The 142,657-nt window shown below is 47.7% G+C and overlaps 2 protein-coding genes across 6 annotated transcripts; both read left to right on the top strand.

The window, feature by feature from the left end:
• Positions 1-18,476: 18,476 nt before the first annotated feature.
• On the top strand, positions 18,477-82,187 carry SMARCAL1 (SWI/SNF related, matrix associated, actin dependent regulator of chromatin, subfamily a like 1). Of its 5 annotated transcripts, none has more exons than XR_005985028.1 (18): positions 18,477-18,632; positions 20,454-21,343; positions 22,317-22,367; positions 26,053-26,286; positions 28,630-28,680; positions 33,498-33,684; positions 36,931-37,081; positions 38,689-38,847; positions 42,631-42,696; positions 49,084-49,224; positions 52,896-53,114; positions 58,967-59,037; positions 62,333-62,435; positions 67,414-67,596; positions 68,767-68,867; positions 69,787-69,883; positions 73,055-73,732; positions 82,116-82,187. XR_005985028.1 is itself a non-coding variant. In XM_041737297.1 (17 exons), exons 2-17 carry the CDS (start codon positions 20,512-20,514, stop codon positions 73,292-73,294), a joined length of 2,886 nt encoding a protein of 961 aa, XP_041593231.1. In that variant the 5' UTR covers positions 18,477-18,632; positions 20,454-20,511; the 3' UTR covers positions 73,295-74,250. The 5 variants fall into 5 exon arrangements, 2 of the variants coding, with proteins under 2 accessions (XP_041593231.1, XP_041593232.1); XR_005985026.1 differs by lacking the exon at positions 82,116-82,187 and adding an exon at positions 76,349-79,724; XR_005985027.1 differs by lacking the exon at positions 82,116-82,187 and adding an exon at positions 76,360-79,724.
• An 88-nt stretch (positions 82,188-82,275) lies between these two features.
• RPL37A (ribosomal protein L37a) lies at positions 82,276-84,391 on the top strand. Its single transcript, XM_041737299.1, has 4 exons — positions 82,276-82,416; positions 82,583-82,711; positions 82,915-82,997; positions 84,268-84,391. The coding sequence occupies exons 1-4, from the start codon at positions 82,414-82,416 to the stop codon at positions 84,329-84,331; spliced, it is 279 nt and encodes a 92-aa protein (XP_041593233.1). The 5' UTR covers positions 82,276-82,413; the 3' UTR covers positions 84,332-84,391.
• The last annotated feature ends 58,266 nt before the right edge of the window (positions 84,392-142,657 follow it).

The following is a 142,657-nucleotide window of genomic DNA, read 5'->3' on the forward strand; positions in this document are numbered from 1 at the left end:
ACAGAAAGGACCTGGCAGGCAGCAGGGAAACCCTGGGGCGGCCTGGACCTTCACCCTCTGCTGGGATAAAAGGCCAGTCTGGTGAAGCTGGTCCAACTGCTTGCCCTCCTTCAGGCTGAGCCAGAGCCAGCTGGATGCTGGAGGGTGGAATAACTGGAGACAGCAGAGTGGGAGAACGGGCCCTCCCAGTGGCAGGAGGCACAGAATCTTTTGTGCCACCAAAAATTCAATCCAAGTTTAAAGCTGACACAGGTGGAGTGGGCGGGCCTCTGTGATTTGATGGGTTCTCTGAGGTTCTGGCTGCCTAAAAATATCTCCTCTACCCACCTGCCTATGACACCCTCCCTTCTTATCGGGCCTGCAATTCCTGCCATTAGAGTCTCGAAGGTTTTAGATGACAAAGGATGGAGCATGTTTCCCAGCAGGTCACCGTTAAAGCAGGTTTCCTGGGAGTGGAAGGGAGGCCCTTGTGTCTGCTCCTTTTAGCACAAAGAGCTAATACTGCCAGGAGCTTGGAGAAGATGAGACTGGCCTACTTTATAATTTTGGCTCCTACTGAGACACCAGTCACTCAATTCATTCATGCCCATATGACCAGAGCTTTGAAGAAATTAGGCAGCAGGTTTTAACAAAAATAAGGTGAAGATGCTGACAAGCAAAGTATCCTATTCTGCCTCTCATTCCTATTTAGGTTTCTTCCCCTGTGGGAATCTGGGTCCAGGTTGGGGAACTTTTCCATGTGCTGGCTGCAGCCGGCTATCAGAATGTTTCCAGAGTTCTGCAGGGTGCTCCAATTACTGTTGTTCTTGTTTTCCCCTCGAATCCTTTCTCATTTCCTCTTGCTATCACTTCCCTTTGGCTAATCCCAGAAGGAAATTTAAAATCCTGGCATGCTCCTGAGAAGTAGAAGGAGAAAATGGTGGAGGGTAGTAAGGGGCAGTGGGAGAGATTCATAATCCTGTTGATTGATTTTGTTCACCCCATTCCGACAGGTGTGAGCCTCCACTCTGTCTGTCAGAGGCTTGGGCGAGGGAGAAAGATGGACAAGGAGGGTCAAAGGGAACGGTTGCTGACAGAAAGGGCCTGGCAGGCAGCAGAGTGATTAATGGTCTTGGGCTTGGGGAACAGGCAATGGCCAGAGGAGGGGAGGATAGCATTGACGGGGTTGGGGGTTGTGCTAAGAATTTATAAGCTCTGGTGTGAAGGGGAAGCTTTCTGAATATTTAAGAAGATGCTTGCTGTCGAGCTGATTGGTTGCAATCGGGGTAGGTGCTTTGGTTTTGGTCAGATAATTCATGCACTCATTTACAAGGTGCACATGGATAAGACTGGAGAACCCAGTTGAAGGCGCAGATTAATGTCAGACCATTCTGCAGATTGTCTTATCTGGGCCAGACACACCCTGGTGGCAGGGGGTGGGGGAGGTGGGGGCTGGGGAATGGCTTGCCCTTGAAGCAGATGGACACTCCAGTTGTCAGTTGTCCTGCCAAGACTTTAATCAGTTGTTAGCTATAAGACTATGAGGAGGAGGAACCTCCACTGGGAAGAAAAAAGCATTATTTGTGCTCCTCAGAGTGTACCTTCAGCTGGTACCTCAAGACCAAGAACAGTCCCAGGATATTTCTGGTGTGAGTCAATGGCCTTTTGTCAACAGAGGCCAGCCAGGAGCCACACAAGGAAATGCATTTAAAGGATAAGCCTGAAAGGGGCCCATAGTTTTTAATGATTCTCAGTGTTCACAATTTCCTTTCATTAATCCCAGACTTATAGAAAGTTCTCCTTAAGATATAAAACCTGATTCCAATGCTGCTGTCACGGCTGAGGGAAGCAGCTGACACCCATTTGGGACCCAGCCTCAGAGCAGTGAGCCGTGTCCCCTTCCTTGAGGCCTGAGAAGTAGAAACAGTGGCAGTCGCAGGACCCCAGTCCCCAGTAGGAATGCCATGGAAGTCTGTCGCTGAGGCAGCGGCTTGCGGGTAAAGCAGAATGAAATAACCTCTTGGACCTGTTCCTGAGCAGTGGGCGAGGCGATACTCTGGGAAGCCCTCAGAGTGGTCTGAGAGGGTGAGGGTCTCAGCTCAGGACACTGTAATTTGAGGCACTTTCTTTTATAGCATCAAACACATCCTGAGGGGCTGGGCATTGTGTCAGGTTCTAGGGATATAGGGATGGATTGGACATGAACCCTCCTTTCAGGGTGCTTCCTGATGAAGTGACTTTACCCCCATCAGTCCAGGTGTCTGGAAACAGAGGGCCCTGGGGTAAAAAAAAAAAGGCACTCTGAATCTCAGGCTCACTCGTTTTCCTTTGTATTGTCCACGTTGCCAGGCTCGTGGCTAAAGTTTAGGAACCACCGGTTTGCATGATCTGGAAAAAAAAAAAAAAAAAGGTTGGAAAGTATCTGGCTCACCCCCCAGATTTTAGAGACTTAGGAACATCTAAATGGTAGGATCTGGAGGGAAGGAGGATCTGATAGGATCCGGTGTCCAGACCTGTCCCTTAGAAAAAGGACACTTTCTGCAAGTTGATATCAGAGCCTCACCCTGGAAATGAGGTTAGCCTTGTGGCCAAGCGTGCAGTCTCAGACAGAAGGACTCAGATCCTAAATAGCCCTGTTATTGAAACTCTCAAAGCCTCATTTCCTTGTCTATAAAATGGGGCAATAACAGCAGCTACTCACAGGGAGTCCACTGGGGATTAAATGAAAAAAATCTGTGTCAGAAACTTAGCACTGTGTATGGTACATTAAAAATGTCCCATGGATTTTAATTATTGAAGAAATGCTTTTTTTTTTTTTAAATACGCTCAAGTTGGGATTGATTTGCCTTTTTTTCCTGCCTCAAAGTACGTGTCAACGATAAACCTTGCTACTTTTAATATCATCAGTCATTACCAACTGATGAAAATACCCTTGCTCCTGACTCTTATTTCCCTACCACTCTAGTGCTTTTACCTGCATCTCACAGCTTCTGTAAGGATACTGCAGGTAAGAGGTAATGTTCCGATTATCTACTCTTGCATAACAAACTACTCTACAATGAATGTAGTGGCTTAAAACTAACAATTGTGCACATTATATCTCATGGGCTTATGGGGCCAGAACTTGGTCAGGGCTTGGCTAGGTGGTTCTTTTTCCATTTAGTGTTGACAGAGTTACTTGGTGATACTGAGTTTGTCCTGGGGCCAATGGCTAGAATTCTGGGCTCAGCTAGGACGGTCAAGTGCTTATACATAACCTCTCCAGCAAGGTGGCTTTTAAGATAGTCAGACTTCTTACCTGGAGACTGGGGATTTTATGAGCCAGTGCAACAAGGGTATAACCTTGCTTCAGAACTCCCAGGACATCAATTCTACCATCAATTCTGTTGGTCAATCAAGTCACTAAAGCCAGATTCAAGAGAAGATGAATTAGACTCCACTTCTCAGAGGTAAGAGTGGTGAAGGATTTGTAGCCATATCAATCTACCAGAGGTAACGAGAGCATACACATCAGCACTTTTAATGTAAAAATAGAAACCACTTGGAGAAAAAAATAAAAGGAAATATACATGATTGTTTGTCTCCCCCATAGATAGTGAAATTCTGAGCATAAGAGGATTGAAGGATTCCAGTGACACAAATTTTGATAGAGTTCAAACGTTTGTATTTCAAAAGCATTATAAATAAGACAGAAAATAAAACTCAGGCCATAAAAAGAATAGCTACAACATAGAATAGGTTAATTTTTCTAAGGTAGAAAATTAATACAAATAAATAAGAACAAATAAATCCAATAGAAAAGTAGACAAATCGAATGAATTGACAATTTCCCCAAACAAGAAATGCACACGACCAATAAATACACAGAAATACTTCAATTTCATTCCAAAAATAGAAACTAAAACCATTATAGGATGTTTTATAATCTCGTTGACTTTGGCTGACCAAAAGTATGCTGCTGGATACTGGCAAAGATGTTGGGGAGACAGAAATTCGTAACAAACTTCCTGGAAATCAACTTGATAAAATATACCAAAAGCTTTTAAAATGTCATATTCTTTGAACCACTAATTCTGTTTCCAGCAATTTATCCTAAGGAAATAATTATCAGTGTGCACAAAGACTTCAAAACAAAGATATTCACTGCAAAACAAAATAACAAAAAATTGGAAGAAATCTAACAATAAGAGGTTGCTTAAATAAATTATGATATGTTTGTATAGTGTAATATAATGCCGCCATTGAAAACAAGGTAAAATGTGCTATTGACATGAGGACATTTTCAAAGTACATTGTTAAAGGAAAAACATGCAGTATCGTTCCATTTTTGCATGAAAAAAATATATATTTACATAGAAAACAACATTGGTACCAGAAAAAGGTCATTGTTTCCACTATAGCCATTTGAAGGTGCAAATCTACTATTTCCATATGACAAGCATGGGTTGAACTGTGTTTCCTCAAAAGATACTGAAATCCTAGCCTCCAGTATCTGTGAATGTGACCTTCTTTTGGAAATAGAATCTTTCTAGATGACCAAGTTAAGTTGAGGTCACTAAGGTGGACCCTAATCCAATAGGACTGTGTCCTTATGGAAAGGGGAAATTTAGATACAAACATGTACCCACAAGGGGAGCACCACGAGAGGATGAAGCAGAGACTGTGGTGATACAGCAGAAGTCACGGAATGCCAAAGGTCCCAGGAAACCATGTGAAGTTAGGATAGAGGCATGGTACAAACCCTCCTTTCAGGCCCTCGGAAGGGACTGGCCCAACTATTATCTTGATCTTGGACTTCTGGCCTGCAGAACTATGAGACAAGGAATTTCTATTGGTTACTCCCTTAGTTTATGGTGCTTTGCTATGACTGCCCTGGCAAACGAATACCGATTTGTGACCCTGTCTACCAGATAAAGCTCCCTGGAGTCAGCTGGCGGTCTTCTGGGAACTTGGAATTGGGACAATGAAAGATGGAGCCAGTGAGGCTGAAAAATCATAGAGGCTGCAGAGCAGATATGAGGACCACATGTGAACTAATGAGTGAGCAAAGGAAAGTGGTCTTCGGAGACAGAAGATGGAAGCAGGTGGACAGATGAAGCAGAGATGCCCTGGGAGGAGGATTGCCAGGCACCTTGGAGCCAGAGAGAACAGTTTTGGTGTCTGTTGAGATTTAGTTCCCTTCAGGCCCAGAGATATTGTGTGCCCTATTGGTTTCTCTGGAGTCCATGGCAGCCTTTGATAAATATTCCTGTGTTGGAGCCAGCTGAAGTGGATTTCCACTGCTTATAACACAGAGGGCATCGAAGAGAAGAGTCAGGATAGATCCATAATAAATGTTAGCACTGGGTATTTCCAGATGATGGTTCTTATTTCATTCTTAAGGCTTATTATAGTCTCTAATTTTTCTATGAGGAACCCCTAATAATGTGTTTCATTTATAAATTAACTAGATCAATTCATTTATTCATTCACGTAACACGCAGTTATTGAAAAGCTTCCAGACCCAAAGGATGCAAGGAACAAACCCACAAAAATCCTTATCCTTCTGGAGCTAAAGATAACGAAGATGGATAAATAAGATATAAATGACGATAAGGGTTATGGAAGAAACAAAGCAGAGGAGGGGAGAGGGAATTGCCAGGCGAGGGAAAGATTTTTAATTTTATTTTTTTTTTATTTTTATTTATCTACGATAGTCACACAGAGAGAGAGAGAGAGAGGCAGAGACACAAGCAGAGGGAGAAGCAGGCTCCATGCACCGGGAGCCCGACGTGGGATTCGATCCCGGGTCTCCAAGATCGTGCCCTGGGCCAAAGGCAGTCGCCAAACCGCTGCGCCACCCAGGGAATCCCGATTTTTAATTTTAAATACAGTGATCAGGGAAGGTTTCACAGAGAAGGTGAGTTTTGAAGCAAGCCTTGAAAGAGGTCAGGGATGGGGGATCCCCGGGTGGCTCAGCGGTTTAGCGCCTGCCTTTGGCCCAGAGCGTGATCCTGGAGTCTTGGGATGGAGTCCCACGTCGGGCTCCCGGCATGGAGCCTGCTTCTCCCTCTGCCTGGGTCTCTGCCTCTCTCTCTCTCTCTCTCTCTATGTCTATCATAAATAAATAAATAAATCTTTGAAAAAAAAAAAAAGAAAGAGGTCAGGGAGCAAGTCGTCACTGTGCGTCTGGGAGAAGAGGGATTCCAGGGGGAAAAATCCACAAATGCAAAGTATCTGAGGCAGCAGCGTGCCAGGAGGCTGCTCAGCACAGACATCTCTTCACATGGGGTAGCTGGAGTGTCCTTGGGACACACAGACTGGCCTCCCACCTCTGCAACCCCAGTGAGTGACCCAGGACAGGCAAGGGGAAAGCCTCAATGTCTTCTCTGACCTGGCCTGAGAAGTCACGTTCCACACCCAGTATTTTGCAATATTGTGCTGGTGACACAGATCAGCCCTGTTTGATAAAGGAGAATAAACAGGAAGGGGAGTACCCAGCAGCCCTTTTGGAGGCTGGCTACCACAGCTATTCTATTTAAATGATAATTTCTAACATATGCAAAGACAGATGATTTGCCAAGTTCAACCCAAAACTCTTTACAGGGTTTATCTAAATATAACTAAATTGAAGAAGCTAGTGATTCTCCAGCTGTAATTTCCAAGGGACCTAATCTGTGGTAGTCGATCCTCGATCTGCTAATCTCCTCCTGGTTGTCACTTGTCCCCAGAATGAAAGAATCTTTAACACAGTCTTTCTTTGTGCTTGGGCACAAAGAAATGGAATTTGGGGGAAGGATATGACTTTTCACTAGGAGTCGCTTTTCATCTCTCACACCCCAAACTCCCCACCTCTTAGTTCAAAATGCCAAGTTCCTGTGAAAGGGGATCTGATGGGCTTGAACCGGGTCAGGTGTGCCCCGGCCCCACCTACAACAGTCACTTGGGGTGGGCGGAGGTGGAGGTCAGTGATCCAAGCTCCGCAACCGAGGGCTTACCTTTGTGTCATATGAAGGAAGCTTCCAGAGAAGAGTGACACCCCAAGAAACAGTTTCTATAAAGCTCATAGACACACCGTACTCCGATCATCACTACTGAGATTTTAACCTGAGATTGATTTGCTTTTTTGTATTCTTGCATGCACGCTTGTTGGTATTCTGACATGAAATTACTTCATTTTTCAGTATTTCAATATTCACTTTTGTTATTTCATTATTCAATAATGAGTAATTATTTCGTTATTATACTGAGCCAAATCAACAGCAATTCTTTCATACCATCCTAGTATCTAGTTCAAATTTTCTTGATTGTTTCAAGGTGCTTTTTTTTTTTTTACATTTAAACGTCTCAGTTTTCATTTTTTTTTTTACATTTTATTTACTTTGAGTCACATTTTGCATTTAATTAATTTGACTCATGCTCTAATACTTAGTCTAGCGCAGGATGACCCCTCTAGAGGGCACTTGGGTAAAGTGTGGCCTGTCTGGGGCGTTGGCTCAGGGATCTGTAGGGCCCCTGCTCGTGGCACAGAGAGGGTGGGCATAGGTAGGGAAGTGCACAGGTGCAGCTTGACCTCCTGCAATCTGTGAGACAACCCTGCATGTGCCGCACCGCATGCTCCACACAACTTTCCCATGTCCCACCTCGTAGTTACAGAGCCGATCTTTAAAATGTTAATGCTGGGTTTTTTTGTTGTTGTTAATGCTGTTTTACACGTACTCCAAAGGCATTTTTAAAATGGTTTTTCGTAGGCGCCCAGTACACACTAAAGCTGGGACTGCTAGGCAAATTACAGGAAGAATGGACTTTATTTGCTCAGTGCTTTACCAGGAGTTGTCCACTGTTTTTGCAAAGTCACATCACTGACGGCAATGCTGCCTGGGATAACTGAGTCTCCAACATGCTGCCTGTATTAGCCTCCCTGTGTAGCTGTCCGGTTCCAGTGATTTTATTAGGAATTAGTGTCTGTTTCATCGTCTTCTGGTGCTGGCCTCTCTGTAAGTGTCTGCTGGGCCCCTTGTTAGGCCCAAACCAGACCCAGAAGTCTCCAGCTGCATTTCCCTTAGGGTCCCTGTCCTGACATCCAGGCAAGGAGGGGATCTGGACAAGAGGTGAGCATGCGTTTCCTGAGCTCGCTGACATTCAGGGAGCCAAGGACTGCCCCTGTGGGTCACAACAGAAGGAGAACCAATGAGGGCTTAACTGGGAAGAAACATTTTGTTGCCTCACTCCTGCCCCCCTGACACCACTGCAGCTGCCCCCCATCACTATTACCTACCTTCAGAATTAAACTCCTAACGCACTGGCTCCAGAGTTAACTTACATTTCCCAGGCGCCTCCACCAAGCCATCCTTGTGCCAGGCATCCCATGAGCATGGATGCAGGCCTTACTGTTCCCATTTTGCAGGTGAGGAAAACCAAGACCCGGCTTCCACAGTGTGGAAAAGACCCTGAGAAATCCTCCTAGAGCTGTCCCCTGCTTTCAGGAAGGGCTAGGCGGGCCTTTCCCAAGTTCAGGCAGAGATAGGCCCTCTCTCTGTTCATTCTCTTTGTCTCTTTTTATGTCTGTGCAGGCTTAGAGCAAAAGAGGGGCCAGGAGGAGTGCTGGCCAGATGGCAGGGTAATAAATGACTCTGATTTAATAATCTGTCGCTCTCCTCTTAATTAAAAGGCTTTTCCCTAAATGACTTGCTGATCACCCAAGAGCATACACTGCTTGGGTGAGGTCTGGGGGGGCCAGGGGAGATCTAGACAGAGAGAAGTAGCTGGATAAAGAGGCGCCAGATGGAAAGAAGAAACCCACCCTACACGTGCTGGGGGGGCCGGCTAGAGGGGCTCCTCCCTCTTCAGGTCTCAAACATGTTTGATCTAATCACAGAGCAGTGAGGAACCAATTCCTCTTTGGGGTCTGGACTGCTCTAGAAGCTGACTTAGCCATAGGGCTTTGAATTTCTAAGGTCAAGCATTTTATCTGACACAGACCTTGGCACTCAGCTTCCCCAAAGCCCTGTCTGGCCTTGGGGTGTGGTTGGAGGGCCTATGGGCCATTTGGCAAATGTAGTGTCACTTTTACCCCTTGATATAAAGGGGCAGTGGCAGGAGGAGTGTTGGGGGAGCCCATCGTTCCAGGCGCTGTCAAGATCCGCAGTTGCAATCAGATGACACTAATAAGCCCCCTATTTCATCTGTGCGATTATTATGTATAAGTCCCTGTGACTAAAATCTGCTTTACAGCAATTATCATTCAGCAGCAGACTTTCAAAGCCTCATATGTAATTAGAACATGGTATTGATAAAGTGTTAGCTTAAGATTTAGACTCTGAGTTTGTTCATGAGGGATGCGTTTAGGTAATATTGATACTACCCTCCCCCCAATTTAAATTGTAGTGGAGGGACTGAGATGTCAAATGAAATCAAAGCCCACGTATCACCCCCCACCAAGGCACTCCCAGACCTCCCTTACTGCTTCAGATTTTTTCTAAGGACCCCAAAGATCATGTCAGCCCAGAAACTAGCCTGCAACTCTCTCTTTTAAACATATTTCATTTAGGGATGCCCGGGTGGCTCAGTGGTTGAGCGCCTGCCTTCGGCCCAGGGCGCGACCCTGGAGGCCCAGGATCAAGTCCCACATCGGGCTCCCTGCATAGAGCCTGCTTTTGCCTCTGCCTGTGTCTCTGTCTATCTCTCACTCTGTGTCTCTCGTGAATGAATAAATAAAATCTTTTTTAAAAAATCAAACATATAAAAAAAAAATCAAACATATTTCATCTAATTACCAAATTTTCCTCAGCGCTTGTGATTCCATTAGATTGGATCATCCTTATGACTACCATTTTTTCCCTTTATTTCTGGAGGTCAAACCCCTGCTTATTCTTCAAAGGCCAGTTCAGATAGCACTGCATCGGTTTAGCCTTCTTGGTTCTACGCTGGCTCTGCTGCCCCCGGGACTCTAGTGGACAAACACCTCCTAGCCAGTCCCTGTAGCAATTTGTTCTTTTTCTATTGCACTTTATTTATTTATTTATTTATTTATTTATTTATTTATTTATGAGAAAGAGAGAGGCAGAGACATAGGCAGAGGGAGAAGCAGGCTCCATGCACCGGGAGCCCGACGTGGGATTCGATCCCGGGTCTCCAGGATTGCGCCCTGGGCCAAAGGCAGGCTCCAAACCACTGCGCCACCCAGGGATCCCCTCTATTGCACTTTGGACACAAGTCTTTTCTCTTCTCCTGGACTCTAAGCTCTTTGAGACAACATTTTTCTCTTTGGGGTTTGTATTCCACCCATGGACAACAGCATCTGGCACACAAATAACACAAAGTTGCGGAGACGTCTGTTTCAGTTCATCCACCTGCTATTGTGTTATCAGTTCCACACTGTTTCCACTATTGTAGCTTTGTTGGGTATTTTCAGGAGTAACAATGGAATCATAACTCACCCGCATTGATCATTTACTATGTTCCAGGCACTGGGCTAAGGGCTTTACATGATCTCAGTTAATGGTGACAGGAAGTCTCCGGGGTTGGTACAATGATTTCCATTTCACAGAGGGCGAAACCAAACTGCAAAGAAATTAACTTGCTTCGAAACGACTGCAACAAGCAAAGTGCAGAACCGCATATAGCCACCACTTTCATAAAAGGAAGGAGGGATAAACATGTTTTTACTTAAATGTGTGTAAAATATACCGAGACAAATATGCAAGAAACTGCTGACGTGGATTGCTGGTTGGGAAGGGAATGGGGTGGTCACGAGACAGGAATGGGGGCAGAGGCAGAGTCCAGTTTTGGAGGCACTGAAGTCCAAACAATCTGGGGGGGCCAGGGAAGCTTTTAAAGCGAAAATAGGGATCCCTGGGTGGCTCAGCAGTTAAGCGCCTGCCTTCAGCCTAGCACATGATCCTGGAGACCAAGGATCAAGTCCCACGTCGGGCTCCTTCCATGGAGCCTGCTTCTCCCTCTGCCTGTGTCTCCGCCTCTCTCTCTCTCTGTGTCTCTCATGAATAAATAAATAAAATCTTAAAAAAAAGAGAGAGAGAGAGAGAGAGAAAATAATGCAAGATCATGAACACAGAATTAGGTGCAAGCCCTAAGAAGGGGCCTATGCAAACCAGAGTCCCCAAAGTTTATGTTAAATCTGCCTCCAGCCAGAAAAACATTTCCCTGTATGTACTCATGCAGGTGTATGGAGTTTGAATCATGTGACTGCTGACTATTCAAAAAGTATATAGTTATTTTAATTAATATTTTAAAATGCCATCTCTCCAACTGACAGCCCGAAACGGGCCTTCTAAATTTTTCCAAAAGCAGATAACTGTTTCGTTTATTTACAAGCAGAGAAGGATGTGCTTGCAGCACGCTGGAGGGGGCGTGGAGCAGGAGCTCCGGAGCTGTCTGTGGAATGGAAGCAGGGGTAGCAGAAGATACGGATTCACTTTCATCAATTAGAAGCAGAGGCTTGTACCCCTGAAGGCTAAAAGCCTTGAGTGTGTAACACATACTGGACGACACATCGCTTGCCGTACCAGTAGGTTAAGAAGAGAGGCCCTGATCTTTCAGAAGCTTACGAGGGAAACCGAAAATAAAAACTAGAATAATATTGAACTGATTGCTGAGAGAGAGCTGATTTCCCGAAAACAAGTGCTGGAGAACCAAGGAAGTGAGTGGATTGGATGCTAATGCTCTTTCCCAAATGGATCTGATGGGGCCGTGGTTTTCTATTACTGCGTCCAGGAGTAGGAGGTCCTTACTGTAAACTACCTAGAAAGCATTCATGCTCTTAACCACTCAATTAGGGTAATTCACCTTCATGATGAATGGCACTGCTCCTTCTCTCTGATTTAGTCTGCGCGGGTCCCCGTCTAATGCAGACACAGATGGTTCTGTTTGCAGCAGATAGCCAACCCTGCGTCCTCACCACCCGGCTGCCCCAACCTGCAGCGCGTTGCGTGCTCCATGGAAGGAATGGTTGCAAGGCCCTCGGGTCAACAGAATATAAAATAGCTAGCGGTTCCTTCCATCTATCTTCCTCCTGCGGAAAGAACAAATGTGAACTTGCAGAGAATTGGATTGAATACTTAGGAGAATCTTCTGACAGTAAGAGCTAAAATACTGGGATAAGGGAAGGAAGGCTTTTCCCCAAATCCACAAGAACTCCACACTTTGGGTGGTCCTTTCTTTCTTTTTTAAAAAACATTTTATTTATTTATTCATGAGAGACACAGAGAGAGAGGCAGAGACATAGGTTCCCCGAAGGGAGCCTGATGTGGGACTTAATCCCAGGACCCCAGGATCAAGGCAGCTGCTCAACCACTGAGCCATCAGATGCCCCTGGCTGGTCCTTTAGATGCCATCTCGGCTACTGTGGAGGCAGGATGCAGCCTCCAAGGCCTCTTAAATTTCGCCCTATTCTTGAACTTCTTCAACAATTGGAGGACCGTCAGGCTCCCTGCATGGAGCCTGCTTCTCCCTCTGCCTATGTCTCTGCCTCTCTCTCTCTCTGTATGTCTCTCATGAATAAATAAATAAAATAAAATAAAAAAGTTGGAGCACCTTGTATTTGTGCGATGTTTTAGTTGGGTCAGGAGTGGATCCCCTTTCTTTTTTTCTATTGAAGCCGAGGAGGCAACAGACAACCATGTAAGCAAGACTCAAACAAATGAGAGTAGGGGGGAGGTGAGGGGAAGGGCGTGTACAGTGTTCCACTTACTCTCTCCGAGAACTGAAACCCGGGAAGCAATTCAACCCATAGCACAAACTACTGAAAATAAGCTTTTGTTCTGTGGTGTGGGCAGACTGCATATGGGATTAGAGGCGCAGAAATAAAAAGAGGAGGATAAGAAGCAAATACATGTAACATAAAATGAAAAAGAAAGACTTAGGAAAAGACGAGCACAAACATGGAAAAGCAAAGTGTAAAAAGGGACCCAGACAGAGGGGACAGGTACCCAGAGGGGACAGGTAACAGGGCCACCGCGGGCCAGCTCTCACGGACTATTATTCGCCACCTTGTGGGCCCTCAGGGACATTGCACCAGGCCCATGGCAATCCAACGTTACATTTGCACATCGGTAGAAGCACAGGGGGTGTCATCACATGAGCCATTTCCCACGGGAGGGATGAAACTACAGCAAGAGTAGAACCCTGAACAAAGTGTGGTGGCTGTCCTCTCATTGCAGGACCCATGGAGGAGCATAGTGATGAAGGAGTAGGAAGTAGGACAGCTCAGATTCCGCTTACCCTGGTGTTGCTTATATCCTCGAAGAAGCTACTTAGCTCCTCTTTGCCCCCATTTTCCATGAATAATCATGAAAGCACATAATTGTTCCAATTCATACGCCTGCAAGGAAGCTACAGAAAAAACAACAGTCCCTAAGAGAGTTCCGTATACTACCCTGATTTTCCAAGCCAACCTCACAGCTACTGCTGTCAGTGGGAGGTGAGCAATGGAGCTCTGAGTGTGGGTGTGCTTCGGCCTCAGACATTCGGGCTCCTTGAGAAGGAGAGATGGTGCTGGAGTCTCCCTCCAGGCAGCTTTCCAACGTGAGCATCCAGCCAGGCCAGCGTCATCTCTTCTCTGGACCCCTGCCATGGCTTTTGAAAAGGCCTTCCTGTTGGCACGCTTGCCTTCCTCCAGGGCATGCTCCACTCAGAGGCGGGGAGCAATCTTCTCAAGACACTCATCGGATCACACCCTTGCCGCATGAATCCTCCAGTGGCTTCCTCCTGTTATTGGAACCAAATCCAAAGCTTCTCACCATGGCCTGCGGGACCCTGAAGGGATCTGCCCTACCCGTCTCTCCAGCCCTCTGCCTCACACTGTCCTGCAGCCACAATGGCCTCCCTTCACCTCTGCAAACGGGCCCAGCTCTCTCTCATCTGGGTGCAGTGGTGCTGGCCTTTGCCTCTGGTTCAGAACCCTCCTTGCTCTGACATCTGCAGAGCTGCTCCACTCCTCCTTTGGGCCTCAAGGTTAATGCCTGCCCCTCCCTCCAAACCCAGGCCCTCTCTAACCACTCTGAATAGTAATAGTTCCCTGTTCACTCTCTACTTGAACCCTTCTGGCCCTTATCATTTTCTTTATTTGTTTTCTGTCCTTTGTTTTTTCTTTCTTTCTTTCTTTTTCTTTATCTGCCTCCCCAAATAGACTGTAAGCTTTTTGGAGAAAGGGTGACACATTCAGGTTCTTATTCACCACAGCAACCCCAGTGCCTTTGCACTGTATGTGGTCCATCATAGGTCCCTGAATTGTTGCTAAATGTATATATATATATGAATGGATGGATAAATACAGTGGAATTTGGGATTTTAGAGGAACGGAGAAAGTGAAATTTTACAGGTCTAAAAAAACTGGACGAGGGTGTTGAGGGGGATGCTTTTGGCAAAGGATATACAAAGCCATCCTGGGCAGAGAATGTGCCAGATTTGAGAGAGAGGCTTGTGAAATAATCACAGCCACCAAGACCAAACAGTTAGGAGAAATTAAGATGCTTGGAGAATACTCACACCAAAATATGGAATGCACAGCCTAGAAATAATCCTGGAGTTTCTGTCTTTGCAATACATTTAAAGTTCTGGGGGGAGAGGAGAGCCAGGGAAAGGCAGACCCAGTAGGGAGAAAAACCGAACTGTCAGACTCAGAGCAATTAAGTCCATCAGAACGGAACAACCGCTAAGGAAGGTGAATTTCTTGGCTTATAAACCTTCACATAGCTCCTCTGTGCTTGGATATGTAAATGCCTTTGCCGACTGGCAGCGCCAACAGCCTCCTTATCCACCCAAAGTCTTGCATCTGCTTCAGGAGCTTATCACAGCGCTCGAGGTGTAATTAACTTCAGCGATGACATGCCCTTGAGGAGGCTGTCAAAAGCTCTCTCCCCAAAGAGCTGTCAAGGCCTCTCTGGGGGATCGTTGTAGGGTCCCACACATACCATCAGGGAAGGGCAAGCGTGCAACAATTATGTACCTAGTGTCTAGAGAGAGCCCCGCACTGGGACTGAGGTTCCCCTTTCCATCCCTGTCTCCATCCCTGGTCTGTGACATCAGGCAAGCTCACTTCTCTGGGGGCATTTTTACAACACACAAAGGCTGATCTGACCCCAGTGTCGTCCCCTGGGAAACTACATAGGCTCCTAAGCCTCTTCTTGCTTTCAGATTCGACGTATCGATAGATCTGTAAATCATCTATGTATCAATGTATGTTTGTTTGCAGCTCAGTTAAGCCTAACTGATAACACGAGTGGACTGTCTTTATGGTTGTCAGATAAAATACAAGACACCCAGTTAAATCTGAATTTCAGATAAACAACACCTACTTTTTTTTTTTTTTTAAGTGTAAGGAGTCCCGTGCAACATTTGAGACAAATACCGAGGACCTTGGCTAAATCTGATAATTTTAACTCTTTGCCTTCCATCCTCCAGATGTTGCAAACTTTTGGAGAGCCAGTAATAGATCTTACTCGCTGACAATGGTGTCTGCCGGCTTTTTGGATTGCACAGATGAAACATTGCACAGATTGCACAGATGAAACATTCTTGGATTTTTCTTTCAGAGCAACACAATTTTTTATTTTGGTAAATAAAAGTATTTGTAACCATCATCGCTTTACTAAAGAAAACCAGGTAAATATTAAAAACTCTCAAATCATTTTATACAATTACTAATAATTAAGTCATTAAATGTAATTATATTAATCATTAAAACATTTTTTTTTCATTTTACAAGATACTCATTACATTGTCCTTTTGTTTGGGTGTTTCTAAGGTGGCCAGGCGAGGCTTCCAATTACTTTGGCGCTGCCCAGCTGCCCCGTGCTTGGGAGCTTCAGCTGCGTGCTCTTTGCTTGAAGGCCTAGCACTACTTTTTGACTTTTTGGTGTTAGCTGCCAGGGAGGTCAAGTTCAGCTAGAGCTCAACTGCCTCAACTATCCTCTCTTCTCCTTCCATCCCTGGGATCATGCGCTCTCCTCCAGGCCTTCAAAGCTTTTAATGAGTGAATTTTCACATAAGTCGCCTCAAGAACCTCAGCAGCATGGGGGGAGGGGGAAGCCTTGCATATCGAGAGGCCTCGATATAATGATGCTGTTGGCAAAGCAGATGTGAATATTAAGTGGTATCTGATTATACTACTTTCCGAAGATTTTTCTTTCTTCTTTCTTTCTTTCTTTTTCTTTCTTTCTTTCTTTCTTTCTTTCTTTCTTTCTTTCTTTCTTTCTTTCTTCCTTCCTTCCTTCCTTCCTTCCTTCCTTTCTTTCTTTCTTTCTTTCTTTTTTGCTAAATTCTTTTTTTTTTTTAAAGGTTTTGTTTGAGAGACCGAGAAAGTGAGAGACAGAGCATGAGTGGAAGGAGAGGAGGCAGAGGGAGAAAGAGATTTGCCCTCAGAGCAGGGAGCCCTATGCGGGGCTTGATCCCAGAACCCCAGGATCATGATCTGAGCCAAAGACAGACACTTAATTCAATGAGCCACCCAGAACCCCATCTTTTTTTTTTTTTTACTGAATTCTTATTTCAACTACCCATTTTTAGAATTTTTCTAGAAAGGTATTTGCAACTTCTAGTCCAATTCCAGAACGACCAATTGGGACTTGGAAGGATAAGATCCATGAATCTACAGCAAATCTAGGATCCGAGTTCCACTGGCCCATATGCCCTCTTTGGAGGTATCAAAGGGCAATATGTCATTTTCCAGGTGAGATGATTGAGCACAACAGAGTGAAGTCACTCATATAAATCGGGGCCAGAAACAGATGAAGAGCACAGTGCCCAACTTTCTTAGCAAATTAATGGACTCTGTTAGGGGACAGGCAGGGCAGGGAAAGGTGTTCATTAATTTCTGTTCGTCTGTATAGTAGGAAAGTTCATGCTGGGTGTAGAGAAATGAAAGACCGAGAAGATTTACCTCAAATAACGGCAACATCAATCTGGCATCTGTTCTGGGATTTCACAGTTCACCGAGCACTTCTGTCGTCTTGCTTTGATCCTCACCACAACAAGGAGATTTAGCAAGGCCGTGCTGTTGTCTACCTTAACTTCGCAGCCGAGAAAATGGAGCCATAGTCACCGTGCTTACCTGGCCATCAAAGAGGGAGAGTGAAATTTGCACACTTTCTAGTACTTGGTGTCCCTGAAGTGGGCTAAGACAGGCCAATGTGTGTGTCAGTTAAGAAAAAATGATTACATGTTTCTTTTTTTTTTTTTTTAAAAAAAATATTTTATTTATTAGAGAGAGAGAGAGAGAGAGGCAGACACAGAGGCAGAGGGAGAAGCAGGCTCCATGCAGGGATCCCGATGCGGGACTCGACCCCAGGACTCCAGGATCATACCCTGGGCTGAAGGCAGTGCTAAACCGCTGAGCCACCCGGGCTGCCCTGATTACATGTTTCAAAAATGATTTTGTGTTTCAAAAGTCACACAGGTTCCATATGGGTATTATAAGAAAATCCAAATTAATTCGGGAAAATATAGATTAAAAAGGAGAGTGGGTCCCATCCTACCCCGATCCTGAGCAGTTTGGTGAGTTTTGGGGTTTCCTTTTCAAAACCTTTTTTCTATGAGTTTACATGCATTTATAGGTAAGCCAGCCTGGCTACCTGCCTTTTTTTTTTTTTTTTTTTTTTTTTTAATGGCTCAACCTATACAAATCGCTGTGCTTTCTTTTTTCATAACGTTACATCTCGGCCAGTTTTCCAAATCCTTACACAGAGACCTACCTCTTTGCCATTAGGTGAGCCATGTTTGAAAACTGAAGAGCAACATTTGTGTACACTGACGACACAGAAATTCTGTATTTACCACCGATACGTAGTAACTGAGTCAACTGTGTGAGGAAAGGGGTACTGGTGCTCGGAAATGGGGAAAACCGACTGATAATGCCAGTTTAGTAATCACTAAGCTGAAGAAAGGGGACTTCGGAATCACAAAGAGCCTAACAAAGGAAAAAGCTAAGAGCTGTCTCAGTTTTCCCACCTATAAAATGGGGGTGCGAATAACACATGTTCCATAAGGTTACCGCGAGGATCAAATAAGATAACCCGCATTAGATGGTCAGCACAACAACCGATGAGGACGATGACGATGATGATGCTAATTCTTAGTCCGGGATGCTCAGGTAGGAGCTGGGAAAATGATTTGGGGCTTCAATTGATAGGTAATCAATACCTCGAACAGATGCTCCAGGAGATGATTTTTACTTAAGAGCTACCAAGTCAGCCTCGCTGTCTGGGACGCCCCCTGAAGACAGCCGGGACCGCGAGACTCCAGCTTGGGAAACCTCAACATTCCAGGGTTTCTACAGGTGTTTGGCCAAATCTTTGGGGAACGAAGACTACAATTCCCAGGCTGCATCACTCCAAGCCCCGCCCCGCCCACGTCGTCGCGTAGCGCCTAATTTTCGCCAGGCTCCCGGCCCGCACTACAGGTCCCGGAAGACCTTGCAGCACGGGTCCCGTCTCCCGGCGCATCACTCGCACTTTGTGAAGCGTAACTGCGGCCGCGTTGCCCGCTGGGAAACGTAGTTCTGCGGGGAAGGGGGGCTGGCCCCTCCCCCTCCGGGCCCAGGCGCGGCAGTAAAGCGGGCGAACTGCTGGGATACCCGCTCCTCACCGCCCACCCGGAAGGGGAGCCTGGCTGGGGACCCTGAAGACGCGCCTGGGGCCCGGGGGGCCGCGCCTCGACGGGTGAGAAGGCGGACGGGACCAAATGCCCGCGTGGGAGAGGGAGCGGGCCGAGGGGAAGGGTGAATCCAAGTGCAGATGACAGGGGTGGGAGTGGGGCTTGGCGCCGCCCTGCAGCCGGGCCCGCGGGAGGTGCGCGCGCAGGCTCCGGAGCAGCCGGCGGGGGGGTCGGGGCGGGGAGGGGTCGCGGGAGGTGCGCGCGCAGGATCCGGAGCAGCCGGCGGCGGGGGGGGGGGGGTGTCGCGGGAGGTGCGCGCGCAGACTCCGGAGCAGCCGGCGGTGGGGGAGGGGGGGGGCAGGGAGGGGTCGCGGGAGGTGCGCGCGCAGGATCCGGAGCAGCCGGCGGGGGGGGGGGGGGGGGGGGGTGTCGCGGGAGGTGCGCGCGCAGGCTCCGGAGCAGCCGGCGGGGGGGCCGGGGGAGGTGCGCGCGCAGGATCCGGAGCAGCCGGGGTCGCGGCGGGGCGCGGGCACCTGCTGCCCTGGCCTCGCCGCCCCTGCCTGGTGGAGGCGGCGCACCCGGCCGTGGCCTGCAGGGTCTGGGGGTGCGGGGGCCCCGGGGCCTCCAGCAGCAAGGGCAGCTTCGAGCCCCCACTCCCGGAGCGCCCCCCGCGCCCTCACTGTGCACAGCGCACGGCAGGAGGTTGGATGGAGGCTTAGTCCGAACCGAGCCGGAGACACTGGGGTCCAGCTCCTCGGTTCTAGAATACTGTGAAAAGTTGTGCTGTGTTCATAGGAAAGTGTCCGGAGTAAATGAATCTGAAAAAAAAATCAGGAAACAAAACAATGTATATAATGATCTTTTTTTTTTTTTTTTTTTGCAGTAAATACACATATCCCCTAAATATGTGGCACGTATCTATGGGTATGAGTAGAAAAAAAAAAAAGCACTCTAAACTACTCCAAACCCCCAACCGAGCTTCTTGATGGGGTGGGGAGATTACAAAATAATTGTACTTTTTTTTTCTTTTAAGATTTTATTTGAGAAAGCGCAGGAAAGGGGTGGGGGTTGGGGGAAACAGTCTCCCTAGAGAGCAGAGAGCCTGTTGTGGGGATTGATCCCAGGACCTGAGCCACAGGCTGATGCTCAACTTCTCAACCGACTGAGCCACCCAGGCGCCCCTACATCTTTTTGTAGCATCTGAATCTGTTCAGTGAGCATGTATTACTTTTTTTGTTGTTGTTTTGTTTTTTGCTTATTTTTCCAAAAAAGTCACAGTTGCTCCACGGTGGTGCACTTTGGAAGGCAGGCACCAAGGCTAACTGCTTTGTGCCTTGCACCTGGCCACCGACAGATGGGTTTGCCAGGAATAACAACAAGGAAGGAGTGTAAGGGGTGAATTTAGTGTGCAGTCTGTGTGAGGCTAATGGTTCTTTCCTTCTTCCAGCTTGGCAGGGGTTAGCGAGTGTCACACCATGGTATGTGGCTGTTTTGGTCTAATCTCTTGTCACTTCTGGTTTGAAACGTCGTCCTACTCATTACCCGATTACCCGATAGATTAGGGTGCACTGCATAACTTCCTTGGGATCTGTTCACTTAGGTTGGCTGGGGGATGACAGGGAGAACAATACTGCAGCTAAAATACCTTTTTAGGTTTGGATCCAGTCTCCCCTTGTCTTTTGCTTTTGCGTGAGGGTCTTTGTTGTAGTATATGGTACCATCCCTGTGGGTGTGTGTGTGTGTTTAATTGTCAAAGAAACTTTAACATATCCCTTGATTGTGCAAATTGTGTATTCCCTGGAGGAAAGCTTGTTAAAATCAAGGTAGGAGCATGAAAAAAATAAATATATTTAATGTTTGTTTCAATATTGTTTTTCCTTCCTCAGCTTTTGCCAAGTTTCTGATTAAAGATTGACGTCCCTGCATAAGCATTTCCCTGTTAAAATGTCCTTGCCTCTTACAGAGGAGCAGAGGAAAAAAATTGAAGAGAACCGGCAAAAGGCTCTGGCCCGTAGAGCTGAGAAATTATTAGCAGAACAGCATCAGAGCTCAGGCTCTGGCTCCTGCATTGCCACCAGCTCTTCCCAGTCCAGACAGGGCCTGCCCCCAAATCTCCCCGGGGATCCTTCTAAGCCAGTGAACCATGGTGTCATTTTCATGCAGCAGAATCTCAGTAGTTCATCTAGTGATGGCCAAAGACCTCATCATTGCCACAGTTTTCACCTGAGTGCTCCAGAGCAGACAGAGAGGACCTGGAAGAGGCAAGAAGATGTGCCCGCAGCCTGCCCGAGCCACAGCTCATCAGGTCAAATGATTCTCACGGGCATCTCTCCTCCCTTGGCGCAAAGCCCTCCAGAGGTCCCCGATCAACAACTCTTGGGTTGTGCCTTAGGTCAAGGTCATCTTCAGGCTTCCCACGAGGCCAGATCCACACCCTTTGCTAACCCAACTCCTGAGTCTTTGGCCAAAGCCAAGAGTTTCCAGAAGACACCAGCTTCTGCCTTTGGACAGCCACCCAGTGATCCCGGGTTGGAGGCCAAGGCAGTGAGGCCCTCCACGTCGGGGCAGAACATTGCTGGTGTCCACTGTGGCTCAGGGAGTGTGACACCCAGGACGGAAGGAAGACTCTCACAGAAATTGGGGGCCGCGGCCACCCACAAAGCAGTAAGCTCCCAGAGGGGAACGTGCATAAGGAGTGGGGATCGTTTCCAGGTGAAGATCGGGTACAATGAAGAGCTCATTGCGGTTTTTAAGAGCCTACCCAGCAGAAGTTATGGTAATGAGGCTTTGGTCTTGTTCTTCACATGGTCTATTCTATTTTTAGAGTCTCTTTTAATCTACCAGTTTCTCATAAATATGAGGAGAGTGCATTGGCACATTCTGTCCGTCCAGTTGTTGAAAATTTTGGTTTTAGCTCATGTTTCTTTTTGTAATAGACGTTCCTTCAAACAGCTGCCAAACTTCAGGGCTGCCACATGGCCATATGGAGAATGGATGAGTATTTACTGAGAGGCCAGTCCCCCTGCCGGGTGCTTTGTTTGTGTTGTAGCACTTAAGTGTAACAACAGTTTTTTGAGATCAGTAGATGTTACTTCCATTTTAAAGGCAGCAGAACTGACTCAGTAAGGTGAGGTAACATGCTCGAGTTGGTTCCTCTGGAAAGGCAGAGCCAGGATGTGCTAGTTCTGCAGCAGCTCAGAGAGTGTGCTCCTTGTTCTGCTTTGCCTGACTACAGTGGGTCCCAGAGAACTTGGATTCTAGTCCCATCTCTGTCCTCAGCCCTCTTAGACCAGGTCATAACATCCCAGGGCCCTCGAATTCCACTATATGGAGTAAAAGCACCGTCCTCATTTGTATTTGCTATTTGTCCTCCACTGAGATTTTGTACATTTGTAGGAGTTCTCAGTCAGCTGTTGTGAACTGAGCACACATTAATTCATTTTTTTTTAAGAAAAAGATGTTATTTATTCATTAGAGAGAGAGAGCGCGCATGGGTGCATGCACGCAAGAGCATAAGGTAGGAGCAGAGGTAGAAGCAGACTCCTCTCTGAGCAGGAGCCTGATGCAGGGCTCGATCCCAGGATTCCAGGATCATGACCTGGGCCAAAGGCAAGTGCTTAACCAGCTGAGCCACTCAAGGGCCCCTCATTCATTCATTAAACAAGGGTTTACTGAATGGCTCAATACAACCCAGAACAACAGTCATCAGCCTCATTAGGGGCAAACCAAGTACTTTTGTCTAATTTCAGATCCTGCCACCAAGACGTGGAACTTCAGCATGACGGACTATGGTGCCCTGAGTAAGTAAACGTGTCATTGCCCTGCATGCAGGGAAATACTGGTGTTGAAAAGCTCCTAGGGCAGCAGATGTGGTCCAGCTTAGGATTCAGATGGCATTTAGGGCACTACCCCAGTTCTCTCCCTTCTCACTAATGGCCACCATATTGAGGCAACTCCTTGGGTGAAGGTCTCCGTGTTTACAAAAGCTAGCACTTTTGTAACAGCCTCTGCTGGGTGGTGCTGAGCCCCTTGTCCAGGCACACTGTGGGGATACTGTGGGTTTGGCTCTGGACCACCACAGTAAAGCAGATATCACAGCAGAGTGACTCAGGTGAACTTTTTGGTTTCCCAGTGCTTGTAAAAGTTACATTTACACTCTGTTGTAGTCTGTTAGGTGTGCAATAGCATTGTGTCTGAGAAGGCAATGTAGAAACCTTAATATAAAGGTACTTTATTGCTAAAGCATTATAACCATCACCCGAGCTTTCCGCAAGTTGTAATCAGTTGTAATCACTGATCACAGGTCACCATAACAAATGCAATAATAATGAAACAGTTTGAAATATTGCAAGAATTAGCAAAGTGTGACACAGGCAGGACATGAGCACATGCTTTTGGGAAGACGGCACCGGTAGACTCACTCCATGCAGGGTTGCTGCAAACCTTCAACTTGTAAAAACAGCTCAATATCTGCCACACAGCAAAGAGCAGTAAAGCGAGGTGTACTTGTGTATGCTAACTCCCCTGCTTCTCACAGCAACCATTTTATAGATGGGAAACAGGCCCAGAGAGGATGAGTTACTAAAATCGGGTCACACAGCTAATGAGTCGTACATCTGGGATTCAGATGCAGACAGCCTGACGGAGGAGTGCATGTTCCCCCTGGACTGCTGGCTCCAGCTGTGACAGGCAGCTGTGCTGCCCTGAAAGGGACAGCTCGGCGATAGCACACATCCTCACAGCACTCCTCAAGTTCAGTTAACTTGAGTGTGCAAGGAGAGGGCGTTGCCCTGGGCAGACTCCAGTGGACCCCATTAACCCAGTTTGGTCCGCTGTCCGCGCCCTCAAGGGCACCACTCTGTCTTCTGAGATCTTGTTGACTCTCTTGCCAAGGTTTTCATCACCTCTTGGTGCCCCGAGCCCTTACTCTGCCAGCACGTCAGCCCTGGCTGTTCTGGCCTCCCGTTTCCCTCTCTTCCCACAGCCAGGAAGGTGTTCCCTCTTTCCCCACCCAGTTTGAAAAGGGGAAAGGTGAAGATGCATGACAAGGTCATTTCTTTGCAGGTGTGGGCCCTGGAGTAGAATTTTCTGGAGTCACCAGCATAGTTTCTGGGGGAGGAGTGATGGGACAGCCCCCTGCACAGTTTCCTGTGTCCCTCCCTGGTGTCCATTTCTTTAAGTGCATGGCATTGGGTGGTGTCCCTGTCCTTGGTAGTTGCTGCTGAGCTTTGGTCCCTGGGTAGGGGTGGGGGCTGGGTGAGGGGGCTTATTTGTATTATTTTAATCCCTTTGTTAGGTGTTGGGAGGGGGAAAGCCGGTACTCTGAGCTGAGATTGCAGCTTTCAACACTTGGGTTTCTCATTTTTGCTCATTTTAATCCAGTGATTTCCACGTCCATGGTTTTGTTTGTATTACCATCTTTTTACTCTCGTACTCACAATGCATGGTGACTTGGATAACTTTTGCTTTTGCAGATTGATTTTGGTTTTCTGTGTGGTATGGTTGCTTTTTGTAATGCCCCACATCTTTTTTGAAAAACTGGTTATTGGGCACAAAATTCTCTATATAGCTTTTAGATGAATTTTATTATGAGTTATTTAGCTCCTCTGTGTCCTTACCAGTGTTTTGCACACTTGCGCAGCTTGCTACCTACTGAGATGTCCCTTGAACACTCATGCAATGACTGTGGATTTGTGCATTTATCATTGCTCTTATCTCCCTCTTGCAGTACAGTTGACACACGGTGTTACAATTGTTTCATGTGTACAGATTCAGTGGCACCGGGTTAGGCCTTGCTCAGCACAAATGTAGCTATCCTGTCTTTGTTCTTTAATTTTCAGATAGGTTTATGATGTGCCTTTATAGCAGGTTATCCTTTTTATCAGTGTAACGTGTAAAGACTGTGTTTGTCATTTTGCTTTAGGCATGCCTGTGGACCCTTCCACGCATACACCGTAGAACATGTGGAAAGTATATCATCCTGCAAAGAGCACCAGCTCTTCCCCCATAATCTCCTTACTCAGTCAACCACTATTAACGTTTGGCTTTGCTCCTTCCAGCCTTTTTTCTGTGCGTTAAAATATATACGTTTTAACTGTGTGATATAATTTTTATCTTGATTTTTTTAATTAGTGTCGTAGCAGAAGCATTGTTATTTTATTTCTTTTAAAAGACTTGATTTATTTGAGAGAGTGAGAGCATGAGTGGGGGGAAGGGGCAGCAGGAAAGGGAGTAGCAGACTCCCCAGTGAGCAAGGAGGTAGGGGGCTCCATCCCAAGACCTGGGATCATGACCTGAGCCAAAGGCAGGTGTTCAACTAACGAGCAACCCAGGCTCCCCAGAAGCATTTTTATTTTCGTGCTGAACGTTAGCTGCTAATTCTGAGCAATGACAATACACGTATTCATAATTAGACCATTTTGACCCCTAAAAAAATGATTTCATACTGTCCAACTTAATACTGGTTTTTGTATTTTTGTCTTTTCTAAAACTTCTCCGTAAAAAACAAACAAACAAAAACAGAGGCTATATAACATTCCGTGGTATACATGTGTCATAAAGGGCTTAAATCATTTCCTTTTTGTCTAACTTGTTTGTTGTTCTTGGTTTTCCCAGTATTAAAGCAGCTTGTAAGGGATACCTTTCTCCATAAATCTTTGTATTTATTTTCAGTTGTTAGTTTGGGCAGATTCCTGGAAGTGGAATCATTATGATCACTGTTTAGGATTCGTGTTCTAGGTTAGTAAGTTGTTCCTCAGAAGGTTTTATTTCCAGCTAGCAGTGTGTAGATACCTGTTTTTCGTTTCAATTTTGCAAATTTGTTGAGTAAAATTTCTGCTTCTCGGATTTTACTTTATTTCTCTGATTACCTGTGAAATTGAATGTTTTGCCAGATGTTTGTTACTCATTTCTCTCCTCGTGAGTTCATGACATCTCTGTCTTCTTAGTTTTGTGGTCCTAGTATTTTTCTCAAGTGCTGGCTCTTCTATTTCTTGCAAAAATCTTTATTGAGTAGTTTTGCCTTTCAATTCTGTTTGGATTTTTTTTTGACAGTTCAGTTTTTTAAAATGAAATCTGCTTAATATATGAAACTTAATGTAACAGATAAAATAAGGCTCTAAACTGCATTGGTGGGCTGACAGGTCTGTGTCTCTTTGCCTGGCCCTCCAAGCAGTAGCAGAGCAGTGACCTGGCAGTCAGGTTGGGGGAGTGATTTCTGGGCCGTTGACATCAGTGGCTTCTCAATCACAGCAGCAGCAATTATCTGTAAAGTTCGCGAATCTTGGTGAGACCCCTCCTTCTGTTCACTTCTGAGTCACAGGTTTTGTAATTTGAACACCTAAGGAGCGGTAAATTTAGTAAATACTGGAATTCCCAATGCCCCAGTGAAAGCACACTTGCAAGCTTTCCTAATCTAACCATGCTTCTTCCCTCCCCGTGGGAAAGTCATCCACCTTGTCACATTCTTGTCCTTTTCTTCCGCAGTGAAAGCAGCCCAGAGGCTCCCCACGGTCACCCTGCAGCCTTTGGAAGGGGCCGGGCACAGCAGGGAGTCACCCTCCGCAGGTGGCACGGCCCAGACCTGCCTGCCTTCAGCTCCCTCCCTGGCCTTTGTCAAAGGGCAATGCGTGCTCATCTCCCGGGCCCGCTTTGAGGCAGACATCGGCTACTCTGAAGCTCTGGTTGCACTATTTAAGCAGATGGATTCCAGAAGTTACGGCAAGTAATTGGCTCTTGCCTGGTTCTGCCTAGTGATCTGTGATCTCAGAGCAGGTTATTTTTCTCTCTGTTTGAATGTTGAGAAATGATGTTTGTCCTTAGGAGAGCTTGAAAAACAGGCAGATGCCATAAAAATAAATGCCCTTGGGTAGACCAAGTCGATGGTTGTCAGACAAGCCTGCATCCAAACTGCCTGGAGGGTTTATTAAAACAGATTGCCAAGCCCCACTCCCAGAATGATCACTGATGCCTGGTGCCCACCGAGAGGTCCTGACTTAATTAGTTAGAGGTGGGCCTGGGCATTGGTATTTTTAAGTCTAATAATCAGCCAGAATTGAAAACCACTGGCCAAAGCAGAGCAGTTCTCTATTTTTTTGAGGCTCTTCAAAATGTGTCTTGTCAGAATAAGTTGCAGAAGTTGTTTTAGAATTGTGAACTGCTGGGTTTCATTCTCAGCTTGGGCCACGTTGTTTTACAAAACCACGTGGCTTTTATGGATTGATGTTTTTCCATCCTTGAAATGGTTTTAGTCTTTTCCTTAGGTAAGTGGAAAGCAGAGCCTTAAAACCTCATGTTTTTCAGACGTCACATTCAGGGGGTGTCATGGAAGCAGCCTCTATAGAATTTGCTCCGTGAGCTTTCATCAGGGTTTGGGGCTCCTTCAAGAGGAGGGTGATGCCAGCTGTTATGTTTTTATCCCTTAGATGGATGGAGTTTCTTTTTTTTAAAGATTTTATTTATTTATTCATGAGAGACACAGAGAGAGAGAGGCAGAGACACAGGCAGGAGGAGAAGCAGGCTCCATGCAGGGAGCCCAATGTGGGACTCGATCCCAGAACCCCGGGGTCAGTCCCTGGGCTGAAGGTGGCGCTAAACCAACGGAGCCACCCAGGCTGCCCTAGAGTTTTAGTTCAACGACAGCCTGCTGAGTAGGATTTACGTGAGATGTACAGGGGCCTGGCCTGAGCTGATGAGATGAGCCGCTCACACGAGGCCCAGGGTTCTTTGCCTCTCCCGCTCCCTTGAATTTTCAGCTTCGGTTTAGAGTAGCCCTTAATAGGCCAGTACAGATGGCCTGTGTGCATTCTGCACCGTGTGACCTTTGAAATCACGCTCCTGACATGGTCTGCAGTTCTGGGAATGTGAACGGCTAAAATATTGACACCCAGCCCTGCCCACACTCAGACATCCAGAAGCCATGATTGGATTTTCTTGCCGTAGCTACAGGGTCCAGCTGTTGTCAGGAAGAGTCTCCGGTACTGTTCCCACGCCAGGAGTAGTCTGTCGGCCTTTGATTTGTCAGATTACACTGGGCTGCCTTGCCTTTTGCCCCGACACCCACTCACTGTGTGTATGCTGCTCATTCCCAGGCCACCTGGCTTTCTCGGTGATCAGAGAAGAGTTGACTTCTGGTGTCCAGAAGGCATTTATCTATTTGAAACCTCCATGACTTTCTCAGAAGGTAGATTGATAGGGAAACTCTCGAAGAACTTAGCCAGTGTCGAGTACTGAGATGCTCATCGTTGGTCAGTATTGGGCGTAGTGGGTGCTACACTCTACTAATCAGCAGACAGCATCATACTACTAACAACAATAATAATCATTTATCATCCCTAGCTTTCTTTTGAGGTCTCATTGTTTACCAGATACACGTTCATAAGCATTTTATTTATTTTTTAATTTATTGGGGGGAGAGGGGAGGAGTGAATCTTAACTGACTGAGCTGCCCAGGCGCCCCGTTATAAACTTTTTGAGGCAGGGGCTGTCATGTCCTCAGTTTTCACGTGTGGGAATTGAGGCACAGAGAAGTTACAATGACTTGCCCAAGGTCACACAGCTAGGAAGGGGCAGAACCGGGATTTGAATGTAGGTGGTTCAACCACTCTGACCACGTGCAGCTCATTCCCACCTATAAAAGGGAACTAATAATAGGGCCCAGCTTTTAGGGTCGCGAGGAGCAGAGGGATGGCGCTCGTGAGTCTCTTGGCCCCACGCCTGGCTTAAAGTAAGGCATGAATAAATGTAAGCTGCTATTATTATCCCTATCTTGGAAATGGAGGGCATTTCTGACCTGTCACGTGTCCGCGGTCCCGGTAGGACCCTCTGTCACCCCCTTAGTAGCACGGTATCGTTGCCGGGTCTGCTTGTCTCCTCTCCCTGAATTCTCTGAAAGCGTCAAGGGCAGGCGCTCTCCATTTCGATTTCCCTAGCACCAGGCACAGGCCCAGCCAGGTCGTCCTAATTTACTGGGGATTTACGAAACCAGGGAATGAATGGATATGTGTAATGACATAGGAGGAGGGCAGTGTGTCACGCTTGCTTGTTTGTTTCTTGTCGTTGCAGATGTCAAGACGAGGAAATGGAACTTTCTCTTGGAAGAGCACAATAAACTAAGTGAGATGCCTACCTTGCTTGTTTTATATCATGCTAGGGTTAAGCTTTTGTTATCTGCCTTAAATTTAATGTATTTTATTTTATTTTATTTTTTAAGATTTTACTTATTTATTCATGAGAGAGAGAGTTACAGGCAGTGGGAGAAGCAGTCTCCATGCAGGGATCCTGACGTGGGACTCGATCCCGGGTCTCCAAGATCATGCTCTGGGCTGAAGGCAGGCGCTAAACCACTGAGCCACCTGGGCTGCCCAAATTTAATGTATTTTAAAGGAAGACACTCCCCACCCCAACTCCCCACCTGTGGTAATTCTACATGCCTATGTACTGGACAAGTGAAGGGGAAGATATTTCCAGACAGCCACATCCCTGTCTGCTGAGATGGTGGCTTTACAGTTGCCCAGGCAGACGCAGGGCCCCCTCTTCCATCAGACTGTGGCAGGACTAGTTAAATTCCTGAGGCCTGTGACAGAATTATTAGATGCGGACTCTGGAAATCAGAGGTGAGCTAGGTTGCTTAGCATAGAGGGGGGCCACTGTAGATTCTCTGAGAACAGGCTCTTGGTTTACGTTTAGATGATAAATGAAGGTCAGAGGGATTGAGTAACCAGGTTATGGGCTTCATAATAGGCCCGGGCGTGCAAGCATTTAATAAGCACTTTGGAGACTGACCAGGGGATGGGCTGTGTGTCCAGGTAGAAGTATAGGAAGGACAAGCCAGTTTGGGCTCCCCAACCCTCTCTGTGCTCTGCATGGGTGGGGCAGTAAATTCTAGCATGCCTGAGAAAGGGACGTGGGCATAGCTCAGCCTGTCCCGGAACACCCATCTGTCACCCATCTTCCAAGCTGTCACACGCCTGCAGTGGGTCTGCAGCTGGCACCACTTACTTTCTTCCTGCTTGGTCCCCAGAGGACTCATCAGGCCTCCCGGCCAGTGCTGGTCCCAGTCAGGCCAGGAGAGACATGCCCCAGCCGAGGAGCTCCGAGTCGTTGCCCATCTTGCCCAGCAGGCCAGAGCTGTCAGTAAGAGGGAGGAGCTGGGTTTTTTCCTTCTGTCTCCTCCTCCTCATGTGACTTATAAGGTGACATCAGGTAGACGATTCAACATTTTGGATCCCCCTGTCCTTTCAGTGAAGGACAGGGTCTTCAGTTGTATCTGCTCTACTGACAGATATTAAATAGAAGGGAAGTGCCTTTGATTCCTTGCAGAAAGACTTGCTGCAAACTCAAGGTTAAGTTTGAACGTAATGAGATTCTTATTTTGTATCAGCAAACACTGGCTGAGGCAGAAAGGATGCCTGATGAGCCAAGGCCCTGTGGCTGCTGCTGTTGGGACCTTGTGATTCGCAGCAAACTCTTTGGCCAGAGCTGAATTTTTGATGAGCAATAGGGCTGAGTGTTTCCCCCTTGCTCTCTTATTTTTCAACCACAGAAAAGCACATAAATATGTTAGCCATAAAGGCTTTGATTTTTGTGGATCGACATGAAGCAGGATGCAGACAGCATTAGCAGAGGATTATAATGAAAAACAGTGATTCGCGACATGATACCATGTCGTGATGACAGAGGTAACCTATAATGGTCCCAAACCTTGTATGGGCCATAGACTTTTTGAAACATCTGAGGAAGACGATGGTTTCTTCACCCAGAAAAATGCACATGATGGCCACAAATGAAATTTTGCATTTGATATGAATGACTCCACGGATCTGGAGTTATTAACTAGCCCTAATTCTAGAATTAGGTTGCTGTTGTATGCGCTAGCTTGTCGAGACAGTGTCTTATGGAAGATAAAACAGATTCTCCCCATTTCATAGGTTGTGAAAAGCTTGAACCCAGAGAAAGGAAGCTGTTGTTTTCCCTACCGGAAGCACTGCAAGGTCACAATAAAGTCAGAGGCAGAGCTCAGGCCCCACTGGTGATGCTGAGTTTGTAACACGACCCATTTGGAAATGCAGAAGCCAGACCCGTGAGCAAGAAGCTGAGGAGACAAGGCTCTGCCCAATAACCCGGCTTAGCCCCGATTCCACGTTAACAGACTGTAAACCTGGGGACTCTGCGCCTCTCCGCACACCCCTGGGGTCTTGTTCTTCTGGTGCGAAGTTAGGTTACTGACCCTGAGCTAGTGAACGTGTGTGCACATGAAACCCGTTGAGAAATGACAGTAAGACCTGAGCATACGAACGCTTACTGATGACGTGGCGACGATTATTTTCTCCAGATAAGGTGAATCTCAGAGCATCCCTCCTCCCTCTTTTCTCAGTGCCTTGAGGCCTGTTGCCCACAGTGAAATTGGCAAAAGGCCTTTTGTTTTCCCCGGGCTGTCACAGTCCAGAAGGGTTCTGCATCCCCCTCACTGATCTTGTCTTGTCAGCTGCTATTTGAAAACATTAAAATCTCTCTGCCGTGTGGCTCAGTAGCATTCTGCCAAAGAGCTCTTTTACAGAAACGATTTCTAGATGACTCATGAGGCCAGACAGCACATTCCTGTCATCTTCCAGCACCTGGAAAGGACATCAGTGAACTGGAGGGCTTTCTCGGAAACAGAGCCACTTGGCTGAACTAGCAGCATAGGATTATGGAGGCTGTAGTTGGTGGGAGACAGAGTGGAGGTTGATTTTTCCTCTTGAACGGCTGAAAGAACATAATGCTTACAAAGCACCACATTTCACACCAGCCGGATCATCAGCCTTTTCTTAGCTTCCATCAGGTATTTGAGTGCTGGCGATCACCAGGATTAAAATGAAAATGGTTTCTGAAAGCACGTGGGGTGCTCGGTCACCTGAAGTGTGCAGAAATCAGCATGTTCAGATTTAATTTGGAGGCATAAAATGTATTTTTCCATCAATATGGGAAGTCTCTTTTATATTAAAGCTGCCAACCTTACCTAATTTCTTATCCTGGTGATTCTGTTCACGCAAACTGTTTCCAGAAATAACTGGTATATACATTTAGTGCAAAATGGAAGTGGATTTAAATATATTGATAATGTAAAGCAATTTAAGGTAGCAGGAGATGGCTCAAGCCCTCCATGTTCAGATCAATATTTGCAGTGGTAGCCGATTGATGCTGTGGCAAAAGCCTTGGAATACCTTGTGAGGATACGGAGAAAACACACGGCCATATGGAATACAGAACCAGCAACCTTAGGGTTTCAAATAATACTGCTTAGAAATTAAATATACCCCAATTTCCTCTTTAGTTCCTTTTACCAGGTTCCTGAAAACAACCCTCTTTGGAGGGTTACAGGGACTCCCAGGGTGCCTGTGAAAACGTAAAAGACAGAGCAGCCAAAGATCTGCAAACAGTAGTTATTCTTCCATTTAGATTTTTCAAAGGACAATGGTAAAAGGGAAGGACATCTCGAAAGCTACAACCCATAGGACAGCAGCCTACCTAGATGCTAATCCTACCACCGGGGATGCCTAGGCCTGTTGTCTCATTTTTAACTGGTCTCTCTCTCACCCCCAGAATTACCTGTTTTATTTGTATTATCTCTGGTTTATTTTTTTTCCTGTTCCTTTATCAAATAAAGGGACTTTTTCTTACCCTCTTAATTTTAAAGTCAGGCAAGGATACATGCATTCAAAAGGGGAAGTCATTAAAATTAATTTGCTTTCATTTTATAGAGATACCAAGTAATTTTTCCCACTTGAGGTAATGGGTATGAATGGAAGAGAGGTTTCCCCATCCGTTATATTAGGAGGGGGTCTGGAACTGCACAGATGGAAGGAAAGACCCCTAAATACGAGCTTTAATTGAAAGAGTTAGAGGAATGGTCACTCTTAGTTTAGAATCTGAGCTTAGCAGAGGTTGGTAAATTGTTTTTATAAAGGGCCAGATAATAAAGACTCAAGGTTACTTGTGGGCTGTGCCATCTCCTGTCTAATCTGCCCAAGTGGCAAGCCAGCAGCCATGGGTAGTTCGTAAACAAATGCTCACGGCTGTGTTCCCGTCACACTTTCCTTACAAAAATAGGTTTCGCCCACGGGTGTTAGCTTGCCAACACCTGCTTTCAGGGATATGTGGGGTGCTCTCAGGTCCCCTCCAGACCAAGGGATTTGTTAGCTGCTTCACCACTGACATCACTGCCGTAAAACTCCCCTCTCAAGGGGAGGTCAGCGTCCTCTTACAGAGAGGGTCACAAGGGTGCAGGGGCACTTGTATTTTATTACATGGTGGCCTCACGGCCTTAGCATGGACTCTGTCCTTTGTCATTGCTATTGTTTGTAAACAGCCCTCCTATCCTCCTGATACTTCTTGGAAACGCCTCACAGCTTCTCTGAACAGAGCACAGCACCGGTCCCTTGCTGATCAGCAGCTGGTAACATGAAGTTGTTGACTCTCGAACATCAGAACCTAAGAGAACATCAAGAGAATGGAAACGAGATTCATCCATTCTGTGTGTTGCCTTTTTTATGGGTCTTTCTGGGCTGATTTTTAAGAACGTGGGTCATTATTTATTTGAACAAGAATCCTAAGGTAATTTTTTAAAAATTGCTTTAGGTTAAAAAATCAGTCACAGAAGCATTTGCAGTTCTTCCTGGGGTCTGTGTAGTGTAGAAGATCAATCTGGCGTTAGTGATCTCCCTCTTTATTTGCAGAAAGTTAGGAGTAGAGCGGGGAAACCAGCTCTCTGGGTTTATGTACTTGCTCAGGACACGACTGTCAACCCTTGGTTTTCTCTCCAGGTACGTTTTTGAGAAGGTGGCACACGGCAGAAATCCAGCCACTGAGCTCCATGTTTCAAAGCCCCTTCACTGTCCTTAGCCCTCGTGGGCCTGTCCCTCCAGTTCACATACGTCTATCCTTCCTTCTAGTCCAGAGGGTGCGCTGCCTTCCACAAGTTCAGCTGGATCCTCTGCCCAAGACCCTCACCCTGGCGTTCGCGTCACAGCTAGAGAAGACGTCTCCCTGCCTCACACAACCCATCCCCGAGGCTGACCTTTCTGGAGTGGACCCCAAGCTCGTGTCCAGTCTGCTGCCCTTCCAGAGAGCAGGAGTCAAGTAGGTTCTCTGGTCTTCCCCTTGGCTCACAATCATTCAGTATAGACTGGGTTCAGATGCTCCCTCTTTTAAGAACCCTCATCTCTCTTGGACATTTAGATACATCTGGGCATTAGACAGCCAGGTGTGCTGTAAGCAAAGCCTGATGATTTCAAATTCCGTGAGTTAATCAGGACTCTGGATTGCAGGTGTGCAGAAACCCAACTCAGGTTCAAGAAAAGAGATTGTTCAGTGTGTGTGGTAGAAAGCCAAGGCTCTCCAAAGATCTCATCAGAAGTCTCCGCGCTGGCGGCTCGGATTTCTCTTCAGTTTGCGTTGTTCTCAGCCTGCTGTGCTCAGGTGTGGCGGCCAGGGCTTGCGTCCATCAGTTTAGCAGACTAATGGAAGCATCTCTTACCTGGTGGGCCCCACGCTGTGGGACCTGAAATCTGGCACCAATGCTGGGACCAGTTGTTGTGGCCTGGGGGCTCGGGGTCTAACTGGTGAGACTGGGTGACAGGCCCACCCCTGGCGCCAGCTGATAGCTCCCCCCCCCCCCCCCCCACTGAGTTACTTGAACTGAGAGTGGGAGGTGAGGGTTTTCCAAGAAAGTCAGGGTGGTCTTATAAACAAAAGAGAAGCCCATGTGGTGACCTGTCCTGTTCTCCAGAGCTTCTTGGGAGAGGCCAAATGACAGGTTTGAACTTGCCTTTTAATGAAAATACTGGCGGTCAAGGAGAGGAAAGAGGCGGTCGGGATGGCCGTCCAGAGACAGTAAGAGCTTCATCTGTCATTCGGCGTGTGGTTGGGGCTATGGCCTCGGGGGAAGGGACCCGGTGAACGGAGAGACAGCCTGCCCACAGGCCACCTGCTCCTGAGGGTTGGGAAAGGCTGTCTCTGACAGGATTGTGTTCCGCGACTTGGGCACAGTCACACCTCCCCGCCTTCCCGTGGCCCCAGCTCTGCTCACACCCTTTCCCTCGGTTTCCCTCCCAGTTCCATCTGTCTTCGATCACACGCTTTGTTATCTGTCTGGTTCTGTGTGCCAGAACCAGAGCCTGGCCAGTAGCTTCCATCTTTTCCCCTATGGCTCTAAAACGCTAGTGGTACTTGCAGTGTTTCTCAAGAACTTTCTAGTTAAATCCAGATTTTGACTTTCATTCTCTGAAGAGGAGGATTTTGGTGTTGAGGAAAAAGGGCTGTCAGTTCCATGTTGGTTTTATAAGACAGACCTACAGTGAAAACACCCTTAAATTTAGGGAGCAAAATCTCGTTGGTATAAATCCAGTTCCTCTAATATCTAAAAGGTCCCTTTTAACAGGTGACCCAGGAAGGCAGTCATCTGCCTGAAGCCACTCAGCTTCCAGGAGTGGAACTGGAGCTGAAATCCATGTTTTGTGATGAGGAGTGCAGGACTTCTGTTATACCAGCTCTGTGTTTCTTTGTTATGGAGGCGTTTCCTGTGTTCCCATTTTTGGCCACTTTGTCCCTTGGTTGGGCTACTTCAAGGCAGGGACAAAAGGAAAGATCACGAAATTCAAGGATCTGTTCTGCTTTGAGATTGCCCGGATGGACCAAACCATAGGGACATTGTGAATGGCTGAAGCAGGTCCTCTCCATGGCTTGTTGCTTAGGTGCCCCTGCCGCCCTGGCCGTCAGTTTTGTAAACTCAAAAGTGAGGTTAAAAAAGTGAATCTTTTCACCCTTGCCTTCCCCAGCCATCTGTGTGGAGGGTTGGACATGGAAGTAGTCCAGAAGATTTAACCAAAGCAGGTGTGGCAAGAAGAGGCCGGATCTGTCAGAGAAGTGGGGTGGCACCTCACTGGGCTCCCTTCTGTGCCACTGAAGGCATATCGTGGCCGTGGCCCCGGGGGGTGTGGAGGGGAAGCTGCTCCCCCGGTAGGCCACCGTGGCCGCTGAGGGGTAGAGCGGTGTCATGGCATGACGTGTGTTGTCTGCGTAGCCTGGGAAAGCTGGCTCTTGCCACCTGTAGGCGCGCCACTCACTTTTCCACCTTTGCTGAGCGCTGGCTTTGGAAGGGCAGGAATGCCACTTCCAGGCAACTCAGGACCATGCAGCCTGGAATGGTCGTCAGCCATACCCAGTGCCAATCAGAGGCTGGACTTGCAGCCTTGGCTCTGTGAGAAGGAAAGAAAAAGAGCTAGTTGATGGGCTTATTGGCAGGTTTCTGAGCAAATGATCAGTTTTTCCAGAATTCACATGAAAGAGGGCTGGTGTTTGGAGCAAGAGACCAGACGTCTGGCACTTGGGATCCTTTTCCCTTTTCACTGATTCATTTGTGAGTCAAGCAAGTCGTCTTTAGTGTTCATCTTGATTATTTTTCTCTTCTTCTGGAATAGTGGTTATAAGAGAAACACTTCCCCAGCACTTAGGAAGGTGCCAGGCACTGCTGTCAGTGCCTTCTTTACACGTGAACTCTGTTCAACCCTGACGACAGCCTCCGGGGCAGGGCCTTTTATTCCCATCTCACAGCTGAGGCACCGGGGGGGGGGGGGGGGTGTGAGATCACTCCAGCTGCAAAGCATGGACCTGGGATGCCCCCCAGGCCAGTCGGGCATCCGGAGAGTAGAAGAACGTGCTCTTCTTCCCAAGGCATCAGCAGGAGTTGTCGCGCTGGAGGCCTGAGGGACCCTGAGGGCTGCTGGTGGAGAAGCCGCTGAGGCTGGTGCTCCCTGGTAGACACCCTGGCACTGTCGTCCCCTCGGCCTGTCTGCTTCTGTGGTGTCCTCTGTCATGGCCTGCTCCTTCTCTTTGCCCCTGTGCATAAATGTCCTCTCTGACCTCGAGAAAACCTGATTTCGATGCCACCATCTTTCTTCCCTTCCCCTCCAGGCCAACCTCTCAGGTGAACCAGGGCGCCCCTCCCAGGCCCTATTCAGGGGCTGTTTGCCAGCCTGCCCCTCTCTTACTGTCCCAGGTCTCATCTGCCCTGGGCTGAGGGGGGCGCCTCTCTTGGAAGCTTCCTCCCTTGGCTTCTGTGACCCGGCTGTCTTCTAGAGCCTCTCTGCCTTTTGACCACCGTTCCACATTGTCCCTATTTTGACTCTTCGGTGTTATTAATATTACTGTAATGCCGTCCCCTAATTGGCTCCTGTCTTCTCTCTCTGGGGGAGCAGGGCCTGTGGCGCATACTGCGGTGGCCCACATCCAGTGACGCGTATCGCTTTACATGGTGGCCTGATGGCGGGTTAGCCACCGCCCCCGATAGATCTGCCATGCCACTGTCCTCCCCTTGTCTGCTTTCAGTTTTGCAATAGCGAAGAGAGGCCGCCTGCTGCTTGCTGACGACATGGGCCTGGGGAAGACCATCCAAGCCATCTGCATTGCGGCCTATTACCAGAAGGAGTGGCCGCTCCTGGTGGTGGTACCATCATCTGTGCGCTTCACCTGGGAGCAGGTCAGTTCTCTGTCTGTGGTGATTTTCAGGAAGTGTCCTCAGCATCGAAGCAATCAGATAACAACTTGGGGATGGGCCCGGGGAGCTTTAAAAGATCCCGGGTCAGCTGAAGGAGGAAGGGAGAGGAGGTGGCCTTCTAAGGCCAGGCGCCTGGTTTTCTGAACTAGAATCGGGTTATACCTTTAGGGAAGAGGCGTTATGAGCTCAGACTTGCCTCCATCTGGCAGCAGACGCTTCCTGAGCACCTCGTGTGCCCCTGCCGCTAACACCCCTCACCTGTAGCACACTCATGTTCCAAAATGACTGCCTCCTTTATTTCCCTGAATCCTGCAGCAGCTGTGCGAGGAGACACAGTCAACGTTAACCCCACTTACAGATGACAGACCGAACCTCAGTGAGGGGAAGCAGCAGGCTCACTGGCAGTTGGAAGCATTATAGGACCTTGAAGGGGCATCTCCTGAGTGGTTGGCTCAGGGTTTGTTACCCTGCAGATGGTGGCGTGGGCAGGATGCTCACTGTCAACCAGGTACCTTTATGGCTGAGGAACCGGACGTGAACACTCTGTTAGCATTTGGCCGTGAGCTTTGTTTATCATAAATCCAGGGGTCAGAGTTGTCCTGTGAGATCAATAAACACACCTAGAAGCAAACTTGGTGGAGAGAGGAGACCTCATTCACCGTCTGTAGCTTTTCCCAGCTCTCTGCTACTCACAGCAGCTGTCTGTCGCCTCACACGTTGGCTTCTTACTAAGCCCTCACCCTAGCCACTTGTGGAGAAGAGGTGACTCTGCCTGTAGCTGGTCAGCCTGGTGCCGGGCCATGCCCTTCCAGCTAAAGAGAAAGCAAAACTGTAAAAATGTGCATCATAACAATACCTCATTTTTTTTTCCTGTCCTTGTGACCTGAATTCCGCCCCTGCCTCCAGAAGCAAACAGTTGAACACATATTTATTTGGTGTGTGTTAGGTTCCCACAGCACCCTCAGAAAATCTCAAAAAAAAAAAAAAAAAAAAATCAGGTAGTCAGTTATGAGCAGGACCGAAACTGGAGGAAGAACCAGGCCTTGCCATCACCAGAATGTGAGCCCGGGGACCCAGCCGCTGACACACGGGCACCTGGTGGCCTTGCATTGGCTCTAGGCCCTGGCTTGGGCTAGGGATGGCACGATGTCTGGAGAGAGCAGGCAATACGTACCTTTGTCATTATCAGTATCTTTGGTATCTCCCGGGATTGCTAAAAATTCCTTTATAAACTTCCTCTTGGAAAGAGTCATTCTCTCGCTGCAGAAACTTGCAGCGTCTGTTGGAGATTTGAGTCCTGAGATCCAGACACCACAGTGACTGCCAACACGCGCCTGCTTAGAGGCAGCCAGTGTCGTGTGAGTGGAAAGTGAAGGAGCGGATGGTGGGAGCGCAGTGGAGGTGATCACTGTTCGTGGGCCCAAGGGCACCAGCAAATACAGCGGATGTGGAGAGAAAGGCGCCGAGTTCGCTTCTTGGGGGGCATTCACGTTGTCCACTGAGATTGTGCCGTTGGTGGGCGGGCTGGGGTCTCAGCTGGCCGCTGCCGGCCGCATCCCCCAGGTTTCATTCTCCCCTGTCCTCCCCAGGCCTTCCTTCGGTGGCTGCCATCTCTGAGCCCGGAGCGCATCAATGTCGTGGTGACCGGCAAGGACCGCCTGACAGCTGGCTTGGTCAACATTGTCAGTTTTGACCTTCTGAGCAAGTTAGAAAAACAGCTAAAAACCCCTTTTAAAGTTGTCATCATCGTAAGTGACTTGGCAAAGTCTTTAAGTACTTCGTCTCTGGGGAAACTTTCTTCTTAAAAGCCCTGAGAACTTTCATGTCCGTGATCTCCCGGAGCCTCCCTCTGTTTCTAGGAGAATAGAAAATCACTGTCTTTATCTTGCTGGAAACCGACATTTCACTCATCTCAAATAGCAGTTCTCCATCCCGGCTGCATATTAGAATCTCCCGGGGAGCTCTTTGAAAAGTGGCATTTATAGGCCTGAGCTGGGGGTTTGCAGCCCGTCTCTCCAGCGTGAGGTCATGACTGGAGGCCAGCGTGGACATCCGGTCCGCCGGCCTGGACAGCAGCGGCATGTACCTTCATCCAGTGCCCTCTTGTCCAAGTGGCTCAGGCACACAGTTCAAATAGGAAGTTTTTCTTCCCCAACCAATATAAAGACACTCCCTCCTCCCCCACCCCAAAAAAGTAGAGCTGACCCTTGACCATCATGGGTTTGAACTGCATGGGCCCACTCATAGGCAAGTTTTTTTTTTTTTTTCAATAAATATGGCACAGTACAGTAAATGTGTTTTCCTTATGATTTTCTTCACAATTTTTCTCTAGCTTACTTTATTGGAAGAATACAGTAAGTAATCCTATAACATACAAAATACGCGTTAATTGACTGAGTTATCAGTAAGGCTGCTGGGTGAGGAGTTAAATTTTGAGGGAATCAAAAGTATGTGCAGACTTCTGACTGCACAAGATTGGGGGGCTGCGCACCCCTAGCCCCTGTGGCATCCAAGGGCCAGCTGTACTTTTCACTCTAGTTGAATTTTTTTTTTTTTTTTTTAGATTTTATTTATTCATTCATAGAGACAGAGAGAGAGAGGCAGAGGAGAAGCAGGCATCATACAGAGAGAGCCTGATGTGGGACTCGATCCAGGGTCTCCAGGATCACACCCTGGGCTGCAGGCGGCGCTAAACCGCTGCGCCACCCTGGCTGCCCTTTTTTTTTTTTTTTTTTTTTTAGTTGAATTTTGTTTTGTTTTCCTTAAGTAGGCTTTACTCAAGTTCTGCTCCCAGGTATAACAATATCTTTCATTTAACTGGCTTCCCTTCTTTTCATTACTCAAGTCGTCTGTAAGGAAAGTCCAGAGAGACCTGGTGGCAGCCAGCTGGCGGAACTCAGGCTTACAAATAAAGATTATTATTTAATTAAAATAAATAATAAACCTGGCTTACAAATAAAGATTAGGAAAAGGCATGCAGCCCCCCGACCCCTGGTACAGGTCACCACTAATAGACATTCAGGGCCACAGAGCACAGTGGATGATTTTCAGTGGAGGTTTATCCTGGTTTTTCCTCTTGGAAAAATGGGAACCCAGTGCCTTTGGATGACACGAAAGGTTCTTTATTCAGACATGTGAATTTTAAAAGCCCGTGGTATTTTTCCTTCTCTTAAAAACAGAATCCTCTGCTGACAGTGGCTTCCCAAATCCTGATGCTCAGAATGTGCAGTGCATATCTTAGCTAGAAAGGAGAGAAAGGAATGCGTTTTTGAAGAGGCCCAGAAAAGTCAACACGATTGCAGCAGAGCCTGGGGCTTTCTCAGCACGGGGCTGGCTGTAGGGGGAGGCTCGTTCATCCACGTGTCTGGCCAACCGTTGAGCACCAGCCCCACACCCTGTACAGTGCTGTGCACTGAGGGTGTGGAGGAAAGTTCACCCCGTGCTCCGAGACACCACAGTCCCACGGGACAGACAACATGCGTAGATAATTAGAATACACGTTAGTGCTTTCACAGTTGTGTGAACCAAGTATTGGGAGCTCAGAGAAGGGAAGAAGACACAGTTGCTGGCCTCAATGATCTAGTCTCATGACTCGGATGTGAGAACCATACCATGTTCTTATTCTTAGCGTAAACAAACTTAAATGTTTATATGTGTCCACAGCTGGAAGGGTAATGAGTCTTTGGGGGAGTCATCTCTGGTTTGGCACAAATTCAAGTGTGCTTTGAAAAACTGTTAGTATACATGTGAAATGAAAGCATGAAAAGAAGTACCCCGGGATGATGGTGATGGTTCTACAGCATGTAGGAAGAATAATGCCGTCGTTTCTTGAGTGCTCTCCTGTGTCAGGTACATTAGATGTAATTGCCCATCGTCCCAGTGGCCCCTAAGGCAGACATTATGTCCCATTTCACCACTGCTGGAACTGACGAGGAGAGTGGTGTCCCATGATTTGCCCACAGGCGTGAAGCCAGCAGGATGGGGCGTCATTGATCAAAGCTGGACTGCATCTGGCTTTGGAATTCATGTGCTTCTGTTTCTGACTCAACACTGCAACCTGCCATATGATTTTTGGCAAGCTGCTCACCACCCATGTTGGTTTGTCTTCAGTTATTTAAGAGCCTTGTCTTCTGACTTCAGAGAAACGTTATAGGAAGGAATAAAGTGTCAGCTCTAAGGTGTCTAAGAGAATTCACGTGTAAGCCATTCCTTGTGGTTAGTTATAATAATGGTACATTTTAGCCCATTGGTTGAAAGGATCCATTCCCTTCCGCATCCTCTGTTCTTCCTGCTGTTTCTCACTATAAACCCTTTCCTTCCTGGCTGTCATGTGGGCTCATCGTCAGACAGGAGTACGAGTGTTACACCCTGGGTTTCCAGGAGTAGATTCTCTGACATTTGTGGGTTCATCTTGCACTGCCCTCCATTGTGCTTTTGAGGTCTGTCTTGGTTCATCATAGCTGAAATGGAACGGGAGGTTTCTTACAGATCATCTCTAGAGATAGAGCCGGGATCCCCTGGGATCTCCATCGTGGGGTGGCCAATACCACTGAGTGCTGAGTTAAGTGGCAGGACTGTTCGAAGGGCTTTATGTGTGTTCTAGCCCAGTAAGACTTAGAGCAACCTGACAAGTTAGGTAGTGGTGTTTTACCCATTTTATTTATGGAGAAACTAGCACTATAGAGCCATAGTTGCTCAGGTATGGAGCAAGTAATTTGAATGTGTACCAAAATAGAAATTTCTGCCCCAGATACTAAGATTGTATTAGTTATTCATTTGGCTTTAGAAAATACGATATGGGTACCTGACTGGCTCAGTTGGTAGAGCATGTGACTCTTGATTTCAGGATTGTGAGTTTGCACCCCATGTTGGGTGTAGAGATTACTTAAAAGTAAAACTTTGGGGCACCGGGTGGCACAGTCTTGTTTTCGGCTCAGGTCTGCTCTTAGGGTCGTAAGATCGAGCCCCGCATCGGGCTCCACACTCAGCATGGAATCTGCTTGAGTTTCTCTCTCCCTCCCCTTCTGCCCTTCCCCCCTTCTTGCACACTCTTTCTTTCCCAAATAAATAAATCTTAAAAAAAGATAAAATCTTTTTTTTTTAAAAAAAAGAGCAGAAAATATGACATATTCTAGTTTACTTATGCTAGAATGCAGAGCTATAAATAAATCAAACTCCATGTTGTAAACCTGACAGTCGCTCTGGCATCACGCGACGTGAGGCGCATCTTGCTGACCAGTAAACCACCCCTCAGCAGTTCGTTCAGTGCCACCTGAGAGGGGAGCCGGGCAGAGAGTCCCTAATCCTGCTTAGCAGTTAGAAAACTGTCCTGTAAAGATGACTCGCCCAGAATACATGGGGAAGCAGCACCAGAATCTGGGTCCTCACCAAGGCCCACAGCTGTCTCCTTGAACAAGAAACTGCTAAGGGAGGCGTCCTCAATGTGATGCCGTGCCAGGGTCAAGCTTCACATGGGCTCTGTCTCCATTCAGGATTTGGCCTTGTTCACCTGTGTCACTGTTTCTTTTCAGGATGAGTCTCACTTCCTCAAGAATATAAAGACTGCCCGCTGCCGCGCAGCCATGCCCCTCCTCAAGGTGAGTCCTGTGGAGAATAGGCTGGGAGCTTGAGCGCACTCGGCCTTGGGGTCCTGCTGTATCTTGCACAGGGTCCAGGCATTGACGTCGGCCGTTGAAGGTAGGCCTCCAGTGCCAGGCTCGTTTTTCTCTAACTTCTGCTAAGGAACTGGTGCTTGAGGCAATCATTTCTGTCTCGCAAAGATGAAGGCCTATTGAATATTGAAGGTCACAGGCTGGATGGGGACTGCCCTGTAGGTCCTCCTCGGGCTCCTGGACAAGGCAGAGGGGAGCCGCCAGCAGCATGCCCTCTGAACAGCTCAGGAGAAACCACCTGTCTTCTCAGTCACTGGTCGGGGCAGAGCTCTCATGGTGCTAAGAACCAAGGGAGATGAGCCATCCAGGCTTGGGACCAGGCCATCGGGTATCCTCAAGAAGCGTTGGGAAAGCTGAGGTGTGCCTCCGAAGCTGATGCCCTTTCCCGGGGGCCACCCTAAGCCTGTTTTGCTAACGAGAGGGTCAGCCATCCACACCCCATACTGTGATGGTCTCAACTGAGGCCTGACCGCTCTGGTTGAGCCCTGGCTTCAGAGCAGGCAGGATGTGGACATAGTGTAGCTTGGCCCACACTCCCAGCCCTCCTATCCCAGACAGTGGGAGGCCCCCAAATTTCCTTCCATTTTTCTATGGTGAGCTTTTTTTTAATATTGGGGGAAACTAGTACTATTAGGAAGTAGCTTTTTCTCTTATAACCAGATAGAAATCTCCCACAGGGGAGAATCTACTTTGGTTTATGTAGACTGAGCAAACAAAAGTATATGTTTGTCTTGTGCTTTATTAAAGCAGCCTTTGTGTTGTGCCAGCACTTTCCAACTGCAGCATTTGTTGCTTAAAAGGAAGCTTTAAATTGTACTTAAACTAGGGAAAACAAATATGCTAAATGCTGGTGAAACTTATTAACACTTGAGAAATTTTTTTGTTTTAATTTTATTTATTTATGAAAGACACAGAGAGAGGGAGAGACACAGGCAGAGGAAGAAGCAGGCTCCATGCAGGGAGCCCGATGTGGGACTGGATCCCAGGACCCTGGGGTCATGCCGGGCCGAAAGCAGATGCTCAACCTCTGAGACACCCAGGCGTCCTAACATTCGAAAATTAACTTAATTTTTCCAACTCCTCATAAAGCACAACTGTCTGCTCGTTTCAAGTTTTGTTTTGTCTTAAGAATAACAAGTAACAGGATGTGTCTTCCAAAGCAGGATTATGCCCTGTGCTCCAAACTTAAAAATCCTGATCCTCTGCTCACATTACCTGTAAATATTTATGGACACACTTAAATGTTTCTTCCCAGGGCAATGACCCTTCTTTTGGGAAGCTGCAATATATTTTCTTTTGAAACATGTTAACAGATCTTTGTACTGCGGTTCTAGTATTACAGCCATACTGTAATGTCCTAATACTAGGACAAATTCCTACACAGAGTTACTGGGTCAAAATGTCACTTTTCAATGGTTGCTTCTGAAGGCCAGTGTGGCCAGGCATAACCGTCTTTATTCCCTCCCGGTTGACCCGAATCCCACAGTCCTTTCCATGAGACCCTAACTTGAAGGTTGTCAATCTCTTGCTTTAGAGCAGTGAGGTATGTGTTAGGATTAAATCTGTGCCCCTGATTGCTTAGACAGAAGAAGCTGTGCAATAGATAGGCTGTATCATTACAGGTACAGTAGGAAAACTTCTTTTTAAAGAAGATGGGAAAAAAGGTTTTCTTTATTAGAGAGCGAAAAAGAGAGCATGAGCAGGGGGAGGGGCAGAGGGAGAGGGAGAAGCACGCACCCACTGAGCAGGGAGCCCGATGCAGGGCTCCATCCCAGGACCTGATCCCCAGGACCTGGGGATTATGACCTGAGTGGAAGGCAGACACTTAACTGAGGCCACACAGGCTCCCCAGTAGGAAAGCTTCTGAGCAACCATCTGCCCGACTCAATCCCAGGTCTCCAGGATCACTTCCTGGGCTGAAGGCTGCGCTAAACCACTGAGCCACCAGGGTTGCCCTAAAGCAGTATTTCTGTCTTTAGTATGGGGATATTTCAAATTGACACATTTAAGAGAAATATTTAAGCTGTTAACTAGCATAGATTACTTTGCGTTTGCTATAGGACTTGGATGAGTTAACACTTAAAGATAGGACCCACAAACAGAGCCTGCTGTTTGTGGAGGTGTCTTGAAGTCCCTCTTATCTGTAATGTTCACTTCACAGGATTCTGGACTGGTGGTAAGTTTGGAGGTGGGGCTGAGGCATTATGCACTTTCATTATGACCTTTCATCCCTCTGCTGTATTTTCATCTAGATGAGAGTCTCTCAGTCTCAGCACTACTGACACTTTGAGCTGGGTCATTCTTTGCTGTGCAGAGCCGTCCTGTGTGTGCCGTAGGAGGTTTTGTGGCATCCCTGGCCTCTACACACTAATTGCCAGTTGATCCCACCAGTAGTGACAACCGATATTACCTCCAGTCGTTGCCAAACATGCCCTGGGAGGGGCAGATCACTCCTCCCCATCTCTGATCAGAACCACTGATCTAGATACTCCAAGAAGGTGAATCTAAATATTTTCAGAACAAGAGGAAAATTGAAAGAAGTAAAATATGCCTTTGAAAAGCCACATAAGGGCCTAATTTAGTACCACTTGATTGTTCCTCTAACCAGCACATCTCCTAGAACTGTAGTCTCATAATTAAAATCTCGAGACACGTTCGGCAAACGTGCATGATAGGTAATTAGGTTATATCCTACAGTGTGTGAGATAGCCACGTCAGATCGTTTGCCGGAAATGTGGGGCTCGTGAGCAATGACAGCAGGCACACGCGGGGCGCGTGTGGCTTAGGTTGTAGAAAACATGGTGTCGTTATTCCCTGGGAAGTGTGACATCTTTCTTCCCCCACAGCACTATTGGTTTGAGTGACTAAGCAAGGTAGTTATATTTTTGATGTACACATGTGTTAAAGGAGGCAAGACAGAAAGCTAAAAGAACAAGATTCGAATCACCTTAATTCCCTTCAACAGAGAAAAACCACCGTTAACATGTCCGTTGTAGGGCAAAGTCATAATTTTTAATGACTCTAGATCCTTCTGGCAAATGGGCGCATCCCATAATTTAACCCTTACTGTTGGACATCGTTTTGCTCTTAGAGATAATTCTGCAGGTGACCATCATCATGTACTTGTACCTTGTGTACTTTGACCTGTTAGGACAAATTCCTACACAGAGTTACTGGGTCAGAATTTCACTTTTCAATGGTTGCTTCTGAAGGCCAGTGTGGCCAGGCATAACGGTCTTTATTCCCGCTTGACCCAAATCCCACAGTCCTTTCCATGAGACTCTAACTTGAAGGTTGTCAATCTCTTGCTTTAGAGCAGTGAGGTATGTGTTTGAGTTTGTCTTTGATTTATAGTGCTTTTTATTGTCAGACCAATGTTCAGTTATTTCTTTAGAGGGAAAAAGCCCTCAGAATCCCACCATCCCTCCCTAATGAATAGCAATTTCTCTTTTTCTGTGAGTAGAGTCCTTTTAATTTTTTTTTTTTTAAGATTTTACGTATTTATTCATGAGAGACACACAGAGAGAGGCAGAGACACAGGCAGAGGGAGAAGCAGGCTTCATGCAGGGAGCCTGATGCAGGACTCGATCCCAGGACCCCAGGTTCACGACCTGAGCCGAAGGCAGACGCTCCACCACTGAACCACCCAGGTGTCCCTCCTTTTACATTTCTGTTGATTGGTTAGATGAGGTGAGAGTAGTGGCCTAAAATGTATGAGCTTTTTCCTTTTCCTTTCTCATTAAAGGAGTTTAAGTAGATGATATATTCAAAAGTGCGTATGGTGAAAAGTAACTCTCCCACCTCTGGGCCCCTGACTCCTTGATTTCTGTCCCCAAAGGTAGCCAGAGTTACCAGACTCTCGGGTTTACTCGTAAAATTTAGTCTGTGCTGAGGTAAGCATGGGTGCGTGTGTTTCTTTCCTCCCTCCCTAGAGTGTTGTACAACCACTGTTTTGCTCCTACCTTTTTTCTCATAATAGTATGTCTTAGAAATCATCCCACCTCATTTCAGATGACTCGGCCTCATTCTTACAAAGAGTATTGTATAAATCTATCGTAATAGATTTGTTCCCTTTTGATGGATTTTTAGCCAGGCTTTGGCCATGACGTATGGTACTTCGGTCTTTGAAGGTGATCTGCCCCTGCAGTGTCTGTTCCTATGACAAAATTTCTCTCAGACATCACAAAGAAATTATTTTTTTACGTTGCTCCACTATGGGTTTCTTGGGTGCCATTCTCTTTCGTTAGCCGGAGGAGTTGACTCTGAAGTGTTCAGTTTAGTGTTGATGTATCTAGTTTTATTCATTTCTGTTTTCCTAAATTGGAGGCTCTCCGAGGTGGAGGGTGACCCATAAATCCTGTGCAGTTGGGCAGGATTAAAGGCTGCATGGGTGACAGTGTTGACAGGGAGCAGGCTAAATCATTCCAGAACAGATAAGACGCTCTTCTGCCTTCTTTTCAGAGCTGGCCTTTCTCTTCCTCCATAATGCTGCCTCTGCTTTTTAAACACCCACAAATGTCCATTTTCGACGGTGTCATCACCGCTTGTCTGGACAGTATTTGGGAGAATGGGCTCTGAATTAACTCCGTCCTGTAAATACCCAACCGAGAACCTGGGAGTTATTTTCCATCACCTGATCTGTGAGCTGTCTCTGCCCAGGCTCCATCCCAGGACAACAGCGGCAATGTGGGCATTAGGTTTGGGATGATAGGGCGATTTTCTCTTACTGATAAGACTTCTCATTTTCCCCATTTCATTGAAATGGTCTTGAGCCAAGGCAAGTGATGCTACAGACGTCATTCAAGAAGCTCATTGTTATTTTAATGAGTCTGCATTAAACCGTGCAGGAAATTAGGAGCCTGGGTAATTGAACTGTGGAAAATTATAGCTGGAGAAATTCATAGCTCTCCTGTCATAATGGAATTAGGTATTGGCAATCACTGAGAGGGCAAAAGTGCATCTTGAGAGTTGTATATACTGTATATTTACAAAGAATCATTTTTCTTCCCTGTGTTGTACCTTTATTTATTTATTTTTATGAGGCAGCTTATCCATTTGAAAACCTAATTTCCTCCACTTGGTAATTTATTGCATGCCATTGCCTTATGCTCCCCTTGTTAACTCAAGGTTACAGTGGTTAACAAGGTGTTTCTAGACAACTGAGCTCCCTGGTAGGCTTCCTTCCCAGGGCCCAGGTGGACTTTTACCTCCAGGAATTTGGGGCCATTCCGTGGCCTAATACAGTGGGAGTGTCTCCTTTATTCTCATCCTCTTTCCCACCTTAGTAAGACGTGGGTATTTCGGTCACGTCTCCTCGGGTTAACCTGGTGTCAGGCCTATGAGGAACCCGGAGTCCATCATTGGAATCCACCATTTATTTCTATCCTCTGCACTGCTGAGCAGGCTGCTGCAGACCTGGGCTGAATTTAGGGTAAATGGACATAGGTCCTGCTTTATAAAGTCCTTATTAACTGCAAAATGAGTGAAGTCAGGGAGCCCTGGGCTCAAAGCATTGTGCAGCTGAGTTAGTGACTGTCTTTTTTCCCTCCAAAGAAAATCGGGTAGAGGCTTGTGTGTGCTGGTGCCCCTGACTTTTTCTCGTGGCCATGAGAAGGGGTTGGTCCTCAGTGTCATTATCTGACCAGGGAGTTCAACTTGGATATCAGAGATTCCCTCTAGGAGAGGGTCAGAGCTGTTGCTCTCTCCACCAGTCCCACTTCCTCTTCCAATGCTGAATTCTTTGAGTTAATTCTATCTTCCTAGGGACCCTGGTTAGCTGTATAGTTTCCAGCCTACAGTGAACATTTGCTGATTGCTTACCTTGTCGCAGGCACCATGCTACAGAAGGTAAAGATGAACACAGCTCTGATCTCAAGACACTTGTAGTCTAGGAAGGGAGACGGAAAAGGTGGAATTCAGTATAACGTGCTAAGTCCTGATGTAGGGACTTGTGACAAGGGCAGCCTAGGCGGTGGTGTCCCAACTGTTTACATGAGTCACACCGTGAGGTTCTCAGAACATGCTCCTCTTCTCTGGCCACAGTACCTCTGCTTAGATTTCCCAGGTATGGGCCACACTGGAATCTGGAGTGAGACCAACCTGTAGTGTCTTTGGGAACTAGATCTCCCTGGGTTTCCAGAGGAGTAAACTGGAGAACTGCCAGCGGTCAGGGTGCCCAGGTAGTGACGGTGCTCTCAGGGGTACAACATTCCAGGGGGTGGGGCATCCAGCTCTGATCCCAGCAAGACATTTGGGATATTCCCTATGTGCTCGTCTGTGTGCTCTCAGCACCTTTGGCTCTCTGTCCTCCAGGTTGCGAAGAGAGTGATCCTGCTGTCCGGCACACCAGCCATGTCCCGGCCCGCAGAGCTCTACACCCAGATCATCGGGGTCAGGCCAACTTTCTTCCCTCAGTTTCATGCTTTTGGACTTCGCTACTGTGATGCCAAGCGGGTATTTATTCTCTTCTCTCCTTCTCTCCTCCCCACCTGGCCCTCACCCTGATTTTGACCCTTAGATTTTTGTTGCTTCTCTTTGGCCATGGTATGATCAGAAGCACACTGCCCAGGGAGCCAGATCCAGATTTTCGGCCTGCTTTGCCGCTAGTTCTGACCTTCAAATGTCCTTGAGGATAAGGACAGTCCCTCCTAGTTTCTGCGCTTATAGTGATTCCAGGGTAGTGTTTCCCAGTGAGGGGACCGTGGCTGATGCATATTTGCATAGAGCTCTGAGAAGGGCACAGAGGTGAGCTAGGGAGGTGAGCTAGGGGTGGAGCTGGGGAAAAGACAACAGAGGCCTCGAAACAGGTGGAGCGGGGAATGTGATCTGGAGCTACCTCGGTGGGTTCTCAACAGTCAGAATGTCCACTCGTGACAGTGAAATGTGCCTGCTCATTAGGCCAGAAGCCTCTGACCTACAGATTATCAGTGGACATACGGTGCCAATGGGGCAGGTGCCTCTGGGGCTACAGCCTGCAAACCTTCAGTCTCCCAGAAACGGCAGAAGGAGCTTGTAAATGCAAGTGCCATTGCAGTCAAAACCTGGACTTCTAAAACCTCGATTTTTTTTAACTGAAAAATTTATTTAATGACATGGGGAAATACAAGAGTGTTGGGAAAAAAGCAGGATGCAAAATTTTCCCCATCATTCATTCATTCATTCATTCCTTCTCTCTTTCTCCCCCTCTCTCTTCCTCTGTCCCTCCCCTCTCCTGTCTTTCATATATGACTGGAAGATAACATATACCAAAATGGGTTACTTTTCTAAGTGAGAAACTTGACATTTTCCTGATGTTTAAGTTCTATCATTCACCAGTCCTCCTGGTGGGCCACTGAATCCATCAGTGTTCATCAATCTGATCCAGCCAGCTGAGCATGGGGCACTGTCCTCCTCCAGAGAGGAGGCTCCTGAGCGGAGCCTCCATGATGTCCTCTCTCTTCTTGTCTGTGGTCGTGGCGCCCGCCAGTAGGACACCACTCCTCTGTTTGCTGGTGTGCCAGGGTCTTGGTTGGCCACGGGGGACAGAAAGCGGGAGGCCCGGTTGGCAACCTTGCTGACCAGGACGGTTGGGAGGCAGGTCGGGCTGGCTGACATCTTCTTCCCACACCCCCTAGTAGCTGAGCTCTCTCTGACCCGGGCTCTGGAACTTCCACAGTAGAAAAACTGCAAGAAGGAAAGATTTACCAATTTTTCTTTCTCATCTCTATCTTTGAAACTGCCGGGGCAATGAATTTATCTTTCAGCAGCAGGCCTTCGTCTGGCAAGGTCAGACTTCTAAAACTCCTAAACTCTGCTCCCACGGGGGCCCACGTGGCCCTGAATTAGAACAGCAAACCCTGGCCCCTCTCTCAAGTGTCGATCACTTCTCCTTTTCCCCAGCTGTTCTGCTGTAACTTCGTAAACCTTGATGCCACAACCAGAGCTACGCCTGACTGCTTTCTTGCGGGTGGCACGCACCTGCTACAGAGGCTCCAGCCCGACTCTGCGACCTCATTAGTTCAGACCTTAAGGAGTCCTGTTTCGTGATCAAATGGCAAATATACTGAGCCACTATTTGCATCGAAGATGCTGACACTTCGGAGAAATGGCTGTTGCTTACTCATTACGCATGCCATCTTGAGGAAAAAGCCTTGCTATGCAAGTTTGTGATGTAAATAAGATTGTCTGCCTTAGTTTTTAAATACTTTTTTCAAAAAACTTTTCAAGTACTTTAAAAATATCCACTTACGTTTAAACAAAGTACTTATAATGTAAATTGTAGTGCTTTGCAAAGTTAATTGCAAACCATTTTTAGCTGCTTATTGAGGCAAGAAATTTCTGTTATTAAATGTATTTAAAGCCATACACTTCCTTAACAAAATCTGCAGTGCACTTTCCCCATGGACCAATCCAGATTAGAATCTGCATGGTTGTCATGATCCCTCAAAACTCTTCATGAGTGATTTGTGCCTCTGTCCTATTTGCAAATGACCTACTTTCTGGGAAGGATCTTCTCTTCTTGGACTATCTGGGCTCATGGTGTAATGTTTAGCCAGTGATGGTAGGGGCTGAAGACAGAATTCGTCAGCTTTACCCCCAGGCTGCCCCTTCTTGTGTCCCCAGTCTCCATCCACCATCTCCCCAGTCCTCATGCCATCCTTATTAAATTCATCCTTTCTCTCCTTCTCACTGTGCCCCCCACCCACTAACACCCGAGAAGACAAACATAGACCATGCCTTCTTATCCTTTCACCTCGTCTAGGGCCTGCTCCTTGGTAAATTTTCAATAAAAGCTCGTTGGATTGTTAATTTTCCACAATTTTCCATAATTTTTGGATTTTAAATCTTTGGTATTACTGATTTTAACCTACAAGCTTAAAAGCTGGCACAGGAGCATGATATCCAAATTAATTATGGTATCTGCTTGTTCCCAGCATGATTTTCATTTAATGCAGCCCATAGGGTAGGGCTGCTTTTCTTTTCTTTTTCTTTTTCTTTTTTTTTTTTTTTTAAACTGACCAGCTTCTTGCATTGAGAAAAGCCACTGAAGAAAATGCCCCTTGCTGAGTTAATTTTCAACCCCATTGCATGAAGGCATTTGCCGAGAACTGCCAGTTGATTTCAGAGTATTTTTTTTAAAGAAGAAGCCGTTTTTGATCATTTTACTTCTCTGCCTTTGACCATCTCTTCCTATTCTGTATTTAGTAGAGGTTTATAGGACACCCGCCACGTCTTTACAATCAGAGACTAGGTCCACTGGCCCTTGAAAATGAACAAGCCTACCTTCTACCTGAGGTGGCTCATGATCCAGGGGAGGTTGAGGCAGGAAGGGAGACAAGCAGCTAGGAAACATAAGGCAGCAGACACCCTGGTTCCTGCATTTTCTGCGGGACTGTAGATGTCAGTTCTATTTCGAGTAAGTGTTAGTGAAGGGTACGGTTTTCATTTTGACATCTTCTCTAGTTGTGGGACCGGGAATAGATATTCTTGCTCATTGCCTCCCATGAACTACAAAGTGAAGAAACCATTTTTATGAAGGACCGCTTGGGTACCATGAAACCTGCCTCTGGTCTCAGCCAGGCTGGCAAAAGCTTGTGCTTTGGATTCCTCCCTTTAGTTCCACCAACTGCAGCAACGCTGCGTTCATCTCACTGCTCCCGGCCGTGCCGGGATAGCCTGTTTTAAATGAACAGCAGCCTCTTAAATCTCAATGCATCTCCTCAAGCAGAGATATTACTGAACACGGGACTTGTTACAATGTGCAGTGGACTCTAGGATAAGCCCCAGGGAAGATGTGATTTCATTGTTTAGAATACAGGAATAGTCTGACAAGCTGAGTGTCTTGTTTGATTTTAAATGTAACGGACACCAGCCCTCTCAGCATCTTGCATTTGCTGCTCGGAAGTTTGGCATGTAGAATGCCGAGATAGTGGTTTTTAGTTGCTTTATTCCTGACTTTCTTTTTCTCTTTTCCTTCTTTGTTCCCATCTCTATCCTATGAGGTTTTATTCATCCTTTAGAGCCACTTGAAGTTCTCTGAGCAAAGCCACGGGAAGAGAAAGTTGTGAGCAGGTTGAGGTCCCACCCTGGTTAACGTGACCCTGGGAGAACCTAACGGGCACTGTGGCCTGGTTCTCTCTCCACAGCAGCCCTGGGGATGGGACTATTCGGGCTCCTCCAACCTGGGCGAGCTGAAGCTCCTCCTGGAGGAAGCGGTCATGCTGCGACGCCTCAAGTGTGATGTCCTCGCTCAGCTCCCACCCAAGCAGCGCAAGATGGTCATCATTGTCCCCGGCCGGATCAGCACCAGGGCCAGAGCCGCCCTGGACGCCGCGGCCAAGGAAATGACCACCATGGACAAAACTGTGAGTCTGGGGCTTGAGATGGGGATTGGGAATTTGAGCTGTTCCTTCTCGGGAGTGGGCCTGCAGGGGTTACCCAGGGTTCTCTGAGCTTGCTGGGCTGTGACCTCTTCCCACGCTCCTGGGCAAGGACGCTGAGCCCATGCCATTTCTCAGCCTACCTTGTCTGCTTCCAAAATCTCTTACTAATTTGTGGTTTTATACACGTGTAGATCAGATCACTGTTGACAGTTGGTCATAAAAATAAACCCCATAGCAACTGCAGAATGGTGATGTATGTTCTGAATCCCTCAAAGAGAGTTGAGATTTATATTTATTTAGTATATTTTGAGAATGTCTAGTAACTGTTAGTCTAGTAACAGAAGCTAGTTCTAGGTGTATTTGATGCGTATGTTAACCCTCTTTTAGTCCAAATAACAAATTGACATATGACAAAAGTAGAGTTTTCAAATCCTCTTAACCCTTAATCCTTATTAACAGTTACTTACGGTTGGCAAGAAGTTGGCATCCCCATTTTACAGAAAGGGAAACTAAGGCCCGCAGAGAATGTGATTTACTCAGTCTTACAGTGGCTCCATGGCAGACCTGAGGCTGTAACCGAGCCTGTTACCCCTATATTTTAAGGTCTTTCCACTATGTTGGTTTTATCTTTTCAAAACACTTTCCTATCTGCCTTTAGTGTCACACTGCGCTAAGTGCTGTAAAATAATTTACACCAGCTCCACTTCTGTCCTTTTGGGATAAAACCCTGCAGTTTTCATTGCCAAGAAAATAACAGTCGTTGACATTTTTTGACATTATCATAAAGCATTATCTGGGCTTGTTATTATCCTGCATAAAGAAACTTAGATCAAGATGAGATCCCAGCCTTCTGGGAGAGCACAAAATAAATAGGAATGACAAGAGACCGATGCATGTTTTTTTTTGTGTGTGTTATTTTACCACATTAAGAGTAAGACCAGTGGGTAACTCTTAAGAAACAAGAGTGTAGTATGTTGTTGAGCTGTATTTAATTTCTGCTGTACATGTATGTAATAATCTGGGTAGTCTGGAGGAAATGAGCAGCCATAATCTTTTTGCTGTGGCTTTTCCAACAAAGTTCTCTAACATCGATGTGGATACACATACAGACCAATGGTCCTCCACCTGTATTTCAGCGGAACATGAGCAGAAGCAGATGCTCTGTTACTAAATTCACTGTCAGTTAGCTTTTTCCGATTTCTAGAGGTAAAAATTCAGTGAATGGAAATCTCCCCCCCCCCCCATTTTTAAGATTTATTTATTATTTATTTATTTACTTATTAGAGAAGGAGAGCATGCTGGGGGCAGGCACAGAGGGAGAAGTAGAATGAGAATTGGAAGCAGACTCACTGAGTGCAGAGCCCATCATGGAGCTTGATCTCACAAGACCTGAGCCAAAATCAAGAGTCAGCTGCTCAACAGACTGAGCCACCCAGGCACCCCTGAGTGGAAATTCTCTTTCTCAGTTTTAAGCTTTTTCTTACAATTCTCTTAAATCTTTAATGTCTACTAACTGCTGCCCACGAGTGAATTCTGCCAGCAAGAAAACCAATGAACAAGTATGGCAAATATATTAATGGGAAAATTCAGATGTAGGATGTTTTTAGGTGCAAAGATCTGAGTGTTTATGTTCTGCGTTTTAGTTCCTCGTGTGTGTGGTGGAAGTAAGCCTATCGGTATTTCGTGGAATTCTCCCAGAGAACCTCTTCACCTGTACCTGGTCCCCCTCTCAAACCAGGCAGAGAACAGCCCATGTAGACAACAGAAAAAGTGGTCAGTGGGCATTTGAATCGAGGAGGGACAGCGCATTGAGTGGCCAAGGGGCAACTGTAAATTGTGCAATATGGCTAAAGAGAAAAAGAAGTATGGGAATTTTTAACTTAGTGCAGCAAGATTTAATAACATTTGAGAATTTTGTTGCCAGGTTATGTAGTCCCTCGCCTTACTTTAGGGGGCTCTTTCTAAAGATGATTTCAGATGCAGCTTGGAGTTTTGATTTCTGAGTTCACAGGCAATAATGTGAAATTTAGTAGGCTAAACTATGGAAATCAGGAATGTTGGGTATTTTTATAACTTGCAGTAGCTGTGTAAATCCCTTAAGTTCTTTGGGATGTTTTAATATCTTCTTGCCTAAAGAGGGGAGTCATGACTTGCCTCATATGCCTGGTGCTGGAAATGTACCTAAGGGCTGTGTCAGTTGCTCTGAGTCCATCCTGTTGGGTGATTGGTCTCCCTACTTCTTCACCCCAGAGTCTTAACACTGTTGTGCAAATTATGCAAAACCTAGGCTGCAGTGTAATTCAAGAATCCAGCAGAGAAAGAACCTAGAGCTCTTCTCAGGTCCAGTGCTTGGGAGTTGCTTTGTTTCCTTGGCATCTTAGGAAAATTAGGAGTTTGTCCCTAAAAGAGAGAAATTGAGTTGGTACAGATGACCTGCAGTAAGACGCTGAGGCCAGATACTAGATTCTTTCCCATAACAAGATAAATCCTTGATAAATTGGTTCCCTTTTCTGTTCTTTAACGTAAATTCATTTTTATGATGGAACATTCAAGAAGAAAATGAACTTAGGAGCTTGGCCCTTTAGACTGCCAGAAGCTTTCTTACTCCAAAGCCACTTATGTGGTACATCTGGCAACTGTGGATCTGGTCCAAGGCAATACCCTCCCTTAATTCAGGAAGGGGAGCCAGTGTCAGCCGGGAGTGGGACCAGGTGGCCATTGACATCTCTTCCAAATCCTGAGTTGAAAAAGTTAAAATGGGGGATTGTGGTTTTATGGTCTTAGGCAAGTAAGGATGGCCTGTGAGTCTAAGAACGTCGCCCCTCCCACTTTTAAGTTACTTGTAGCACGAAGTTTCCCTGCATGCTGTGCATTATGGTGGTTCCAGCAAAGCACTGCCAACCTATCAAGAAGTGATTCTTTGCTCCCTCACGTCTTCCCCTGTGGGAGAAGCCATTTTTTAAAAAGCTTTAAATCACAGAAGCCAAGGCAAAGCAGCCCATTTATAAAATATAATGTACAAGGAAAGCTTTTTCTTATTTTCAGCTGAAATAATAGATATCTCTTCACAGGCTAAGAAAAGCTGACTCTAATCCTCTTTTGTCTATAGTAATTTTTTGATCAGCAAGACCAGGAGCAGAAAAATGGAACAAGTCCGTGCAGACTTCCCGGTGACAGTATCAGTTCACCCTTCTGCCGTTTGACAATACATTCTAATTCCAACATTAAAAAAAATAATAAATTCAAAACCCCAGTGGATCTAATTTAGTAAAAGTCCGGGAACAAAGAATGCAGGTTATTTAAAATTTCCTGGCCCACGACTGGCAAAAGAAGGAAGATCATTAAAGGACTAGTATTGTGTCTACTCCGTTTTGGAGAGGTTTGGGCCTTTCTTAAGATCAAACTCTTGATCTCTCCTGCATTAAAAATACTGTAGAAAAGTTCTTAAAAATAACATCAATTTAGTGTTTCTTAGTACTATGCTGTAAAGAAGAATTACTCATCTTTTATATCATAAAATTTTGCCATGTATCATTTGAGTCATTTTTCTGTAAAATGTACATGTATTTTGCTTGAAAATATTTATGTATACATACATATAAATATATATATAATTTACAGATATAAATAACATTTTTAAAAGATGAATGGGTACCCTGTAAACATCTATCAGGTAGGGAAGAAAACAGTTTACAAAACCACATCATGAACATTTTTCTGTGCTGTTAAGTGTTGTTTTATTTTATTTTTTTTCGATTTTATTTATTTATTTATTTATGAGGGACACACAGAGAGAAAGACGCAGAGACACAGGCAGAGGAAGAAGCAGGCTCCATGCAGGATGCCCAACGTGGGACTCGATCCCAGGCCTCCAGGATCATACCCCGGGCCGAAGGCAGCACTAAACTGCTGAGCCACCCGGGCTGCCCTTAAGTGTTGTTTTAAAGCACTGTAGGTGTTATTGTCCCAAGGCCGTATTACAATTTTGCGTCATTTTGAGTTGGAGGTTTGGGGTATTTCAGCTCAGTCTTCTAAGTAACGACACTGAGAAAGCAGTTTACGTAGGGCTTTGGTGGATGTGAAGGAGTGAGTCGTTGGGACATGGGGATGGATAGGCGCCCTTGGCAGGCTTTGGGGTGCATGGGTGGTCATCCCTGCAGGTGCCCAGTGGACCAACCCCCAAAACCAAGTGTGATAAAAATGTTTGCTCCCCACACCTCATCAGCTCCTGGTGGCCAGTCTCAAATAGGCAAGGTTTCTCAGAGTGCTCCCTGCCACATGTCCATGTTCTGCTTTCCCCCTCTGCTTAGCAGGTGTGGAGTGAGTGAGTGGGAATGGAAGGAAGGACCTGACAGGAGCAGTGGGGGTCTCCAAAGGGCACGGGAGTCAGCGTGAAGCCAGGACAACTAGGGTGCCGTCTGCTTGAGGCAGGCCCACAGCGGGTGAGGTGGTCAGCGCCTGGAAGTCCGGCTCTGTCCCTTTGGCGTATCCTGCCAGGGTCTATATTATGTTAGAGGGCTTGGCCTGCCGCAAGGGACCCTTTGAGGGGATGTGAATGGACCTCAGGACGCCTGTGAGCTCTTTGTCCAGAAGCGAAAGGTGTGTGTCCAGAGCTTCATCAGAGTCTACGCTGGGTCTATAGCTGAGAAGGTTGAAGACACACCATCTTGGAGTCGCATCTCCAACTAGAGTTCTCAGGAAGTTGGTTCAGTTGGACCTGTGTCACAAGGCAGAAGGGACGGTGGCCACCACTGCCACAACAGTGACATGGCCCTGCTCCCCTGTCAGTGCCCAACCCCCCCATCCCCAGGTTATCGTCCTTCTTTCTCATCAAGCCCTAGAGGAAAGATACTGATAAGGGGCAGGAAGCTGTTTTGACCAGGCAGCTTGTCCCACCGTCTGTGGTGTCGATTGTTTGAGGTACAGCCAGGCTGTGGCCGCTTTCCTGAGTTACTAACAAGTCAGGGCCATGGATGTTATTACTGTGGGGTCACTTCTTTGTTACCTGAAGAAGCTATTGTGTCGGTCACTGGCCTCACGGGGCCTGGGCACAAAAAAATCTAGGAGCATCTGTAATCCATTCTAGCCAGTGGAAGGAGAGGGCCACCCCAGAGTGATGGTAAGAGTGTCTGTCATCTCTGGGGACCCAGAGTGATGGTAAATGTTATCTCATAATATGATGAAACTATATTGTGCCTCTCCTGTGCTAGCATTCTCGATTAATATTTATTTAGATGCCAACTATAAAGAAAACATGGTTTCTTCTCCTAGGAGGTCGGTGACCTTATGTGGGAGTGAGGCCAAAAAACATGTGAATGGCCGTTTTGAGATGATACTAGAATAGACTAGTTGGGGTCAGTTGGAATTGATTCAGTAAGTCTTGGACCAGAGTAAGCTTGGTCATCTGGGTATGGACACAATGTGGCAGAGGAAAAGGGGGAGGCAAAAAGGAACAAGTTGTAAGCAGACTGTAGGACGTGGTTCACACAGCTTCCCAAGGGGGGCGGTGCATTTCAGCTGATCACGTGAGCCTGTGTGGATGGGGGAACCCTGCCTGACACCTTTCCCGGGGGCTCTCATGTTCCTGGTCTCACTGGCTGTTCACGGCAGTTCCTCGGAGGTGATAGGGTACCTACCATGCCACGTGTCCGATGACAAACTATGGAGTCTCTACAGTTCCCACAGCTTGGCCAAACTGAGTGGATGAGTCAGGGTCTCCCAGCTCTGAAAACGGGTGTTAGGATTTGTCAAGCTCAGAGCGGTGGTAATTATGTCAGCTTACCCCCGGGTTCACAGAGTGGGAGACTTTAAACCCCAGACTTCTCTTTCCACAGAAACAGCAGCAGAAAGAAGCTCTCCTTCTCTTCTTCAACAGAACAGCTGAAGCTAAAATCCCATCTGTCATGTAAGTGGCCACCAAGTGTCGACTTCTCTCTCCCACTCTGTCTCTCTCTCATCTTTAAAAAGAAGCACCTGTTACCTTAATCCACCAGAACAGTTTCAGTGCTCTGCAAGAAATGATCAGAGACTAGGATTACAGCTGCCTTCAGTACAGAGTTCAGGGCAGCGTAGCCTCATCACCCGTGGGGCATAAGCAGGCCGGTCACTGGGGCACTGCTAGCCTGAGTGTGCGGTCCTCGAGAGATCCTGTCTTAACCAGGTAAGCTGGCACTGCTGCCACTTAGAGGAGGGCAGGACTGACCAAACGCTAAAGGGAACTTTTCCCCTTGGTAGGAAACCTTTGGTCACTTGCCTGTAGACACAAGGTCGGGGTTTCACAGAAGACCAGGAAGGCTGCCCTATGGGGATTCTCTGGTATTTTCCAAAGACATGAAGTCTCAGCCATTATTCACCTACATAAAAAGGCAACTGTCAAAGTTTGTTCAAAAGATATGGGCAAGTGGCCATTGTCACACTTAGTTTTCCTTCCGTCTTATAAACTAAGGCTGAAGTCATAATTCCTATTCTTAAATGTATTCAGTGGCTTGAAAAATTGTCTGCCTTTCTTAAAGAAAGGAAAAACCCACTCATGTTCACATATTCACTGTGGTAGAAACTTGAGGCAATTCTCATGACGTGCATTTGCCTGATTTTTTATTGTTTAACATTCATGTGAGACTCTGGCAGGATAATGGTCCAAGTGATTTAATTACAATGAAAATGAATTTAGCGTGGGTTGAGCGGTGCCAGCTTGGCTGTGAGGACCAAGATCTGTGGATAAATTGAGATATACACAGCCTACCCCACCCTCTCACTCAGCCTCCAGACCCCCCAGTCTCTCCGGCCTCTCCCTCTGTACCCCGAAATGCGGTAAGAGAGTGAGTTCCCCACATTCTTCCAATCTAAGATTTCCCCTACTCACCCCAGAAAGACTGCTGAATGTTGGCCAGCTCTCCTCACCCTCGGGGCGCTGCCCTTTTCATTTATGAGACTGTTAGGAGACTAATGAACTCCAGATGTGGTTTTACAACCTGGAAACTTACCTCTCAGAAACTCCTCAGAATTGCCCCCACCAGCCCATTTCTCACAAGCTGCTGAGTAACAGATGGCAAGGGTGTGATCCTTTTCCCTCGCTCTTCTCCGCTCATAACCTACAAAATTCAGGGTCTGTGGAGTGCTGGGCCCAGAACCATCCATTTGCTTAGAAATGTTAAATCTGGCCATTCCACCACCTCATAAACAGACTTTGGTACTGCCTCGTTTTAGGTAGGGTGGCTTGAACAACAGAAGTTTATTTCTTACGCTTCTAGAGGCTCAGAAGTCCCAAGATCAAGGCACCAGCAAATGTAGCGTCTGGTGAGGGCCCACTTCCTGGCTTGCAGACAGCCGTCTTCTCCGTGTCCTCCCGTGACAGAAGGGGCGAGGGTGCTCTTTGTGGGGGTCGGGGGGGTCCTCTGATCAGGATGTTGATTTCATTCATGGGGACTCTGCCTGTGTGACCTTATCACTTCCCAAAGTCTCATCTCATGACAACCTCCCCTCGGGGGTTATTATTTCAACCATATTTGGCGGGGGAGGGGCGCCTGCATACTTTTTCAAGATTCCGTGATCAATCTATAGTGCTTTCTAATTTCCAACCAGTTTTGACATCTGCTAACTCATTTCACACTTCCAGCCTCTTTGTAAGATCAGTCAAGTAAGTCAAATTGGCCTCATTTTTAAAATGCAGTAATGGGGTAAATCTCATGTATATCTCTGGGTCTCAGAGTCACACAACTAGTAAGTGGAAATTAGATTATAAATCTTGAAACCCAAATTTCCTCTGCTAATTGTTTTTCTTCCCTTTTTTGCTGCTGTTTGTTTGTTTTAATTTTAATGGGCATCTTTTGATATAAAAGCCAGTGGTATTGTGGTAGGCAGATTATTTCCAGCCTGGTAACGTAGGGACATGGAAAGGATAGAAATAAAAAAAACCACATCTGAGATGTAGAGGGAAGAGAGGAATTAGGAAAACCAGGACCCGCAGTTGTTAATGAGCTGTCCAACTTGATTTTATGGCCTTGTGACTTTCTGATGCTGTAGCAATAAACTTTCTTGCTTATATCATGGCAAATTTTATATCTCTCAAACTAATTAAAGTAGATTCTATTAGTACCAGCTATTCACAAGTTGAACTCAAATCCATTCCCTGGTTGGCCATAGTGGTGCTTGAAAATAATTCTTAGATGCTTAGAGGCCAGGTCACCACCTGCCTGACAGGAAACCTTTGAGATTTGTCCTTCTCCAAGGAGGACAGTGTCTCTCTGGTGCCCAGACACCCCCATGGGTGAGGGTGGCCTCAGGCAGAGTAAGTCCTTTTTGCCAAATGCAGTGAATATATCCTGGACCTACTGTTTGTGTCTAGGGAGACTCACCTTCCCGTTTCACTTGTGGGAACAGTGACCTGTCCTGGGCTTGTGAACCCTCTGCAGGGCATAAATCTCCGGGAAGCCACAGAGGCTGCTGCTGGGGTGATACCCTCCACCTCCAACAGCTCCCGGGGTAGCTGCCAGCCTTCTGGGCCATGGCTAACGGTGGGGGTGGGAAATCAAGAAAAAACAGTGATGGAGGAGAAAAGTAAATCAAGGGGAGAATAAAGAGCAAGCAAATAAGGCTCTTCACTCCATCTTCCCTTGCCTCAGAAAAAAAAAAATTCCCTTACTACTGACATAACCATGGGTCCTTGCTGTCCACTGTGTGAGGGACCTGGGGAGCGTTCCCAGACTGTCTCTTCAGTACTATTACTTAATGTTTCAGTAATACACTTCCAGAAATTTGATTACTGTCAGGAATCTCCTAATCCCCTGCCTAGGCATTTTCAGATCTTAGACGGCATTTCGGTTCGTATTGAAAACACATTACAGCAAAAGTGAAAACTGTTAATTATCTTCTGTGATCCCCGAGAGTAAGAAAGTCTCAGTAACATATCAGAGACACATAAAACGTAACGATACTTGGATTTATTTGCTTATGGGAGAGGACTTAAAAAATGGAAGAACTCTTCTTGGAGGTGGCACCAGGTGGCTTCCCCGCAGCTCCTAATTTTGCTCCTTCTATTCAGGTGACCTAGCCTGAGGGGTAGGCCAGAGGTCAGCTTTCAGAGAAAGGGAGGGAAATGGGGGGGGGGAGCTGCCTCAAAGGAGTCTTCTAAAGATGCAGTGGAGTCCTTTCAGCTGGATAAGCAGATGTTTAATTTATTGTGCTGTTGTTGTCAAATGCAGTGAATATATCCTGGACCTCCTGGAAAGTGGAAGAGAGAAGTTTCTGGTGTTCGCGCACCATAAGATAGTCCTGAGTGCAGTTACAAGAGAGCTTGAGAAAAAGGTAAGCTCCCTTCGAAATTCAACATACAATGCTTCTGTAGTTTGTGTGGCGGCTGCTGAGTTGTTCTGAGCAGGTTGAGGACAGATCTGAACCAAAGAAGTGAGACCATGTTTCCAGACTTTCTGAAGAAGCTGTCTTGCTTGTAAAAGCACAGTGGAGTCCAAATACTTCCCAGCAGTGTCCTTTAACTTCTTCCCTGGTCCCTATAGATAACCCCGGAGCCTCGCTTTAACAACATCTCCCAGTGGATCTTTCCTGACTCTAAGTAGTAATTACAAGATGGTCAAGAGAGGAAGTAGCAGAAATTCTCTTGTGTGGAAACAAGTATTTATATGGATATCTCCTCTCTTCCTTTGTTCTTATTACCGTCAAAGTGGCTTTAATAATCATACCTGGCAGTGTGTAGACTTCAGTACGGAGTTTTATGGCCATTATTACTATTTTTATTATTATTATTATTATTATTATTATTATTATTATTATTATTAGAAAAATACCTAGAAAGATTTCCAAGGATGTTCATTAAAACTAAACACATCAAAAAACAAAAACAAAAAAAAAACTAAACACATCAAATTAAGAAACAAAACTTGTGAAGTTGTAACGCGTCACATGGAAATGCTGCCCAATCATCACTAGCTTGTAGAATTAGAAAAGTGAAACACATATTTTCATCTCCCTTTTCATTTTTGGTGAAAGTTGGACCATAAATTGCTTTTTGACTTTCTTCATCTTTTATTACATTTTATGTAATGATTCTTTTTTTTTTTTTTTTTAGAGAGAGAGAGAGAGCATGCATATGAGCAGTGGGGGAGGGGCAGAGGGAGAGAGAGAAATAGAATCTGAGCACAGAGCCTGAGACAGGGCTCGATCCCATTACTCTGAGGTCATGGCTCAAGCCAAAATCAAGAACTGTTCATTTCACCAACTGAGCCACCCAGGCACCCCTGTCACATTTCAAACATAGAGATGAGGACAGAGAAACATACAGCAGGCACCTTATTTTAATTTTTATATAAAATAAATTAAATATTTTGCTGTATTTATTTCAAAGTGTATATTTTAAGTAATACCATACTTAGGCCCCTCAGCAGCCCTTGAATTCATTCTCTGTCCTCCTCCCCAGATGTAACCACTGTCCCCAGTCCTTCCCTCCACGTTGTCATACTTTACTTCAAAAGTACATATTCTTCATATATGGTCTTCTCTTAGATGTGTATTTTAACTTACAGAAATGGCAGCATATGGGAGTATCCTGAAATTTACCTTTTCGCTCAATGTTATTTTTGAGATTTTTCCATGTAGTATTACGGCTATTAGCTCATTCACCATAACTGCAGAATAGTATCTCACTGGGTCACTGTGGCACAGTTTATCCATCCTCCTGGTGATGGATATGGGATTTCATTTACAGTTTTGCTATTATATGAGTACAGATATGCATATGCATGTGTGGACATGTCCAGGCATGATCTTGCATAACCATTGGATAGTCCCATCTTCAACTCTACCAGGTATTGCCATATTTCTCCCCACGCTGGCAATTCAAATTTATAATCCCACCAGCAGCATTTGGGAATTTCTGCTCTTCTGCATGCTCATTAACACTTAGTATTATCAGACTTTAAACTTTTGCCAATATAGTGAAATGAAATCTGTGCTCTTTCTTATTTTAATTTGCATTTCCCTGACTGCCACTAACAGTTGTATCCTTTAATATATTTATGGGTGATTTCTGGCTCTCTTCTGTAAATATTTTGCCTGTTTCTCTGTCAGATGGTTTGTTTGTTTCTTACCACTTTGGAAATACTCTTTTGAAATTCTGGATATTAGCTAACTTTTTTTCATTTTGTTGAAGTTTTAGTGAACATAATGTTTAATTTTTACTTGTTACAACTGAAACACATTTCCAGCTTATTAGTTTTTCCTATGTGGTTTTTAATTTTTATGAATGATTTAAAAAATCTGTCCCTCCTCAAGGTCATAAAGATTTTCTCCTATAATTTTTTGTCCTGAAAATTTTAGAGGTGGTTCATTAATCCGCCTGGGTTTGAATTTTGTATATGATGTCATGCAGGTTGCCAGCCAATGGAATTAAAAGCTATAATTATTGAAAAGGAAAAATCAGAGCTGTCACTATATTCAAGAGAATATAAAAAGAGTTATTAATACTAAAGAGAGCTATCCATTCTATTCCACCCATCTGACTACCAGTTTTTGGACCTGCATGGCTGAGTTTTATAATAGATTTTAATATCTGGAGGTACAAGTCTATCAACTTCGTTCTTTTTTCAAGTTGCCTTAGATATCTCTCCTGATTATTTTTTGAAACTCCTGTAGCATAATAATATGAAGTTCCCTTAAAATGCCCAATTGGGAGTTTTATTTGAACTGAGCTAAACCTACAAATTCATTTGGGAAGGATCACAATGTTTACAGTTTTTGCACTGGAGCATGGCCCAAGTCTCTCCAGTTCTTCATTGGTTTCTACGCTCTTCTTGATGACGTTACTATTAGGTACTTTCTATGTTGCTTTGAACTTGATCTTTTTCCCATTGTGTATTTACTAATTATAGCTGGTACATAAAAATAGCAACTTATTTTAGTATACTTATATGGAATTTAAGCACCCTACTGTACTCTAATGCTTTGATAGTTCTCCAATTAATTGCCTCGGATCTCTTGAATATAGCAGGGAGCCTGCTTCTGCCTCTGCCTATGTCTCTGCCTCTCTCTCTCTGTGTCTCACATGAATAAATAAGTAAAATCTTTGGAAAAAAAAAAAAAGAATCGAGACCTCAAAGGTGCGCCCAGGTGGCACAGTCGGTAAGCATCTGACTCTTGGTCTCAGCTCTGGTTGTGATTTCAGGGTCATGAGTTTGAGCTCATAGTGAATATGGCTGTTGGCCCCAGGGGTTTCCTTGTGCCTTTGTAATCCCTCCTGTTTCTCCCTGCCCACCCATCTCCAGGCCACCACAGACCTGTTCTGTCACTCTAATTTCCATTTTTAGAACTTTATATAAATGAGGAATGATTCAGTGTGTACTCTTTTTTTTTTAAAATTTGGTTTCTCTCAACATATTTTGAGATTCATATATGTTATTGAAGTATCATCAGTACATTCCTCCTACTGCTGAGTAAGTACTCTGTTATATGCATATACCATGGTTTTTATCCTTTCACCCATTGGTGGACATTCGCCAGCCCATCCTTTATCAGTGAAGATGAAGACTCCCTCAGGGGTGCCTGCGTGGCTCAGTCGGTTAAGTGTCTGACTCTTGGTTTCGGCTCAGGTCATGATCTCAGGGTGGTGAGATCCAGCCCTGTGTTGGTCTCTGCTCTCAGCAAGGAGTCTGCTTGAAGATTCTCTTTCCCTTTCCTTCTGCCCCTCTCCCCCCTCATATTCTCTCTCTCTCTGGCAAATAAATAAGTAAATCTTTAAAAAACCAAAAAGAATCTCCCAAATATGAAGAAATACTTGAATGGATAAATTATACTATTGCCACATAATGAAATATTATTTGGACATTAAAAATGATGTTTTAGGAAACTTTAATAGTTTAGTTTATTTACAATATAATGTTTATTGGAGAAAAGCAGGATATAAAACTTTGTGTTTAAAAATTATCATAAACGGGTCACCTGGGTGGCTCAGTGGTTGAGCATTTACCTTTGGCCCAGGTCGTGATCCCGGGGTCCTGGGATCGAGTCCCACATCAGGCTCCATGCAGGGAGCCTGCTTCTCCCTCTGCCTGTGTCTCTGCCTTGCTCTCTGTCTCTCATGAATAAATAAATGAAATCTTTTTAAAAATAAATAAATAAAAATAAATAAAAATTCAAAAAATAAAAATAAATAAATGTTATTATACACATCGAGAAGAGAGTGCCTGGCAAAAATAGATTGGTAATAGTCCCCATATTTGTATTTCCTTTGTAATGCTTGTCTTTATCATTAGGGGAAAAAAAATAGATAATTGCCCCTTAAAAGAAAATAAAAATCAGACACGTAAGGAAGATGTAGTAGCCCAGCAGTCAGCTCCTTGGCATTCATCTCAGAGGCATGAAAACTTGTGTTTACATGGAAACTTGTATACAAATGTTCATCGCAGATTGATTTGTTGTAGCCCCAACTGGACCAACCCATGTGTCCTTCCAGAGGTGAAAGGCCACGCTGTGGTACATCCACACCACAGAGTACTACTCAGGAGTAAGAAAGGAATGAGCCACCACCACTTGCAGTGCCCTGGTTAGATCTCCAGGGAATGATGCTGAGTGAAAAAAAGCCCATCCCAAAAGGTCGCCCACTCTATGACTCCATTGATACAACATTCTTTTGTTGTTGTTGTTGTTTTTGATACAACATTCTTAAAGTGAAAGGGACCTGGGAGTGGGGCAGGAAGCAAAGGGAGGTGGGTGTGGCTATAAGGATCCCTGTGGTGTTAGAACTGTTCAGTGTCTGTTTTTTTCCTGTTTCTTTCAAGTAAGCCCTATGCCAAACATGGGTCTTGAACTTGCAACCCCAAGATCAGGTCGCTTGTTGTACTGACCAAGCCTGCCAGGCTCCTGTAGCTGTTCAGTGTCTTGACTATGAAGGAGATAACGTGGAAACCCACAGTGATAACACTGTAGAACACACACATGTGAGTTTAAGTAAAACTGAGGACATGGGCATGAGATCAGTACATTGTATCAAAGTCAGCATCCTGGTTGTGATTTACTATAGTTTAACAAAATATTACCACTGGGAGAAAGTGGGCCAGATGTTCAAGGAATCTCTGTATTTTTGCTTCAACTAATGTGCATCTACAATCCCATCAACACAAAACTCAATGTGAAACAAAAAGACAAGAAGCCATGAAAGCAGTGACAGACCCGTGATCTGAGTTAGAACAGCAGCGTGGCTCTGTCCTCGGAGCCGCACCTGCCGAGCCCCAGGCACTGGTGCAGCCCACCTCACTTCCCGTCCTTGTCCCTGCAGCACGTGCCACACATCCACATCGACGGCTCCACCTCCTCGGCGGACCGAGAGGACCTGTGCCAGCAGTTCCAGCTGTTCGAGAAGCACGCTGTGGCCGTGCTGTCCATCACCGCTGCCAACATGGGCCTCACCTTCACCTCGGCTGACCTGGTGGTGTTTGCTGAGCTCTTTTGGAATCCAGGGGTAAGGGACACAGGGGACTCGAATCCCCCGGGTGTGCGTGTGGCTGTGGGGCAGAAGGAGCGAGAGCGTCAGTCTGGGCAGAGTAGGTCTCTGGGCACTCTCCCTAGCACCAGTTTTGTCTTCTTCCATCCGTTTCTGTTAGGCCTCAGAAACATGTTTTATACTTCCCAATTACCAGTCTTTTTTTTTTTTTTCCCCCAGTTACCAGTCTTAAAAGAAGTGAAGCCTTGCATATCTGTTGGCTACTTATTAGATCTTCACAGCAGTCTCCTAAGTAGTAAGAGTATCGACTCCATGTTATGGAAGGAAATACTGAAGTTTTAGAAGGCTGGAAGGAATCTTAGGAGTCCTCCCTCTGAGGGGAAATTGGGGCACAGAGAGCTCACATGCACAGCTATCCCCAAAGGGGAGCCTGCAGCTACAGCAACCCCAGCCCAGGCCTCTGGGCTTCCAGCCTGTGCCGTCTATTAGCAATCATTGCAAGCTGCTTAATCGATGCAGCCATGACAGGCGACCTTTCTGGGTGTTCCCTGAACGTGGTCTTTGTGTCCACTGGCCTCATCTGATGAGCAGAGAGCTGTGATAGCAGATATATGTCACTGGCCACACATAGGGCACGTAGACTTCTAGGCTGAAAGCATATGGGATGGAAACAATGCTTTTGGGCTTTGTAGGGCTTACCTACATATTAAAGAACCACACTACCCCTAATCATATAGGGCCTCTCTATTGTAGGGCTTACCGCCATATTAAAGAACCACACTACCCTTAATCATATAGGGCCTCTCCCTTGGTTGTGATATGTTTGCTTATTTACAAGGTAATGGTTTCTTACATGGCAAGAAGAATGGAAATGTGCCAGGCTTCCTTCATTTGCCCTTCAGCATAGCCTCCTGGCAGGTCAGAGCTTGCCGTTCGTTCCTTGAGGCACCTGGCTGTCTGGCTATAGATTCTAGATTACCCCAGAACTTTAGTTTTGTTTGATTCTCTCTTATGTTAGGTGACAGCTTCCTTGAAGGTAGAGGTTCTCAGCCTGCTGACTTGGGTCATGGAGTGAAGTCCTTTCGGAAGAAGGGTGTGGTGGGCTTGGGGGCAGGGGACTGCCTACTGTGGTGGACTCAGCCCCTTCAGGCCTTGGCCTGCACACATCCTGGTCCCTGTACCTCACAGGTGCTGCTTCAGGCTGAGGACCGGGTGCACCGAATCGGACAGTCGAGCTCTGTGAGCATCCACTACCTCGTGGCGAAAGGCACAGCTGATGACTACCTCTGGTATGGCTGGCCACTGGGGTTAAGCAAGGGTTGACGCCTGTGATGTATTTCCTTCGCTCCCTAACTGCTTCTGCTCTTGCTGATGTCTTCAGGGACCCATGCAGAAGACCCAGGAGTAATGCCCTCCCACTTCCACCATGACCATGTCAGGCCTCCTTCACAGCATTCACTCTTGACTTGCTGGGTGCATGAGGGATAAGGGGATGTGGCTCCTTTCCCAGTGTCCTGAGACAAGGGAGGGGGGAAGAAGTAAATGTGCAGGTTTGCTTGTAAGACACTCCGTCCCAGCTATGAAGACTCTGCTGAGACATGGTCATACTGCCCTCTGCTCCTTCATGGCACGTATCGGTAAAATAAGGCCATCATACAGTGCTGCAGCTGACCACTGGGAGGAAGTGGCTCACCCTGGGCCACATGGGGCTTCCTTAGAACTAGGGTAAAATTTTTCAACCCTGGGGTTCATGTCTGTTACCTAAGCAAAAAGTCTCCAAATGCTCCTTCCTAGTCATACTTACCCCTTTCCTAATACTAAGTTTCTTGATTACCTCATTAGTTTCTACTACTCATTTCTGTCACATGTGTAGGTTGTCCCTACTCCTACATCTTTGGATTTGTTGATTTGATCATTGGGTAGCTCATAACCGCGGGTCCATTTTCAGCACCAGGTTCAGAATTTTGTTGTAATGAGACATCTATTTTCTCCACATCTTCCAGTAGAAAGAATTTTGAACCTAATGATGCAAACGCTAAATTGGTTTACAGAAGAGAGAAATATTTTAGGTTGGGTGTTTGTACCTTGAGCGCTCCAAAGAAGTGAAACAGCATGCCTCAGTCCCATAAAAACTAGGAGGGTGATCTGTTTTTAATCCCGCTGGTTCTGTGCAGCTTGTATTCACCGCAGCTCTTTTCTCCCCAACAGGCCCCTAATTCAAGAGAAGATTAGAGTTCTGGGTGAAGCCGGACTTTCTGAGACCAATTTTTCAGAAATGACAGAAGCTACTAATTACTTCTACAAGGTAACACCAGCAAATGGCTCCTTGCCACTGGGGTGGGGGGAGCTGTTGAGTTGTCTCCTCAGCCCTTGGGTCATGAAAGAGAAGTGGATCACTCTTGGGGATTTCACTCAGCCTCATGCAGAATGGTGGCCTTCAGGTAGCTCCTCTGAAAACCAAGTGTCTTCTCCTTCTCATGGAACTGCCCAAAATCAGAGTCTGAGTAAAATCAGCAATATCTTTGAGTGACAGGAAGACTAGAGAGTCTGAGGATTTGATCTTTCATTTACATTGATGTAGTAACTAAATGCTTCCTTTCAAATGTAATGATCGAGATAAATAAGTCTTAGAGATCATATTTTTATTTTTTTTAATTCATATTTTAAGTAACCTCTACACCGAACATGGGGCTTAAACTCATGACACCCAGATCAAGAGTTGGCATGCTCCTCTGGCTGAGCCAGAAACCCCAAATATCATATTTTTAAATGTAGAGTATAAATTATCCTCATAAACAGTTAATAAGCTAACTTGAAACAACCTTATTTTTAAGCTTTTTAAAGAACTCTAATTCAATTGAATGGTAAATATTTTCACAGAGACTTTGTTATTATATGCCCTTTGAAAAGAAGGAGACTTAATTTTAAGGGATTCTTAACCTTCTCAAACTCAATAATGAGTCTATTTAGAACTAACTCATTTATTCCTACTGCCTTTACCCTCACTTACTCTTAGTTAAGAATTTCTGCCTAAAGTACAAGATAATATGAATGCAGTTTATCAATATTTATTTTGATTAATATCTATTTTTTTATTAAAATAGAGCTGAAAATTTCATCAACTATTAGAAAAAGAAAATGCTGCCTCCTAACAGGAGATTAAAGCAAGAGGTTATTCTCGCTAAGACAGCATGCCTTCCCAGAGGGGAAGTGAAATCCTAATCAGATCTTGGACCTTGCTTCCATTAATCAAGCATGCTCCAAGTTAGCGCACAGTATTGCCACCACCATACTCAAATACTCAAATACTTTTTTTTTTTTTTTTTTTTTTTTTTTTTTTTTTTTTGGTGTCATCAATCCAATTTATTGATCATGTCCTCAGTGAGGTGGAGGAAGGGTCACGTCCTTCCACTGCAGACCTTGACCATCCTGACGGCTTCTACTGTCTTCTGTCCCTTGGCCCTGCCTTGGTTTACCGAGAAGCAGGGGGGCGGGGGGGGTCTCTGCCATCCTACATGCCCTGAAACTAACACCCGAGAGGAGGCCTGGAAACCTGCAGTTTCCCAACTTCCCCCCACCCAAGGCACAGCCAGGGGCAGAGAGGTCATGAGGATCAGGACCAGGAGAGCAAGGAGGAGCAGGGATAGGACAGACCCAAGTCCTTTACGGCAGAGGACAGAACCACACTGTGGAGGGAAAATAAATAGAGGGGCCCAGGGTGGCAAAGTCCAGGCCCCCGGGTGAGTAGCGGGTAAGCAGAAGCCCCAGCACACCGGCTCCAGGCCCCTTGCCCGTCTCAGCTGCTGAGGAAGAGACGCTTGTAGGCCTTGTTCATCTGCTCCAGGAAGATGAAGGTGAGGACGGTGTGAGGGCCCAGGCGGGCATAGTACGGTGTAAAGCCCTTCCACAGGCTGAAGAAGCCCTCATAGCGGACAACCTTCACCAGCACGTCCAGCCCATTCTTGTATTCTGGCTTCCCGTCAATCATTCTCATATTCTGGATCCGGGTCTTGACGATGTCCACGGGCATGGAGGCAGCATGGAGGTTAACAGTTATTTTACTTGGAACAGGCTGCCTTGTGGGGAGGCATTTCCTTAACCCTGCAGTTGTTCAGATAGAGGCTGATGAGATTTCTAGAGGAAGATGTGAAGATCATGTGAGGTTGACCTTAATGACCTTTAATGTCACTCCTTGTCTGGTCAGGAAGGCTGGCATCCTGAAAGGCAAGGGAATGTAAGGTGCAGGTTCATTGGGTAATCGAGCTCTCAAAAGACTGCTCCCCAGGCCAGGTTTCAAAGGCCTCATGTCACTAATGCGTGGAGGCTTCTGTTAGGAGCAGTGAGGAAACAGACCAGCTGGGTTGAGACCCGATGATGAAGGAGCTGAAAAGCCAGGGAGGAGCTCTGATGAGGTAGATACGGGGGCGGGGGGGGGGGGGGGGGGGGGGGAGGATTGTGAGATGTGACAAGAAAATCCTGTTAAAGGACAGCCAGGGGGCAGAAATCATCGAGGCAGAGAGCTGCCAGGGACTGAAACAGAAAGAGGCCCGCAGTGGGAAGCACAGGAGAGCCGTTGCAAATCCATGCAGGTACCGGGTGCTGTGACCCAGGTAATAAAGACTGTGCCTGTGGAACATCACGGAGGGAACAGACAGGCGAGGCCGACTTGCTGTGAGGTTGATGTGTGGAGATAGGACGCCCTGGGGATGGCAAGCCAGGGAGACGAGGAGAAGAAGGTTTGGTAGACCATCAAAACTAGGCTTTTGGAAAAGAGTTACTGGCTTGAGGATGTAGGATTGAGAGGAAAGATGGTTTGGGTTTCTAAACAGCTTTAGTTTAGTGGAACCAAGATGGCCATGGAGATGTTTGAAAACGCACCAGGAATGAAAGATGGTCAGGTTGGGAATACACATTTGGGACAGATCAGCTAAGGGGTGATAGCGAGCCCATGACGGGCTGTAGTTGGAACTGCTGGGCCTGATTTTCACAGTACACCGTGGCCTTAGAGCACAGAGGCAGCTCATGGGCCTTTGGATCATTGGCAGATTTCAGGTAGCCAGAAACAGGCAGGGGACTCTACTCAGTGTGTCACGTATGTGCATGTTTTCTTAACTATGAAATTAGGTGCAAGCGGTGGTGGAGCATGTGGGTTGGCAGTTGAACTGCAACCTAAACCCTCAGTACAGAAGGGCTTTGCAGGAAGTGGGGGCTTGGGAGCTGGTTCAGTATCAATTTGGAAAGCTAGAAGGAAGAAGCCATTTCCAACATAAGGGGTTTTCCTTCACCCCATGAGCAGCAGAGAAGAAACGACACCAGGCGGTAAGGCCACGTGGGCTGCACGCGCAGTCGTGGGCACCCAGTGATGTGCAATGTGCAGCCGTCTGTGTCCTCCCACAACCCCAGCCTCGGGCAGAGCAAGAGTCGGTGCTGGAGCCGCGCTCCAACTTTCACCTTTTGTTTCCCCTCCCTGATGAAGGACCCAAAGCAGCAGCAGATCTATGACCTCTTCCAGCAGTCCTTCGAGGAAGACGGAAGCGACCTGGAGCTCCTGGAGGCCGCGGAATCCTCTGACCCCAGAAGTGCTTCGGGTGCGCCTGGAAATGATTCCCAGGACCTGGGAGACACGCCGGACGGGACCATGGTGACCGGCAGCCCCGTGAAGAAAAGGAGATTTGAGTTTTTTGATAACTTTGACAGCTTTACCTTTCCCCTGTAAGAGGGGGAGGAAAAAGGCATTTAAAAATCATGGAACTCGTTAACATAAGGTGTTGGTTTCTACTTGCACCATCCTCGACGTTACAGCAGTGCTGGCGTCTGTTACCAGGCTGGGGGTCGGTGTTGCCTCTCTGGCCTTTCCGCGCGGGTGTGCAGGGTCTTATCCTTGGCTTCTCTGGCTGAGGACTAGAGACAGCAGGCTGCAGTAGTGACAGTTGGGGCGCTTTAAGTACCGAGATGCTTCCCACGCAGCCTCTGAAATCCGGATTTTTAAATTTGTTGGTTCAACAAAATATTTATAGAGCACCTGATATGTGCCAGGCAGCGTTCTAGGTGCCGGCAGCCATTCACCAAACAGAAGAAAGCTTGTACCTCTGCAGAAGTTCTATCTGTAGGAGAAGTCGTAGTTACACATCCTAAGAAGAGAGCAGTTACGGAGGTAAGGGTTTGGAGCGGGAGGGGGCAAGCTTTTTCTGTAAATAGTCAGGCAGTCGTATCTGACTTTACGGGCCAGGTTGTCTGTGTAGGAATGACTCGACTCTGTTGCTGTAGGGCAGAAACAACCGTAGGTAATCCAGAAACAAATGATTATGGCTGTTTTCCCGTAAAACTCTGTTACGGACACTGAAATTCAAATTCATACAATTTTCGTGTGTCACAAAACCTTATTCTTTTGATTCATTTTGAGTCACTAAAACATGTAAAAACTGCTTAGTCCACCGGCCGTCCAGAAGCAGGCAGTGGGCAGGATTTGGCCTGAGAAGCATGATTGGCTAACTCCTAGCTTAGAGCAGCACCACCCAGTAGAAATCTGACACAAGCCACGGACATGATTTTAATTTTCTAAAAGTGTTAAAAAATGAAGGATGGAAATTAGTAATATTTTCTTCAACTCAGTTTCTTCAAAATACTCAGTTCAGCATACAATCACTATTAAAAACTTCGTGAGAAACTTGCTATTATGTTCTCCCTTTTTTTCCTTCCCTGCTAAGTCTTTAAAACCCAGTGTGTATTGATGCTGAGAGCACACCTCACGTGCTTGTTTCAGGTGCACTTGTGGCTGGTGGCTCCTGTGTTGGGCAGCACGGGTCTAAAGAATGGTGAGGGGTGAGGGGCATCGTTAGAGGTGATGTCACTGAAGAGACAGACAGAGGCCAGATGATGTGGACCCCTGAGGTCATGTAAGGAATGATTTAATTTTGAATATGAAGCCGCTGACTGGTTTTGAACAGGGATATGAGGCAACCTGATTATATTTTTAAAAGATTCCTCCAGGGGCACCTGGGTGGCTCAGGCGGTTAAGCGTCTGACTCTCGATTTTGGCTCAGGTCATGACCTCAAGGTCCTGAGATCAAGCCTGTCATTGGGCCCCACACTGGCATGGAGTCTGCTTGAGATTCTCCTTCTCCTTTAGCTCCTCCTGCCGTCGTTCATGCTCTCTCTTTAAAAAAAAAAAAAAAAAAATCTTTTAAAAATGAATTTAAAAATCCAAGATCACTCCCATTCATGTGTAGAAAATAGATCAGGAGGGGTAGTCGGGGGAATAGTTTGAGAGGAGGCTGGTGAGCCATTGTAGCTGACCATGGGGTGATGCTGGGGTGTGGCCCAGTGGAGCAACAGTGTGAAGGAGGTGAGAAGCGCTTGGATTGGGTACGTGATGATTGTAGAGCTGAGTGAGTTTGAGATGGATTGACCAAGAGGCATTTGAGAAGAGGACGGAGGAGTCAATACTTAGACCTAGGATTTGGCTTGAGCAAAGCTGTAGTGCCATTGACTGAGATATTAAAAAAAATAGTAATAAAAATGAAAAGATGGGGAAGGGTAGATGGGTTGGGCATCAGGCCAAAATCAAGGGTTTGGTTATGGACTCGTTGGGTTGGAGATGGAGGCAACCTGCCCAGCTCCCCCGTCAAGGACTGAAGCTTCCTGCCCAGCTTCAGGAGGCAAATAGCTTCTACTTGGCCACATCTGCCAGTTGGTCTCAGTCCACAGGCTGTAGGATTTGGGTCTCCAGCAGGAGAAGGTCACACCGAGAGCTGTGAATTTTGCCCTCACCTGTTATAAACGGTGTTTATAGTCATGGGGCTGGAGGAGCTTGAGCAGGTAAGGTGGCATGGGGTGGGGAAGAAAGCTGAACGAACTGACCCCAGGGCACTCTACCATTTAGGATTGGGAAGAGAAAAAGGAGACCAAACAGTAAAGGAGGAGAAGAAGAAAACCAAAATGGGTGTCCAGGAGGGGGATTTTTTTAAAAAAGTGTTTCAAAAAGGAAGGCGGTGCTGCTTTCTTGGTATTGTCAATAGACCGTGGGCCGGGTTTAAGCAAAGGTTTAGAGGTAGCCCAATTTTCCTGGCAGCAGTGCAGCATGTCTGCGTTCCAGCACGACTGTGTGTGCATTTGTTTGTTAGACTTGGATGGTTTTCACTCTTGTACTGTTGACTAGGTGCCAGGCACCGGGCCAAACACTGTACATGTACTGATGCAGTGAGCCCCATCTCGGAGGAAGGTAGGCAGGTCTTCATTGTGCAGATGCAGACCCCGAGCCAAGGGAGTCTGAGCTAGGAAGTGGACCTACTGCAGGACTACAGCCAGGCCACCGCTCCAGAGCCCACTCTAGGGTAGGCACACACTTCTACACCACGAGGCTCCGTGGTGCTTTGGCGGGTCTGTGAGCAGTTTATTGCGTGCCCGCCTTCCTCAGGGGCTCGGCCCTGGCTGTCACCCTGAGCTGGCTTCCCTGCAGGCTCCCAGCTAACTGTTCAAACCAGAACGAGACTCTGGAACACACCATTTGCTTGTGCCTTTCGGTCTCCTCTCTTGGACTTCTGGATAGCTCCAACTGAGAGAGGAATCTCTGAGAGCCACCCGACCCCCTTCACTGCTGCTCAGGAGCCGTCGGGCATCCTGACATCTTTGTATGATCTGGACCCTGGGGCCATGTCCTGTATGAGGCCTCGGCCTTGGGACATAACTGGCTGACTCTCTGCCTTCCTCACTCAAACCTGGCATTTGGTTACTGAGCTTCCTATTAATCACTGTATCGATCTGCTGTGAGCTTCTCTGCAGGGTCGGAGCTCCTCAGGAAATCCAGCCTGAACACCCACATCTAAAGGGCAAGAGTTGCTTCTCCTGGCTTTCTGGAAAGGATTGTGGAGATGAGCAGCTGAGCCTGCATTCCGCCAGTGTGCCCTGCCGTGAGGAGCTCTGCTGTGGTGCCACATCTCCATGACTAGGCCTTTGCTTTCCTCTATTACCTCCTGAAACAAGAACAAGTGATACCTAGAGAAAATCAACAGTCAAAGGCCTGAGAGAGAGTGCTCACCTGGGCCCTCCTCTAGGTCACCTGAAGTCATCTTACACTGTCTTATTACCTTCAGCTCTCTGTTTTATTTTTAAATTTTGTTAGCTGTACCGGTTTGTTTATAATAGTGGCTATGACTTGTCAGAAGCTTCCAGAGGACAAGTAATTGGGTCCTTCTAAAGTTTACTCTAACTTTGTCCCAAACAGCCACTTAAATATTTGTCTAAGAGTAATTAAGAGCAATGGCTGCTGTGTCATCAAGTAAGTTGTACCAAGTCCCCTCAGGAGTGGGTGCTCTGGAAAGCCAACTACATCACTTGATGGTTGCTGCCCTTGGAGTTCCAAAATCAATCTGCAATGGACACAGCAATCAGCATAGATCCGGAAAAGGACACAGTCGATTGTGCACTGGGTGGCCTACTGGGAGGGGGCCCAATGGGGACAGAATCGGGGACAGAATCTGTAGGAAAAGAAATGCTAAAATCCTACCTCAACGTTACTCATGAGGTTTTTGTAATGATTTTTGCAATCTTGGTGGCTCGTTCATGGAAACAATACAATCACTTCATTAGGGGAAAATCTGCGGAATGAGTTAAGGCCCAGGAAGCAGAAAGGTTTTGGATCACCCTTAGATGCTGAGAGAGGTATAGAAAGGAGCATCTCTTCCTCGCCTGCCCCGGAGCCTGTGCACAGGCTCTGCTCCCATTGCTCGTATCACATGGCTTGAGAAGCATTAGGAAGCCCTCTTCTGTGAGTCTGTGGACTTCTCCGGAGACTGCCACCTGCCTGTTGCTCATGCAAAGAAGATTGGGTACAGCTTTGTCATGGGCTCCGCTGGACTTTGGTCAAGTTCTTTAGAGTCTCAGAGAATGAGATCGTAGCATCTCATTCCTTAACTTCTCTTAATAGTTCCTCCTTACCCTAGGGATAATAAAGGAAAATGTGCAAGTGATTTTGAGACATATATCCAGGGTTGCTTAGGAGACTCACCGACCATTGTTGAATTAATAAATCTCTGCTGTATTTACTGCGTGGCCTGCCACACAGAGTGGCCCTTGCTATCAGCAAGGTGTCAGATCCTTGTCTGCCATTGGGAGACTTTGCCCTTGGTCCTTGCGACTTGGTGTGCACATTTGAAACCACAATTCCTCTGTAGTCTTAGTAAATATGGCCTGTTGAACCTCCGTCTGAAGCCTCTGCTTAAACCTCAGTTTCAGCTGCTTTGGAGAAAGACTCGCTCTCTCTGAGATGTCCTTGAGGTCCTCCAAAGCAAATTTTATTTATACCACGAAGCCTGAATATGCCAAGTTATACCATCCCAAATATACCTCTAGAATTTGTTGAGAACCACCCAACCATTTCTGTGTGATTCAGAGAAGACCCTGGGACTTACTTATCAAGAGTGAATGCCTTTGGGCTTAAGGAAGGATTTCTGCACTAACTCCTTTACCTTCTTTTCTTCATATCTCAGTCCAGACACACACCTGCCACCATCCAGTGTATTTTCTGGGAATCTGGGCCTATCTCATCCCACTTCTGGTCCCCGCCGTCACCAGGGTCATCGTTCCCTGAATGACCCTGGTTAATTCCTGCCTCTAGGGCTGGCACCAGGAAGACTCCTAGAGGGAACAGTGATCCTGTTAGCCTTGATCCATTTGTACTTGAATTAATCATGTCTTTTCCTTCTTGGCTTCCCACAAGCCTTTTTCTAGGTCAGAGGGAGAGCTAAGAAACAGAGCTGGCGGTGCCGTCTCCTCACTGCTGGCTCTTAGGTTTTGCCTCGTCTGTGCATTCTTGCCTATTGGAACCCTGATGCTTGCTTGCTCTCTTTCTTTCTCTCTCTCTCTTTCTTCCTAAGCCTTTATTTACTTAGAGCACGAGCAAGTGGAGGGGCAGAGGGAGAAGCAGACTCCCCACTGAGCCAGGACCCTGGGATCACAACCTGAGCCACCCAGATGCCCCAGAACCTTGATGCTCTCTGAAGCTTTTTTTAGGTGAAATTTAAACTGCAAAAGGGATGAAAAGAAGTCCCACCTTATTTCCTGCTTTATCCTCTCACTTCTTACTGTGTGGAGGATTACAAGGTTAAAAAAAAATGGCATGGAAGCTTAAAGAGAATTTGTTGGAGCCTCTCTCATACCTGTGTATTTTGGTTTTGTGTTTTCCTGTGAGGTCCCAGCAAAGGAAGTGGATTCCTAATCGTAGCAGAAAACATTGAGAAGCCTGTGACTCACAGTGCTTGGGATATTATGACAGCCAACAGTTACTTGATTTTGTAACACCCTCTGCCCACATCCCCCCCACCAACCCATTCATCTGATTTATGGAGTGCCAGGCACTTCTCTTCTTTGTTTTTAACCCTCCCTTTTAGTGTGAAATATCAGACATAAGAGAGTTCATAAAACACAATTACAGCTTAACAAATATTACAAAATAAACACGTAACCATAACTCCAAGATTGCGAATATGTTCTAGAAGCTTTATTGGTTTGCTTTCAATGTTTAGATTTACAACCCAATTGCAGTTTATTTTTGTACATGGAGTGAGATAAGGTCAAGGTGAATTTTTTTTCCATATGAATATGCAGTTTCTCAGCATCACTTACTGAAAAGATTGTCGCTTCATCCAGTGCTCTGAAGTGCCTTCGTTTCACTATTAAAATTTGATGTAAAAATTAACTAATCAGAGTGCCTGGGTGGCTCCGTTGGTTAAGCAGTTAAGCATCTGATGACTCTTGATTTTATCTCAGGGTCTTGGGTTGGCACCCCACATCAGTCTCTGTGCTCGGGGCAGAGTGCCTTGACCCTCTCCTTCTGCCCCTCCTCCCGCTCATGCTCATGCACTCTCTCATTCTCTCTCAAATAAAATGTTTAAAGATAATAAAAATAAAAAAAGATGTATAAGTAAAAAAAATAAAAGCCCTACATTCTCATCTTTCCTATTCCTAGCCCTACTTCCTACAGGTAATAACTAATATAAACAATTTGGGAGGGAGCCTTTGTACTTTATTCCCAACGCATATAAATTTACATTGAATTGTTCTTACAAAAATTGTATCAAACTCTTTATATTAAAAATGATTCATTTTACATAATATATTTGGCTATTGCTTCATACTGATCGACCCTATCTCTTCTAAGAGTTACTTAGCAGCTCCCATCCTGATGGATGCATTACCGTGTCAGTGCCCAGCGAAGTGTTCATTAAAACAAAAAGCAAACAACTAGAAAGATGAATTTAAAGTAAATTTGTGGAGAGAAGAGTTTTCTCTTCTCTCCACAAATTGGAGATGAATCCACACATTGAATCTTTTTTGGACACCTGATTTTTCGTAGGTGTTTAGGACTTGGCCTTGGCAGGGTTCACCTTCCCCTTGCTGGGTCCACTGCCTTTTGTGGAGGTTGGCCCGCAGGGCTCTTAAAATTGTGTGCAACTTTACTCTTGTCTGGCCACCAGGCACTTCAGTGTAGGGCAAGCAAGAACTCTTTGGGCACAAAGTGAAGGAACAGCAATGGAGCCTGGGACTCCAGGATAAGCCCTTTTGGTCTCCAGCATGAGATAAATTGGGGATGATGCTTGCACCTCAGATTTCTTTCAAGAATCAAGTGTTCCATATGGCCCCAAAGACAACTGGTTGGCTCAACAGCTAAAAGAACTCTCCTCTAGATGCAACTTTCAACTTCTTTTTCTGAGAGCAAAAGTGAGTTTTGATTGCTCCTGATGAGCAGGGGTGACTCAGCAGAGATTTTTGCCGAGACTTTTATGGGTACATATTACAGTTAATCTCTACACCTGATGGTCCTCTAATGGGGGTGGAGATTTATTAGCCCACAGATAAGACAAATTGAAACTTTGTAAAGCACAGTTCTCTGAAGCCACTCAGAGCTGATTTCATGAGTGCTATTTGTACATCCTCAAGCTTGCCATTTAGAGAGAATTGTTCAGTCTTTACAAAATTGCTCTGGGCATGAACAATTTCTTCCTATTATGGAGTGTCTCATTTTCAGCCACTCTACTGCATTTCTTACTCATGCTTTCTACCTTGCTCTTTCTCAGACTCCCTGAAGGGCAGAGACGTAAGCGGCTACACAGGGGATGGGGTGGGAGGCGGTAAATTTGCTAAATGATCTGAACTAGGCTCTCTAGCCAGCCCAGAAGCACTCACTTCAGTGAGTGCAACGCTGGCTGTGTTTGTACAGTCACCCGGGGCAAGTGAACCTCACTCCTGCTCAGCCTGCAGGCACAGACAGGAACAGGAGGACCACGGGAGTGCTTGTTTCTGAACTCTTCTTCCACCAGTCCCATTTGTTTGCACCAATAGGAATATGTTTCGCTTTAATTTATAGTTTTCTAGAAGCAGGGCATAGTCTGGTGGAAAGGTGTCCAGAAATCATCCCCAAAATGCAGTGCACTTCTCTCCTGAGGGAGGACAGACTTGCTCCCTCAGCCCTTTAGGGTGAACCATTCTTCACCCTAAAGGGGCAGAGGGTACATGGAGGCTGTGGTGGAACTGGAAGATTTTGAGCACATCCTATTCCCCCAGTGGGGAGATGTGTTTGCACAGTTGCAGTGGTGTGTGAAACAAGGTACTTACCGCTGTGTTTCTAGGCGTCATTCTTGTTGCAGTTTTTAACGAGAGGTTAATTTTTTTCAATATATAAAAGCAAGACTGTAATGCCAAGGAGTACAATATATAATTTAATTGCTGAAAATGTATATTTATTTTTAAGATTTTATTCATTTATTCATGAGACACAGAGAGGCAGAGACACAGGCAGAGGCTCCATGCAGGGAGCCGGACGTGGGACTCCATCCCGGGACCCCGGGGTCACACCCTGAGCCACGCAGGCGTCCCAAAATGAGCATATTTTTAAAATTTAATTCGTACATAAAAGCAATCTCCCCAAGTCAGTTTATAAAGCATTTCTTAAAGCTAAGATGTAGTTATTATGCCTTAAAAGATGTGCTTTTGTAGATCTTATTGCTTTTTCTACTTTTGTCTATATTTGAGAATTTCTGTAATGTCTTCTAAATGTTCTGTGGGGGGTCAATATCCATAGCTTCATCGATGGACATTTTTCACTTAGGTATTTAGGTGTGGGTTTTAATGCCTATTAGGAAAAACACCCACGTAGCACATTCGACCCGGACTCCATAGACTTGGCTTAGGACCACGCTTCGTTTTTGTGAAGTCTTTCAAAAAAGTGACTCAGTTTTTTTTTTTTAAGAATTTTTTTTATTTATTTATGATAGTCAGAGAGAGAGAGAGAGAGGCAGAGACATAGGCAGAAGCAGGCTCCATGCACTGGGAGCCCGACGTGGGATTTGATCCCGGGTCCCCAGGATCGCACCCTGGGCCAAAGGCAGGCGCTAAACCGCTGCACCACCCAGGGATCCCTGACTCAGTTTTTAAAATAAATGCTAAAACAGTCGATAATGGCCAAAGCTGCAAACACTGGAAATGCAGTGTTCGAGTGACTAAATTTCGAGAAACACTGGTCTGCTATTTCCACCTTTTAGCATTCATCGTACAAGAAGCCAGCGAGTCGAGAAAGAGCCTGACCTTCCTGCATCCCTAGCAGCAACCCCGTGCAAACCCCTATTGCTTAAACAATGAAAGCGTCAGCTCCGAACGCCCACAAACAAACAAACAAACGAAAAACTACATTCCCCAGCAGGCCGCGGGGCGAGGAGGCCTCCGGAGCATAGAGCTCGGGGCCTAGCTGGGCTTCCGGTCCGCCGCTTCCGCCCGCCCGCCTCAACCGCGCTTGCGCACGGAGTCTCTTCCTCTCTGGGCTGCGACCTGGCTGGCGGCGACATGGTGAGCGCGCGCCTTGGTGCGGGCGAGGCCTGCGGGTCTATCCGGCCGCATCCGACCTTTCTTGGGGCGGGGGCGGCGCGGGCGGCGCGGGGCGCGTCCCGGGCGGGAGCCGGGTGGGCCCGGGTGCTGGTCCCGGTGACGCCGCTTGTGTCTCGCCGCCCAACAGGCCAAGCGCACCAAGAAGGTCGGGATCGTGGGCAAATACGGGACGCGCTACGGGGCCTCGCTCAGGAAGATGGTGAAGAAGATCGAGATCAGCCAGCACGCCAAGTACACCTGCTCCTTCTGCGGCAAGGTGGGGCCGCGGGGCCTCGGGGCCCGGAGGCCGTCGGCGAGCCCGGGGGGAGCCGAGGGGGAGCCGGCGGGGGCGGGCGGGGGCGTCGGACCTCGGACCTCGGACCTCCCCGGCCACGGGCCGCGCGACGATGCCGCCCCCCCCCCCCCCCCCCCGGGGCCGTGGCAGGAGGTTCTCGGGCGGACGCCGCTGCTCTTTTGCAGACCAAGATGAAGAGGCGGGCGGTGGGCATCTGGCACTGCGGCTCGTGCATGAAGACGGTGGCCGGGGGCGCCTGGACCTACAAGTGAGTCCCTGCCTCGGGGCGGCCTGGGGCGGGGGCGGGGGCGGGGACGTCCGCTCCATCAGCATCAGACCACGGGGCGCCCCGCTCCGGGCCTCCGCGGCCCTGGGACACCCCCCGCCCCCACCCCGCGGCCCGCTGCGGCTGCTCGGGTGAACCTGCCCGGGCGGGCCCCCGAGTGGACTCGAGGGAATCCAGTTCTGGAAATTGAAGCCTCCAAGGGCTCTGATCCTGGGGCTCCTGGCCGAGCCGGAAGGCGGAGGCGGCCTTGCTGCGGCCGGGGTCTAGGCCGGGGTCTAGGCCGGGGTCTAGGCCGGGGTCTAGGCCGGGGTCTAGGCTGGGGTCTAGGCCGGGGTCTAGGCCGGGGTCTAGGCTGGGGTCTAGGCTGGGGTCTAGGCCGGGGTCTAGGCTGGGGTCTAGGCTGGGGTCTAGGCCGGGGTCTAGGCCGGGGTCTAGGCGTGCGCCGTGCCGCGTGCGAGCCCCCCCGTGTGAGGCTACTGCGGTGAAGACTTGGAGTTTTAGTCAATTTAAAACTGCAGCAGGGCAAGATCACGGGGAGCGTTGAGGTCCTCGTCCGTGCGTGGTATGTGCCTTAGGACGGGCGAGGTGGGAGCAGCAGACCCCCAAGCCTGCGCTCTCGGTTGTGTTGATCCAATGAACTAGCTCCCGAACCCGCCATACGTGATGGTTGTGGGTTTTCCAGGTTGCTGAATCTTTTGATATGAATTTTTTTTTTTTAAGATTTTATTTTTTCATCAGGGAGACACAGGCAGAGGGAGAAGCGGGCTCCACGCAGGGAGCCTGATGCAGGACTCGATCCCGGGTCTCCAGGATCATGCCCTGGGCCAAAGGCAGGCGCCAAACCGCTGCGCCACCCAGGGATCCCCCTAGTCGTTTTAGTAGCTGTTTTCCCGAAATATACTTGAGTCTTAATCTATTTTGACACTGCCTTTTTGATACCTGTCATTTATTACAGCATCTGAGAATGCATCAGTTTCTCCGACCTCCTGTCCATTCCCTTTTAAGGAGGTTCGGTCAGCCTCTTGGAACCATTCATTCCTCCCTGCTCATATTTTCAGTGCCGTTTGAGAAATCAGATGTATGAGATGGGTCTTCCCTAATTCTGCAAGAGCCTGAAGACGCGGCTCTAATTGTTCAAAGATGCCATCCATCATCGTTAAGATTGTAACGTAAAAATAAGGCAGGATTTACTCATTTGCCATTTCACATGTTAGTGTAGCTAATTATGTTGGTACCGACTTTTTCTTTCTAGCACCACTTCTGCTGTCACAGTGAAGTCTGCCATCAGAAGACTGAAGGAGTTGAAAGACCAGTAGAAGCTCCACCATTTGAAACATGGCTCGCAAACAATAAATGGGTTAATTTATATAATAAAATTACTTGGGCTTGTTAGATTTCTTAATTAGAACTTCAATTTGCGTCGCATTCTGCTTTCTCAAAAGACTTGAAAATGAAAAATCTAATTTTTTTGGAAAAGCATGCTGAGATGGGTTATCCTAATACACCTTTTTTTTTTTTTGCTTGTAGTCCAATGATAAGTGACATAGAGTTTAAGACTTAGAGGTTGGTATGTGTCTTCACTTTCTATAGGTGTATCCTTGCTAATTCAACTTTTTTGAGATAAATTAGTTCATGCCGTGAGGACTTTTGTTTTTAAATCATGCTTAATTTTTTTTTTAATGTTTCTAAAGATAGGATAATTTGTACAGTCTCCTAACATTCAGGTGTTTTGTCTTGACTACACGTTTTATCTGCATTTTCAGGAAACCATATGAAACAATTAGAATTTTAGGACAAATTTTGCAGATTGTCTACCCCATTCTCCCATTTTTCAGTTTGCACAGAAGGATGGGCAGGATTGAATTACTCAAGTTGATACAGATGGTCAGTTGCACTTAACATGAGGTTCCATGGAGGAATTCCAGTTGTGAATAGTTAATGGTGATGGTGAATATTTTTTTACCTTTATTCAGTCCACTTAATAGGACTGAATTCTGAATTCCCATTTCACCTTTTCTCTGACAGTCTACGGTCAAGGAATCCTTAGGAACCTCCTAACGGGTATGTCTACACTCCAAAGACAAGGAATTCTTTAGGAATGCAAATCTAGTATGAAAACATGGATTTTATTTATTTATTTTTTATGAAAGCCTGGATTTCTTCTGCTCTTATAGTAAAAACCTTTGTGGCTCTTCATGGGCTGCCCTTCTCTTCCATAACTCTTTGGCCTGTTACTAGCTTAACATCTGTGCACACATTTTGCCCTTCACTTCCACCATTGACTCTGGCACAAACATTACCTCAGGGTCATGTTCTGTGTCAAGCCCTTACTAGACCCATAGCAGTAACTAGGTTTGTATTATTGTTGCCCCAAACAATTGTGCTTATTATGTATCCCCAGTACCTAGTGTGATTCCTTAAATATCCGATGAGTAAGTGCGGCTCTCATTTTTGTCACAAAATGGTGCCTGTAAACGATTCTGTACTGTGAAACCTCAGTGAGTACTGTGGGTCATGACATAGTAGGAATAGGCCCAGGATTGACAAACTGTCAATTTCCAGCTTCATGGAAATATTTGATAGAGCTTCAGAATCCCTAGATGTTGCATCCGCACAGGGAGTTAAACATTAGGTGTCTGGGGTTAAGAGGTACCAACTTCGCCAAACTGCCTCGGTAGTTAGGTGGTTCAGCTTTACCCGTGCTCCAGTGGCAGAAGAATGCCCAATAGTAAAATGGAGTATGTGATGGGAGCCAGGGTTACTAATTGGGGATCTTATTTGGAAGATGTCTGTGTTACTTTGTTAAAGAATTTGGATGTGATTCTGTAGGTAAAGAACCATTAGGATTGTGCAAGTGGGGTAATTAACATTTGTTGAGCAGGAGCAGTGCAAGCACGGAGTATCATTTAATCCCACAACAACTTTATGAAATGTAGATAATATCCCCCTTTACACACCTGAGAAAGTTACATAACATGCGATGGAACTGGGATTTGAACTCGTGCATTGTTGGCTGCAGGGTTGATAATACTAGAAATTTTTGCTATTTTAACCTTTTTTTTTTATGATAGTTAAAAGAGTAAGTGGGGGATATAGAGGCCAGTTAGAAGGCTAATGAAAATAGTAAATATTTTGTGGGTAGGAAATACTGACTTTCTCAAGGTTATGGTAGGTGGTGAGGGTAAGGCTGGAAATTAGATTTCTCATTCCTTAGTCCATGCTTTTCCCGCTTGGCTAGACTGCCTTCTAATGAGCTCAAGGGTACGTTTCTTAATTTGCCTCTTTATAGACTAAAGATCCCCACCTTCATTTTACTCTTATGTAGCAACCCTGGCTTGTTTTCAGAGCCTTTGGTTTTTAAGTCCTTTGACCGTCAGGATTCAAAGGTGAGTAAGACATGTGTTCCTCAATAGATGGGTTGTCTCCTTGTACCATGAATATTTTTTGTCCGTGCTGTGATCAATGCAGATAGCCAGAAAGCCAAAACAGCGTATCTAATTGCAAGTTCTATTTTGGGCCTGGAGATGAGGGATGGGCACTACTTACAGGACTAGAGATCAAATCCTGCCTGAACCAAGATCTGGGGGTGGAAGGGATTTTAGGAGGGCCCCACTAAGATTAGAAATGCATTTGTGTACCCACCATTTGCTTCAACGTGGATGGAACTGGAGGGTATTATGCTGAGTGAAATAAGTCAATCGGAGAAGGACAAACAGTGTATGTTCTCATTCATTTGGGGAATATAAATAATAGTGAAAGGGAATAGAAGGGAAGGGAAAAGAAATGTGTGGGAAATATCAGAAAGGGAGACAGAACATAAAGACTCCTAACTGGGAAACGAACTAGGGGTGGTGGAAGGGGAGGGGGGTGTGGGGGTGAGTGGGTGACGGGCACTGAGGGGGACACTTGACGGGATGAGCACCGGGTGTTTTTCTGTATGTTGGTAAATTGAACACCAATAATAAATTTATTATATAAAAAAAAAGAAATGCATTTGTGACAGCAGTTTTGAAATGTAGCAGCCGGACCAAGCAGTCTGTACAAAGTTAAGGTTTTGTTTTTTTTGTTGTTGTTGTTTTATTTTACTACCTTCCTCAGGAAAACCAAAAGCTATCTTGTGGCTAGCACTTTGGGCCAAAATCGAACAGCAGGGCAGGAAAACGGATTGTGTGTTTTGGGATACATCAGCCAAAATAAGTGAAAGGTCAAATACATGTCATGCCATGGTCAGTCCTGTAGACCTGAGCCTCTGAGAGTGGTGTCAGGACCGTGGTGGTATGGCTGACACCAAAGACCCACAGGTATTTTTGTGGTTCAGCTAATGAAGGAGGGTAGGGGGAGAGAACTCATTTTATCAGCATACCTTGAACACTCCCTGCACTAGGGACAAGACGTGATTGCCAGTCCTAGCTCACTAGCGGGTGAGACAACATGCCTCATCACACTTACTTACAGATTCCTGGTTTGGAAAAGTATATGGTAAGAGTATTTCAAAGTAACATAATGTATACATGTGGTTGTATGTGTATGGCAGTTCCAGTCAGTATGCTAACTTGTCTTCAGGGCTTAGCAGAATGTTTCTAACATTTATTTGGGAATAAGTAGAAAGGATAAGAACAAGGAAGTCAGTGTCGTTTAGTGATTAAAGACATGGGCTAGGGTCAGAAGCAGGAGTTTCGATTTCTTACTAGCCAGTGAGTGACCTTGGACAACTTTCTTCATTGGTAAAATAGATACAACAGTGTTTCTTTCAAACAAATGAGGTAATTTTGGTTCCAGAACACTCATTAATGGTAAGGTCCAGGAACCCAGGATAAGTAGAATCCTGGATCTCGGAGAGGGGATGAGTGCCAGGATAGCGATGCTGTTTCAGTGAGGATGTTAGGTCAGGAGGACCCAGGAGGGACACTGCCTGCGGTAGAAGGAGGAATTATGATGTTGAAGGAGGAAAAGACGTGAGCTTCAGGCTGGGGAATCTCATAAGGTACAGTCTGGGTCCTAGAGGAAAGACTAAAGCAGGACCTTTGAAAATAGGAAGCCAATGTCACGCTGTGTGTGTGGCCACATGACGTGCCCATAACCTGGAGCTCCCTTAAGATTACATTTTTGGAGGCTCTTGTGATACTCCACGTAGGGGCAGGGTTTATTTTGCTCTTTTGTCTTCAGTCCACTTGTACTGTTTGTATTGTCCCCGCAAACTTGTCATGTGGGCCCATGTCACACGGGTCAAGTTGTATGTAGCACGTTTGCACTAAGTTTCAAGCAGTAACTTTACACAGATATGTTAATTTAATTATAGCCGCTCTTCAGCTTACTCCAGGCTGTGGGGAAAATAAATTCGGGGTTGACTGCATTTGCACAGGAACCGTAAAAGGATCGCCCCAAGCACTACAGAAAAAAGGATGGACAACTGACAGAGTAAACGGAACCAGTCAACTCTTCAGATACAGCAGCTGAGTTACACTGAGGCGGAGCACTAAGCTTCAGAAAATTTCATGGACTCCCTGCTGCCCAGATCACAGGGCTGCCCCAATTCCTAACTTGTTTCAGCTATAGCTCTTTGTGTGCAATACAGACTGACTCAGGCTAATTAAAGCACAAGAGATCTTACTGGAGGGTAATAGAGTGCTTCATAGAAGAAAAAGACCAACTTGGTAAGGGAAGGAAACCAGGGCATCTTTTCTTCAGTTATCAGTGGCAGATGCTGAGAGACAGTCTTAAGATCTTCCCAGCGGGGAGATCACGTCTCTCTTTCTTTTTGACACTACGAGTGAAAAACCTGAAGAAAACCTCTAATTGACCTAATTGGGGTTACGTTTCCATCCCCTGGCACCTGTGTAGGCAGTCCCACGAAGACGACACACAACAGGGAAATCCAAGAGGAAATGGGAGTGGCTATAATTTGAGGAGGAAAAGTATCTTTAAATCAAACTTGAATTATCATTTGGATTGTGTCTTAACCATCTAATTTAAAAGCAACGGAATTTTGTCTCTAAACCACCTTGCAAATTGCAGCTCGTGGGAGAACACGATGACATGGCCGCAGTACATACTGCAAGTTGTTCTCTAGTTCTTCCCCCGTGGAAACCTGAGGCCTCTGGTCTTGCTCAGGGTAGGAGCGAATGGAGGCCAGATGTTAGATGATGTCTTGACTGGAGCCATCCGTGGAAAAGAGATGATGACTCCCATCCTGTGGTTTTTACACCCACTTGGGATATAAATGAGATAGATACACTTAGTAACTTGTGAAGTCCCTTCAGTGGTCCTTTGGCCAGTGGAGGAAGGGGTCTTAGGTTTGGAAGTGTCAAATGGTGCAAACCTCTAGAGATTGAACTCCAGCACATACACCAAGATAGTAAAACAGGAATCACAGATTAATGGCACCACCAAACAACTGAAAATGTCAAGAGCAACGGTCTCATGATCATAACCAATCTCGGTTATGATTCTGAATATAGTCTATATTGGAGGAAATTCAATACGTCTGGCCCTGACATACTGCTGTTAACCTAGTAATGTTTCCCATCATTCCTAATTCTAATGTACTCAAAATTAGCTTATCTTCACATTACAGGGACAACAGTATTTTTTTAATCTTTTTTTAAAAAGATTTTATTTATTTGAGAGAGCACACAAGTGGGGTCAGAGGGAGAGGGAGAAGGCAGGCACCCCACTAAGTAGGGAGCCGACGTGGGGCTCCATCCCAGGACCCAAGGATCATGACCTGAGCTGAAGGCAGATGCTTAACCAAGCAACTGAGCCATGCAGGCACCCTGCGACAGTAGTATGGAACCTTTAATTGTTTTACTTTGGGACTGTCAAGTCAGATATTCCCTGTCATTACACTAAGGATGTAATTGGACTAAGAGGTCAGGCAGGAAGTGTGGTCACCATACATCATCACCAAAGATGACCTTAGTAGACATGCATATAGTGGTTAAGGTCATTGGGATATCCTTTCTAAAGTGATCGACAAATTTCATCACCTTAGACACCCCTAATTAAGAAAGGGACATAATGTTGGATCTGTTTGGATTTCAGAGGCAAAACAGTACATTTGGATGTGCTTCTCTGTCCCATGTGCCAGGTAACCTGTAAGGCTATCAGTTTTGAGGGGATATTGGAGAAAGCAAGGACTTTGGAGCAGGTCCAAGTCACTTTGCTACTTAGTCTATAACTTCTCAAATTTGAATATACTGGGAGGGCTAATGGCAGGCAGAGATGTCCCAGGATGCTGCAGAATAAGAGTACACAAGTGGTTTGGGATTAGTGATTTCTGCTAACATCTCTTATCCATTTGAAAAGTACCTCTTGTTTGCCACTGGACCCTGGTCACCTGAACATAGATCCTAGATATTCTGTGCACCTGAAACTTCCCATTATAGATTTGACGTCACCTGATCTATAAAATAATAAAATCAGATGCATGCAATGGCATTCTATTTTCAAATGGAATTTTCACATTTGCGAGGTCATAGAGACTAAGAGTAGCAGAACAAGTTGGGCCACAACTTAAACCCGTTCCAGAGTCTTCTTTCTCTAGACAATGGACTTGGTCAGTGGCCACCTAGTCAGAGAGCTGGGAAAAACAAAAATCGAGGATTGGTGACAAAGATGTTAAGGGAAAAGATACGTGGATAGAATTCGCAGAACAAGTAGAGTTGGTGATATCTGTATCCCACATAAATGCCCACCAGAAAATATGGATATTGCTCTCACTAGGCCAGATAAATAGATAACCCTTTCTGTGCAGTCTATCCTCTATTTTCCCCAGCCACTACCTTCACGCTTGTTCGTTAGGCACAGAAGCAAAATCATAACAGAGATTGATCCTGTGTTTGAGCTCAGAAAAGCTGGACCTCCCCTTACCAAGGGTGACCCGGCTACTGCCTCTGCTGGAGGGCCAAACCGCAACTAGGGAGGCTAGTGCTGAGCCCTACTGTGGCCCCGTTCCTTAGGGGTACCATTCAGCCAAGTGATTACATTAGTTGCCTTCCATTATGCAAAAGTCAGCGGTTTTGTCTTCTTAGGGAAAGATGTGTATTATGGGTGTGGATTTGTCTTTCCTGCCTGCAGTATGTCTGCCAGCATCACCATTCACGGACTTGGCAGAAAGCCTCATCCATCACTGTATCCCATATTGTATAGTCTCTTGACAGTGAAGGAAGGAAAGAAAGTACATCAACTGGCTCACACGTACGGAAATAATTTTTACCATGTGCCCCATTATCCAGAGAGAGCTTGCTTAATAGACTTACGTTTGCCAAAAGCTTAGCTATAGAACCAGCTGGGAGTTAACTCATTATGAAGCTAGATACTGTCCTAAAAGACACAGTATATGGTGCTTTTTCCCCTAATCGGGATGTATGGATCAGGAAATGAAGAGATGGAAAAAAAAAAGAAAAGAAAAGAAATGAAGAGATGAGAGTGAGACTCACACCACTGAGAATTAGGCCAATTGACCTACTGAAAGCATTTTTGCTCCTCTTGCTGGTGACCTTGAGTTTGGAGGTCTTAGTGCCTAAGGAAGTAATGTTTCTTCCAGGGACACAACCTTAATTCTACTGAAATTGAAATCCTGAGATCGTTCTCTGATCATTTTGGGCTCTTTATGCCATTGAACCAACAAACTAGAAAGGAGTTTCTCCAGAAATATCACCTTTGCCACCCAGCTCTGTGCTCCAGGAGACTCCCTGCCATAAAGGGGCTGTAGCAATGGGTTCCCTTTTCTGGCTTCTGGGTAGGTCCAGTAAATGGGAGGCACCAGCAGAAGACTTGGCAGATGGGAAGAAAGTGGAGTCCTGCTATTTCCCCTGCTCCTTGCAGAGTTGCTTCAAATATAATGGCCTGAAGAGTAGAGCTTGGGGGTCCTGGTGAATAAAGGGACCAAGGTCAACAATGTGGGCCGGGTTACGAGAAATCAATAATAGATGGAGCTCTCTAGGACCGATAATAATGGGGAGCCATTAAGAGTCTGCCTTCTGCTCAGCTCATGATCCCAGGGTCCTGGGATCAAGCTGGGATTAAGCTGGGATCGAGGCCCATGTAGGGCTCTCTGCTCAACAGGGTGCCCTCTTCTCCCCCTGCCCTTTCCCCCTACCCCACTTGTGCACTCTCTCTTTCAAATAAATAAATAAAATCTTAGAAAGAAGAGTACAACTCTGTTAGGTGGCTCTTTGCCCTGTCTATAGCTACTCTTTGTGAGATTTAGTACCTTCTTTTCTCTCCTTTCTCCTGCAGGCCTACGGTGGTTTTGGCTCCCCATTATTAACGGAGGGCTTCATCTATTACTGATTTCTCATACCCCTGCCCACATTGTTGACCTTGGTCCCTTTATTCAGCTCCCCTCAATTACCCAATTTGAGTATCCCATCTGTTTTGTGCCAGGACCCTGACCAAATCAGATGTTTCACAATAACCTGTTCTGATATTTCCTGAGCTGAAATCATATACTCCTCCAAATCTGTTCCCTGTCTTTTTGTCATCTATTACTCCTTCCTCTTATGTTCTATAATAAGATGTGGTTTTTTTTGTTTCCCCAAATCTCCTTTTTTGAGCAACTTACCTCTGCCATTCAGGGTTGGTTATAGTGGAGTTACCAATAACTGGCCTCTTTGACCACAAAAGATGGTCACATGATGCAAACTGATACCACTGATCAAATTGTTTCTTCTGGGAATTTATAGATCGTGCAGCATAACACACAGAGAGGTGGCTAGTTGGAATTGAGTCTTTTAGTGGAACAGATTACGAATTGCTATCTCTAAGATTTCCTCAAGTTGCCCTGGTTCTTGCCTTGGTATTAGCTCTTCCTTTGATTTGGTGAGATCCCACTATGGAGTAAGACTCCCAGCAGCTGACACTCTGAGACAAGTGAACAAGAAATAAACAAGCCCTCACGGGAATTGAAGATGAGTTCCAAATCATCTTAATGATCAGATTTAGTTAGTTAGAATTACTAGTGTCCTAGCTGCCTACAAGAAGCAAATGTAAATCCTCTCTGGGAAAGAAAAGATACTCTAAACTTAAAGTTATCTCTATACATTTTTATATATGGTGTCTGGCACCCACGTAAAAATAACCAAGGAGACAAAACAGTTTCATTTAAAAAACCAAAAGAGGCGCCTGGCTGGCTCAGTTGGAAGAACATGTAGCTCTTGATCTCAGTTGTGATTTTGAGACCAAAGTTGAGTGTATAGATAATTAAAAAAGAAAAGAAAAGAAAAGAAAAGAAAAGAAAAGAAAAGAAAAGAAAAGAAAAATCAAGAGAAACAATAGAAAACTGAGAAAGATACAGAGGGTATCCAAATAACAGAGTTGTTAGACACTAACTTAAAAACAACTTGTCTATTACTTCCTAATAGACAAGGAAGTAGGAGACAAGATTAAGAATTTCATCACAGAAAAAGACTAATAAATTCTTTAATAACTAAAATTAGAATTCCATGGATGGATTTAACAGCAAATGAGATACAGGTTAAGAGACAATCAGTGACGAGAAAGATAAATCAAAAGAAAATATCCAGAAAGGAAGACAAAAAAGGAAAGGAACAAATAAGTGTAAGAGACATAGGAAATGCAATGAAGAATTCTAATACATGTGTAATTGGAGTCCCAGAAGGAGAAAGAGAGCAGGGACGATAATGGCTAAGAATTTTCCAAAAACAATAAAAAACAAATAGAAAGCCACAGATTTAAGAATTCCTGTAAGCCTTAGGCAAAATAAATACAAAGAAAATCACACCTAAGACTATCACAGTGTTATGAATACCAAAGACAAAAGGAATATCTTTTTTTTTTTTTAATTTTTTTTTTAATTTTATTTATTTATGATAGGCACACAGTGAGAGAGAGAGAAGCAGAGACATAGGCAGAGGGAGAAGCGGGCTCCATGCACCGGGAGCCCGACATGGGATTCGATCCCGGGTCTCCAGGATCGCGCCCCGGGCCAAAGGCAGGCGCCAAACCGCTGCGCCACCCAGGGATCCCCAAAAGGAATATCTTAAAAGAAGCTAGGAGAGAAGAAGCACTAAGGCAACTGACTTTTTTTTTTTTTTCTTAAGAAATCTCTACACCCATCATAGGGCTTGAACCCACAACCCTGAGATCAAGAGTTGGGTCCTCCACCAACCGAGCCATCCAGGTGTCCCTAAGGCAGTTGACTTCTTAACAACAGACTCTACAAGACAATTTATATCTTCAAAGTTCATCAAATTCTGTATCCAGCATCCATATCCTTAAAATATGAAGATAAAATACAATTTCAAACAAAAAAAACCACAGAGCTTTTATTACTGCAGACCCACCCATTGGACAGAAAGTAATAATCAAAGGAGGAGACTTGAAGATGCAGGAAGGGTTGAAAGTCAACAAAAAGGAAAACGGTAAGTAAATACAAGTAACTACAAACTGTTTATATATATATATATAATAATAATAATAATAATAATAATAATTTGGGGGGTAGTAGTAAAATGTATCAGAGCAACAGCATATAGGTCAAGAAAGAGGGTAAATAGTGTTAAAATGTCATACAGTTCTTGCATTGTTTGGGAAGGGGTCAAACTACAAATCAAATATGTGTTGTAATCTCCGGTAATCATTAAAAGAATAGAAAATAATGTATAACTAACAGTACTGTGGAATCAATTAAAAGGCACTCAATGGGGGGATAAGAAAGAACTAGAAGGACAAATAGTACACAGTAAGGCAGTAGATTAAGTGTTTACACATAGGCAGCATATATATGTGCATACATTGTACATACATCAGTAATAACAGCACATAAAATAGTCCAAATGCTTCAGTTGAAAGTTAAAGTTGGTCAAGTTGGTTTACATACACAAGATCAAGGAAAGACAGATCTAAAGAATAAGAAATCATAAGTAGTACAAGGATACAGACACAGAGACTAAAGGTACAGAAGGGTTGAAAAAAGAGATCACTTGCAAACACTAATCGGTGGAGCGAAGCTTTATTAATATTTGACAGAGTGGACTTGAAGGCGGGAAAGCATTGCCAGGGACAAAGGGGGACATGTATACAGTAGTCCCCCCTTGCCCGCGGGGGACACTTTACAAGATCCTCCTCCCCAGTGGGTGCCTGAAACCATGGGTAGTACTGGGCCTTATATAAATTGTCTTCCTACACGTTTGTACCTGCAATTCAGTTTAATTTCTAAATTAGACACAGTAAGAGATTAACAACAATAAAATAGAAAAATTATAACAATACACTGTAATAAAAGTTAGATGAATGTGGTCACTGTACTCACCCTTCTTGTGATGATGTGAGATGCTAAAAGATGCTAAAACGTCTACCTGACGAGAGGCAGTGAGGGGAAGGACGTAGGTATTGTGAGGTAGCACGAGGCTACTACTGACCTTCTGACCCTGTGTCAGGAGGAGGATGAGCTGCATCCAGACCACAGCTGACCCTGGGTAACTGGGAAGCCAAACTTCAGATAAGGAGAGACTACTGTATCATTAAATGTATAGAAAAAAAAAAGTGTGCATTTTTTCAACATTTCTGGGCCATTGAGAAGATACAAAACACTACATAATTAGGTGATGATGCTCCGAATTTCTTGAGGAACAAATTGAAGAAAATTGAAGAACTTAGAGAAACACTGACCAGAGAAAATTAAGAACTGATAAATTCCGCAAAGCCAATGCCAATTGACCAAAAAGACCCCTCAAGTTGGAATCAACATAAGCTAGAAAGCATATAAAAAATAATTTCTAAATAGTAGATATTTCTATGAAGCAAAAACATAAAACCACTAATGTTTCAGTAGCTCGAAGTAAAATAGATGCTAATCATTTAAGGAAAAAGATCAGTCTGAACTAGAACCACCCCCTTGGTCTATGGTTTGTTTTCTGGTATTAAAAGCCTGACGTCCCATTTTTTTTTCTGGTTTCTCATTAAACATTGACAGATCCCTACAAATGTCAACAGGGGGAAAACTAATCATTTGGCATGTATATAGCCATATTCATGATTTGTTTTGTGTCTTGAGTGGAAAACAACCTTCATAAGGTGTCATGTATAGTTCTTTAGATATTTTTGAAGGTTTATATAGTGCACTTTGCCACTGGAACCCAAGGATTTCCATATATTCTTTGGGAACCTAATCTGTAAACCAGAAAAGTACTCATCTACAAATAATATAAATTCCTTCAAATTGGTCAGCCCATATTGTCTGCAAAGCATCGAACATAGCGCTAGAGGGCGATGCAATGTAGAGAAGAAAGGACCATACCCGGACAAGTAAGCAAGGTTTGGAAGATTCGACTTGAGGGCATATATAAAAATGGTTAAGAACTTGTGTAAAATTATCGTTTAGTAAGCACCAAGTTATTTTTAAATTTCCAGAAGGCCATAATGTGACCAAGCAGACTAAGGTAAAAAAAGAAAAAAAAAAAGAGAGAGAGCAAGAGAGAGAGAACCAAAAGGAGTTAATAATCACAGGTCTTTTGGGACACACAACCCACTAATATAAAATTAAGATGGACTTGGGTGTATTTTCTAGGATTTGCTAGCTTGAAGAGAAAATGTTAGTATTTTCATTTTGCTAATTATTCTAAAAATCATTTTTACCATTTATAAGAACAAAATTTCTTCATTGGTAATGCATCATTAAGCTATGTTTCAATGAATGCGATTCAATTTAGCAGGCACTCCTCAATCTGCGGGGTGCAGGTCTCCTACCACATTTTCAGAATCTCCGAGAACTCTTTCGTCCTTTAAAAAAGTTCAGTCCTTTTTAAAGGAGGGTAGTATGAAGTACACTGTCCCAAAACACCGGGCTTCGTAATTGAGTAACTAGAGCAATGAAGATGTGAACCAATGCGGGAAGCTAAGTGAGAGCGCGGCCCCCCAAAAAGTGGGTCAAAAGGTTACAGTGATGCAGGGAGACACCCTAATGGCACCACCACTGGGCAGAGCCAATGGGATGCTTGGTGCAAGTATGACTTGGAAGGGAGCCAGCAGGAGAGGGACTTCGTCTGGAGAGGGACGTGCGTGTGTGTGCACGCGCATGTGCATGTTGCACGCACACACAAGCAGTGGTGTAATCTGCTACGATGCAAAGGCTGCAATTATATGGGTAACATGAGGCTCTTCTCTTTCCTGATGTTCCTTTGCCCCAAGCACCTGTTTCTTTAACTCATCCACTCATCAATGTCCCTGCCTCAGTTCCTAAGTTGTGATGGGGGGCGGGGGGCTCTGCTAGGAATGCCTAGGCCGCACCTGGCTGGGGCCCGGCTGTGTTCTAGGGGCTCGGCCTGCCCGAAGCTCAGTTAGTCCTCGCGACGGTGCTGCCCCCCTGGAACCGTGGGACCGGATGTCACGAGGCTCTCCGGGACTCGACCCCTGATTACCTTTCCAGCCTAATCGATTGCCATGTCCCGTGTCCTCTCTAAGCACCAGCTGTGCGGAACTTCCTCCAGTCACTCGAATACACTGTGCTTTCAGATCAAAGCTAGTGTTGACCCTGCTCTTTCTATGGTCGATCCTCGTCTCCCCCTGCATGGCCCCCCGCCTTCCCACACCAGCCTCATGGGCTTCAGACGATTGTTTCTCCCATCTTACAGACGGCCAGGCAGACGCTTCCAGAAGTCCGGGTTACGTCTCGCTTCAGACAGGGATGATATGCAGAAGAGGGATGAGCTTTGGACCTAGAAATGGTCTTATCCACCTTTCCCTCCGTTGTTTACTGGCTTGAACTGAACTGCAGAGAATTTTTTTTTTTTTTTTTTTTCAGATAAAGAGCCAGCTTCTCTGAGAGCAGCCGACTGCGAAGGACTGTGCTGATGGGAGGCCCAACCCGGGCACGAGACAAAAGCATAGCCTTCGGGGGAGCTAGGGGAGGAAAGACCGCTTTCAGGAGGGAATGTTAGCAAACAGGCCTGCAGTGATGAGGTTAGGGCACACGCCTCCTGCGCCCCGACCCCCACCCGAGGCCTGTCCTGTCCTAGTTTCTATAGGACGGTGAGCGCAGAGAACGGACGGCAGAGGGAGCCCGCGGTGGGGTTTGCTCCAGTCCGGCAGCAGGAGAAAGAGAAAGCGACATGGCCCGGTGCCGTCCCACTGCCAGCTTGCTCCTTCCCTTTCTCCCGCACTCGGTGCCCACTGAGTGTCCCCCAATGGAAGTGCATGGGACGTTCTGGCAAGGTCTGGGAGGGGACTGCTGCGTCCCTCTTGGCTAGACGAGGAGACCAGGCCTCCGAGGGACTGAATCACTGCCCCCAGTTCAGTTACCCAACTGGTAGTTGAGGCAGGATTCCAGGCCGCAGGGCTCTGGGATTCTAAAGCACAGCCTCCCTCATCTGCCATCCCCCATGCCCCTTTGCCCCGCATGGCCTGTGTCCCCCCTCTGTGTATGTGCCATCCCGGGAACAGATGGAGCTCAGGAGTCACTCTTAGAATGACAGAGTCGGTTCAGTTTAGCAGGGACAATTTAAAGACAATGGTTTAACTCAAAGGAGGTGCCCCACACCCAGCTGGAGAGAAGTGTGGGCTGGTGGCAACAGCAATCCCAAGGGGGTGAGTTTGGGGGCTTTATAATCCCCCCATGATTTCCATTTGCTTCCTCTCTCTTTCTTCTGAACAGCAGACATTAAAGACATTATCTTAATCCTACATCCAAAGCTCGCAAACACAGCTTCAAAGCCCTACCCTGGCTGCCCCACTCCAGCCTTCCCCACAGCTCCACTGCGCAGCTCTACTGAGCAGTCCTCACACCCTGCTCCTGGGAGCTACGGTGGGTTGTCTACTTGGGTACCCCCAAAAGGGAAGAGCTCCAACTTTGCATCTTTAGTTGCAATAAAATAAAGACTCCTGTCTTCTCCCCTTCCTCTTGTGGGACCCCACTGTGCAGGTCGGCATGGGACCAAGTCCTGGGGCGGGGTAGGGGGGCTCGGCAAAGACTTGGTGACAGGCTGATTGATGGGTTTCCCGCCTCTGCTTGCCCTCCCGCCCACTCCTGCAGGCTCTGGCCCAGGTCCACCATCCGGCTGCCTGAGGGGTCTGCTTTTCTTTGTTGAGTCAGCACCAATGAGTCAGGGCCAAGATCAGCTGGGGGTCCTGGGGAGCACTGCAGGACACTGGGAAGGGAATACAAATTTAGTGGCCCAAAGGAAGGCATCACAAGGAGCATCTGAATGGAGGGCACTGGGGTTGTGGTCCGAGGAGCCCGAGAGGGAGCTGACCTGCTGATGTCATTGGCCATCAGCTGTTGGTGGATCGCTTTCTCACAGAAAAGCACAGGTTACTCAAATTATATTGCTTAGGGCCCTAAAAATTCCCAATCTTGTCCCTCTTACATTTTTACTCTTTTAGAGATGGCAAAATGGAACCAAGCCTCCATGAACTCAGCCAATGGAAGATGAGAAGAAAGCAGAAGAGGGAAATTCTGAGATACACTCCAATGGCAATTCAGCCGTGTCTTTTTGCCCGAGCTGCTGAGGGTCAAAACGAAGTGGCTGATGACACTTGGTGGCATCTTCATCCCTACATAGGTTGTATACACTGACAGTGGGGGCAGGAGGAGAGTTGGTTGTGGCTGAGTAGAGGGACAGAAATTGAAGAGACATCAGCCTTCCAACAGTACTTAGGGAGGAGGAAGTGGCGGGGAAGAGGTAAACCAATGATGCTATCCTTGCTCATTCAGGCAAGACGGTTATGCCAATGTCCCCAGACGTCACGGTATCCTGGAATCATACTGCTGGGGGCGAACTTAGAGGCTATCTCCTCCGACTCCATCATTTTAAAGAGTAGGAGATGCAGATCCAGAGAGGGAAGTGACCTGTCACAGTCATACCACTGGACGATGATGGAACCAAAAGCCTAATTCCGGGCTCTTTCCATGACAAGAACCCAGGATGGGATCTGCAACAGGCCTTGGTGGAGTTCAGCGCTGTTTGGGAGCCGGATTTGTGGCTGAGAGGTTCATAACTGCCCAGGGGCTGAGAGACCCTAGATGCCCTTGGTTTGACCTTTCTACCCCACTGAAGGAACTAGTCTCTATTCAGATCAGTTGAACTCTCAAAAGCCAGATCATCAGGAGAAAGGGCCATGGAGAGTAAGAATGTCTTCCCAAAGACAGTCTTTTCGTTTAACAGAAGAAGAGAGATTGATGCAGGAAGGTCTGGTTTTTTACTAGATCTACCTGGACACAGGACGTGGGAAGTTTGCATGTGTTCTCTCAATGCCATTCTATGAAAATAGTGGGGCTTCCATTCTTGGGAAAATTCTTATCCCATGTCCCCTCCTTAGGGGGCTGAGAAGTGCCCATTGTGAGGATTAGTAGGATATAATGAACAAAATTCCCTGGGACAAGAGGCTGCAAACCTGAGTCCAGAGCCACATGATGAGGCCACCTGGCTCCGCCCTAGCCTTCCCAAGAGAGACACCCCCCCCCCCAACCGGCCACCACTTCTCTGGTGATTTCATTCTCTATAAAAGTGCAGCAAGAGCAGAAAGGCTCTCTGTATTGGCAGCACATTTCTCCCACGGCAAGGCAGCGGCTTTGGACAGGAGAGCATCTGGACCTCCTGCTCCCCGAGGGAGGCTCCTCCTCCTCTGTGGACTGGGGCACCCACTTCATTTACCCTGTGCTTCCCTTGAAGACGTTCAGAGCACAGCACAAATGATTTTCTTAACTCTAAGATTCAGGCAGTGGTGAAAATGGGTCTTGGTTTCAAAATCGAAGACCTAGGGCGACAGCCGTTACCATATGGTGATGTCACAGACTCTGCGCACGTCCAGATGGACAGGATCTTAGAAACAACCCCACAGATATGACACAGAGGCTAAGAGACCAGAACCCCACAGATGTGACATAGAGGTTAAAAGACCAGGCTGTTGTGCTAGACCATTTGCATTACATCTCTAATTATCCTTGGTATCCTTACTCCCCTGGGCAGCTTCCTAAGTTCTCCAGAGCTCTGTTCCCTTGTCTATAAATGAGGACAATGAAAATACCAATACCCACCTCTTAGGTTTGTTGTGAGGACAAAATGAGATACTTTACCTAAAGTGCTCAGCCTGACACGATAAGCATTCAATTAACGTTTTATGTTGTTGTTATTATTTTGCTATATTTCCCTCCTCACTTTACAGAAACTGAGGCCCCCGGAGGCATATTTTAAGAAAGCTCTTTTCTTTTCCTAAAAATCGCAAAACCAGCTTAGTTGTGTGTGAATATTTTCATTGATTAAAAAAAAAAGGGGGACATGCGGGCATCCAGGTTACATGGCAGTAACAACTCCCAAATTCCCAGGGCTCTCAGCACAAACGTTCATTGCTTGCTCATACTCTGTCCATTGTGGGTTGGCTTGGGGCTCTGCTCCTATCATCATCCTTGTTCTGGACCTGGGCATTTGGAGCACAAACCTACTCTTACGGCATCCATCTGGAAGTGACTCTGATCATTTCTGCCCGTATTTCTGTTTCTGGCCAATGCAAGCCACATGGCCATATGGCAGCTCAGCAATGTGGGTAAGCGCGATCCTCTTACAGGAGGTAACCAGATATTGGTGGAGTAATACAGCTCATGATGATCTGCTACATAAACAAATTTAATCTTAGTGTGAGTGATCCTCTGACATGAGCCAATTGAAACACCTGCTCTAAGATGTCAAAATTGTTATGAAGAACGAAATGACCCTTCACTAGGCATCAAAAGGAACATCTATTGATGCCCACTCCTTGAAATAATTTCTCAAAATCCCCAGACCATGGCCAAGGTAAAAAAATCTCCATTCCTTGGGGCGCCTGGGTGACTCAGTCAAATTAAGCATCTAACTCTCAGTTTTGGCTCAGGCCATGATCTCAGGGTGGTGAGATCGAGCCCCATGTGAGGCTCCATGCTCAGGAGGGAGTCTGCTTGAGATTCTCTCTTTCCTTCTCCCTCTGCCCCTCTCCCTGCTCCCCTCCTCTAAGGTAAATAAGTAAATTAAAAAATAATCTCCATCCCTTGAAAACCAACCACCCGCAGTTATGTGGCTCATCCTAGAACAAGAGGGTGCTTGTAATAGGACATCACAGAGGGCCCACTTCCCTCTCCCATCCCAGAGTGTTTACCACCCATCCCCCTGAGTACCCTTTGTGGTTCATTCATTACCCACTGCTGATTTAGCACTGATCACTGGTCCAGATGGCAACACGAAGAGGAGGGACATAGTCCCTCATCCTCAGGAAAAGGGGCAAGCCTCCTCCAAGTCAGGGGAGACTAACAGTAAAGTCAACAGATAGAATATAAGATAAGGGCTGGCATGGTCTGCAAGCTGTAGAACCACAAAGAAGGGTCACTCACCGTAGCCTGAGGGTGTCAGAAAAACCCAATATGGGAAGGCTGATATTGCCAGAATTTTATTCTTAAGGAGGGGTTGGAATATTGCAACAGCTTGAAGTTGTGCAGTGATAGTGGGGACAAAGGAGTCTATCCTTCAAGAAGTAATTGGTCAGCCTTACCAGTATTTCTGATTTATTGGCAAATATCTTCCTGGTGTTGGGCGTTGGTGATACAGTTAAATGGCACAGGCTCAGCTCCTGGGGATGAACAGAACCTGAAGCTGGGCTTCTGAAGGAATGGATCTGGGGTCATCCGCAGGGGCAGACTTGCAGGGTCCACGCCAGAGTCTCTGGACTTAGAACCCAGTAACTGGCATTTTAAACAAATGCCTCTGATATTTTCATCGGACTTCAGATTCGAGGGTTCCCGCTGAAAAGGCAGCCACAATACTGATAAATGTGCAGAGGACCCGGGGAAAACGGACGAGTGTACTGAACTAAGAAATACATTGGAATAAAAAATATCTGTGTTACTTGTGGGTCAGGGGCCAATGCCCCTTGAAGTGGGGCGCAAAGGTTAGAGACCTTGGCATTTCTTTGTCAAGACTGCTGTTGGCTTCAGTGCGCCCCTGGCTCTCCCAGCCAGCTCTCCATGCTAATATTTCGTTGGGTTTCTTTAAAATTTGGGTTGCCTTTTTGTCTCTCCCAATAAAACAATTTGTGGGTAGAATCTAATACTCAATCTGTGTGTAACAGCCAATTAGGGGTGCAGGTGATTAGAGACTGGGGAGTGATATCTCTCTGTTGGCTTGGAGTTCACAGGAACTCTGATGGTCTCATTGGGTCTTCACTCAATACTGCGGACGTAGGTCTCTCACCAGCCTCATTTTGCAGTTGAAGACACTGAATCTGGGGAGGATACACGATCTGCCGGCGGCCACTTCGGGTAGCTGGCAAGCTAGCTGTGCCGGAAACTGATGGACTTCTTTGAGGTTTTAGCCTTTGGGATTATTCCTTTGACTCTCAGGACCTGGGTGCAGAGTTGGCCTCGTTTGCAGCCCCACTGCCTCCAACAGGGACCTTGCTCCGTCAAGAAAGCCCCGTGCAGCCTGCCCTGGTCACGGGATGCCCCCTCTTGAATCCTGGCGTCCTTCTCACACTGCTAGACCAACAAGAATGAGGTGGTCCAGGCGAGGGTGGGGGACAGGAAGCAGAAGAGAATGTCAAAGAAAATGTCAGCAGATGGAGGCCTCCTCCTCCCACTTCCTGAAGGCAGCGCGCTGTCTGTCTGCAGCACGCTGGACCGACCTTGCAGATCCATAACGAAGTTTTGGACGGCCTGCAGTCCCCCTCCGCCCCTCACCCCCGTCCGTGGTCTCCTTTCTGTCCCAAAGAGACAGTGAACTTTCTCAAGATGAAGGAATTAGGGGGCTGGCAGGTCACTCCCCCCACGGGCATGTTGGTGCTTTGAGCATCAGGGCAATAGTGGGAACTGCAAGACCACAAGGAACCGATGATCCACGAGAGAGTCTCGGCTGGGGAGGAATGGCTGTCGTCGGGCAGGACGGAGCATCCCTGAGAGCTGTTGCCCGACCTCTGGTGAGAGAAGGACCAGCCACAGAGCCAGCGACCCTGGAAGGTCTCCCTCCCCTCCCCGTGATGACATCGCTGATCACTTTGGCTTTAGACAACTGGGCCAGAACGCCAACTCCCCCAAATGCTTGCAGTGACTTTGGCAAGTCTCCTCCCTCTTGTTACGCTCATCTCCCCCATGGTGTTGAGAGAGGATGGAAAGGACTGCCCCGGCCTCCTCATCGGGTGGTCGCGAGACTCAAAGGGGAGGATGTAAGTAGGTTAGTGCCAGCTGCACGGTACCAAGGCACCACGGGGGCGTGAGTGGTAGCAGGTTGGAATGGAGACGAGGTGTCCTTGAGGACAGGTGCTTTATGAACGACACTCCGAGTCCAGTGGAAGGTTCTTTTTTTTGTTTGTTTTTTTGTTTTTTGGGGGTTTTTTTTTGGAAGGTTCTTCTCTCATCCTACGGTGGGCATCAGCACGGGTCCCAGCTAGCCTGTGAGACCGATCACAAGTCAGAAGGCAGCAGGAGGCACTGGCTCAGAGGGTGGCTTAAACCCCACCACCTGGGTTTTTGTGACTCTGTGTGATGCTGGGGAGATATTTAACGTTCCTGGCCTCAGCGTCCGCATCTCCGAAATGCAGATAATAACGATCCCCATCTCAGCGAGGTGCTCAGAGATTTTCAATGACACAAGAGTGGATGCTTAGCAAAATACCTGGCGCCAGAGAGAAGCCACAAGTGTTAGCTGGGAACACCGTTGTTGTACTTGACTAGAGCGCTAAGCGAAGGCCCTTGCTTTCTGCTCGCTCATGGGGCCTGCGCTGGGGAGGTCTGGGAGCCATGGGCTAAGCATCGAGCAAATGCAGGAATTAATTAAACGGATGGTGGATGCAGTCAATGAATAATGTGTTGACGCTAGTATGTACCAAGGCCGGGGTCAGTGCCCATCTGCCTGGGTGGCTCTGTCTCCTGAGTGCTCCCTGAGATGTAGGAGTACGGGCCGTCACGTGGCCATCCCTGTCCTGCCACATCCTGTACAACAGACAGAATCCGACTCCGTGTCTTGCCTTGCAGTCTTCTCTCGGGTCCCTAAAGGGCGAAAGAAGTTGTGACCCTATGCCTAGGAGGCTTTGCATCCTGGCCATCTGGCTGCTTCCATCCTGCCTTGTCTTCATCTGCAAGTATATCACAGCACTGCACCCCTAGTCCAAAGTGCTCCCCCTTCCCCAACCCCCAATCTTAGCGGAAATGAAAATGAGGCTGCAGGAGAGCTGGGTTTGCTGTCATTGAAAACCAGGGCCTGGCTGGCCTCCGCTTGCTTGCGGCCGCTCTGTGTCCCCAGCTTACACCCAGGCCCGGGTCAGCCCCTAAGGAGCACCACCCTTGCCCATTTGTCTCACTTAGCAGTGATTCTTTCTGAGAAACCTTGGAAGGGGGCTCTGTGCGGTCTGGGTGATGTGTGGAGTCCACGGGAGGCTTGGTGGGAGGCACTGACAGAGGCAGGTTCTTTCGGGAAGGGCTGGGCAGGAGGCTGGGCCTCCTGGGCTCCCATCACCGCCACCCACAAGCGGCATCTGTGTAAGTGGAAGTGGCCAGGAAACCACTTCTCTGTCTGACCGAACCAATGCTTGGGGGGGCTGTGGTCAGAGTAGGGGAGACCGGTGTTCATGGGGCGCGTTGGTTTGGGGGGACGTAAGTGTGGGTTCCCACTTCCTCCACCACTAGCTCACAGGGCCTGTTGCTTATGAGCTGTGCAGGGCTTAGAAAACTTCTAAGTCTCGGGAAGAAACGATAGCAAAGGAAACTGCAAGATCAAAACTAATCCATGTTTAACTACAACTTCTCCTTATGTCGCCTTCATTAGCTATTAAACGTAGGATTCACAGATTTCCTGCGCAAATAATTTTTAGCAGAGGTTTTTGGACTTCGCAGGAATCCCGGGACTATCAAATACCCTGGAATCAGAAGCAACTGTACGTACATTCAGTAAGTTACTAATAGTCAAACCACTTCAAAAGCAAAGTTAGAAATATGCTGTAGAGATTGTGTGGACAGAATTTCCTCCGTGTGGGTGCATCCGGATGCACATGCGGGCCGTGATGGAGAGGCTCCGGAAGCACAAATGCCCAGGGCCTGGGAGCTTTCAGGCCGCCCTGCCAACAAGCCTGCACGAGTCGCTCTCCTTCCCTGACTCTTCCTTTTTGCTTGGTGAGACTGAAGCTCCTTCAGTGTCTTCTCCTTCTAAAAATCTGTGAATAGTTCTGCTGGGTTTTTTTCCTCCATTATTACTTTATTTCTCAGCCCTTAAGATTTATTTTTTATTTTATTTTTTGACAAGAGCAATTCTAATAATTTTTAGAAGGGTACAATTAAATTTGGGTACCAGATGAAGTATATATAATAAAAGACAGCACACAGGAATTTTAAAGAACATTTTAAAATACAAAAGTCCAGATGGGCATATAGACCTGTCATTCAAACAAATTCATACTCAGAACAGAACATGAAGAGTTGTTGGTTTCCTGTGGGTTATTTGAAGCCACTTAAATCCAAGTCTTTCCAGGTATCCTCCCCAAACCACAGAAATCATTAAGCAAATTCACTGTGACCCATGCATAGAAAAACCAGGAGGTAGAGCTTATTAAAAAAAAACTTCACATTACATATAACCATGCAGATAATCCCCTCAATCCAGAAAAGCCATTTCTAGAACCCACCCACAGCAATCAAAATAATCAGTAAAGATTCTGGGGAAAAGAGCAGAGGAACAGGAAGGATCTACCAAACAGAAATAAGGCTACAGGTAAAAAGAAAAAGTCCCACCCCAAGTGAGTCACTAAGAACAAGACCAAGACTTAGTAAATCAGAACACTTGTCAGCCCGTAAGATTTAAAGGGCGACCAATAATCAATCAATCAGTAGGAACCCGACCGCGGCTCTACTTCGTGGGAGGCAGTTGAATGAGGTTGGCGACGTTTTTCTACTCTAATTATCTGCCCAGCGCCTTTGACTTTCGTCATCGCCACATAGCATCTCACTATTATTCAAGTTAATAATTTTCTGTAGATCATCTCATTTTGTTTTTTGGTGGTTTCTTTCCCAATTTATTTTTTGAATAAGTACAACATTCACATGATTCAAAAGTAAAGCGACAGGGCAGCCCGGGTGGCTCAGTGGTTCAGCGCTGCCTGCAGCCAGGGGTGTGATCCTGGAGACCTGGGATGGGTCTCAAGTCGGGGTCCCAGCGTGGAGCCTGCTTCTCCCTCTGCCTGTGTCTCTGCCTCTCTCTCTGTGTCTCTCATGAATAAATAAATAAGATCTTTAAAAAAATAAATAAAATAAAATAAAATAAAATAAAATAAAATAAAATAAAATAATAAAGCGACAGAAGCAGAGAAACAGAATTCCTCCCCCCTGCCCTGCTCCCCATCACCCCATTTCCGCTCCCTTCTCAACTGCCAACAGGTCAGTTTCTTGTACAACCTTCCCAAGACTTTCTGTGCACAGATGACAAAATGCGAAGACACTTTTTCCGCCTTTTCTTTTTTACACAAAAGTTTTGCAAGTTAAATAGCTGCTCACCTACATGCTTTACTTAGCCAGACACCGCAGCAATATTTCCCCGGCATGACACAGACAGCGCCCTCATTCCTGCTGTGTAAGAGCTGCGGGGTGTTTTCATCATATGCATCTACCAGAATTTATTTAAACCAGACAGCCTATTGATGAATCTTTGGTTTTATTCCAATGCTTTGCTGTTGCAGTAGTGTTATCCCGAATTTATCTCTGCCTAAAAATCTGTATCTTGCTGGTTTTTCCTTCTGGCATCACTTCATTTTCCAGCCCACAAGACTTAACATAGGTCGTTGGGTTGGTACCTAAGTGCTACGGACTGGACGCGTGTGTCTGCCCGGGATGGGAATGTCAAGACAGGGGCTTTGAAAAGGTGGTGAAAGTTAACTGAGGTCGTACCTTGATCCAACAGAGCAAGTGCCCTAATAGGAAGAGAAAGAGACGTGTGAGGACACGGGGACGAGGCAGCCGCCTGTGTCAAGTTTCTTCACTCTCCACTTACTCTTTTCCCCCTTTTGCGTGCTGTGCTCTTTGGAAGGAGGTCACTATGCACAGCCCACACCTACAGAGTGGGGGGCCCTGCTGCCCTCTTCTTGAGAGAGGATTATCTACAAAAATCACTTGGAATTCTTCTCTAAGAGAGATTTTTCTCTTCTTCCCCATTTAAGTATTTATTTGTATATTTATACCATATATATTGATATCTGATTGGATTTGTGGCTGTTTTACAGTTTGGGTGAGAACCTCATTATCGCTTTACATTGCTGTTCAGGTTTTTCCAGCTTTGTCCATTGGGAACTCTTTTAGGTGGTTCCTGTGTCCCTTTGACATACTCTTATGAATGCAGGTTTTTAAACTTTTTTTTAAAGATTTTATTTATTTATTAGGGACAGAGAGAGAGAGAGGCAGAGACACAGGCAGAGGGAGAAGCAGGCTCCATGCAGGGAGCCCAACATGGGACTGGATCCTGGGTCTCCAGGATCATGCCCTGGGCTGAAGGCGATGCTAAACCGCTGAGCTACCGGGACTGCCCGGGTTTTTAAATTTCTAAAACATATTTTTTTAGCACTTCCTTATTTTTTGGCATTATAAGATGTTCCAGGTTCATAATGTGTATATATGTATTTTTGCTACAGTCCTAGAATCAGCCATTTCTCCAAAGAGCCCTGGTTCCTTGTGTTGGAGGATGATATCAGAAATCAAGATCTAGAAGTCAAGATTTTCTGAGTGGGGAAAAATTAGAGAGGAAGGCAAACCATGAGAGACTCCTGACCCTGGGAAACAAACAAAGGGTTGCAGAAGGGGAGGAGGGTGAGGGGATGGGGTGACTGGGTGATGGGCACTGCGGAAGGAGGGCACATGACGTGATGAGCACTGGGTGTTATACTATATGTTGGCAAATTGCATTTAAATTTTAAAAAAAGGAAAAAGAAAAAGAAATCAAGATCTGGGTGTTAGGTGGTTTGTAGCCCCTGGAGGGTCAAGTCACATTTTTAATTCACTGACAGCATTCAGGACACTTAGATGCTCAGGGTCTTCCTCTTCACCGCTGGCTAATGCCCATCAAAGTCAACTGATGACCTCACTGTTTCCTCAAAAGGCCTTGGGACCCCCCTCCCCTATTCCCCCTCCCTCCCTCTTTTCCTTCCTCCTTTCCTCCTTTTCTTCTTTTCTTTCTTTATTTTTTAAAGATTTTGTTGTTAAGTAATCTCTACACCCAGCATATGGCTCAAGCCCACCACCCCAAGGTCAAGAGTCGCATGCTCTACCCACTGAGCTGGCCAGGTGCCCTCCTTTCTTCTTTTGAGCTGTGGTCCCCACTTTGCCTAAATCCTTCCTTCCCATCCTTCGGGCCTCAGCCCTCTGCCACCACCCCCACCCCAGCCTCCTTTTCCACATGCCTGTCTTGGTTCCTGGCTCAGAAAACTCAAGTTCAACAGAAGCCCAAGTTATTCTTGGAAAACAAATTCCACGGAGCCCAAGCAGGATGGGCTAGGAGGGGAGGACACGTTTAGGCTCCATTCTTTCCTTAAACCTAGGTCTGCGGTTTGAACCCACAGAGCTCCACTAGCCGAGCTTTATCAGGGTTTCTCTGCCTTTTTAAGGTTCTGATACACGCATCGGGGCTGAGTTTTGCGATTCAGAGCCAGGGCTGAACAGTGAAACCCGCGCCTGAGAGCAGCATCTGTGCGGAAGCGGGGAAGGTGAGCGGTACCTTGGGAGCACTTCATCCAGCTTCTCCACCGTAGTTTTACACACAGCGAACCTGAGGCTCAGGGAGGAAGCAAATCCCACCCAGGGCTAGGTAGCTCATTCAAAGGCAGAGCTGAGTCTAGAAGAATTTTTGATCGCTGGTCCAGTGATCTTTCCACTGCTGGGTAAGGGCTCAGTTAAGATTTTTCTTCTTGGGGCGCCTGGGTGGCTCAGTCGGTCAGGCATCGGATTCCTGATTTTAGCTCAGGTCATGATCTCAGGGTTGTGAGATCGAGTCCCATGCTGAGCTCCATGCTGGGCATGAACATCTGTCTCCCTCTCCCTCTGCCCCTGTCTTAACGTCCCCACCCTGCATCCGTCGAGGCACCCACTGCACTCTGGTGGAGGAGGGCAGCTCTGTTCTTCCAAGCTACACAGGCTTTGGAAGCAGCACTGAAAGCCTAGCCTCACCCCTTAACAGCCACTTAATTTCAAGCAACCCGTCACAGTCTCCGTTTCCTTATCTGTAAAATGGGTCTAAGGTTGCTCGGGCCACAGGGGCGTGTTTCGGCTTAAGTAGAAGCAGGGATACGAAAGCACCTGGAACATTCCGAAGAGATAACTGGCACTCGGCCTTTGTCCAAGGAACCTGAATCCTCTGGGATTGTTCTGTAGCTTCTCCCCTGGTACATACTTTCTGTGTCCTGAAACCAATGGAAAGCTTCTCCGTTACTCCCGCTTCCTCTACGCCCTACAGAGCTGGACACACAGTGCTCAAAAATTCTTGCCGAACGAAGGAATGTCACAAAGAGCAAAATCCCGTGGGGGTGGGGGGAATGGAGGGGCAAATGGTGTCCTGGAGTGTCTGTGCAATGTGAAGGGGAGGGCCTGCTTTCTGCAGGTGTGCGGGGCCGGTGGAAAAGAGAGCAGCCAAGCTACCCTCTCATGCTACAGATGAGGAGACTGAGGCTCGGAGCAGGAGGGGGTGGCCTGAGGCGCCCCCAGGGAGGGCTCTGCTGATGGGCCTCTGCCGGCTGGCCAGGGCAAAGCCCGACAAGCACCCCCGGGCATGGGGCCCCCGAGCTTTCATGCGTTCCGGCCTGCCTGTCCCTGCGTGGGGCCCGGGCATGTTCATAGCTGAACAAGATGTGACAGGAAACCATGAATCAAGGGGAGGGGGTGAAGGCATTAACGACGTGGAGCTGACTTCTGAGTCTAAATCCCTCTCCCTCTCCTGCAAGCTTGCTCCGGCCTGTCCCTGCTTGGCGGAGTCTGGAGGCTGCCCTCAGCTCTGCCTCGCAGGTCGCGCTGGGAGCCGGGTGATAGGAGCCCGCGGCGGGCTCAGCACGCACAGGGCAAGGCAGAAACAGGCTGGACTGCCGCAGGGATGAGCGCCTTTCTGGAGCACGACTTTTCTGGAAGGGACGTTTCCCTTGCGGGAAGTTTGCCTGTAAGAGGCAGCGTGGCAGTGAGCAGGGGTCGGCAGACTTTTCCTGCAGAGACCCGGATAGTAAACATTTCAGGCGTGGAGGCCCCATGCAATCTCTCCTGCGAATATTCCAGGTCTCCTGTGAAAGCACAAAGGCAGCCAGGGAATGCGTACGGGAACAGATGTAGCTGCATTGCAATAAAGCTTTATTTATAGACACTGAGATTTGAATTTCATATACTTTTCGCCTGTCACAAAATATTAGTCTCCTTTTGATTTTTTTGCCCTCCCCCCAACTATTTCAGAGGGTAAAAACCCTTCTCAGCTTGAGCCTACAGAGACAGGCACCAGGGCACACGGAGAGGGAGTTTTCGGGGCCCTGGCATGAAGACTATGGACTTCGGGGTCAGATAGCCTGAGGTTTGAGACCCAGCTCAGCCACATGTGTGCCACCTGACCTTTGTCAGGTGACAGGCTCTCTGAGTCTCAATTTCCCCGTCTGTAAATAGGGGTAATACATCTATCTCACAGGGTTTTGGTAAGCGTCGAATGAGACGGCGAGTGCAAAGCACCTGACATGCACGATTTGAAGTCCTTCCTCGGTGGAGGTGGTTGCTCCTGCTTTTACCATCCCTAAGAGGAGTCGTAACGGAGCCAACAGTGATATCTCGCTCTCCCTTTCTACCCAGAGCCTCCGAGGCCTACGTGGAAAGGCAGCACCACAGGCCTCTCCCAAAAGCTGTAGGCCTCTGCTCTTGGCTACGTTGAAATCCTGTTTGTGTCTAGTTTACTTCAACTGAGCACATGCTCACCAGGTGCCGACTTCGGGCAGAGCTTAGGGCAAATCGGGTGTGGGAAGATGAACTGGGCCCAGTTATCGCCAACAGGGTAGGTATCTCCTTAGGAGGGGAGATAGGATGCAGACCCAAGGAACCACAAATCGCAACCGCATGAGGAGCAAGACCGCCCAAGGGAGGCAATCAGGCCCTCCCCCCACCCCATTTCTTTTTTTTTTTTTCCTTTCTTTTTTTTTTGGTGTAATTCCAGTTTTATTTACTAAAATAAATAAATAAATAAATAAATAAATAAATAAATAAATAAATAAATAAATAAAAATCTATTGTGTTTAAGCCAGTGTTATTTTGGAGTTCCTACAATTCACTGCCAAACCTAATTCTACCAGGTAAGGAAATAAAGGTAGAGCGATTCCATTCTGAACGGGTAGCCCATGAATTAATTACATGGGCTCCGGCTTCAGCTGGTGGGTTATTGTTCTGGTCTCCCCTCGTTTCCCGTGACCCCTTCCACTTTTTTTTTATCTCTCTAAACCCCTGTGCTGGATGCCAGGTGCACCGACCAGAGCCCTCCCTTTTCTCAAGGGAAGGACACTGTCCTTGCTTCCAGGGCTGGGGTCCAAGAGCCTTTGGCTGTCAGCCCCTTGAGGCCCCCCCATTTCCTAAGTGCCAGGCACTGCACGAACTTCTCCATGTCCTTACGTTAATCCCACGTTTGGAACCCCTCAAGGAGAGGGCTGGGATTCACCCCCGTTGATAAGTGGGGATATGGAGATGGGGAGTGTGGAGGCCCTGGAACGGAGACTCATAACCAGGCCTGGCTGGTGCAGGAGCCAGGATGCATCCCCTGGAGCCCAGAAAGGCCATTCTGGCTGTGACGGTCGGTGGCTTCACGGAGAGAAGCTGGGAGGCTTTCCCCAGGTGCTGTTGGGGGCGCAGGAGCAGGGGTGGGAGCAAATGTCCATTGGTGGGAACGTGGACTGCTCCAGGCATGCTTGGGGAACAGCCCGTGGCCTGCTGGGCCCACGGCGAGTGCGTTCCGTACACGGGTCCTGTCCCCTCCGAGATCTCTCTATGTCTTCCTGCAGGACTGGGGAGGGACACGCCTGGGCCGGCCCTAGGCTCGGGGAACTGGGAACTTCCCTTGCGACGAAGGAAGACCTTCTCGGTTGTAAAACATCTGTCACGAGATGTATTCAGTTCTTCACACCTGCTTTTTCACCTGCCATTTCTCTCCCCACCTCCAGACTTGACTTTCTGGGGCCAAGGCCCCAGGCTCTTGGGATGCTGGCCTGGATGCGGGTGTCTCTGCGGTCACCGTGGGACCCTGAGCTGCTCACACCCCTGCTCTCGTCTCAATTCCCTCAAACATAAAATTAGGGGCTGGTGATCTCTAGGTCCTGTCCAGTCCCTGACCTTCCATACCCTCTCCCTGCGTCCCGGGGAGGCGGCCTTCGGGGTCAGGGGAGAGTAGGCTGTGTGGGGCAGCCCCTCGGAGGAGACCCCTCAGCCTTCAGGTGGTCAGTGGGCAGCTTAGGTGTCCCTGCCCCACTGATAATCGGGTCACTCGGTCTGCATTTCTGGTGGTTTCCATATCCCAGTCCCTCAGCCATCCATCCATCCACCAACACATCAACTTTTTAATTAGTTCATTTATTAGCAATTAGTTCAACTCTCCTCTGGAGCCAGAGTGCGAATCCCAGATCTGCCCACTTCCAGACCCTGGGCGCGTAACCAAACCTCCCCGTGCCTCAGTGGCCTCCTCCGTGCAGCAGGGAATTTGCCTTACGGGGCGTGAAGGATTCAATCAGTCATCCGCAGGAAGTGCTTGCAATCACCCTGGCGTGCTGGAGGTGTTCCCCATCACCATGATTACTTGACCTCAGCTCTTCGCCCCCACGGGGGGCTTGACCTCGAGGCCCCGAGGTGGAGAGCAGCAGGCGCCACCGACAGCCCACCAGGCACCCCCTACCCTTAGGATTATTGTTGAAAGTGTCTCTTGAGTGGCTGTTGTGCGCCAGGCACCGAGTCAGGAGCTTTCCCTACGTGACACGGCCCCCTGGGAGGTGCAGAGGGAGCCAGGGTGTGGGGGACACCTCCTAACCCTGTCACTGAACATCCAGCTCGGGGTGGAGACCCGGACTCCTGCTGCCGTCTTGCCTTGAACTGCATAACCTGTCAACACACGAGGACCGTTGGCGGTGACCGGAGCGGCGGGGGGGTGAGGGGGGGACCCGAAGACCTCCGCGGTCACCCTGGAACTGCCTGTCTGCCCAAGCAAAAGGGAAAGGCCAGCCCAGGACGGATCAGGGTGTGAGGCTCGGACAAGGGGGGGCACGTGGGTCTCAGCTGCTGCCCGGGCCTACCGGGCCTGCCTTCCTCGGCCCACGGCGAGCAGATGGGGTGCTCCGCTTCGGGCACCCACTGTGGAAATGATAAAATAGCAACACGAGACATGTGGATATCGCTGGAGGCCCAACTTGGCACTGTAGGTCTGATGGAAAGTCCAGCAGGCTTCTGTCTCCCGACCCTTTATCCCTGCTCCCCGGTCCCCACGGCAGGTGCCTGTGGGGGGCCCCGTCCCCTCCCGCTCTCCCCAGATCCTGCTGCTGTCAGCTCTGGATCCCTTAGCCCTCCTCCTCCCAGGAGACGTGTGACCAGGTGACCCCCCCCCTAAGCCATTGCAAGTCCCAGGACTCCCACATGTGTGCATAGGTGCACGCACCCCACTCCGGAGCTGCCCAGGGCTCCCTCCCAGCTTCCTTTTAAGTTTTAATAAATTTTTCTTAAATATTTTATTTATTTATTCATGAGAGACAGAGATAGGCAGAAACACAGGAGGAAGGAGAAGCAGGCTCCATGCAGGGAGCCTGATGGCGGGACTCAATCCCAGGACCCCGGGATCACCCCCTGAACCGAAGGCAGATGCTCAACCACTGAGCCACCCAGGTGTCCCCCGTCCCAGCTTTAACTCTTCGTTGAAGATTTCCTGCCTGCTGTCCACTGAACCTTCTTGAGTTTCTCTCTCCACTTTTCTTGGGAAAAAGCACCTTCCTCTGTCCTCTGGGGTCCATCTCCTTCCTCCTTCAAGAGCCCAGCTCGCGGGGCACCCCCTCCAAGAGCGTCTCAGATCCCCGTCTTTGACTAGCCTCCTCTTTGTCCCAGTAGCCCAGACCTATTTCAAAGTCTGCTCTCCACACAGAAACCCAACTTTCTTAAAGACTCAGGAAGCCGCCCCTGCGTCCCCCCATCTCTAGGCCTCCCGGTCCTGTAACGTGGAGCCCTCACGCCTCTGCGCGTCTGGTGAGTTCCATGCTGACTGCAGACTCCAGGGTGACTTGAGTCTCCACTGGTCCTATGTCAGGGCCTGACCGGAACTCTCAAAACCCTCTTTCCTGTCCAAGCTCTGACTCGCCTTATATCAATTTCTGGAAACTTAAGACTCTGTTTATGCTTTTCCTTTAAAGCTTTTATTTTTTTTTAAAGTCATCTCTACCCCCCACATGGGGCTGGAACCCACAACCCCAAGATCAAGCATCAGATGTTCTCCTGACCGAGCCAGCCAGGCACCCCATTGCCTTTTCCTTCAATGATGGACTTTTTTGAGAAATATTGATCGACCCCGTAGACCCCACGTCTCATCGAGGTTTGCTGTATAAAGGCTCTGGAGTGGCAAGATGATAATGGCTTGGCTTTGCGTTAGGTCTCGTGTTTTATTTTTTTATTTACTTATTTTTTTTTTATTTTTTATTTTTGTTTAGGTCTCATGTTTTAATCTCTTTAAAGTCTCATATTTGATCCCCTTGATGTTAAACCTGCATCTTGTAAAGGAAGAAACCACTGATTGCGCTGCGCTGCCCACACCATCTGGGGCCTCAGAGCTGGGGAGGCTGAAGGGTCCTCAGGGTCCCCACGGCCACGGACGAGGCAACAGTGGTCAGCTCCTCCGTGTGGGCACCACGTGCTCGTCCCGGACTTGATTCTCCTAGTTTCTCTGAGGCTTTCTCAGGCCACTGCACACGGGGCACCGTAACCAGTACCAGGGACTGGGGGTGCGTCAACGGCAGAAATCACTGGCTCTTATTCCAGAGGCGGGAAGCCTGGGATCAAAGTGTTGACAGGGTTGGCTTCTCTGAGGACTCCTCCCTAGGCTTGTCTCTGAGTCTTCATAGGGCCCACCCTCTGCAGCTGTCTGCATCCAAATATTCTCTTGTTAGGACCCAGTAACGTTGGATCAAGACTCTATCTCCAAATACAGCGACATTCTGAGGTACCAGGGTTAGAGCTTCAGCTCGTGAATTTGGGGGGACACAATGCAGCCCCTAACACCTTCCACTTTTTAAATACACACTGCTGGGTTTTAGGGAATCCTGGACCTTCAGGCTCCCAAGAAGACATTCCTCCTCTGTCAAAGGGGGTTGGTAAGGATAGTGACCTCTTAAAGTTCCCGTGAAGATGAGGTGCCTATGAGGCTTGTTGGAGGTGGGCGTACAGTAGGTGCTTAGCAAATGCTGGAGCCATTTCACTAAATAAAGGTGACAATGATGCTGATAACACCACTGTTATTAGCGGATGTCTTGGTCATAATAGATTTCCTTTTTATAGCCCTTGACGAGCATTCTGCTCATTTCTTTTCTTTTTTAAGACTTATTTATTTGTCAGAGAAAGAGAGAAAGAGAGAGAGAGAGAGAGCACTCAGCAGGGGGAGGGACAGAGGGAGACGGAGAAGTAGACTCCGCTGAGCACAGAGCCTGACCTGAGGCTCAAGCTCATGACCCTGAGATCACCGCCAGAGCCAAAACCAAGAGTCAAATGCGTAACCAACTGAGCCACTCAGGCTCCCCCCCCCCCTTTTGCTCATTTCTTTCGAAAAGAGGCTGCCCTGTGGCTACCCAACATCCCAAGATTCAGGTCCAAGGCACTCCCCACTCCTCCTGTGAGGACTTTGAGGTGCTGGCAGGAGGAGCACCGGGCCCGCCCCAGCTCTCCCATCTCCTCCTGGTAACCAGGAGGCCCCGGGGCTCCCTTAATCACAACTCACTCAGGCATCTGCCTTTGACCTCGGCACCTTCCCCTGAGCCGTGCCAGGTGCCTGGGGCATTGCCAGCCCTCCCAGCCTGCCAAGCTGACTCTCTTCCATCACTCAAGTGACCTGGGAAATCCCATCTCCCCTCCAGCAATCCAGCAAGATGGATCACAGGAAAGGTGCTCCCGTATGAGCACTCAGCCCCACCACCCTCCCCTGCACATGCGAGGATTGGCTCGCACTCAAAGCCCCTGCTCATAAAGGCCTTCTGCTCCAGACTTTCTGTTTATGTGTATCCAAGTGTCCATCTCTGTCAACATTTTTTCACCTCTTAAATTGTAGGGCTGGGTCTAATTCCATTCTCTGTCCTGTGTGTTACATGTGCATAAACATGCCCGGTAGAGAGGCTGGGACTCCACAGTTTACAAAGCAGTTATGCATGAGCACTTTATCCCTCTCTCCACCCTGTTTCTCGCTCTGCGCTTTTGGGTCTGTTGTTTCCCCTTTGCCTGGAAGCATGTCCTCTGCCCTGACCCCTGGTGGAAGCCTGTCCTAAGTCAGGCCTCGGCCAAGGGATAGAGATGCATTGCTGACCGTCCCCAGTTGGGCCAATCCCCCTCCTTGATGGCTCCACTGTATCTCTGGTGGCATCTTGGCCGTCCTTACCATCCTGTGCCATGATGTCCTGTTTGGGAAGCCTCCCCGGCTGGACTGGAAGCTCCTTGAAGTTGGGCATGACAATTCATTTAGCTTTGCCTCCCCAGTGCCTAGCACAGTGCCTGGCTGCAGATGAATGGAGCCTGTGAGTTCTGGGTTCTGGGCCCTGGCCGTGTTGGGCAGTGCCTTTCATGGCATTTTCCGTTTGGCCTCACCTCTTCCTTTGTCCTGTTTTTAGCCTAATTCCTTTCAAGGAGCTGGCATGGGACTCTGAGCTCATTTTCATGATTGCTTTAAATATTTGGGGCTGTTGGCATGCCAACACGAGGACCCACGCTAAGGAGGGAGAGGAATTCTCTAGCTCTCTGGGTCCTGCCCAAACACAAGGAATGTGCCAAAGACAGGGGAGGTTCTAAGAAAGTGCCAGATCGGGTCAAACTAAACTGCTTCTCTACCTGGCTGAGGCAGCCAGGAATTTTGGCAGCAGACAAAAACCTGAGAAGACACCGATCAGGGGTCAGGGCGGAGGGGGGCTGGAGCACGGGAGGGATGGCATTTGGGGAAACCCAGGAAGAGCCCTAGATGGAAGTGAAGGGGTGGCAGCAGCACCCATCTGGAGATGAAGTGTCCATGCCCAGAAATGGTGAGGAGGCCCCACCCCTACCCCAGCAAATGCCTGGGTGTATGGACTGTCCCAGGAACCAGTTTTGAAAATCAGATCGATAGGAGGAGACTCTGAAAGTCTTGTCGTGGAAGACCTTGGGAGCCACACAAAGAAACTCATGAGCATCTATGTAAGAAGAGGCCTCCCAGCTCATCCCCATGCAGCCTCCATCACTGTATAGACCAGGAAAACGGAAACCCAGAGAGGAATGGGATAACCAAAAAGAGCACACCGTTTATGGTGCTAGCGCTAGGCCTGGAACCCAGGTCTCCTTCTTTTTCCAAGACTCCTAGCTGCTCAAGGGCTGGAAAGGAGCAAGAATTAGGTTCTTCAAGTTTCTCCTAATAATCTTTATAAACAGAATAGAAAGCCTAGCTCCTGCCTGGTGAGCTCTTGCTACATGCCAGGCACGGTGCTAAGTGGTTCACGCGTTTGATCGGAGCAGCCTGATAGATATCCACGGCTCCATTTTAAAGATGGGGAGGTTGAAGGATTTGCCTAGATTAACCAGCTACTGAGTGTTGAAGTCTGGATTCCAACTGGAATTCAACTGGAGGTTGAGTTTTTAATAGCTCCTTTCTAAAACTTTTCCTGCCCAACCTTGACAGATCTCAAGAGACTGGGTCAAAGGAAAGGTGGCCTGGAGCTTCTAGATGAAAATGCAACATCACAGCCCTCCTTACAGTGAGATTTTAGGCAGATGGATGTGGGCATCCGAAGGAGTCTTTCCCAAAGCCTCTCCAGTCCAAATGGAATTTTATGCAGCCGTACAAAAGACATGGACAGAAATCTCACAGAGGAAGACACAGACATGGCCAACATGCACATGAGAACAGGCTCTGCATCACTTGCCATCAGGGAAATACAAATCAAAACCACCATGAGATCCCACCTCACACCAGTGAGAATGGGGAAAATTAACAAGGCAGGAAACCACAAATGTTGGAGAGGATGCGGAGAAAAGGGAACCCTCCTGCACTGTTGGTGGGAATGTGAACTGGTGCAGCCACTCTGGAAAACTGTGTGGAGGTTCCTCAAAGAGTTAAAAATAGACCTTCCCTACGACCCAGCAATTGCACTGCTGGGGATTTACCCCAAAGATTCAGATGCAATGAAACGCCAGGACACCTGCACCCCGATGCTTCTAGCAGCAATGTCCACAATAGCCAAACTGTGGAAGGAGCCTCAGTGTCCATCGGCAGATGATGGATAAAGAAGCTGTGGTTTATGTATACAATGGAATATTCCTCAGCCACTAGAAACGACAAATACCCACCATTTGCTTCGACGTGGATAGAACTGGAGGGTATTATGCTGAGTGAAGTAAGTCAATTGGAGAAGGACAAACATTATACGGTCTCATTCATTTGGGGAATATAAAAAATAGTGAAAGGGAATAAAGGGGAAAGGAGAAAAAAATGAGTGGGAAATATCAGAAAGGGAGACAGAAAATGAGAGACTCCTAACTCTGGGAAACGAACAAGGGATGGTGGAAAGGGAGGGGGGCGGGGGGTGGGGGTGACTGGGTGACGGGCACTGAGGGGGGCACTTGATGGGATGAGCACTGGGTGTTATGCTATATGTTGGCAAATTGAACTCCAATTAAAAAAAAAAAGGAATTTTATGCAGCCATAAAAAAAAAAAAAACGAGACCTTGCCATTTGCAACACCATGGCTGGACCTAGAGGGTGTTATGTTAAGTGAAATAAGTCAGACTGGGAAAGACAAATGCCATATGAGTTCACCAATATGTGGAATTTAAAAAACAAACCAAATGAATAAACAGATAAACAAAAAGCAGAATTAGACCTATAATACAGAATTAGACCTATAATACACCTGGCAGAGGTGGCCAGAGGGGAAGGAATGAGGAATGGGCAAAATGGGTGAAGGGGAGTGGGAGAGCCAGGCTTCCACTTACGGAGTGAATAATTCATGGGAATAAAAGGTACAGCACAGGGAATATCATCGATGGTATTATAAGCGTGTTGAGGGTGACAGGTGGCAGCTACACTTGTGGAAAGCACAGCACAGCATATAGACTTGTTGAAACTAGTGTAACACCATGTGCCAACTCTACTCAAATAAAAATGTCTTTAAAAAAAAAAGCCTCCTTAGTCCAAAAAAGCTCTGCTGCTACAGGAGTAGAGGTGGACAGATGACCCCTGGTGGGGCTGCTGATCCAAGAGCAAGAGTGAGGTATGAGACGAGGGAGCCCACGAGAGCAGCTGTGCGGAAGGAGACAGAGATTCCTGACTCACTTCCCGAGCTGGCCGCTGACTTTAGAGCTCTCTTGCCTGCGAGAGTGGATTCGTACAAGAGGACAACAGCCCTTCGGAATTCACCACTTCACAATTATAGAGCAACTTCAAGAACACAAAGGACTCACTCCCATGGTCTCATTGGGTTCTTACAACACGGCAGGGTAACTATTCCCACTTTAAAGGCCAGCAACTGACCCAGAGAAGTTAAGTGACTTGCTCAGAATCACCAGCCAGCCAACAGCAGTGCACAGACCAGAACCCAGGTCTTTTGAACCCTCCACAGAAATCCTTTATTTTGATGCCACTTTGTTGCAGTGGACAAAGGAGCCAGGAGAGATGCTGCCGGAAGCTGCATTGTTGTCTCAGAGGATGACATCCCCACTCCCAGCTCTACGCTTGCCCTGATCAGGCTACAGAAAATCCTCTTCCTTTTGCTTCAGGGAAGGCCATGTGACACAATCCTAGTGAATGAGGCAGGAATGGAGGTCTCCCGGGCAGCCTATGGGAAAACGTCTCTTGCTCCTACAGAGCCACGGGAAGGGGCAGTCCCTCTCCTCCTCTAGTTTCTGTCATGCCCTGTAACATGATGGCTGGGACCACCGCAGCCACCTTGCTGCTTGGAAGAGGCCAGCGTCTGGAAGAGACATGAGTCAAGAGGCAAGAAAGTCTGGCTCCTTGATGACATCACTCAATCAACACTGAGGCCCGTCTGCCTCAGACGGCACATCCCAGACATCAGATTTTGGATATGGCACACTCAGGAAAACAAGACTCAGGTGACTTTGTGTCTCCTTATTAAGAGTTAGAATAATCTCCCCTGGAAGACTCCTAGGGGAGCGCCCTCATGACTTTTTGACAAGTGCCCTGGGAATGCCATGGTCATATTATTACCTGGGGGTAAAAATAGCAAGCCCTCCACAATATAACTTTTATTATGTACCAGGCACTCTCCTAAATGCAGTATCCTAATGTTCTAAAAGAAATACCATTAATATTCTCATTTTATACAGGAAGATAGGGAAATAAAGAGTTTAGACAATTTACCCAGGGGGCACACAGCTAGGAAGTAGCAGAGGTAAGTTTTGAACTCAGGCCGCAGCACCTGTGTCCCTAATCACCACTTACTCCAATTAAGAACGAGGCCAGCCTCCCTGGAGCACATGACATGTGAAGGAGAGGTGAGGATTTGAATAAAATTTAACTTCTGTTAGGAAAGAGGGAAAGACAAGGAGATGCTGGCTAGCAACAGCGTTTGCTACAGTTGACCCCACTGGCTACACTGCCTATAGATTTCCTTTCATGGGAGCCAAATATTCTTGTGGTTGAAACCAGTTTGAGCATTTCTCAGACCGTTACCTGAAGCGCAACTGTCCTAAACTAAAATGGGTTCTTGTTGCAGGCTAGATCAGAAACGCCTTCGGGGAAGAGAATGATTTGAGGATGGACAGGACTTAAAGCAAATGGACATCCCAGGCAAAGAGAATTGCAAAAGGAAACGTGCAGAGGGCACAGCTTGAACTATAGAGTAGGGTCAGGCCTTTGAGGTCCTTGAAGTGGAGGAGTGTGGGCTTTATTGGGGTAGTGAGGACCCTTGAACAGGGGTGTGGCTGGGCGTCTAGAGAGATCCATCCTAAGGTCAAAGAAAGGAAGGAGTGCGCAGTAGGAGACGGCTGGTTGACAAGAGGATTTGCCTTATGATAAAAGTTTGGACAAGGGAGAAAGTGTTGGAAATGGAGAGGGGGAGACACTCTAGGAGCTATTAAGGAAAAATGATGGATTGGTCTGAGGACAGCTTAGATGTTCGAGGAGGAGGAATCCAAAGTATCTTTGAAGTTTCACGCTTTGGTGACAGGAAGATGGAAACCAAGAGCTTGCTGGGAAGAGGTTGGATGAGAGGGAGCAGGATGAGAGTTTGACATCAGGCTTGAAGATTGGAGACAATGGACACCCACACGGAGATGTGGAACTGGGACATTCATGAGGGGTGAGAACTAGACGTGTCAATGAGCAAACTGAGGATGTGGGTGGAAGGGATGAGACCTCCAAGAAAGAGCCTGTGGAGAACAGAGAGGGGGCCACTGAGGCCGGGACCTGAGGTAAACTCCTAGCGTTACTTGGTCCCGGAACAGTGCACACAACAACAGACTCGGAGGCAGATCAGAGACATTGAAGGAGAACCCAGAAAGCATGGGGACTTGAGGGCTTCAGGAAAGAGGGTCAACAGTGCTCAATCCCCCAGCTACAGAGAAGTCTGGGTTTGTGAGAGCAAGCATCTTGGGTATTTTAAAAGAAGAGACTTGGAAGACTGTGGACAACCCAACATCTCTACAAGCTGCTCATGCACATGTCAACTGGGATAATCCCTTAGAAGGCCAATTGGGCAAGATGTTCCCAAAGCCTTAAAGATGTATAAAATTGCTGATCCAGATCTTCTTCTTCGAGGAACATAACCCCACGGGCATAATAACTAAAGCTCGACTGCTTCCTCGACCCATGACACAGTGGCCAGGATGGCATTGTTTTAAGCACTTTATATTTAATCGCTAATTTAACTATCAGGGCAACCCTGTAAGGTAAGCATTATTAATACTTTTCACGGGTAAATCGTCATTTTACAAACAAAGAAAATGAGGCCAAGAGAGGTTACGTCATTTGAGCTAAGGGAGCGAGATCCGGAGAGAACAGCTGCAAGGCCCTTGATCTTAACCACCAGGCCATCCTGCTTCTTGAACCCATTAGGAATGAACACAGCGTTGCACCCCTGAGGGTGTTCATTTTAGCGTTATAATAACAGGAAACAATCTAAATGCTTAACAGCTGGAGGTTGGCTAAATAAAGTCTGACTTCCAAAGGAGAGCATGATGCTGTATAGATGTTAAAAATCATGTTATAAAAGAAACACCCAATGACATGGGGAAAAGGTTGATGATACATTTTTAAGTGAGAAAAGCTGTTTTCAAAACAGTGTGATCTCAAATATGAAGAAGAAGATATTTGTTATTACTCACATATGTGTACACTGGCAGATGGATCTGGCTTCTGTACGGGACTGCCTGTGCCCCCACCAGGTGCCCTCCTCCACCCACCTTTGCCCAGCCCAAGGGCCCAGCGCCGTGCCCCAGTCTCTCTGCGGTGGTCATCCTCATGCCTCTGGATTGAAGCGCTGTGCATTTTAGCAATGATAAGAAGGATGCGTGGCAGGGTTCAGCGCCCCAAATGTCATCGTTTCCCTTAAGATCCCTCCTGGAATAGTTTCTTGGTGAGGCAGGATTCTCAGGGAGTGTTGACAAATGGAAATGGTTGAGTAGAGCTCACAGGAAGAAGATTTCAGATGTAGGGTACCATGTCCGAAGAGATGGAGAGGAGAGGATGCGTCCCTCCAGGGAAGGGGGTGTCCTGATCCTTGGACCAGGGAAGGTTGGCCCATCTCCCCAGCCCTGGAGTCACCAGCTCTAATGCAGGCCTCTGAGCTCCAAGATGATTCAGAAGCCCCACTCAGAAACCTCTTGGCTTTCTGTCCTGTGCTTCACCCCAGCTCCACAGCCATGTTCAGGCAAAGCCCAAAACTGAATGCTTAGAAAAATATTTAATTGAGATTCCTCCTACAGTGCTTATTTCTGTCTCAATAAGGCCTTGGCATGCCATGGGTAGCTAAATATATTGGCTGTTTCCTCTCCAATGCCAGCCTAGTTTTTTAAGTGTTCCCAAGTACATCTGCCCAGTTTTCTCTTAGAGAAAATTTACAGCATTAGCCCTCTGTAACCCAGAAGAGGGGGAAAAAAGAAAACCATGGAGGAGGTTAGCTTACTTAGAGAAGAGAAACCAAGGGATTTACGTCTGTGCAGGATATGTATTCATTTGTTCATTCATTCATTCAGGAACCATCTATTGAGCTTCTCTTGAGTTATCAGCACTGTGCTTCATGTGGAGACTGAACAGATTTATGGAATTGGACCTGGTTCCTGCCCTCAAGGTGTTCATGGTCCAGAGCAACCAATCATATAGAGTGTTAATGACGGAGGATGAGCAAAACAGAGCTGAAGGAAGGATCTACAGTGCCCCAGAGTGAGGATACATGGAGGCCATCCCCTTAGAGCATCTCTACCTGTCCCAGCAGCACCTAGGAGTTGGAAAGGGGGAGAGCTCAGCAAAAATATACGGACACGTAGGATTTATATGCATGTCACGTTAGTTTGGGGGCAACAGCACAGGCACTTTTCTCAATAGAATTCTTCTGTTGGGTTTGGTATTTGGTTCTAAAGAAGTCTTGAGCACAATTAATTTTTCCTCTCAAAACTTCGGTTTCTTTGTCTATAAAATAAATACATTATTGCAGGCAGATGCTTTATAGCATTTTTAGAAGCACAGGATCCCTTTTGTAAACAAAAGCATGAATGGAACCCTAATAGATAAGACTGGTAACATCCGAACTTCTGTGGTTGAGGCGGGGGTAGGAGACCCAAAACTAATCCTGACCTACTCCCATTCCCCATTGAGACACCTCATCGGGATTCCAGAGGTCCCTGGGCCGTAGGGAACGAGGTAAGATGATGTTTCGGGCTTTTTTGGCTCTAAGCCAGCGTTCCATGTTCTCTCCTCACCTCTGGGCATGTGGCTGGTCCCCGCACCTGCAACCTGGGAGCCCTGGTGGAGGCTGGTGGGAAGGGGTCTTGGCGTGCTTGGCATCATCAAGTTCGGGGAGTGGTCGAGTCACGGTTCCTGTGGTGAGGGAAGGAAGTTATCAGCTGAAAGCAGGAGGACTGTTGGCAGTCTGAGAGCGCTGGCCTCATTGACTCATGTAGGGCTTCTGGAAGGTGATCCCGGGGTGAAGTGTCCTTCAACATGTCAAGGTCTTTAGCGTCTACAGGGGGCTTCATTCTCTGCGCTATCCATAACGCAAGGTAGAGAACGGTCCCCACCCATATCATAGACGAGGGGGAGGCTAGTGTGGTTGTCTTTTCCATGAAAGAGCACCGAGACTTACTTTTGAGAATGTGGTCTGTCCCTCACTCCTTCTCAGACTCCTGGGAAGTGCTTCCTGTTCTCTAACTCTGACTCATTTCATTGATGTGCATTACTTCCCCCTGCATTTGTCTGTTTCCTTCTAGTTCAGAAAAGTCTGAAGTTGGATTTTTTTTTTGTTTTTTGTTTTTTTTTTTGCTCTTCTTGACATGGTGTAGAAGGCAACGGAAGTATTAGGGGGTCTTGAATGAATGACCTGCAGGAGTTTGTGGCAGATTTCCACCCCTGTTCACGAAACACTGCTTTGGTGATCTTGGCAGGAGGCTGGCGTGTGGACACGAGAATTTTAGGGTGAGGGTGATTTCCATCCCGGGGAGCCTGTAATTCCTCAGATCTTATTAACATAGGGGCCGAATACCAGACGTTCCTTTGGGTCTGCGTGCCGATGCTCTCAGCCGTTCCTAGCAGCCTTTCTCCACTGGTCTGGAACCTTTTAGGGCATTCCAAGCCCCCGCACGTCTCCCCCCCGCCCCGGAGCTGGCCTGTAGTCAAGCATCTTCACACTGTGCTGCTTCCATCTGGAACTCTCTGCCTCGATTCCCGACGCTGGCTGCCTCCAGGCCCGCTGGCTGTTCGGGTGCCCAGAATCCCACACAGCAATGCTGGCCGACGAAGTCCCGGTAAAGCGCAGCAGATAAGGGTGGGCTTCCCCGGGGGCAGATCGAATGGGCCAGAGGATGCGTCCAAGGTACGTGGGGCCGCTCATCAAAGGGCACCTTACAGGACGAGAAACGACAAATTCCCAGCTGGGAGGAGAAATCTGGAATACACGTAACTGACGAAAGATGTTAGGGAAGAACGTCTCCAAGTTTCCTTAGGGTTCTAGGGTTCTCTGTGGAGTCTCCGTAAGACACGAGCCTTTCCCCGACGTGGAGTCGAATTCTCTCCAGAAGCTCTCATTTTCCTGTTGCAAAATTCCTGTACTGAATGAGCAAAAAGGGGAAGGGAGTCTGAGCCCTTTTAGGGGACTGCTGGCTGACGATTTCGGGGACTCAACGAGGACCCGGGAAACACAGGTGTGACATGCGCCCCGGCCTCCTCGTCCTGCCCCCAGGCAGACCCAGTCGGGAACCGGGCTGAGGTTTTCGGCAGCAAGACGCTGGGAGAGAGGGAGAGGAGGGGTAGAGGGCAGGGCAAGCGGGAACAGGCTCTGCACCCCCGACACAGATGGGGGGATGCGCCTGCCCCCCACCTCACCATAAACCTGCCCCAACTTGGCCCCATGGCTTCCTTCTTCAGTCAATCTCCTTTTTGAGCCCCTCCATCCCTGGTATCGGCAGCGAGCTTCCCTGCCCCTCCTGACTCCAACCGGGGCTCATCGGGGATCCCCCTCTCCCTCTCTCCCCCTCCAGATCCCAGCCACTGGGGGACCTCACCCCTTCCCTCCTCTGTGGGTGATTCTCCTCACCTCTCCCGGGGCCTCGTGTCTGGGGCGGGAGGAGGCCGCTCGCACCCCGTGCCATCAAACTCTGATCTCATGATAGCAGAACCTGCAATTAAGCCCGTTTCCGATGAACTCATGCCCACCTGCTTCCGCCTGGCCTCCCAACATCGCCAGCCCGCGGCCCTGCACCTTCCGCCATGGCACTTTGTGTGGCTCCCCCTTCCATGACTTCTGTCCCCTGGCCAGTCTTGTCGCTCTCTCCTCAACGCCTCAGCTGGATTCGCCCCTCGGCACCTGGGCCCCAGCTGCCAGCCTCGGCTCCGCCGCCCGCTGCCCATCCTTTGAGGCCCATCTGGGTGAGGCCTTCCCCTTCGTGGCCTCACGCTGGACGTGTTGATTATGACCCACCCCCCGTCATTCGGGCAGGGCTTTTTGTGCATTACGACGTGTTGCCATTTCAACAAGGTTGTAATCTTCTTGACGGTGAGGATGTGGTGATACCTGTTGGAATGGGCTCTCGGCTGCACCCAAAAACGGATGTGGGAACGAGGAAATGAACATCTAGCAAAGGCTCTAAGACGTTATCTCATTGAATCCTTTCAACCCCGAGCGTTGGATAATTTTTGTCGGCGCTTTGTAGATGAAACCAAAGCGCAGAGGAGTATTTTTACATCTATAGCTGGGAAACGGCTGAGTCAGGATTGGAAGCCAAGGTTGCTTGATAACAAAGCTTTCTTCACTCCTCCGCCTCTTTATTCTGAGTCGGGGCAGAGGGCGTTTCGTTAATGGGTCGACTCAGACAAACAGCCTGACACATAAAGCCGACGTGCGTTTAGAAGCATCGCTACTGGGTGATGGGCCTTGGGGGGGGCACTTGATGATGGGATGAGCACTGGGTGTTATGCTATATGTTGGCAAATTGAACTCCAATAAAAAAAAAAAAATAGAAGCATCGCTAGGGTTGAACATCGTACATGGGTTTCTTTTATTCCCAACCTGAAAACTCGAATCGCAGATCAGTCTACTCCAGAGCTTGCTTTGCTGTTGTTGTTGTGTTTTTTTTTTCGAAGAAGCTAAGAGCAAGTTTTATGACTGATGATTTTAAAAACGTTCTGTTTATTTTTCTGGAAGCATGAGTCTTCTAAAATGTTTGCTTGGTAAGAGACGGCCTGGGGGTGTGTGATGTGGCCTCTGCACTGACCAGCCAGGGAGGAGGCTGCGGTCGTGGTGTTGTCTCTCTCTCTCTCTCTCTCTCTCTGTCTGAAGGCCACTGTGGGAGCAGGAGGTGCTCCTGCACTTGCACGGCTGTAGGTTATCATCAGAGGAACAGGCCCGAAGCATTCTGGAGCTAGAACTTGGGTACATACTGGGCACAGCTCGGCCCCCTTCCCAGGTGTCAGAAATCCCCCCGAGCCCCAAAGGAAAGTGTTCTGTTTGGATGAATTGGATCGTGAAGAAAAGAGAGAGGGAGAGAGAGACAGGGAAGGGAGGGAGATGGAGAGAGAGGGAGAGCGGAGGTGGAGAGAGTGAGCCTCATGCTGGCCTCATGCTGGACGTGTTGATAGAGAGAAGGAAGGAGAAGGAAGGAGAGAGGGAGTAAGGAGAGAGGAGCAAAAAAGAGGGGGATAAAGAGAGGGGGGGGGCACTCACACACTAATGAGGACGATAAAGAAAATGAGCAAAGGAAGAAGAGGGGCCGAGGAAGGTTGGAAGGAAACTTCCCTACAAAGTGGGTAGAAAATGCATCTTGTGGGACGCCCGGGTGGCTCAGTGGCTGAGCATCTGCCTTCCGCCCAGGTCATGATCCCGTGGGATCGAGTCCCCCATCGGGCTCCCCGCAGGGAGCCTGCTTCTCCCTCTGCCTGTGTCTCTGCCTCTCTCTGTGTGTCTCTCATGAATAAATAAATAAAATCTTAAAAAAAAAAAAGAAAGGAAATGCACCTTGAATCTCCAGAATTGGAAGGGAAAGCCATTTTTGTATCAAGTGACAGCCCTCCTCTCCTCCCTTTCGTGTCCCAGCAGGATGAAGACAAGGCCGGTGCTTTGGGACTTCGGCTGAGCGACAGGCAACTTGGCTTCAGCGCGTGCTTTCTGCCCGCGATGCTGCTGGAACTTTCTGACTAGCGAGGTCACGGCCTGGACTCGACCAGACCGTCCTCTGGGCTTCTCTGGCCTGTCCCTTCCTCCTCCCTCGGGACAGGGAACAGGAAGGCCATGGTGGGTGGTGCCACCCCACATGCTCTGCGGTTCCCCAGCCCTGATTCCCGAGGACCTTGGCTTCAGGAATGCGCAGCTCCGAGCGTCAGCCCCGAGCCCACACAGAGCTGCCCGCCTGCGACCACGGCCGCGCCCTCTGTCCTCTGCCCCCGCCCCGCGACGCTCCTCACTCACCTGCTCTGTCCTCCTTTGGTTCCAGAAAAGGGGGGATTGGCAGGCCGGGCGCTTGGGAGGAGGGGAGGGCTCAGCCCTGCACGGGCTCCTGCTGCCCGGCCCGGCCTCGGGGGTCTCACGGCCCTGCTGGGGCAGAGGGGCGAGTGCGTGGCGTCCGCAGGTGTCCGGGCGGGGCCCCGAGGGCGGCGGCACTGGGGTTTGTCCCATGCCCGGACAACCGGTCCGTGTGTCCCATTGGGTCACCGCTTAGACAGAAGTGCCTCGGTTCCTGGAAAGGGAAAGCCTGTTTCACGGGAGGCCACGCGCCGCAGCGGGGACAGAACGGGCTGTGGATCCATGTGGTCCTGGGTTCAAATCCCAACTTCGCTTCTAACAGTCAAGCCCCCTGGTAACTTCTGGGAGCCTCCACGCGGCCCCGAGGCCCGATCAGGCTGGAAGCCGGACTCAGAGTCCACCTCCCTGCGGCTGTGCCCTCTGCAGGTGCAGGGCGGGCAGGAGGCCTCCCGGGTCCGTCAGGTTCATGTCCTCCCCCTCCAGCCTCAGGACCGGGGCCCCCCAGCTCCTCCTCCCCTCGCTCTGGCTGCCACCAGGCCTCTCCCCGAGCATCACCTCCTCAGAGAGGTCTTTCCAGATCAGACCAGCGCTCTCCAGGCCTTCGCTGCCCCCCCCACCCCGAGCCCGGGAGCCCCACCACCCCTGACCTTACCTGGCCTCCTCCCTGCGACCATCAGCTTCACCGGGGCAGGGGTTTTGTTCGCCTGTTTTTTTCACTGTCATCCCAGTGTCTGTCGCAGTTCCAGGCACATACCTGATATCCGATGCATATTTGTTGGACGATCCTCCCCCAGAAATATTGGGGGCTGGGGTGGCGGGTCTGGGCAAGTCAGCCCCATGCAGGACACCAGCCTCACTCGCTCCTTCCTCTGGGTGCCCCAAGGCTGGCGGGGTGACCCCGTGGGGGTGCCCTCTGGCTGTGGGAGTGCCCACACTCCCGGCTCGCAGCCCCGACACCTGCGCTCAGGTGCCCGACATCCCCAGGCCCCACTGGCCCGATTCTCAGGTGAGAGAGCAGAACCCCAGCCGGGTCGGTGCCCAGGGGCACGCGGGGTGGCGAGTGTGAGAGAGGAGGGGCACCAGGGGTCCCTAGGGAGGCCACAGCCCCCACGTCATCCTCTTCCCCCAGCAGTAATTTCTGCAGGCCGTTATTGGAAGCGGGGGGCAGGTCACAAAGCACGAGTCCCACCGTTACAGACTTCGGGGACCTTGGAGCAGCTTCACCTTGGTGGGGGTCGAGGGGCGTTGGCTGCTGACTTGGGGGGAATGGGGGCCAGGGAGCCCTGGCTCTGCAGATCTCTCAGCTGCTGGCTTCTTTAGAGGAAATGTGTAGACGCCCTAGCGGGGGGTCCGGGTGGAGGTGCTGGGCTAGAACCATTCTCCCATCCACAGTGAGCCCCCCACTCACAGGGGAAGCTCCAGAGACAGCAGGGAACGGATACGCCCTAAGAGATGGACCGGTGGGGGGGCCCCTGGGTATGGGGTCAGGAGACCTGGGCGCTAGGCCCCGCTTTTCCAGGCCAGCCTCTCTCCTGCTCTGAGCTCAGGGTCCTCCTCTGAGCATGAGGCGCTGCCCTCCATCTGCGAGGTCCTTTCTCAGCGGCGTAGGGAGTCCCAGTCCCACAGGCCGCACACGGACTGGATGACGGACCACAGGTTCCCTCTTCCCCTGCATCACTCGCTTGGAGAGAAGTGACCTGATTCTCCCGCCCTCTGGCTTCTAGAGCTGGTTCTGAGGAGTCGCGGCACCTTGCCTTTGCTCACGCAGGCCCTGAGGACCATCCGGGACAGGAGGTTGTCCAGAGTTGTTAGGGACGGAGCGGACAGGAGGAGGAGAGGCCCGAGGCTGGAGGGATCCATCCAGTGGGCGCTGGAGAGGTGGGCGGGAGAGAGATACTGGGCTTTGCTTTCCCAGGCCCGAGCAGGCTGCTTCTTTAGGGATGTGGTGCGGCGCGGCTCGTTCTAACATTCTCAACCCACTCGTCCTTCATGAGTGCCATGATGCTGTACACAGCTTGGCCTGAAGAAACCGGCCCCCAAGAGGAGATCTTGTCTGTGCCTTCCAATTCTTTCATCCCCCTCCCCTTGGCGGGTGGGATGTCTCCCCATCCTTGAAATCTGGCCCTTGTGCCTGTGGGACAAAGGAACAGAGCACCCGGGGTGCTGTGCCAATACCTGGGTCCAGGCCTTCAGGAGCTGTGTCTTGGGATGCTTGCTCCTGGAACCCAGCCACCATGGTTCGAGGAAGCCAGAGCAGCCTGTGGGGACGAGAAGCCCACGTGGAGAGGAACGGGCGCGCCCAGACCTTGGCCCCGGCCCAGCGCCCAGCGCCAACGTGCCAGCGCTGTGAGCGCGCCATCCCGGAGCCCTCCGTCCAGGTGCCAGCTGAGCATGCAGAGCAGAGGCCCCCCGTCCCCAGCACGCCCTGCCCCAACGCAGGAACGTGACCCCAACAGGTACACGGGACTCTTGGGAGCCACTAAGTCCCAGGGCTGTCTGGTGGCAGTCCCAGGGCTGGCAAGGCTGGTGCTGGGGAGCAAGGCCCCTCAGGTCTTTTTCTTAGAGCAGCAGCCACCCTGCCGCCCCCTAGGCTGGGCTTTCTCTGGAAAAGACCCTCAGCTCATCTCTGAATGACGGTGACAGTGGCTGCATCCTCAGAAGTCCAGGGGCACCCGGGTGGCTCAGCGGTTGAGCATCTGCCTTCGTCTCAGGTCGAGATCCCGGGGCCCTGGGATCGAGTCCTGCATCGGGATCCCTGCAGGGAGCCTGCTTCTCCCTCTGCCTGTGTCTCTGCCCCTCTCTCTGCCTCTCTCTGCATCTCTCATAAATAAATAAATAAATAAATAAATAAATAAATAAATAAATCCTTAGAAATAAATAAATAAACTTTAAATTAAAAAAAAAGAAGTCCCTCCCCCTCCCTGCAGCACATCCCTTCTTCCCAGCCTCAGGCTCCTGCCCGGCCCCCAGGGGACTTCACCGCGTGCCCTGGGGAAATCTCAGGGCGAGTACATGTGGGTGCAGGTGGGTACACGAGTGTGTGTGCGCGTGTGTGCACGTGTGAGGTGTATGCGGAGGACAGTGCTGCAAACACGGGAGGTGGGTAGCGGGTAGCAGAGGAGCTGACTGTGTTACTTGCTGGTGTTCTTGGTGAGTCCCCTGCAAACCAACCATTTTTCTTTTAAAATATTTTAAAAATAAAACCAACTTTTTTTCTGGTTATACCATTTTGCATTTTTCAAATTTTCTGCAGTGGGCATGGGTTACTTTTGTAATGAAGAAAACAAAACCCACTTCCAATTCCAATGCTCAGAATCGACCAGAATTCCCATTCTGGTGAATTTCCTTTCAGCCTTTCCTCTGTGCTCAAACATCTGTTGGATATTTGAGATCCTGCCATAAATATGGTTTTATGTCTTGATTTTTCACTGTATTTTATATTTTAAGACTCTCTCTAAATAGTTTCCCAAACTTAATTTTTTTTAAATATATATATATTTTTTTAATTTTTATTTATGATAGTCACAGAGAGAGAGAGAGGCAGAGACACAGGCAGAGGGAGAAGCAGGCTCCATGCACCGGGAGTCCGATGTGGGATTCGATCCCGGGTCTCCAGGATCGCGCCCTGGGCCAAAGGCAGGCGCCAAACCGCTGCGCCACCCAGGGATCCCCCCAAACTTAATTTTTTAATGGCCTGATAGAGTTCTGGCATGAATAAATATTTAATTATTTAATTTGTTCAGCATTATTTATTTGACATTCTGATTGCAATAGATATAGATTATTATATTTATATTATTATATTATTATTATTGTAGATTACTATGTCACAACCTATGTCATTATAATACATACTATATATAATCTTATATAGAATTATTATATATTATATATCTAATATCCAACTTGAATGTCAAATATATGTACATGTGTATCTCATGTCCTTGTACCTTTAATCTTCTTAGAAGTAGAAGTTTCAGGTGAAATAATGAACATTGGGAGGCTCCTAATATGAACAAAATGGCAGAGATCATCCCTTCTGAAATGTCTGCTTGGCTTCAGGAACCATCTCCTGACTGTGGGGGCATCTCTCACTGTTTTGGTCCCAGAGAGGGGCATGGAGGGGATCGGAGGGGACCAGAGATGAGGAGCCCAAGGGAAGAAAAGACCAGGTGAAGATGTGTGAGAAAGTCTGTAGCTGGCAGAAAAAACTCCTGAACTAATTTCATGTATATTTGGATGGCTTGGGGGGTCGTTTTTGGACAAGTGGGATCAAGTCCTTGTCCGACTTCACATGATGAAGCAAGAGAGGGCGCTGACAATAGTCACGGGGGGACATGCCTTCCATCCACCACCGCATCTGACCCCTCGAAGGCCTCAGCATTACTATTTTATAGATATTTTATAGAAATAGATAAAATATTCCTATTTTATAGATGAGGAAGCCGGGCTGAGAGGGTAGATAAGCCGCCCAGAGTCACAGAGCTGGGAAGGCAAGGGCCAGCATGTGAACCCAGGGCTGCCCGGCTCCAGAGCCAGTGGATGAGCTGCCCTCTACATTTCCCCAGCAGTGCGGGGGACGGCGCATGGGCTTGACCCCCCTCTTCTCCTCCCTCTCTCCCTGGCCCATTTTGTTGTTTCTCCCTTTGAAGGGGAGGGCCTGAAGTGAAGCCTTCAGGAACCTTTTCCCACCTGTCATAAGACGCGGGGCCCCATCCCTGGCAAGATATCGAACCTCTTTCCCTGCACAATGCCTGTGTGTTGGTGAAATCCTCCTGCCTTCGACCCTGACTCAGTGACCTCTGGGGGAGCGTGCTGGGCAGAGGATTTGGTGGGTTGCTGGGGAGCCCTCTGCGGCTGTTCTGACCCGCATTCTTCTAGCACGTGTTGTCTAGGAGCATAAGCCCCAAGCATGTGCAATGAGGGGAGGGAGGGCGCCGCTGGCAGGGAAACCACAGGGAGTCCAGCAGATCAAGGAGTATTAATAATGTGGCCGCTGGCGACCGGACCTGGCGCTCCAAGTCTGTGGCAGGGGAGGGGCCCAGGGGGCAGCGGAGGGCAGAGGGATGTGGGAGGTGCCTGAACCCTGTGTTTAAATCTCGGCATGCAGCGGGAGGACTGCCCCTTAATCAGAGCTTTGGTCCAAACCCTCACTCTCCTAGCCACTAAATTGCATCTCTTACCCCTTCAGATTTCCTCTGCAGGATCTGTCCTCTGGGGAACCACCCAGATGGACCCCATGGGGCTCTGTTTAGAGGCTTCATTCCATTTGGGGAGCTTCAGCTGGAGGTGACATTCAAACGTTAAAAACAGAATGAGGGGCACCCGGGTGCCTCAGTCATTGAAACATCTGCTCGGCTCATGATCTCAGGGTCAGGAGATGGAGCCGTGGTGGGCTCTGTGCTCTGTGCTCTGTGTGGAGTCGGCTTGAGCTTCTCCCTCCCTCTACGCTTCCCCTCACACTCTCTCTCTCATGTTCTCTCTTTCTCAAATAAATAAGTAAATCTTAAAAGAAAACCCACAAAAACCAAAAGAACAACAACAATGACGACAAAACCCACCCCAGTAAGAATGGATTTAGTTCTAGTCCATTAGTAACAGCCAACTCTGAAGGCAGGAGCAAGCGACCAGAGGGCCTCTGCTAGGGCAAGTGCTAACTGTTTAGTTGCTGGACTTGGGGGAGGTGTGAAGGTGTCACACGATGGCCAGGGGCACTACTGGGGGTCAGGGTAGTGGCTGTTTCCCAAGTAGTACAGATGTTTTCAATATTTTGAGAACTGGGGGCGGTATCTGTGCATACAGGTGTGGCTGGGCTCTGCCTAGATGGGAAAAAATGGAAGCCTGCCCTTGGTTTCTAAGGACCATTGCCAATGAGTCTTTCCTGACCCCTCAAGAGACACACCACAGGTCCCTCTTCCTCTAGATCTCCACACAGAGCCTAACATTAGTTTCTTGCTCAGTGTTCCTGCAGCTGCCTCATTCCAGATCATCAGAGATGAGCTTCCCATGGCCCCAGAGCCCATCCCCAGTTCCACACAGGAGGGGCCTCCATCTTCGGCTCCTGCGCGGTGGATGCACTCCCTGATGCCTCCTTTCATGGCAGATGTCCAATCAAAGGTGGTTGAAAAAGGTTTGGTTTATGGGCTAAATTTGAGGATTTAAGTTAAGACCTTCAGTTCTCAAGAGCAGGCGGTCACCCAGCAGTCTCTCTCCCCAACAAATCTGACCATTCCTCTCTTCTCAGTGACAAGACAACTGGCCTGAGATTCCAGATGCTGGACTGCTAGTCCTGGCTCTACCACTACATGGACTTGGGTGAGAATTCCCCTTCTTTGGGCTGACGTTTACTCCTCTATGACACAAATCTGGAAAAGGTGATCTCTCAAGCTCGTTCAATTTCTAGAGTGGTTTGATTCCATGACCCCCTTTCATTGCCACAGGGATGGAGCATTCAGTCTGGTTAACAAAGGAGGCTGGAGAACCAGATGGTCTGTGTTCAAACGCTGGTTCAGCTACTCTACTACTATCAACTTTGGATTAATGGTAGGAGAGTAGTGTGGGGTAAATAATGCTGATAAAGCATTTAGAACCCTTGGTCCTTAGTGAACCCTGCATAAACATCATCGATTTTGGTGCCTCTGGTTGACGGTAGGTTGCATGTTAACGGGTACCCATAGCTGCCATATTCTGATTCTCAGTTGAGTAACTGCGTGAGTGCGTGACCATCTCTGTCCTCTATCAGATGCAACAGAGCTAGCATCCTTTGAGGTTTCACTCGGGGCCAGACTCTAAGCCAGACACTTAACATACCCTTTCACATTTTATGCTCATAACGATGACAAGGGGGTAAGGATCACACCACCTCCTTCCACTCCTGAGGAAATGGAGGCCCCAAAAGATGAAAGCCACACCACTAATAAGTGGTGGATCATGGATTCAAGCCCAGGTCTATGGGGCCTCAATCCCACACCAATGTGAACAGAAGGAACCCCTCTAGAAAGACAATTGCATATCAGTCCAGAATCTTCCTGGGGCAGAAGGCTGACACCTGCACATAGAAAAGGAAGCCATTCTGTGGGTGGAGGGCTGAGCATTTCCCCTAACGCTGGCTCCCTCTTCTCTCAAGCCGGGCCTGAAGACCCAAACCACAAAAGAAGATGAAAGAACCTTGTTAATGAAGTCCTCTGCCCTGGGAAGAAGAAGATTAAAAGAGAGAGAGAGAAAGGAAGAAAAGAACAGAGGGAGGGGGAAGGAACAATCCTTGACAAATATTTTCTGTTAATAAATTCCATTTTGCCTCTAAAATGTTTGCCAACTATCTAAGCAGGAAAAATTTTTCACATACCAGGGCAAACCGTCGCCGAAACGCCTCTCCAGTTGGCCTGCCCACAGCCCCTGTTTCCATAACCTCCCAGGAGGCAGCCTGTCATGGACCTCTGTGGTCTTCCTCTGGGAAGGAGGAGATCCAGGGAGATTCAGGCAGAGTCTCCTCCAGGCCTGGGGAGAAGCGGCCCTAGTAGCCCTGTAGGTCTTCCTGTGTCCCTGGCTCTCCTCTCCTCTCCCTCCGCTCCTCTCTCTTCCCTCTCCTCCACCCCCCTCCTTTCCCAGCCCCGCCCTCTGTCTGCCTAAACCAGAGTGAGCTCCTCTGCTCCCCTCCCGGGGTCACCTACCTCTCTCCAGTCTCCCCTACCCCACTTGCTCTTCTCTTTGTTCTTCTACTTCTTCCTCCTCTCAAACCTGGTTGGTTTTACTGGGTCGGGAGGGAGGAAGCTCTCAAATCCGTAGCGTAGTCCTCCTATACCTCGAACACTCTGTCTTTGGGCATTCATACGCTCAATAAGGCTGAGGGCCTCCTGGTGGCTTCCACTTTTGGACAGAGCATCAGGCCTCGATTTTGGAGAGAATTCTAGACCACGCCAAGGACTTGTTCACTTTGCTTTATTGAATTTGCTTAGGGGTAAGACCTCTTAAGGATCCCATGGGTATGCTGGTGCCAAAACATACCTTTCAGAGACTCCTGAGACATCTGGGAAATGTCTGGATGAAAAGGAAAGGATCTATCGACATCATTCTGTCAAGCGGGAGAGCAAATGTGGATCTAGTTAAAGCTAAAATAGGGCCAGAGGGTTGATTACCTTTTCCCCTGATGGGCCATCTTTCTAGCTCCGGCACAATTTTTTCCTTCCTGGAACAGAGGCTGGCTTCCATGATATTGTTCTCACCAGGCCAAGTGGAAGGGGGGGGGGACCCTAATATAGCTCCTTGTCTCTGAAGGAAGCACATTCACTCTCCTATGGCCTGACCTTGGGGATGAGTTACTCTTAGTTTTCCATCCGGTGTACTTTGGAGACTTTTTTTTACTGGGTCTGATGATTTCTTATTCTATCAGGTCATAGAATCAGAGCCTTTGGGTGAGCGCAGCTTCCCTGGGGTCCCCGTACCCCAGGACTAGCCTCTATTCAACTCTTCCTTCCTCTCTCCCTCCCTCTCACAGCTGTTGTTGACGCTATGTTCTAGGCCCGGTGCCGGATGCCAAGGATGCAATGATAAATAAGACAGACAGCTTCTTGCCTTGCTGGAACTTACTGTCTGGTGGAAGACAGAGACTTGAGACATGAGCACGGGTCACTGGGTGTGGTGTAGTGTGTGTAGCAAGAGCCGTCTTTAATCTTTCAGATACTGGGTTTTATCCCGTGCAGTTAAAAGCTTCATTTTAGCCTATGCTCTTCGACCCTGCAGTTCTACTTCTAGAATTTATTCTTATTTATGTGTGAAATAGCACCTGTGTGTGATGAATCATTACAGCAACGTTTATAATAGCACATGACTATGTCCCCCAAAGTCCATCGATAGGCTTTGAGTTAAATACATGATGGTATATCCATATAGTGGAATTCTATCCAGCTGTAGAAACCCTCAAAATGAGGAAGCTCTGTTTGTACGGACATGAAATAATCTCCAAGACACATTACTAAGAGAAAACAGCAAGGTGACTAACAGGGAGTTTGGTATGTTGTGGTTTTTGTAAAGATAAGGGAAAAAGTGTGTGTGGGGGGGTGGGGGTGGGTGTGAACTTGGTTGTTTATGTACAGAATATCTCTGGGAGCTACAAGGGAGGGGATACGAGCTGAAAGGCTCTTCACTGCATCCCCTCTTGGCTCCTCGAACTTTTAAACCAATGGACAGAGCACTTTTTCAAAAGTGCTTTTTAATTTCACTTTAAAAAAGAAGAACACCAGGGACGTGGGGACACCAGTGAACCAATGAGTGGATGCCCTTTTCTAGGCAGGCAGCAGTTATGCCGTTTTATCCATTAGTGGTGTGGGGGTGGGTGGGTGATGCAGGTTTAATATTGCCAGATCTTCCAAGTTTTCAAAGTAAGTTGGAAAAAAATAAGATGCTTAAGGGATATTCTGATTTTAAATTGTTGGCTCAAATTAAAAAAAAAAAAAGTCAGGCCAACTAAGGCAGGCGTGAGTTATGTCCAGCCTACGTCCATCGCTGCGGGATCCTGCGGGAGGGACTCCGGGGTCCCTCAGGAAGCTACTGTGTTTGTCTGGGCGCCAGGTCAGGGGGCCACCTAGGTCGGAGTGGGGGCGGATGGGAACCGCAGGATCCGGTCACCATTAGGTGGGGGGGATGAGGGAGAGAGGGAAGTGGAAGGAGACGAACTGTCAAGCTCGAGTGGTTCAGATGGAGGGACTGACAGGCAACACGGAATGAGAACAGCTCTGACATCAGAGGGACCTGGAATCGCGCCCCTTCTCCGCCATTTGAGGTCATATTCGGGTTTTCGTACAGTTGAGTGTAGATAATAGTACCTAATCCACAGGTTGGTGCTAAGTGAAAGAATGCACGAAGCGCATCTACAGTGCTCACAGTGGTAGCTGTTCCGGACTTTTCCTATTTGGGATCACTAGCATTCCTTCTGTTTCCTCCCAGCCCCCGCGGTCCTGGGGGAGCTGGTCCCCCCCCCACCAAGAGGGAGTAGAGAAAGCTCAGGTCTGTTCCTGGGATCGAGTCCCACATCGGGTTCCCCGCAGGGAGCCTGCTTCTCCCTCTGCCCATGTCTCTGCCTCTCTTTGTGTCTCATGAATAAATCTAAAAAAAAAAATTTTTTTTTTTAAAGGATGCTCAGGTCTGGCCAGCGGGTGAATCACCCCTTCCTGGCGTGGGTGATAGTTCAGGGGTGGTCCCGTGGCCCAGCAGGCCAGTCAGAACCAGCGAGGCCAGTTGGCGCTTGGGTTGGAACCAGAGGGGAGGCGGGGGAGCGAGGACGCTGTGGCTCTTCTGCCACCACGGGGCAGAGCAAGTGGCCGGGGGCCCCGGAGTTAGCAGGGCTGAGCGATGCCGAGGGAATCAGCCTCCCACAGCCTGCCTCCTCCCTACCCAGAGTTTCCGCTTGCACCTGAGCCAGTCCACTCCCTCATCTTAACTGTAGACATTTTTTTAAAAAGATTTTATTTATTTATTAACGAGAGAGAGAGAGAGAGAGAGAGAGAAAGAGAGGCAGAGACACAGGCAGAGGGAGAAGCAGGCTCCAAGCAGGAAGCCCAAAGTGGGCCTCGATCCCGGGTCTCCAGGATCAGGCCCTGGGCTGAAGTCGATGCTAAACTGCTGAGCCACCCAGGGATCCCCAACTATAGACATTTGAACAAACAGACGTGTGGCTACGGACAGACCCTGGGGAACTGCAGAGGCGCCACTTGGTGTTCAGCGTCCTTGTGTCCCGGGCCTCCCCAGGGCACTTAGTCCCCCCGGGGATGTAGGCATCACTGCCTCCAAGGACCTACAGGAAGGGAGGGTTGCTGGGCCTTTGGGTCACTGCCACTTAGCACGACTGCTAACTGCCGAGAACCCATAGCTCCCACCGGCGGCAGCCCTGTCACCCTGTCACAGAAGCTTCCAGATCAGTGAGAATTCAGATCTACAGTCAGGGGTGGGTCCGCGGTGACACATCGGGCTCTGAGAGACTGCAGACGGAGCAGGTGTGAGGGGTGGGCAAGGTGGGAGCGCTGAAGCTGCGTCTGACCCCACCCTCCCCAAGGTGTGGCACCCGCAGAGCAGCAGCCCCGGGTTGGAGACTGAGGCAGGAGCCGACGAGGCCTCCCCATGAGCCTGACACTGTCCCTCTCACCCCCAGCTGAAGGGCCATCTGCTGGGCCTGCCGCAGGTATGTGTGACTGTCCGTCTTCCCCTCCAAACCGACAGGGTGGGGGACAGAGCCTGTTCTCAGTAACCTGCAGAGGACCCCATATGGGGCCTGGCACATAGAAAGGCCTAGAAGAAAACATTTTACACAGAAGCGAACTAGAAGACTTCCACAGACTACTTCTCCTCTTCGAAGAAGAGCAACGCCAAGCATGCGGGTGACCCTGGCCTGAGTTGGCAGGCTAACCCGTGTCAGGAAGGGAGGGGGGCTGAGAGTCTGCTTGGAGTCTTGGGTCTCCTGGGAGTGTAGACAGAGCCTCCGGGTTGGTTCCCTTTCCGCAGCGTCTCTCCTTGCCAGGCTTCCCTGGAATTGCAGGGCCGAGGGGGCAAGCCTATGAGTTACAAGGTCAAGTTTGGAGGAGGAGGACAGATGGGAGCCTACTGGCATCTCAGCCCAGCTTCCCTGCCTTCAAGGACCAACAATTAGGAATGTTTTTGTCTGGAGGTCGCTGGGCCCTTTCGGTCACCGCCAGAGGACAGCGCTTCTGAATTACTCCCACATCACAGCTTCTAAATGGTCTGCCCTGGTCTGCCTTCACTCCCTCCCAGGGAGGCAGGTGTGGAGCAATCCCCGCGTCACAGTGGGATGCAATGGGCTGGGAAGGGATGACTTGTCCTTGCATGCCTCAGGCATCCTTCTGGCAGAGAAGGAAATTCTATTTGCCTCCAGAAGAATGGGAGAAAAGAGACTGCTGGATCAGCAGGGCTGGAGGTCTTCAGGCTCCTTGGGGTAACCGCTCTGGCCCTCACAGCATCACCAATTAGCAGGTGGCTCTTAAGCAATCGAATTGACGTATCCATTCATTCAATAAACACTGAGTGATTCCTGCGTGTCAAGTACCACGTTGTGCACAGGGGGCTACAAAGCAGAATATTTTCTGTTGTCACAGGCCATATAGACAATACAGGGAAACAGGCAGCCAACACAATTACATATACTACAGGGCGGTACCTGGTGTGCTGGGAGGAACTGGGGGCAAGGGGACCCCAGCAGAGGGCCCCCTCCTGTGGGCTTGCTTCCTTATCTGTGCATTGAGCACGCGGTACCAGGTGGCAAAAGGAGGTTATGGGGATGTGGATGTGCCTGCCACGGGTCATATGTTGAAGAGCAACTTGAGCGCAGGTTAGGCTCAAAGCAAATGCTGAGGTAGTTCTCAAACGCCAGTGCACCTTAATGTTAGAATCTGCTGGAGAGCTTATTTTAATAAGTAGTTTCCTGGGCCCAAGCTGAGGAATCCTGGTTCAGCTGGTTTGAGGTAGGGCCTCCTCATCCGCATTTTTAGGAAGTACCTTGGGTTGATCCTGATGCAGATGACCCACAGGCCACCCCTTGGAAAAGACTATCTGAAATCCCCGACGACTTTGTTGTACTAAAGTTTTCCCAAACCATAAGTATTTACTCTGAGCAAGTATGAGTGCCTGTTGACACAGCCCAATTCTTCTCTGAGGGACAGGCTTGAACTTTTCTCTATGAGACCAGCTAGTAAAAATTGCCAGGATGTCTGTCTATTTGACAGAAAGCATGTCTATTCACACGGTTATTCTTGATTTAGATGTTTTGGGAGAAGCAGTGTGAAACTGCAATGTGGAGTCTAAATAGTTTCCCCTACAAAAACACCTAGATATGCTGGATAAGAAAGCAGTGTAGGAACACCCGGGTGGCTCAGTCGGTTAGGCGTCCAACTCTTGATTTTGGCTCAGGTCGTGATCTCAAGATCCTAGGATCAGGCCCTATGTTTGGACTCTGCGTTTAGTGAGGAATCTGCTTGGATTCTCTCTCTCCTTCTGTCCCTCCTCCCACTTGCAAGCACATGTTTGTTTGTTTTTCTTTCTCTCTCTAAAATGAATGAATAAGTCTTTAAAAAAATAAAAAGAAAGCAGTATAGAATATTAAGAGCACAAGCCACTTTGCCTACGCTTCAAATCTTAGCTTCTTTTCTAACTAGCGGTGAGACTTGGGGCAAGTTACTGTATCTATCTGTGCCTCCATTTCCACCTATGAAATGATACTAACAATATCTCAGAAACTCAAGGGGTGTTACAGGAGCAAAATGAGTTAATTTGGAGAAGCACTTTGCATGGTGCCTGGTGCTTACAGACAAGAA

Source organism: Vulpes lagopus, chromosome 22 (assembly GCF_018345385.1).
Source record: "Vulpes lagopus strain Blue_001 chromosome 22, ASM1834538v1, whole genome shotgun sequence".
NCBI lineage: Eukaryota > Metazoa > Chordata > Mammalia > Carnivora > Canidae > Vulpes > Vulpes lagopus.

Bases quoted from the DNA above. Each gene is read 5' to 3' on its own strand.
- RPL37A (XM_041737299.1), top strand. The intron at 82,712-82,914 runs GTGGGGCCGCGG...GCTCTTTTGCAG, and splicing joins CCTGCTCCTTCTGCGGCAAG to ACCAAGATGAAGAGGCGGGC. The intron at 82,998-84,267 runs GTGAGTCCCTGC...TTTTCTTTCTAG, and splicing joins GGGGGCGCCTGGACCTACAA to CACCACTTCTGCTGTCACAG.
- SMARCAL1 (XM_041737297.1), top strand. From the start codon at position 20,512: ATGTCCTTGCCTCTTACAGAGGAGCAGAGGAAAAAAATTGAAGAGAAC. The intron at 42,697-49,083 runs GTGAGTCCTGTG...TCTGTCCTCCAG, and splicing joins CAGCCATGCCCCTCCTCAAG to GTTGCGAAGAGAGTGATCCT. The intron at 62,436-67,413 runs GTAAGCTCCCTT...TTGTCCCTGCAG, and splicing joins CAAGAGAGCTTGAGAAAAAG to CACGTGCCACACATCCACAT.